Genomic DNA, 139,095 nt, shown 5'->3' with positions numbered 1-139,095 from the left:
TGCTGATTGGAGCACACAACAAAGGAGCGGGACAGATGGCATTAAAAGGGCCTGTGTGGGCTGTGACGTCGAGTGGGCAGGGTTTGGATGGAGCTTGGGGAGATCCCGTTCCTCTTCCTTTCCGGCTGTCTGGAGGGCATTATGTGAGATGAGTTGGTGGGGTCTCAGCCCAGCAGCGTCTCTGTCACGAACGCCACCACCCATATGGGGACCACGTGGTCTTCCTGGCTGGCCATCTGGGCTGAGAGCCCAGGGAATGGATGGGCTGATGTGGGGGGGACATGGAGGGAGACTCCCAGCCCCCTGACTCCTGGCGCCCCGTCTCTTCCTGGCAGGACTGCTGCGGCACTTACACCTTCATCCCCTACGTGGTGACAGCCCAGAACAAAGTCCTGTGCTGTGATGCTAGCACCATGAAGTGCCTGACCGAGCTCTTCCAGCCCAGCTTCAATGTGGAGGCCTTCTTCACCCCCCTGGCGGGGCGTCTGGCCAAGCTGCTGGAGGGCACCCCCACCAACTCCTGGTACCGTACCGCCCGGCCGAGCGCATCCGCAGGAGGGGCGTTCAGCGAGGGCAGGGCACGGCCCCTGGAAACCAGCTCCAGCCGAAGCCCGGGGGGGTTGCGTGGCAATGCCCGCCGATTAGTGAGCTTGAGAGGACTGGCCCTTGCCTCCCACCACCACTGAGGGGAGTCTTTGCTGGGCCCAGCTGGGGCTTGCACGAGCCTCTGGCTGACTGGCATCTAGAGGCAGGGGCATAAATGCAGCGCTGGGGAGTTAGAACCGGAGGGCACCACCCAGCTCTGAGCATGGGGGGGGCCGAAGCAGCCGGAAGGCGATGGAAAGACTCCTGTTAACTTCAACGGCCTTTGGCTCAAACCCTCCCCTGCACTGCTCTTGGTGACCAGCCCCATTGATGCCAATGGCAGTAAAAGCTTGCTCCCCCGAGTAATGTCATGGCCGCTAGCCGTCGTGGTGTTTCAATGCTCGGGCGTTTCCTGGGGCTCCCTGCGCCCTGGGAAGTCGCTGATTGGAGCAAGCACCATACAAGTTCTGGATATGAGGAGCTAGGTATTCTGCAAACTGGGCTTTTCCCTGCACTCCGCAGCCCCCTGCCATATGGGAGTGGCACAAGCTAGGAGCAAGCCAATGGGCTGCAGCTTAAAGGTATTTTCTCTCTCCTTTTTCCTGTCCTCCATCCACACTGCAAAAAAGAGAGGGTGGGAAACCTCTAAAGACCGAGGCTCCCTGCCATTCCCCAAGCGGGTGGCAATCCCCTTTCCAGTTAAATCGCCTGAATTTCAGAGCTTTGCTCCTAGCAATCTCACTCCCGTTGCAGGGGGTCAACACTGAAAGGCCAGTAAATGTAGCTTGCAGGAACAGGAAGGGCTGGTTCTGACCGTGATCTGGTCTCTGGCGCAGCTCCGCTGATTGCCGCAGCTCTGAGCCTTGCACCGCACTGTCTTCTTGCCTCCTTTGGGGGGAGGAGAGGGAAGGCCTATATGTGGGGCTGGAGCTGCAGGGGCTGAACTGTGATGCAATGACTCAGGCATGGCGCAATTTCCTGCCTTTGAGATGGGTCAGCCTCTGCAGATCGCAGCAAGGGGCCCCGTCTGCCTCCTGCTGGGGGATTCTCAATCATGGGAATGCGGGCCGGGGGTGGGGTGATGGGTGTAGTAGGAAAGGCTCAGGGCTGAGAGATGTTGCAGGGGGAGTGGGTGCTTCCAGGCTGGTGCAATCTGCTTTCCGGAGCCTGCTGCATGCTCCCTGCGGGCCTGAGAGCATGGCTGAGGCCGGAGGTGTGGTGCACGCCCAGGGGAGCCAGCGTGGGGCTCCGGGGCGATGATGGCTACCGGGGGCGGGGGGAGCCCTGCAGTGGTGCTCTGGAGCCAGCTCGCTGTGAAGGCCTGGGGAGCCCCAGCACTGGGCTGTGGGGCCTGCAGCTGTCTGAGCGCTTGGGGGGCCCCCCCCTGCGGCGAGGGAGGGACTTGAAGGAAGTGAAACTGGGGGGAAAGGGGCTTTGTGTCACGCCCTCCCCCAGCTCCTCACCCCTCCCGGCTCGGCCCCGCCCTAGTCTGAGGTCCCCCGCCAGCTCATGGGTCCCCGCCACGGCAGGGTGGGGGCTGCACGTCCCCTGCATGGCGACACTCCCCGTGCAGTTCCCTTCCCCTTGTGCAGCCTGTCTGGCCCCTCAGCGCCCACGGGGACATCTCAGCCTGTGAAATTCGGGTCCAGGGCAAGACAAGCCAGAGCTGGGCAAAGGCCTCGCTGACCCCTTCTGGGCACGCCCAGGGCCGGGCCAGTTCCCTGCCTCCTGCTCTCCAGGGTCTGTCCTGCCCCAGAACTGTGCCAGGCAATGGGGCTTCCACCCCTTTCCATGGAGGGAGGCAACTCCACCTTCCAGGAGACTTCACTGCCAGGAGGAGACCTTCCTAGTCTATGTTCTCCATAGCCCAGCTCAGCTCCATCTGCTGCTCATTCCACCCCCTTTGGACCACCCCAGATGAGCCCTCCTTGGTGAGAGGTAGCGCCCTTCAGATACGTGGTCTCCCTTGTCCTCTATCTTGGTGGAGAGGCTGAGGGTTGACTGGGCCGTGGCAACTCGCCTCTCACGTGGGATAGGTGGGACCTTGTCCTGTGGATAACCAGAGCCCTCAGACCCCAGGGGTGTCAAGCCAGCCCCTTCCACTACCACTGAGTGCCCCCAGGGGAGAGTGGGCAATTGTGCAGGTCAAAGGCTCCCTCCCCATCAGGCCTCTGATCCAGGAGTGGGCTGCACTCAGCTCCGAGCATGGTTGTTTTCCAGCGGCTATTTCCGGGAGACGATCCGCCAGGACATCCGCAAGGCCCGGGAGATGTACAGCGGGGAGCAGCTGAGCCGGGAGCTGGCCAACATCCAGCAGCGCCTGGACAATGTGGAGCTCCTCAGCCTGGACATCGTCATGAACCTCCTCCTGTCCTATCGGGACGTGCAGGCGAGTCGCCCCCAGCCCGCGCCAGCAGGGTGGGTGGGGAGATGGGTGAGGGGGGCGGTGGCTGGGTGCTCGGAAGGAAGCGTGGCCTTGGGAGCACCGGCCCAAGGTCCCTGGAGATGGTGGCAGAGGTGGAGTCGCTGCCCGGGGTAGGCCCTGGCTTGTGGCTCTCAGAGGAGGTTGCTGGCCCTGGGTCACAGACACGACCATGTGCAGCACTGGCCTTTGGCTCCCCAAGGAGGAGCTGATGGGGGATCGCCAGGGTCCCCGGGCTGCAGAGCCCCCATCCCTGGCCAGCAGAATCGCAGCGCCTGGTGGGTGTGTTGCTGCCACCGGCTGCCCAGCAGGCCTGGCTGTCACTATGTCGGGGGGTGGCCGTGCTGGAGGAAGGGTCTCCCACAGGACACCGGGGTTCTGCAGGCCCCACCGCCTGTCCTCGACTGCACTCCGGACGCCATCCCGAGTGGCGTGGTTTGCCCGTCCCACTGCCGAGCCCCCTGTGCTGCGTCAGGCCTGGCCTGTTCCGCCCCCACCTGGGACCTCCTGCGGGATGCGGATGGCAGTCTGCTCCGCCTGAGCCCTGGCTTCCTCGGCAGGACTACGACGCCATCATCAGGCTGGTGGAGACGCTCCAGGCCCTGCCCACCTGCGACGTGGCCGAACAGCACAACATCCGCTTCCACTACACCTTCGCCCTCGAAAGGTGAGACGCTTCCTCGGGCACCCCAGGCCCCGCTCCCAGCCCCCCGGGGGGCCAAGCGCCCTCTGCTGCCAGTGGGCACCCAGCGTGCTGGGCCACCTGGCAGGGGGTGGTGCTGGGCTGAGAGGATCGAAGCCTGAAATCCTCTCTCCACCGGGCAGCATCCGAGCAAGCTTCCGCCAGGCTGCCCCTGCCCAATCCAGGGATAAGAGGGGAGATCAGTCTCGGGGGTCCATTCAGCCCTCGGGGTCTGCAGCGACGGAGCACGAAGGGGGGATTCTATCCTGCTGGGGCCAGGGGCCTGGGGAGCGGCACTTGGCCCCCCAGTTCTCTCTTTGGGGCGTTGGCTCGTTGCGCCTGGCAGCGCCCGGGACAGCGTGCATCGCGGGTGAGCACGCACCATATCTGGGTAGGCGGAACCAGCCTGGGGACCGGGAGAAGGCGCTTTCCGTGCTCCTGCCGGTGGTGGAGAGGCGAGAAGGGGCGGCGCCCGACCTGTACTGCATGTGTGGCCGCATTTACAAGGACCTGTTCATCGGCTCCGGCTTCACGGACACGGAGAAAAGGGACCAGGCCTATTACTGGTGAGGGGGGTTCTCTCTGGCGGAGATGCGGGGTGGGGAGGCCCGTGCCAGGGAGACTGGGGTGGGCTCCTTGGGCCAGTGGGGTTCTGAGCATAGACACACTTGCACTTGTCCGGGTGTGCGAAGGGCTGAGTGTGCAGCCATTCCTGAGCGTGCGCGTGGGCCCGTGGGCTTCACTGGGTTCTGGACACCTGGGGTCCCAGGTTCAGTTCCCAGAAGGGACAACGTAGAGGCAGATAAGCTGAGTTTATGGAGTCTTCCAGATGAGACCTTACAACCCGTCTACAGCAAGTGGGGATTAGAGACCCTCCCGCCCTTGGCACCTTGAGAGTCCTGGCTCCCCTGGCATTGGGATTAATGCCCCATCCCTGCACTGCCATGTATCGGTTGTTTGCTGCCAACCACCCCAGAAGTGGCTGCCTTTCAGTGGGGCTGCCTGGGATCCGGCCGGGTGACGGTTTCGTCACTGGCATTTCCGCATGTTTGAATTCCCCAGGTACAGCAAAGCCTTTGACACGGAGCCGAGCCTCCACTCTGGGATTAACTCTGCTGTCCTGCTCATAGCAGCCGGGCACCAGTTTGAAACCTCCGTGGAGCTCCGGCAAATAGGTGAGTGGCTCTTCCTCTGCCCCCGGCGTGTGTGTGTAAAGCACCGATTATAACAGGCTCTGCCCTAGTCCTGGCACGGCCTGGACAATGGCCCAAGGAAGAGCTGTGAGGTGGGTGGGGTTTATGGGTTTGTGTCTCTTGCACTCTGTGGCCAGGAGAGAGTCACTGAGGGGGTCCCTTGGAATTCGGGGGGGGGCGGACCCTGTCTGTCCTGGCTTCCCTTGCCAGTGGAATTGCACAGGACATGGGAGAGGAGGGGAAACGTCCTCTGCTAGAGACGGGGGACAGTTCTTTGGTTTGGGGTGGGGGTGGAGCGAGAGCAGGGGGTAAGGGTGGGGGCACTGACCCATAGGGGTGGGGGGGAGAGCATGGAGTGGGGCTATGACTGGGCGGGGCTGGGCCGGAGCAGGGGAAGCGTGGGGGTGAGCTGAGGGGATGGGGGAAGGCGGCGTGGGGCAGGGCGGTGGCTGGATGGGCCTGCCCTGCCCTCAGCAGTGAAGAGGAACCTTCCCGCCCCCCAGGCGTGAAGCTGAGCTGCCTTCTGGGCAATAAGGGCAGCGTGGAGAAGATGCAGTATTACTGGGATGTGGGCTTCTACCTGGGCTCCTGGATCCTGGCCAACGACCTCAGCAAAGTCATCCGGGCCTCGGAGAAGCTCTATAAGCTCAATGCCCCTGTCTGGTAGGTGGCAGAAATGCCAGCTCCCCCCACCCACCCCGAGCCCATCGGGGACCCCCAAATGGCAGCACCCTGCCAGTGCCTCCAGGAGGGGAGCTCTGCGAGGGGCGGCCAGATCGGCATTTGACTGACTCTCGGGCTGGGTTCAGCTTGGCCAGCTTCCGGGGCAAGGGTCTCCCCGAGCGGCCCCCCGCATGGGAGGCTTCACGCGGGCTTTTGGGCATGAGCCGCCCCGTGGGGCTTTTGCAGTGAACCGCGGGAGAGCTTGACGGTCCTGGGCACACGGGGGACAGCACGGGAGGCCTGTCAGTGCCCAGAAGCTGTTTCCTCAGTGGGGTGTCCCTCCCTTCCATCTTGCGCTCTGCCTTGGCTGTCACTGCAGGTACCTGACCTCCGTCATGGAGACCTTCCTCTTGTACAAACACTTCAAGACCTGCCCGGAGATCAAGACGCCCAAGCAGGAGCAGGCTGACTTCTGGATGGGCTTCCTGCTGGCCTCCTGCCAGCCCTTCGTCTCCACGGAGTGCTGCCCGGTGAGAAGCCCGCGGGCGCTTGGCGCAGCTGGCTCGGTGCGGCGGGTCGGCTCGGTGCGTTGAGTCCCGTCCCACCACTAGAGCTGCCTCTGGCCTGGCACATGCCAACAATAAGGCATGGTGAGGGCAGAGTTACCCCGAGTGATCGGCTCCCAGGTCCGAGCCTGGGATAGGAGGGCTGGGGTGGGGTGGGGTGGGGAGGGGGCTAAGGGCCACACCCGAGGAAGAGCCCGGCCAGCTGTGTGGTGAAGACAGACCCGGAGGCTACTGCTGCCCCATTACCCTGGTAACAAACCAGACAGGTGTGCAGGAGTGATGGTGTCAGCTGGCTTCAGTCACCAGTGCTGCTACGTAGGGGTCCGGAGCAAGCTCCTGGCAGCAGGGGGAGAGCAGAACCTGAAGTCGGCCCTTTGCAGGTTAAAATATGCCCTGGGGGTTCAGGGGGGTGTATCAGGGAGGGACACTGGGGGCTCCAGAGGAGGAAGCAGGATCCTTAGGTGAAAGGAGAAGAATATCGGCATTGATTGGGGCCCTCACCCCCAGCCCTGCCTTGAGGTCCCCCGCCTCCAGCCCACTGGGGATGCAATGGAAGGGGGCAAAGACCACCCCCGCCCCACACCAGCCTCTTTCTCCGCCTCCCTTCCAGGTGCTGATTCTGGAGCTGACCAAAGTCCTGCAGCCAGCCCAGCTGACGGTTCGCAATAGCGAGGCTGAAAAGTCGGTGACGCTATGCCACATCTGCCCCCCAGAGGAGGTAAGGTGGCTTGGAGCCCAGGGAGCAAGCCCACCCCTTTGCTTCCCTACAATGGCGACGACTTTCTGGGCTCTGGTTGTTCATGCTGCATGTTTCTTTCGGGTTTATTTTCCCCCTAGAGAGGGATCTCCAGCTGGACCTTTCCGGCTTCCTCCATCCGTGGAATCAGGTGAGGAGTTTAACTCTTTGTTGCCCCTTGGGATAGCCTCTCCGTCAGCCTTGGCACTCCCTGGTTAGCCTGCGTCCACCCGGAAATCTTCTCTGTGTCCCCAGCAGAACCCTCCTCCCCGAGCACCCTCCTTGCACTGGGCAAGTGTCCATCTTGGTTCCCATGCCCAGGGCTAGCTGGGAGCGCAGGGGGTAAGCCTGGCAGAGAGTAGACCTGGCTCCCCCAGCTGAGTGCCCGGCCCTTATTGGGTCTCATAGTAGGTGTTGGCCTCCCCAGCTGTGTATGGCACAAGAAGCCAGAGAGGTACCTGCCCGTAGGCAGGAGGTGGGCAGCTGGGGAGGTCCTGTGCTGCCTGGCAGAGCAGACTCCAAGAGCCATGGCATAACAGGCTCGTTCAGTGACCAGCCCCCCAGCTTTCTCTGAGAGGCTCCCCGGCCCTGCAGGGGTGGAGTGGGGGGTAAGAAGCACGGCTCGCCCAGAACACTCTGAGCGTCTCCCCAAGGGGGCTGGCATGGCAGGGAGAAGGCTTCCCCAGGGGGGAGGAGCCCTGTTAGCTGGAGTGCCAGCCCCAGAGCTCTGGATGTGCCCGAACCCCTCCTCTACAGCCCCATGGCTCCTGCTGGCAGTGCTGCCGGCCTGGTGAGGGGCCCAGTGCCGAGCCGCAGGGGCAGAGCAGCCCATGAGCACGCTGGAGCAGGAGGGGTTTCCTGGGGTGAGGCTCGGATGGGAGCCTCCTCCCGCCGCCTGCCCCCAATGCTCACTGTGGGGTGTGGGGCTGGCCTCTCTCTCTCCAGCATCTCCAAGTGTGATGAGCGCTGCTGCTTCCTATACGTGCTGCACACGGCCGAGGATTTCCAGCTGTACTTCCCCACCCAGCACCACTGCCAATGGTGAGCTGGGGCACGGGGTGGGGGAGGGGCAAGGACCCCCAATGCCGCTGGGGTGGGGAAGGGGCAGGGACCACCCAATGCCACTGCCACTGGTGGGTCAGAGGTGCTGGTGATGGGGCAGGATGGGGAGGCAGAGGGACCCCCTGGCACCATGGCTTTGGAGAGCTGGGGGGACAGGGGATAAAGGATCTGTCCCCCGTCCCAGAGCCCCTGCTGGGGAGGGGGAGCAGCTGCTCTGGGCTGGGTCTGAGGGGTGGAGGACCAGGCCAAGGAGGGAGCTGGAAGAGACTTCCTCCCCACCCGGGCAGATGGTGCCCTGTCTGTGGGGCTGCCCTAGCCCCCACCCCACACATGGCATTGCTGCATCTGCCCAGGGATCCTGTGGTTCTGCCAGCCAGCAGGGGTGGAGCTCTGCCGGGGCGGGTCACTGAGCCCATGGGTGGTGGCTCAGTGGTGGGGAGGTTCTCCGGGGCTCATCGCCCAGCCTGAGAGCCCCCCCGGAGGGGCTGGGCAGTGGGGCCACGCCCAGACACGCTCTCCCTGCTCTGCCGGCAGGTTCTGCAAGCTGATTCACTCCTTCGTGGCCGAGCTGGCAGTGGGGGGCGAGGAGGCGGGCGACGGCCCAGACGAGGACCTGGAGGTGAGCGCTGGGGGTGGGGGCGGTCTTGCACTCGGAGCAGGCGTCTCTGGGGGATGCTGGGGGGCAGTCCCAGGGCATGATGCAGGGGGCAGCGCAGCTCGCCGAGCGGGCGGGGGGGCATGAGGAGCTAGGCAGGGCTCGCTAGCCCCAGGCGCTCTGACCTTGCTCTGGCCCGCACAGTACGACTACGAATATACAGAGACGGGCGACAGGGTGATCCTGGGCAAGGGGACCTATGGGGTTGTCTACGCCGGGCGGGACCTCAGCAACCAGGTGCGCATCGCCATCAAGGAGATCCCGGAGCGGGACAGCAGGTAGGAGCCGCTGGGGGACGGGGCAGTGCTTCCTGTGGACGTTTTGGGGTTCAGAGCAGTCCGAGGCCGTGTCGCCCTGAGTGCCCGTCGTTCCCAGCCAGCTGGTGAGCAAGCCCTGCGTGTCGGTGCGTAAAGTCAAACCAGGGTATTGAATCCAGCATGAGATCCCTGGGGGTCTTTTCTAGGCCAAGGTCTTTGGCAATGTCGTCTCCTCCGAGACCAGTGCCCCCGCTGTGCGGAAAGGGGCCAGGGAATCTGATGGAGATGGCTCCAGGCTGGTTTCTCCCCCACCGGTGCTTTCCGCGATACACCCTGATCTGCCCTGCAGCCCGCTCTGTGCCAGCGAGTGGCCAACGGCCTGTGATTGCAGCTGGATGGAGAATTCGGGCAGCAGCCGGCTCCCCCGCCGTGTCCGGTTCGAACACGTTTCAGTTCCGTGTTTCCTTCCTTTGGGGTGTTACCCAGATCAGGGTGTTATCGGTTTTCCGATGGCCCCTCACATGACCCCCATTAGGTACGGATCCGACATTAGCGAGTTGGGGTATGCCTGATACCAGTGGCCCTCAGGCAGTGGGTCCCGCCCATGGTGATCTGGGGGTGGGGGCATGGGAGGTAGGTGAGTGTGAACAGATGTGCACTCTTGGTGTGCAAGAGTCCCGGTGTGAGCGCACTAGTATCGGGGGGGATGTGCACCTGCCTGGTCCTTGGCGTGGCTCTCACCTGCGCTTCCCGCCCCACTAGGAGGGGATGGCCTTGCTGAGTGCGGGGCACTGCAGCCCCATTGCCCAGCCCCTGGGGAGGGAGCAGGCAGGCTCGGCCCTTTACCCTTGCTCCCCCGGTTCCCGCCGGGCAGGTACTCTCAGCCCCTGCACGAGGAGATCGCCCTGCACAAGCGTCTGCAACACCGGAACATCGTCCAGTACCTGGGCTCCATCAGCCAGGACGGCTTCATCAAGATCTTCATGGAGGAGGTGCCGGGAGGTAGGCCGAGCAAGCGCCCACCCCAGGCTGGGGATGCCGAGGAGAGAGGCGGCCTGCACGGAGCAGGGTGCCCCAGTCTGGGGACGTGCTGCCCTCCAGCTGGCCTGTCTGGGCTATCGCAGACCCCACGTCCCAGACCAGCTGCCTCCCACCCTTGGCGACCCATGGCTCTAGCCCCAGAATGTGGCCTGGGGCCTTCTAGGGGGTTCCTAATGGCCTTGCATTGCTTCCCCATAGCCCAGTACGGCTCCTGCCCTGCCCACAATGCCCTGTTCTGTGCCAGCTCTGGGACTGGGGTGTGACGCTGGGGCTCGGCAGGGCGGGGTGGGGCCTCGGGGCGGGCACACGGGCTCAGTGGGGTTTCCATCTCCTGCCCCGTCCCCAGGGAGCCTCTCGTCCCTCCTGCGCTCCAAGTGGGGCCCCCTGAAGGACAGCGAGCCCACCATCGTGTTCTACACCAAGCAGATCCTGGAGGGCCTGCGCTACCTGCATGACAACCAGATCGTCCACCGGGACATCAAGGTGAGGGCGTTCCCCGGGGTGGGAGAAACGGCAGCTGACTAGGGACCACCCAGTTTATGGGGTCCGGGGCCTTCCCCGGACTGGAGGGGGATGACGGGCTAATCCAGCGACTCCACCACGCACGAGGCTGCTAGCCAGGGGCTGGGCTCTCTGCGCTGAGTCCCAAGCAGGGGCCCCGGCCTGCCCCCCCCCGCACTCTGGGAGTTCTAGGGCATCTGGTTGCAGCTGGTCTCATTGGCCCCTCCACCTCTCCTGGCCCCACAGGTAGGGTGGATCCACCCTCGACCCCCAGAGTAGGACAGAGCGGGAGCGAGGGGCATTAGCGGATCTGGAGGGTGGGGGGGGGAGCACCCCTTGTCTCTGAGCACTTGCCCCAGGAGGATCTCCACAGCTGTGAGCTGTTCTGATTGGGGGGGGGCGGCGTTTGGCAGGGAGACAACGTCCTTATCAACACCTACAGCGGGGTGCTGAAGATCTCTGACTTCGGGACCTCCAAGAGGCTGGCTGGGATGAGCCCCAGCGCCGAGACCTTCACAGGTGAGGGGCTCTGGTGCAAACCCCCCGCCCGCTCCATTGGGTTGCGGCATGCTGGGCTGTGGGAAGGGGCCATTTGCCATCTCCCCACCATGCACAGGGGCATCCTCAGGACCTGGCAGGAGGGGAGGGAAGGGGTCCCCAGCCCATCTGGGTTTGGGAGAGGCTCGCTGACTTGCAGGGGGCACTGGCTGATCTGGGGCAGGCAGGCGGGGCTGGGGGCTGGCTTCCCTCAGTTGCTCTGGTCTCTTTCCAGGCACCCTGCAGTACATGGCCCCAGAGGTCATCGACCAGGGCCCCCGAGGCTACGGGAAGCCGGCCGATATCTGGTCCCTGGGCTGCACCGTCATCGAGATGGCCACGGGCCACCCCCCGTTCTATGAGCTGGGCAGCCCGCAGGCCGCCATGTTCAAGGCGAGGACGGGGCTCACTGGTACCTCTGGGGGAGGGTGGGGTGGGGGCTGACTGCTTGGGCTCCTCTCTGAACGTGGGGGCTGGCGGGGGAGGGTTATGGCTTCCCCCGCTACAAAATGGGGGGTGAGTCTCGCTGCAGCTCCCAGTGGACCGGTGGCCTTGCCCCAGTCCGGCTGCCATGGGCACTGACTGGCCCCTCATTGGCAGCCTCAGCAGAGAGACCAAGGCCTGACTGGGCTTTGGGCTGAGGCCCATTGGGTGACGTGGGGGAAACTGGTGCTGCTCACACCGTGGGGTACCTTGTGGGGGGGTGAGCCAAGGGACAGTGCCTCTCTGGGCAGTGCCTGGCTGTACGGGTACTGGGCCCGCTCCCTGCTAGGGTTCTGTGATGGCCCCTCCCTCATCTCCCTCGCCAGGTGGGCATGTTCAAGATGCATCCCGAGGTGCCTGACTCCATGTCGGGGGCAGCCAAGGCCTTCATCCTCCAGTGCTTTGAGGTGGATCCGGATAAGCGGGCGCCCGCCGCAGCCCTGCTCCAGGAGCCCTTCCTGACAGCACCCAGCAGGAAGAAAGCCAGGAACCAGGCTGTGCCAGCTGCAGAGGGAGGTGCACCGGGGGCGGGTGAGCTAGGAGGCAGGAGAAGGATATTAGGGACAGGGGGGAGCCCAGGGGAGCTGGGGGGGGGCAGGACATGGTATCTCGCAGGTGGGCTGCATTCCCTGGAGGAGCTTCAGTAACCAACCCTGTCTCTTTGCAGCCAGCTCCCCTGCCTCTGAGTGGGCCCCTGCAGCAGAGGGGGCCAGCGAGGCCAGGAGCCCCCCCCTCCCCCTAAAGGCCCCCAGGACAGCTGCCAAGGCAGACAGCAGCTCGCCAGCCCACAGCTCCAGCAAGGTGGCCCAGAGATGCAGCTACCTGGGGTATGGCTTCCCTTCTGGGGGAAGGAGGGGCAGGCTCGGGAGGAGTCTGAGGATCTCGGGCTGGGGGGGAGGAAGGGGTCCATAGGGCTACACACTGCACCCAGTGACACAGCTGGACACTGCGCCTCCAGCCTGATGGGTACATTCCCCACTAGTGCCCCCAAGTGAGCGGCAGCCCCATGCCCAACCATTTATCCCTGGCTGGGTTTCCTGGAGGGTGCCCGGTCTCGGGGCGGTAGCTGTTGCACGCTGAAGTCGAAGGGGAGCCCCCTGCCTTAGGGGATCAAGCAGCCGGATGTGCCCAGGCTGCACCCCAAGGCCTCCCCCAGCCCCTCCTGCGTGTAGGGCCAGACCTGACCGCAGGCAGCAGGGTGGGTTTGTAGGGCAGGGATTGGGCGACACCTGGTGGTCAGCAGCTGTCCCTGCAGCTGAGTTTTGTGCGATTTCACCTCCCGCTCCAGGCCCACGGAGCGGATGGGGCAGGCGAGTGGGGAACACAGACTCCGCTCTCCTGAGCGCCCGGCTCCCCGCAGCCCCGTGACGCAGGGTATCTGCCGAGCGGCCGCTCCCTCGGAGCAGGAGGGCTTGTTCCTGGTGTTCCCAGAGCCCGGTTCACCGGCTGGCAGCCGGAAGCTGCTGCTGTAGCCGATGGCAGGGGCCTGGGGAAGGGGGTTGTTCGGGGGGTTTTTTTGTCCTGGGGATTCTTGGTCCAGGGAGATTCGGATCGAATGACAAACCCCCCAGCTGTCCCCGCGATTCAGTGTCCCCCACGCTGGCCCGGGTGTCCCTCGCTCCCCAGGAGAAGGGCTGCTGTGTACAGGGGTTCATGACCCTGAGTCTCCCTGTCCCCCCAGCCCGAAGGGCCTGCAGCGCTGTGGGGCGGCTCCCCCTGGAGCATGTAAGGGAGGCGTCCTTCCCATCCCAGGCTCCGCAGTGGGTCAGCTACCGTCCTGAATCCTCTCTCTAGCACAGGACTGCCCCCCACCCCACAAGTGCCCAGACTTCACTGCATGTCCCTGCTGGCCGCCCTCCACTCCTGTCTCCCCAGGGCTGCCGAGGAGCCAGCTGGCTTGGATTGCAGTAGCTCCCCCACCCCCGAGGAGAACGGCGGCATGTTCCTGCTGAAGAAGGACAGCGAGCGCAGGGCCACCCTGCACCAGATCCTGACGGAGGAGCAGCCCAGCATCGTGGCTGCCTTGGTGGAGGCCCAGAGCCAGGTCAGTGCTAGCCCCTCGAAGGCTCGGTAGCCAGGCCGCTCCAGCTGCAGCGTGAGTGGGCCCAACCCCTCTCCTGCATGGGGCAGACAGCATGCGGTTCGGACCCCTCCACGGCAGGTCAGGGTCTAAACTCCCTGCCCCGGGCTGGGGGCCGCTCATCAGCCACAGAGCACAGGACTAGCCTGGCCCCGGAGAGGGGGGTCTCCAGTAGCTTTACGGCCTTTGTCCTTTTCCTGGGGCCTGTCACGTATGACCTCCATCCACTCACTAGCTCTGGCCCAGGGAGAGTCTGAGATCCCTCCCTCTGCCAGCCCAGCCTTCCCGGGTGCCCTTTGGAGGCCGCCCTAGCATTGCGAGCTCCGGGCCTGGGAGCCAGTCGGTCCCCCCCGGGCTGAGCCTTTCCCTTCCCCGTTCAGAGCTGGGAAGGAGGGAGGCTCTCCTCGGAGCACATCGCCCAGCTGGTGTCCTGCCTCAAGAGCTACATCCGCTCCCCCAGCCGCCGGCAGCTCAGCCAGGACCTGCTGGGGCTCCAGGCCCTGCTGTGGGCGGAGGACCTGAGCCTTCGCCACGTGCAGGTGCCGCTCTTCAGCTTCCAGGACACGGTGAGTACTCAGCCCTTCCCAGGAGGGGGCCGGGCTGGGCCAGGCCACTTCCCCCTCCCCACCTGGCCGGTGACCTTTAAAACTCAATTGCACAAGTACTGAGCACCCACTGCCTCACCTGGGCAGTCACAGGAGGATAGTGGGTGTGGCCAATGAACAAAGGGGGCGGAGCTTCTGTAACCCAGGCCTGGTGGGGACCCTAGAGAGAGCCAGGGGGGGTCGCCCCTCTGGGCCTGCGGTGGGGTCGGTGTGGCCCATGCTCTCTCCTCCCTGCAGGTGAAGGAGCTCCTACGGCAGCACCAGATCAAGCCGCACTGGATGTTCGCCCTGGACAACCTCATGGGCCAGGCCGTGCAGGCGGCTTTCACCATCCTTGTGACGGGTGCGTTGGTGGGGGGATGGGGGGGGGGACATGGGGCTGTTTGGTGGCCCTGGCTCCTGTTCCGCTTGGATCCAGCCCCGTGGGGAATTGGGGCCTGGCTGGGCGGCAGCTGGGTCCCTAGCCGAACGGCAGTGGATTTGCGGCTGGGGTGGGGGTCCCATCGGAGTGCTTTGGGGGGCTGCTAAGGTGACACTCCGTATTGGGACTGTATATAGAGACGGAAGCAGGAGGCTGCCAGCCAGGGCCTTGAGACCCAGCTCTTTCCACCCCCTCAGCTGGCAGAACCCCTGTGCCCCTGCCCGTGGAGTTCTGTGCCCGAGGCCGCTGGGCATTGCCCTCCCTGACTCCAGCGGGGAGGCTTCCCATCAGGAAGCACGGGGCGCCTGCCCGGGCATAGCGCCTTGGGAGAACAGAGGCAGCAGGACGCTACTGCTAGTCGTGGACCTGTGGGGCTGCACTGACCCCTCAGGTCCCAGTGCCCAGAGGCATCCCTAGGGCTCACAGCCCTCTGCCCACCGTCCCTACCCCAGGCCAGCCACCTCCCCCGCTCACCGTCTTCCTCCCGGCGCTCCCAGAACTCCGGGTGAAGCCGCAGCCTCCCCTGGGCAAAGCCCATGAAGGTGGCAGCGACGACGAGGCGGAGGAAGATCCGGAGGCGCAGGGGGCAGCTCCTCCCCCGAGCCAGCCCAGCGTGGGGACCCCGAGCTCTGGTATTAGCAGCGGCACCAGCACCGAGCTGGGCTTCCGTCCCCCCCCGGCGGACTCCCTGCCACTCCTGCAGCAGCTCAGCCGCCTCCGCGTGGAGACGGGCAGGTAGGAGCCCGGCTGATCTCCCGCGTGGAGGGGAGACGGGGCGAGGAGCCTGGCCCTCAGCCAGTGCTGGGCCCAAGGGGTCGGGAGGCGCACCCCACAGCCCCCCTCCTGGCCTGGATCCACCCACCAGGGCGGTGCCACTCCCCCAGTCCAAGGGCATTAGGATCCACACTTGGGCTGGGCTCCCAGCTGTGGTTCTGCAGTAGGACTGACGTGCTCAGTAGCAATCGCCCCCACCCCTCCACCCCCCCCCCAGCGTGGCCCTCAATTCCCAGGCTCTCCGCCTTGCCTCCCCGGCGCGCGTGGCAGGCTGCAGGAGGCGTTGCTGGAGAAGGAGCGAGAGTTGCAGAGGCAGCTGCAGAGGGTGCTCCGGGCCGCGGAGCAGGATGCCAAGGCTCTGCAGGGATCCAAGCCCCGAGGTGAGCGATGGCAGGACTCGCCGGAGAGGGGCTGGGGGAGCTCTCTGGGGCTGCTAGGGGCAGTGGGGAAGGGGCAGGGGGAGGTGGGCATGGCAGGGTGGAACACGCCTTGGTCTCTCCCCCAGCTGCCCACACCTGGGCAGGGGCTGGGTCTCCCTCCGAGCCCCACGGCTCTGGGGCACACGGCCGGAGCCTAGAGACACGGGGGAGGCTGAGCCCGCAGAGTCCTGGGGGAGGCTGACCCGGGTCTGAACCCTTCTGTCCGCACAGCCTTGGCCGCGCACCCCCGGGGGCCCCAGCAGGGGGCGGTGGACGCCCTCCTCATTGCCTGGTTACAGAGCCACGGAGCGGATGAGGCTGCGACCGAGACGGTACGTCCCCTGCACCACATGAGCCACGGCCCCGGCCTTAGCAATGCTGGGAGCGGGAGAGGCTGGCTCCAGCCCCTCTCCTTGCGGGGGTAGGCGGAGCTCCGCTCCAAGCCCACTCGCGGTGCCCGCGGCTGGCACCGAGGAGAAGCGCGGCCCCGGGGAAACTTCTCTGCAGGGGCCCTGCTCTCCAGTGTCAAACCTGCCCCCTTTCCCCTAGGCTTTGGTGGGGTGGGGGCCAGGTGCCGGGGCAAGAGGCAGCTGGGGCTGGGGTGTCCTTCCCACATGCCCAGCCCTCCAGCTCTCCCTTCCCCATGGAGCCAGTGGGGTGGCCCCATCCCAGCTCTGCCTCCTTTCTCCCCCAGTTCCTGCAGCACGGCTTCACCCTGCCCGACCTGCTGACCTGCGCCACCCGTGATGACCTGCTTTACACCGGCATCAGGTAGGGCGGCGGGGGGGGGGACCAGTGCCGCTGCCCCAGCCCTCATCCCCAGAGGGGCACTGCTGGCTGGGCCACGAGGCCACGCCTAGGGCTTGTCCCTCCCAGCCCAGCCACAATGGGAGCGAGTGGCTTTGGCGAACCATGAATCCGTCCTGGGAGCCTGAGCAGACTCTGCCCTGGGTGCGTTTCACGGCAGCTCTGCCCGGGAAAGTCCCTGTGCTGAGTGGGGCGTGGGGCTCACAGAGGCCATCCCCTCGGTGTGGCCCCTGTCCTGTCCCCTGGGTGCCAGACGGAGGGCGAGGCATTACTGAGGCTGTTTGCAGCCGGTGCGAAGGGGCGCAGGGTCTGGGGTGTGTCTCACTCGGTCTCCATCTATCCCTGCCAGAGGGGGGCTGGTGTGCAAGCTATGGGGAGCCATCCAGGAGCACCGGAAATCCCTGGCCAAGCAGGCGCAGCGGGAAGCCGCGTGAGAGACGGGACAGCCGTAACCTCCCCTGTGGCATCAACTCCCCTCAACCAGAGCTGACCAGCAGGTTGCTGCCGTAACACCCTGCCAACCGGTCACGCCGCCTCTGCCCTCGAGCTGGCACGTGGCTCCTGCCATCGCTCTGCTGGGCACCATGGCCCAGAGCAGCCTCCCACCCACTGCTCTGCTTGACCCTAGGCAGCAAGCGGGAGAGCGGGAGCATTTGCTGAGGGACGGCTGCCGCCCTGCCCATCGCACCTGTGTGACTCCCCCGCCCCCGGCTGGCGAAGGAGGTGCCCACCCTGCTGCCTTTGCAGGAGACAGAGGAGGCTGCTGCAGCAGGACCATGGGGCTTTGCTGGTGAAAGTAACGGGACCACAGGGGCCTCAGCCTCCTCCCCAGTGACCGTGAGCTCCAGCAAGCAGGGAAGTGCCCAGCACTGTAATAAACAGCCTCCAAGCTGTGTCCCCGGCTGCATCCTCATTGCGGGAGGGGGCAGCCCCTGTCTGCAAAGGGAAAATGAAAGCAGGTTCTTCCCACGCTGGGTGGGGGTCTTGGGGCAGGCTGTGGGCCCAGCTGCTTGGAGCCCTGTCCCACCTCAGCCCAGGCTGGCATCCCCAAGGAGGCAGTGCTCCCCTCGGCCTGTCTGAATCCAGCTCATCCAGCAGCCCCTGCGCGGGGTGGGGGCAGAAGGAAGCGGTGAGCCCCTCCCGGCCCGCCCACGCCAGCAGCATCAGCCGAAAGCACCAGCCAGGTGGGCACAGATCTTCCCCCAGCCCCGCGGCTCGCCCCGTGGGGTTTATTTTCTGTACAGTCACACAGGGAGAGGCCGGGCCTGTGCCCCGGCAGCTCGGTTCCTCTCTAGCCAATACGTCTGGGCCCGGCAATTCCCAGCCGGGGGGCAGCTGCCTGCTGGTTCGATGGGCTCACCATCCCCCTGAAGCAGGGGCCGGGTGAGGCGTTCAGAGCCAGCACCGGGGCAAGGGGCTAAGTCCGAGGGGTGAGGTTCGTCCGCAGGGGCAGCAGGGCTTCTATCCACTGGCGGGGCTCTGCCAGCAGGCTCTCCCAGACTTGCCGCTCCTCCTCCGTGGAGTCCATCCACGCCACCGGGAGCCCGTAGCTGCTTCCTGCATAACGACAAAGCGGCACCCTCAGCGGCTGGGCGCAGGAGGGTCTGAGCCCACCATAGCCCCTGTTGGGGGGCAGGGTCTCTCCCACCCTCCAGCAGGCCCTGCCCTAGGGCGCCGGCGGCCAGCCCCCCCTCCATCCTCTCTGTATCCGCCCATGGTCCCCTTCCACAGGGCAGGTCTAGGCCAAGCTGTGACTGCCTGGGCCGAGAGTCCTAACCCCTGCCCTGGATGCAGAAACAGCCTGGCATTGTGTGCCCCCAGCAGAGGAATCGAGGCGAACGGACCGAGGGCACGGCCTAGGCCTAGGGCTGCTGTTCGGGAAATCCCAGAGATGATGGAAGTGCGAGGAGGGGGGTTAGGGAAGCGGTAGGGGCTGGCGCTCTGGGGCAGCCTCAGGGGCAGGGGTGCCACTCGCCACCCCTGGAACACACACACAGTAGGGCAGAGGTGCCCATGCCAGTGTGGCCTAACCCGGCCCCCTGCAGGCGCCACCCTTCCCTGGCACGCAGGACCCGCCCGCCTGCCCCACTCCATGGCCAGGAATACCCCTTGCGTGGCATCACCCGCCGGGCGCCTGCTCACCTGTGCCCAGGCTGAGCCGGATGCCGCCCAGCTGCTGCTTGGAGAAGGTCTCGTACTCCCAGACGGTGAACTCGGCGCAGGCCTCGCTCAGGTCCTTGGCCTGGAACCCGTCGTACACCATGGTGTGGTTGAACACGGGGCTCAGGCTCCGCTTCACCACCCGCGTCTTCTGGCAGCTCGTCCTGCTGTCGTCGGGCAGGACGTAGCTGGAGGGGGAAGCGCAGCCTGAGGGGGGAGCCCAGGGCACGGGGCCGTGACCGGGCACGAGGGGGCTGCCGGGTGGTTCCCCTGCACAAGAGCCCGGGGCATGGGGGTGCAGGAAGAAAGCGGGTCCCCTGCTGCTCTGGCCTGTGAACTGCTGAGGCCAGGGGAGAAGGGGGGGCTCAGAGGTGGGGGGGGGCTGGTGTTAGTGGAGGGGTAGAGGCCCCATGCCCCTGTCCCACAATCTCTGCAGCAGCGAGCCTGGCACCACCCTGAGCCCAACTCCAGCGTGGCATGGCTACCGGGCACCCCACACCTCCAGCCTGTCTCCCCCGCTCCAGCCCTGCCTGCCCGCCCCCATGGCCACAGCCCCCAACCCTTACCACTGAATGAAGGAGTCCAGGGTGCCGCTCCGGCTGGGAATGAGGCTCTGAGCTGCCTTCACCCAGATGTGCAGCTCCCCCGTGGGAGGGAGCCCAGCCCCTAGAAGAGAGGTGAAAGCACAGTGATGGGGGGGCAAGGACCCGTGTAAAGGGGGCGGGGGCCACAGCACTTCTCTGGGGTCAGGGCAAGGAGAGCAAGGTCCTCTGGGGGGAGGGGTGAGAACCAGCTATCCTGGCCGTGGGGGGAGAGCCAGCTACACTAGTCTGGGGCCAGGGTGGGGGAGATGACCGCTACTCTGGCCCTGGGCCTGTGGGGGGAGATCCAGCTCCTCCAGCTGGTGTGGGGGAAGGCAGCTCCCTGGCAGGGCGAGGGGGAGGTCAGCTCCTCCGGTTGTGGGGTGGCACAGAAAGTGCCCCTCCAAAAGTGGCCACATTTTTATTCCTGTGCATGCCCCTGGGGAGGTGAGGGGGGCACCTGGGCGCGGCATCTGCCCTGCCCCAGGGACAGTCCCATTCCAGCCGGGGCCACTAGCTGCCTACCACTGCAGGGCTGAGTAATCTCCAGCTCAGGGTGGGAGCCGGGCTCCCGCTCAGGGCTGGGCCCAGTAAATAGAGAGGGACCCGGTAGTCACTGGGTTCACAGATCCTACAGCTCGGGGGCGGCAGGGGGGGCACTAGCCTGAGGTCCGTGCAGGCGAGGGACATGCCCAGTCTCACCTTCAGTACCAGCGGGGATGAACTTTAGTGCGAAGAGCAGCTTGCCCCTGCTGCCGAGAAGGTCAGGCAAGACCCGCATCTGATGGGGAAGGAGCAGAAGCAGAGTTGGCAGGAGAGGCCTATGGCTGAGAGCCGCAAGATCAGCTGGGGAGGGGGACACGTGCAACCGGGAAAGACATGGGGCAGCGCCTGTTCTCTGGCCCCGGGGACGGGGTGCGTGTCTTAATTAAAGCACATCTGGCTTGGGCCCCAGCAAGGCTCCGGGGGCTGGCAGCTGCGGGGCTTGCTCGGCAGGTCACACGCTAATCCCTGGGCCTGAGCGAGGGCAGTGGGGATAACGGGGCAGTGGGGAATCCGGGGCCTGCTGGCCATCCCTCACCCTGGGCTGGAGGCTGAACCACACTGGGCCTGTGTTGCTCCAGTCCCAGGAGCTGAGCTCGAGCTCGACCTCCCCCATGAAGAGGTTACGCCCCAAGGAGTCGTGGTGCCAGACGGACAGGTTCAGGATCCGGCCCTGGAGCTCCAGTTGCTCGATCTTGTACTGCAGAGCGACGGCAAGAGAGAAGATGCTGGGAACAGTGGTGCCTAGTGGGCAGTGCTCAGGGGCAACCCGGCCCTACACTGCAGCACCCCCCACCCCACCTCCCCAGGGCTGAGTAGATGCCCTTTGGGGCAGGGGGGGAATGTACCCCTCCCCCCTGCTTCCCAGGCCAACGCTCAGCCCCATGCAGTCCATGGAAGCTTCACTGCCCAAAGGACCCAGCCTCCAGCAGCTACTGGGGGGCCAGACCCCCAACCCCTTCCTAAGAACAACCCCCCCCTTCCCCAGCCTCCACGGAGCCGCACCTGCCCCCTGCACTGTCCTCCCCTCAGTGCCTCTTAGCCAGAGAGCAGCTCCTGGCCAAGCCCCTCTGGTTTCCGCAGGGGGCAGGGCCCATGCCCTGCCCCAGTCCCAGCCTCCGCCCCCACCCTGCTTACCTTGAGGGTCTCGTTGAAGATGGGGTCCAGGCTCCGCTTTTTGACAGTCGTTTTGCGCTTGCTGTTGGATTTGTCTGGCAGGAGGTAGCTCTTGACATACCTGGAAGCCGGGGAGAGGGGGGGCGCACGCTGACCCAGGGCTCCTGGGGGGGTGCGGGGGCATACACTGACCCAGGGCTCCCGGGGAGATGGGGGCAGACGCTGACCCAGGCTCCCGGATAGGCATGTACCAGTTCCGTCCCAGTGTAGCTCTGTCAGTTAGGGGCAGTTATCCTGGAGCAGCCCCTAATGTAGACGCAGGTATGCGGCTAACGGACAGCGTACAGCTCGTCCAGCTGGACTGCTTTGTGGGATCATTACACCGGTAGAACTGTGTCCAGACTATGGGTGTGGCTGTTTTCTCTGGCCCAGCATAGTTAATGGGGGAGGGCGGGGAGAGGGCCTTGGCATTTGTGGCTGGCCACTAGCAATCTGGGCTGGTGGCTTTCTACAGATCTCATTTCACCCACCACTGACATGCAGCCACCTCTCTGCGGCAGCCAGGCAGCTGTTGAACAGCGCCCAGCACAAGCTGCTAGGCCAGGACATGGAGGGGAATCCCTTTGAACACCTGAAACTGCAGGCAGGGGCGGGGGGGGGGGGAAGAGAGGGAGGCAGGACAGTGCCTGGCCAGGCTGTTACCTCTCACTCCCCAGGCCCGCTGTCCCCTCCCTGAGTCACTGGTCTGTGCAGCCCCAGAGACGCACTCCCTGCTGAATAGCCGGGTCCTGTAGCCTCAGTGCCCCTGAGCTGTGTGGGCTGCTCAGGCCTGAAGCAGGCTGGGGATGCCCCAGAGCTAGGAGGGGTTTAAGCCCCCCTCCAGCCAGGTCCAGGGGCAGGGCAGGCAGCCAGCCCTGATCGGTGTCTGGGGGTAGGGGTTGCAGGCAACAAAGGGAGGCTGGGGCAGAGCAAAGAATCAAGGAGTCCTGATCCTGCGGGGAGCTCTCAGCCTAAGGCCACCTGGTTTCTCAGCTTGGGGGCAGGGAGGGGTTCCCCCAGGGGCAGGACTGCCTGGACAGGGCACTCTGACCAACAGGGGCTGTTTGGCTGCCCAGCGCCATGGTGCAGTGGGGTTGGGGGGAAGGGCGGAAAGCCCCTATGACCGTGCCCTTGGTCTGGGCATTGGCAGGGCCATCTGAGCCTAAGCACGTCAGGACGGGAGGTCCAAGCCCAGCGGGCCCTGCCCCACTGCGGCACTCACGGGTCCGATCGCTGCTTCTTGGCCTCGGCCAGGTCCCGGCACTGGATGACCTGGATCTGCAGCTCCTTCTTCCTGGCCTCGTACTGCAGGGCAAACTGGATGCAGCCACGCACCTCCACATTCCCCACATCGCTGTCGCTGTACAAACTCATCATGCTGCCACTCAGCTGCAGGCGCGGGACGGGGGTCAGAGCAGGAGGGTCAGAATGGGGGAGGGACCCCCCCACAGGCAGAGCAGGTAGAATGCAATTGGAGACAGGAGGAGAGACGCAGAGGGGAGCCCAAGCTGGGACCACGTTAATGGCCCCTTGAAACACGGTAAAATCCTGCATCATGTGATGGGGACATGGCCTTAAAATCCCCCTGCCACAGAGCCCGAAGGGCTAAGTGCTGAGCCCACTCCTGACCTACCAGCTGCAGCGACCCTTGCATGGCCAAGGGACTATCAAATGGACAAGCAGAGGCCCTGGCATACACCTCAGTAGGCTTCAGAGTACTCAGAGGGCCAGTACTCATCCGTCCTGCTCCAACTGCCAACCAATGACTGGTCGGCAACAGCTCTCCACCCAACCCTCTGCCCCAGTTGCCAACAGCCTTCCACTCCAGCCCACCCCTGGTTTTTGTCCCCAGCCCCGGCCCATACCGTGGACGAGCTGAGGCTGGATACAGAGGAGCTCATCAGTTTGTTCACGGGGTCCACGCTGTTGCTCTTTGGGGGTGACCCGGCACTGGCTTCCTGGCCGTTTTGAAAGGCCCCGTTACTCTGGGGAACACAAAGCAAACCGGCCCCAAGGGAGCCGTGAGCCGGACATACGCCGCCCCACACAGCCCCAACCCAGGGACCAGGGCCAAGACAGAGCGATAGCCCAGCCTCCTGACTCCCACACTGCTCCGTGCTGGCCGTTTCAGCAGCCCATGTGCGTGCCGAGCAGGGGCCACCTGGGCATTCCTGACCCCCGGGGAGAGGGGCCTTCTTGACCCAGCCCATGCCTGTAGCAGTAGGGCCAAGAGCTGGGTCACCGCAGGGCCGGTTCTTGTTTGGAGCGACACTGAGCTCTTTGCCTGAATGGGCTGCAGAGCTCATGCCAGTACAGAGCCAGGCAGGTGTTTCACCCCTGTACCAACCAGCGTCTCCCTGTTTCACCGACGGGGTCGTGGGGCGGGGCAGCCGAAAGCGAAGAACAGCTGGCCGGCCTGGTTAGCGCGCGGTGTTTGTAGGGGAACCGGGCTGAGAGGTATGGGACATGGGGGAGATCAGGTGTCCCAGTGGCCAAAGTGAAACTTGTCACCTGAGACGAGGTGGGGGGGGTCTCCAGGGTAATTCACCCAACACCAAAAACAATGGACACCCCTGAAGCTGGCCGGTGTTGGACTGTCTGGCGTTAGAGCGACAAAAGAACCCCAAGGAAAGTCTCTGACTAGGGGACCCCGAGGGTAAGAGACAAGGGGCTGGAACTGATATGAGACAAAGAAAGAGCAAAAGTTGGGCTCCGTTATATATCCGTTATTCGATATACTCCTGTAAGGTGGCTCCCGGCGTTCAGGCCTGGCCGAGCGCTGCACGGTGAGAAACACCTTCTCCGCCAGGACAGGACCTTGCTATGAAATCCAGACTCTAGCTTGCGTGTTCGTTTTCCTTTGACCTGTAACCTTGTGCTTCTCAACCCCGAAACCTGTGTTTCTTTGACGCTGACGCTCCACTACAGAAGCACCAGTCTGGGTTTGTGCTAGACCCAGCCAAGTGCCTTGTGCAAAGGAGAGCATTGAACTCTGTGAACTGGGGTGCACGGCGTCCCTGGAGGCCGCAGATCGGGGTCCACTGTGGCTGTGCAGAAGACAAGGGAGCAGGAGGGATATATTGCCAGCCTGCACAGGGAGAGCCCAGAGCGGAGCACCGGTGGGCACAGACAGGGCTCCCTCTGGCTATAAGCAGGTGGTGATTCACCCCCGACATCTCAGATATCCCCGAAAAGTGTCACGCACCCCTGCACAGGAACAGATGCAGCATCCCACCGCCCGCCCCCCCCAGTATGGCACAGGAACATCTGCAACTCATCCCCCCCAGCAGCCAGCCCCACAGGTTGTTGTCTGAGCTAAAGAATCTCCTTCCTTAGATATTTTTAAGGCCAGGCTTGACAAAGCCCTGGCTGGGATGATTTAGTCGGGGATCGGTCCTGCTTTGAGCAGGGGGTTGGAGTAGATGACCTCCTGAGGTCCCTTCCAACCCTGATAGTCTATGATTCTGTGATGAGCTGCATTTAAAATAACTGGTTTGAAGCCATTTTAAGCTGATTTAATGCTCTCTTGTGTGGGTGAGTGCCAGCCCGCTCTGCACCAATCAGCAAGTTGTTGTAGGACACCTGGCCCAGGTGTCCTACACCTGCCCCAGCTATGAGATGGGGAGAATATGTGGCAGGGACCCCAGCCATGACTGGCCCTGTCAGTAAGTGACGCAGGTGGTGATGGAGAGCCCGGATTGGGGGGTGAGGATTTCCGTACTGGGGTTTGTCTAGAACATAAAAAGCCCAGGGGCAGACCCAAGCACCTTCCTACCTGTCCTGTGACGAGGCTGTCCGGGGACGGATCAGTATCCACCTCTTCTTCCTCTGCATTCAATGGGTAGAACGGGTTGGTGCTCTCTGCGTTAACAAAGAGGAGGCGTTTGGGTTGGTCTGTGGGACACGAGGTCAGAATACCCCGGGGCCCGCAGCCCGCATGCGGGGCACCGGGCCGAGAGACCTACAAGACGGGGACCCTACAACATCCCATTTCCCCATGCAATTGCAACAGGCTGTAGGGACATTTACCTGGCTTGCCCTCAGCCTCCTGCTTGCTAGACTGACTTGTGTCCTCCTACAGAGACAAGAAAACTGGTTAAAGAAACAGGCCAACTCCACTTATATGGGCTCTTTGGGGAAATACATTCTTATCGGGCTGATCTGCATATGCAAATCACATTAATTACTATCCAAGATCTTCAGACTGTGATGTCGCAGAACTAGGAAGTTCACCAAGTAACAATGACAGCAGCAAAAAAGCAACACACACCCCACTTCCAATATTATTTGTATATTCGAAACAGCTGCTTTGTAAATTTAAATCTGCAGACTGAGGAAGGTTTGCTCTGGAAGTGCAGTTTATACTCTTCAAAGCAGTGGTCCCCAAACTGTTCACGGTCGTGCCCCCCCCTCCCCCCGCCATCCTTGTCCACATACACACACACCCAACAGCCAGGGCCAGGCGTGGGGGCCGTAGCTTGGTGGGGAAGTGGGGCGGACAGGGTAAGGGGGCTGAGGCTGGGGTTGGCTCTGGGACCAGGAGCAGAGCCGTGGCCGGGCCAGGCTGGGGGCAGGGCTAGGCCTGGGGCTCCATCCCTGTGCCCCAGACTCTGGGAACCCTCCGATCCAGATCGGCATCTGAGCCCAGCTCTACTATTAACCCTTTGGGATCACCCACTGATGGGAAGAATTGTGCTCTCTGGGACTGGCTTCTATTTGATAAACTCCAAAGCCCGCTGGAACGCCTCCATGTATCAGATCACTGTCTTTCCCCACCCACTGCCTTTGGGAGCGGTGGGGAAGGAACCAAGGACATTCAGGGCAAAACCCCTTTTCCTGCAAATATAATGGAGACTGGCTAAGGAATGAGAGTCTGAAAAGGGCAAGTCAAGGCACATCCCGCCAGTAACAGTAACTCCAGCGGGTTGGACGTCTGTAGACATTTCTGAGCCTGCTTTTCCGGTTAAATGTGCAGCTTCATATGTTACTTCCACGCAGCCAGGCAGCCCGACTTTTGCTTTTCCCAGCCTCTTGCGATTGTAACCCGGCAGCCCCCACGTCACTGCTTCAGCATTTAACGCAAAACAAAGGCCCAGATGCCGACACATGGCCCCGGGCTGCCACCCTGCTGGTGAGCGCCTCACTAGACAAGGCCGGGTCTGCACCAGGGTGGGGGGCAGTAATTCCTGTGAGGACACCTCTAAATTGCCCACGTCACAAGACGCAACTGACCTGAGCCTCTATGGGATGGGGCAGCTGGTGAGCAGCCTCTTGGGGAAGCCTGCGAGAGGAGAAAATGATTAGTCTTTCTGGACAAGTCTCCAGGCTACCAAGATGTCTGGCTTCCTCCTCCAGGAAGTGGGTGCACCGCTCTGCTCTTCATAGACCCTTCTTCCAAAAGTGGGGCAGCCTCCGGCTGGGGCTGTCCATCCGTCTCTCCCTGCCCCCATTCGCTGGCTTCCCACTTATTTATCTCCCCCTCTGTTTCTGCTTCTTTCCCGCATCCGCCCAGGTGTCTGTTTCAACCTCCCCCCGTCCGCCCCATCCATTTCTCCCTGTCCCCCTAATGGAAGGAAACAGCCAGCTTTACAGTCAGGGAGGATGCAAGCAGCAGCAGGCCCCTTGCTAACCCTCCTCCCAGCCAGCCAGTGGAGATTCTCCTTCACCCACAAAACCCTCCCTACACCCCACGAGTGAGCCCCTTCCACACTCCTCTCCCCGGGGCCCGAGTCACCGCTGCTACCAGCAGCCGCTCCCGCTCGCTACCAGCCTACCAAGGCTGCTCCCATCACGCACACAGCTAAAGGGTGCGTGGCATCAGGAAACTGACACCCACAAATGCACACTCCTTCCCCTCACACAACTGGAAAGAGGCACACACCCACCCGCACACACACACAATTCCTCCTCTCTCCACTTTGGGCCTCTAAGCCAAAAAGCTTCTCACCTGTCCTCAGCATCCGGCACATCAAACGTACCCTCCTCCTCGAATGCTGGCTCACTGATCACCTCCAGGTCCCCCAGGCTGGCACTGTGCTTCGGCCCCCGCTCACCTGCTCACAGGGATCATGGAAATCTAAAGGGACTGAAGCAACATCTCCCCCTCCCTGCCCTGTCCCAGTGTCGGATTCCCGGCTCACTGAAATCGGGGCCTCTAGGGCACGACGTCCCCACGGGACAAAGCCGGGTCCCTCGCCAGCCTCTCAGCAAGCTGCAGCCACTAGATGGGGACAGCCCCACACCAGGGCAGGCTGGCACACAACTGGATGCAGCTGTGAGAGTCAGGACACCTCTGCCATGCTAGCCTGGCAGAGGCTCATGGACATCCAGGCAGCTGACCCTGGGATTTCGGGCTGGGCAGCTCACCATTGGTCAGATGCAGAAGACTTTCTCTGATCCTGGGCGGGCAGGGCCTCCCCCCGTTTTCAGAATTGCAGCAAGGGCGTGCAACACATGATGGGATTGCCATGAGGCTCCCTGAGGATTTGACCAGCATGCACCAGCTTAGGCAGCGTTCAGTGCTGGGTCCCTCTCCTCCATCAGGCACCCAGCAGAAGCTCCCCTGAGATCCCAGAGGCCAGACCCTCTCCCAGCTCTTACCTTTGGGTTTCTTCTTCCTGCGGATGGAGGCCCGAACGAGATCAGAACCAAAGTGATTGTGCCGGTGGCACTTGGAGCGGACATCGCAGAACCAGTCCCCGGTCAGGATCTTCAGCTGGGTGGGATCAGAAACGGACTCACGCAGTTTGCTGGCGGCGAGGAGAGGGGGAATGTTTGAGCCACTTCCCGGAAACATACTCGTCCCATCACAGCACCCGGGAGGGACTAGCAACCACAGCCCACTGCTGGTGTCCGCCTGCTTCAGATCAGCAGCTGGGCTTCCATTTCCCCCCCACCGTCTGTTCTACCCATCCGCTGTTGGCCAGGAGACATGATCAGTACTCAACGAGGGCTGAACCCCCCCACAAACACATCAGCTGCCCACGGCCAGCCCCAGCCTCTCCCCCAAGGTCCCACCTGGCCAGCCAACACGCCCCATAGGCGAACGGTGCAAACTTCCAGTGGGGGATCAGGCCACAGAGTCTGAGCAGCTTAAAGAAACTCGGTAAAGGCAAATCCTTCTGCTTTGCTAAAGCCTTTCCATGCTAAGAATGACACGCCCAGCACCGGCACCCGCTTCTATCCCCTGCACCCCAAACCTCAACGCTTATCCCCCTGTACCCCAATGCTGATCCCCCTGCACCCCGACGCTGATCCCCTCTCTGCCCTAAACCCTGACACTGACAACCCTGCAGCCCAAAGGTGATCCCCTATACTCCAATGCTTTATCACCCTGCTTCCTAATGCTGGTATCCCCATACCCCAAAGCTGATCTCCCTCAACCCCAACACTGGCAACCCCCTGTACCCCAAACCCCAATGCAGATCCCCTGCACCCCAACCCTGATGCCTCCTGTACCCCAAACCCCAATGCTGATCCCCTGCACTCCAATGTTGGCACCCTCTGTACCCCAAACCCCAATGCTGATCTCCCTGCACCCCAATGCTGGCACCACCCGTACCCTAAACCCCAATGTTGATCCCCCTGCACCCCAATGTTGATCCCCTCTCTGCCCTGCACCCCAACGCTAGTACTCCCTGTACCCCAAACCCCAATGCTGATCCCCTTGCACCCCAACGCAGATCCCCTCTCTGCCCCAGACCCTGACACTGACACCCCTGCAGCCCAAAGATGATCCCCCTATACTCCAATGCTTATCACCCTGCATCCTAATGCTGGTACCCCCATACCCCAAACCCCAATGCTGATCTCCCTGTACCCCAACACTGGCAACGCCCTGTACCCAAAACCCCAATGCAGATCCCCTGCACCCCAACCCTGATGCCTCCTGTGTCCCAAACCCCAATGCTCACCCTCCTGTGCCCCAAACCATGATGCTGACTCTGCTGTACCCCAAACCATGACACTGATCACCCTGCACCCCAAACCGACACCCCGTGCACCCCAAACCCCTACTACCAAACAACAAAACCCAGAAAATTAATCTTAAAAAGCCAAACTAACAATCCTTCCTCAAGCAGAGTTTTTAACCTGTAGAGAGAGGAGAGTCAGAGTCTCCAGGAAATCCACTAGGGACTTCTATGCCATGGATTTTATGTGCTCAGACACCAAGGTGACGGGCAGCAGGATAAAATCTTAAGATCACAAACCCCTGTCTACACTCGGGCTCCGTCCATCGATGGGAACCAGGTGTCTTTTGAAAGACGTGTTCCCTGATCCCAGCGTGGACCGGGCAGTTGCAGGCTTAATGTGTGTTGGCTGGTCAAAGCGAATCCTAAAAATGAACCTTTGAACCTCATGAGGACGCAGCCAAGGTGCCCAGCGGGGCCGAGAATATGCACACGCGGTGATACGTGGCTCCTTCTCCCAGCGAGGGCAGAGCAAAGATACCGGCACAACCGTGCCTCCCCGCTGCAGAGAGAGGTGGGTCCTTACAGCCAGAGCGCCAGCTTGGTGCAAAATCCGAGCGGCACCAAGGGGCTGTAGATTTTACCTCCGTGGAGCTAGCTGAGGTTAATCCCAGGTGGGGGGGTCTAGTGTTGCCGTTGACTTGGAAGGCAATGTGGCCTAATGGATAGAGCACCAGACTGGATTTAGCAGACCTGGGTGCTATTCCTGGCTCTGCTGCCAGGTGGCTGTGGGCAAATCACGGCACCGCTCCGTCCCTCGGTTTCCCCATCTCTACAAAGGGGGATATTGATGCTGATGTGCTTTGTAAATGGCTTTCAGCTCTGCTGATGAGAGCCAGGTATTACTATTTGACACACCAACTCAGTGGTTTGAGCATTGGCCTGCTAATCTCAGGGTTGTGAGTTCAATCCTCGAGGGGGCCATTTAGGGATCTGGGGCAACTATGGGGGATTGGTCCTGCTTTGAGCAGGGGGTTGGACTAGATGACCTCCTGAGGTCCCTTCCAACCCTGATATTCTATGATCTATGATCTATGACCAAGGTAAAGACCCCCTGTGCGTTGGGGCCCCAGGGACACAAGCAGGCTTATGTACAATCCCATCTTTCAGCCATGAGGACCTAGCGCTAACCCACCCGGCTCAACAGCTGTGTGGCCGCTCGGCTTCCCGCTGGCTTGGCTCGAGCTTAAGTCAACCGGGGACCCATTTAAGCCAAAAAGAAATAAGCCGCTCAAACTGGAATGAAAGCCTCCCCGTGGGGGCCTGCCCCAGCTGAACTAACCCACCGCAGATGCATGTGCAGACCAGGCGTGCACCCGACAGCATCTCCTGGGCTCACCTGATGCGTCCTTCCTCCAGCACCCTGAGCCGCAAGTCCCTGCTCAGCACCTCCACAATAGCCTCGTGCTCTTCTTCCGTCAAGAAGCTCAGATCCAGCAGCGCATCTGTGTCTATGTCCTGGGCCATGGTGAGGCTGGCTGTGCCCGGGGAACAGGACTGGTACTGCCCGGGGCAGAGCCACGCCTCTCCCGCGGGGCTCTCCTCCCAACGCACAGCAAGCCCAGGAACAAGCCGCGAGGTCAGCCCTGGCCCCTCAGTCCCAGGTGCCTTCACCCCGTCACTGCCCGCCGCAGAACCAGGGGGATGACGGGCAGCTGTCCGCTAGAGCCATTCTGCCACTTTGCCAGGGCCCAAAGGTAGCAAGGCGCGCCCAACGCGGGGGCGGGGAAGCACGTGGCAGCCCTCAGCTCCGGTCCGCACCGCTCCGTGGGCCCATCAGCAGGGCACGCTCCATCTCGACCGCCTGCGGAGACAGAGCCAAAAGAGGTGAGGACCACCCCAGATCCCCTCTTAATGCAGGAGCCTGCGGGGAAGGAAGGGGCCTGGGGACCGGCCACCACCTCCCGAACGGGTCTCGGCTTCTGAGGGACCCTGGCAGCAGAACCGGGCAAACCCAGAAGTCGGACACGCTCAGTCCGGGTCTCCCATGCGCCCGTAGCTGGGGTGTGCGTGTGCTAACCCCCACGGCCAGCTAACGCCATTCTCCTTTCGCTCGGCTGCCAGCAGCCTGGGAGGGGAAGCCGGAGCTGCAGGGTGTGTCTAGGGCCTCTGGCTCAGGTACAGAGCCTGGCGTCCCTGCCCCCAGCCATTGCTCATCTGCAGCGTCACCCTTGCCCACGACCCCGCACACAGCCCCCATCTCCCCTCCACTAAACGAGTCTCCAGGAGCCCCCGCTGGCGGCAGGTCCATAACAACGTGTTGGTCTCGCTGCCAATCAGTAACCCCCCCTCTCCCACCCCGCAGAACGCCTTGCTAGCCAGGAAAGCGAGGCGCGAGTTGCCCACAGGAGGTCCCGGGCCCCCGGCCTGGGCTCAGAATGCCCGAGCATCTGTGGCCCAGCCCTCAGACACCAGGGACGCCCCTAGCAAGGGCTCGCCGGGCACGTTGTGGCCACTCGAAGCCAGGTACACCCTGACCTTTGCCAGGCTCACCCTGAACGAGCCCGGCCCTGGGGGGCAGAAGGGCACGTCCGGCCTGGCCTTCTGAACCCCTGCAGGCAGATGGCCCCCTCCTGGGGATGGAAGAGCCTCTGTTAGCGACGTAACCGGCACCTGCAGGGCAGATCTGCCAGCAGCAGAGGCCTTCCTCCCCCGCCTCCACCCCACCCACACAAACCAGCAACTTCAACTGCCTGCAGCAAACGCTCCAGCCAGACATCCGGGTGTCGTAACCGCCCAGCTCTGCTGCCACCCCGCAGGAGGCAACGGGGCAGGCGAATCGGCCGCAAGGGGGAAAGCGCAGCCAGCCCAGCCCCAGCCTCGTCCAGCAGGAGGCGCTGTGGGGAACGGGATCGAGGCGCTGGCTCCCAGATAGTTCGGGAGTCTGGCAAAGCAAGAGCTCAGCAGCCCTGGTCTCCGAGCGGGGATGGACTGTCCAGCCATCTGCGGCTACAACGGGGGCAGCCACCGAGCCAGATCTGAAGGAAGGACTAACAATAAAATGTCTGGAATTTCTCCATCCCCTTCCAGGCTAAGATCTCGCTGCACCTCAGCCATTGGTTAGCAGAGCCTCGCCAGAGGTGGGTCTTATTGCAGAGGGGGAAACTGAGGCCCAGAACGGGGCAACAGTTTGCCCCAGAGCAGCAGTGGCGGAGCCAAGAACAGAATCTCGATCTCCTGGGTCACTCTGTCACCTTAGCCGCACGGCAGCAGGGTCCCCGCAGCGCTGTCCCCACTCAGCTTTCTCCAGACATTCGCAATACAGGGGATGCGACATGGTGCTGGGCTGGACTCAGGCCTGGAGGAAGGGGGTGCAATTCCCACCCTTGTCAGTAGGAGTCACCCCAGCTTGCACCAGGGTTTTATGTGGCCCAAATGGTAAAACCAAGAATCAGCCCAAGAGTAGCACCCTGGAGCCCTGGCCAGCCACATGGGTGAGAGATCCCAGAACCAGGCGACCCAGTCAGCCCACTCCTGGGTCCCCACTAAATCCACAAGCCAGATGCAGCACAGGAGCCCCTGTCCCTGCCTCTGGGCCAGCCCACTCAACAGTCAGGGGCCAGTCCCCCTCGCAGCCAGCTGTGTCTGTGTTTGCCCAGGGTGTTTGCTCAGAGCGAGCTCTGCCCGTGTTAGAATCATAGAAACATAGAATCATAGAATAACAGAGTTGGAAGGGACCTCAGGAGGTCATCTAGTCCAACCCTCTGCCCAGATCAACCCTCAGGACCAATCTCAACTAAATCATCCCAGCCAGGGCGTTGTCAAGCCTGACCTTAAAAACTTCTAAGGAAGGGGATTCCAGGGCTGCGCCCTGGGGGGTGATGGCCCGGAGAGTGCCAGTCATCCCCGGGGTTTTCCAGGGGGCAACAGGAAGGGCAACCTTTCCTGGCGCATTAAAGCACCTTGTTGTATCTTTAAGGGCTGGTGCATTCCCCGGTCGCATTGCAGCACAGCGGCACGACACCAGGGAGAGGGACTTTTCCAGGGCGCACGGTAGGGCTGGGGCTTCCCCCTTTGGGGGCCAGAGGGGCATTCAGTCCCCAAGACCACCCACGTAGGAGCTAGTTGGTGCCAGGTGCAATGGTGGTTTCTGGGATGGGGACAATGGGCCAGCAGGAACTGGACTGAGCCCCCCCAAACTCCTCTTACACAGAGCGCCAAGAGCCAAGCCCTGACTTTGGCCTATCTCCTGGGCTGCAGATGCGCTTGGCTGTTGCCACACAGCAAGCGACCTGCGCAGACCTGTCCCTGCAATTTGCGTTGAGAAAGAGCCTGCCATGAGAGGATAGAGGGCGGTTGCAACAGAAGCAGCTTGTGGGGGCTAAGGGGCATCGCCCAGTCTGCTGAGTGCCAGGAAGCGGCGTGAAGAGGAAACGAGATTGCATGTCACACTGGGGCAGGAAAGGGGCAGCAACAGAGCCAGGCTCTGAATTTGCCCTTGCCTGCGGCCTGGCCTTTGCTCACCCCGCATGGCCTAGTGGACTGAGCATGAGACTAGGAGCCAGAAACCGTCCGAGTTCTTTCCCCCACTTGCCGCGTGACCCTTCCCCTCACTGGGCCCATCTAATCGAGGGCCACGGAGAATGGCCTCTGGCCGCCGGTGGGGCAGAGCTAAGCAGGGCTTCGGGGAGCCAGCCCGGGGGCCAGTCAGAGGGCTTGCTTGCTCCGAGGACTCCAGCTGGCTGACGGGATGCTGCCCTGAGCTGCCAATCAGCGCCCCTGGTGTCTAGGGTTGTAATGCAATGTAAGCCTGGAACCCGGAGTGGAGGTGGAGGCCAGTTGTGGGCAGGCGGCGTGAGGCCCATGGCAGGCCCACACGGGCATAGCGCAGACCAGGCAGGCGCCAGGTGTCCAGCTGCTGGTGGAAGGGTACCAGCTGCGCCGGGGCGGGGGTTGCAGCCGTCAGTCTGGGCTCTGTGCCATCCCCAGTCCTGAGCAGCTGGGATTTAACGGGACAGCCAGCGGGGGAGGGAGATTGGGACCAATGCAGCGCCCCTCCCAGAAGGAAAACATTTGCAGAGTCAAAGGAGCAACCCTTGTCACGCAGCGCGCGCCGGGCCCGTGGCACCACCAGGGCACGGAAATGCTCCAGTTCCAGCACCAAGGCGAGCCCCCCCCCGACAACTTACTCTGGGCAAGGACAGTTCCCCCTCCTCCGGCCGCTGGGGGCTGGGCACTGAGCCAGTACCTAGGGAGGAGCAGGGCTGGGATCCAGCCAAACCAGGAATCCAGTGTGGGATTTGCCTTCCACTGGGCCCTGTGCCAGGCAGGGAGGTGCAGCCTGGGTTGTTCACCTGGCAGGGGCAGGACCAGGGAGCTGGCATTTCCCCCAGGAGCTGTGTGTGGCCCACCTGGGGGTGGGGAGCAGGGACCACTGGGCAGCCCCAGCATCGCCAGCGGGTCCCTGCGGCCCACTGCCAGCTGCCAGCGCTCTCCCTGCCCCCATGCCCCACCCTGCTTGCATGGGGGCGGGGCGGGGGGTGGACGAGGAAAGCAGGAAGCCAGTAGCAGGTCCCAGCCTGCCGCCCCAACCCCGTGCAAGCCTGGGCTGGATGGCACCGGGAAGCGGGCATGCCAGCTCCATCCTCCCTCCAGTGGTGGGGCCGGAGCGGGGCAGGGGAGAGGCCCAACTCCCCCTCCAGCCCCGCTGCCAGGCCGGGGGTCCCCATGGCCAGACCTGAGGCCTCCCTCTCAGAGGGTCATGTCCCCCCAGCTCCAGGGCAGAGACCTGGCTTTGATTCCCCTGCCATGACCACTGTCCTCTGGGGCTAGCCAGGAGCTGCCCCTCGGGAGTCCCTGCCAGCCCCCCGGGAGTGGGGGCATCTTTGCCTTGCTCTCACCGGAGCCCGTCACTGCCCCACCTCTGAGCACACCATAGGGACCTGGTGCCCGCGCTGCCCCCGGGACGAGCCCCAGGGTGGGCTGGGGGCCCTGGGCTCCATGGGCCTCTCCCAGCGGGGAGGCTCCCTTCAGCTCTACACAGGTCCCTCCTGGGCCTCGGGGCGGCCCTGCTCCCACGGGGAATGGTCCATGGAGGCCCCCACAGAACGGGGGCCCATCTCCACATCCCCTCAACACACAGCACGCAGCCCCTGCCCTCCCCTTGCACCCCCCCGACCCCAGACTCACAAGCACCCCCTCTCCATGCCCTACCCCTCGCCCCTTGCCCTGTCCCTCCTCCCCATCGGTGGAAGCCCTGGACCTGAAGGATTCCCAGTTATATGGAGCCCCCAGGATCGAGCGACCCGGGAGCTGCAGTCCCATCGGTGCCGAGACAGAAGTCAGGGGAGAGGGTGGGTCCCCCCTGCACAGAGATCCTGGGACAGGTGAAAGCAAAGCCGACTGCAGAGGAGAAGAGTGGCTGACTCCTGGCCCAGCCCACGGCTCCACCTTTCGCCCTTCCAAGACAGAGAAGCTGGGGTCTCTGGGAAGAGACCGAACAAACCAAGGCCTTGCCTGCGCTCTCCGGCCGTCCGGGATTTCATGGCACATAGAAAGAGGATGGGGAGGCATGGGCCAGCGGGCTTGGCTGAGCCCTGCTCCCCCACCCCAGAGGTGGCTGCATTTCAGCAGCGAATGAAGCAGCTGGGGCCGGAGCCGGGGAGGCAGCACCTTCTGGAGGAGGTTCCCGCTGTCTTGTTAATTCCACGCAGCTCTCTGCCTCCATGGGCTGCAGGCTGATCTCCACCACGGGCAGCATCCTGTTTACTGCCTGCTGCAAATGAAGCCCACGCGCCTCTCCTCCAGAGCGGCCGCCCGCTGCACCAGGAATCAAAACAGAGGCTGAGGTCTGACCATCCCACTAGAGACGCGCTCGCTGCGGCTCTGCGGCCGTGCCTGGCTGGGACGCGGGTGGGTGGCGTACACACACAGCGGGTCTGGGGGTGGGGGAAGCCAGCCCCGTTTGTTTATGAAAGCCGCTCAGTATAGCGCCCCAAATAAAATCGGCTGAACCAGGGAGCGCGGCTCTCCAGCAACACCCATGGACACCCGCGCCCTCAGCCCCGTCGCCAGGCGCAGACACCCGAAGCAAACCTGGCGCACGCCCCCCACCCCACCCCGCCCCGCTCCCGTCCCTCCAGAGCACTGCACTGCGAGCTGAGACACAACCCGCACCCAGAGCACTTCCCAAGCTTGAACGACGCTCGGCCAGGCACCAGGCTCTCTGTGCTTCAGCACTGCAATGCGGCCACCTCTGGGGTGAAACGCGGCAGCTGTTTCACAGCACACCCCACCACTAGGTGCACAGAGATATGTACATCCCTGCTTTCCAGCCAGTTCTCTGGGTCTTTGTTTTCCACCCTGACCACTCGCCATCGCAGGAGTAGGACCGTGGTCTCCGATCCCAGCCAGAGGACAGCACCCACAGCATGGCAGCTACGCCACTCCTGCACAAATCCAGTCCCCACCGAAGTGGAGCCTTTGGGCCCAGTACGCCGAGCGCTCCCAACCCCCAGTGACTATGGATCCGCACCCCCCAACTAGACCCCAGCCCCTTTGCCCGGGAGAGCGGCACACCTCCTGCTGACGAGACCAGGGGCTGGGGCTCCAGGTAACCTGGTCCCCTGGCAGTACCACGGCCCGTGCTCCAGGCAGGAAGGAGGAAGATGGGGTGGGTACCCCTGCCATGCTGCAGAGAAGCGGGGCAATCCCTGGAGCTAGCTCCCCACCCCGCACACCACAGACTTCCCAAGAGACCAGCCAGGCATTCGTGTCTGAACAGGACCCAGGAGAGGAAATACCTGCCAGCTGGCACTGTGAGGTCAGCTCGAAGCACTGCCTCCCCATACCCACCAGCCACCCCACCGGGACCAGGGGCTCCTCCTCTGCAGGGAAGGGGTGAGGTCCAAGGCCTGCAGGGCATGCAGGAGGGGGTGGCTGCATCGTACTCCTGGAGGTTCAGACTCCCCAAACCCCGCCAATCTTGGCAACAGGTGGAGAGCGCAGGAGGTGCGTTACCTGTCCAGGTGGGCGCCTAGGCTGGAGGGAGGAGAAGGCGGCCAGGTGAGCTGGGGCCTCGCAGGGACCTCTCCAGGGGCCCTGAGCCTCCTCCGGAGGAGCAGAAGTTTGCTCTCTTCCGTCACCCCCACCCCTGCTGTGTTTGCAAAGCTGCACAGCAGCCGACCTAAGGCTGAGTCAACCGCAGAGGGGAGGAAACACCTACCCACAGAGCCGAGAGGAAACTCGGGCCTGGAGCAAGAGCCGCCCGCCGGACCGGACTGGGCGGTGTCAGACACGAGGGGGTGGCATAGCCGAAGAGCCCAGCCGCGCACACTGCGGAGTCTCCGCAACCCAGAGAGACCCGGCTGGACCAGGAGCTCATCAGGGCAGGGTCATGGTCCGCCAGCCAGCACGAGGGGGCCTGATCCTGACGGGGGAGCCCTGGGTGCCAGCACCATACAGAGACCCCCCCCTATCCCTTCCCTTCTGAATCGCTGCCCACCCTCCCTGCCGGGCCAGGCCCCAGGGGGTGCTCCCAGTAGCTGCCAGGGATAAATCGAGCTGAGCCTACATCCTGGCTGCCCCCAGATGGGGCACAGCTGACCACCCCACCAGGGAGCCGTTGCCGTCCCAGCATGTGGGTGTGGGTGGGGGGTATCTATGAGCCAGCCTCGGCTCAGTTCCACAGGCCGCGCCCGCCGGGGCGTCACTCGCGTGAGTCGCCTCGACACGCAGCTGGCCACGGTGCCCCTGGCCCACTGCTCTCTCCCCCTCCGGCTACAGGGGGATGCAGCCCCACTGGTGTCTGCAGCCAGGTCCTTCGCCCCCTCGGCACACCCCAGGGCTGTCCGTGGTTGAGGGGTTCAGGAGGAGAGTTCTGCCCACCCTCAGCAGGTGGCTTTGGGGCCCTATCGGGAGCCACAGAACTGAAGACTGTGGCTCCTGACTCACTGTTTAGAAGGCAAGTACCCCGAGTACCCGGTCCCATGGCAGGGGTCAGGATCCAGAATCCCCTAACCCCAGCGGTCAGCACCTCTCTTCAGGGCCAGATTAACTCTCCTGTGAGTCCAGGGCTATTCGATTTTATGGGGCCCCTATCTGAGTGGGTGTGGGTTCTGGGTGGGAGTTTGGGTGTGGGAGGGGATGTGGGCTCTGGGTGGGAGTTTGGGTGTGGGAGGGGATGTGGGCTTTGGGTGGGAGTTTGGGTGCGGGAGAGGGTGCAGGCTCTAGGCTGCGGCAGGGGGCGGGGATGCAGGAGGGGGTCAAGGGGTCGGCCCTTACGTCAGGCGGCTCCCAAAACCAACCAGCACACCCCTCTGGCTCCTAGGAGGGGGAGTCAGGGGGGTCTCTGCAGCATGCCACTGCCCCCACAGCTGCTATTGGCAGCAGTTCCCAGCCAATGGGAGCTGTGGAGTCGGCACTCAGGCGGGAGCAGCACATGGAGACCCACACACACCCCGCCCCCGTGGGCTGCAGGGACGTGCTGGACGCTTCCAGGAGCGGCGCGGAGCGAGGGCAGGCAGGGAGCCTGCTTAGCCCCCCTGCACTGCCAGCAGTGGCCAGGGCCTCTGGGCTCTTTTAAGTCGAACAGGCAATTGTCCCCTTTGCCCCCCATGTCAGCAGGCCTGTTGTGGGGCCCCCCTTAGCCTGAGATCCTCGGCTGCAGCCCCTAAAGGCCCTGCGTTAATCTGGCCCTGCCTCTCTCTCTCTAACGGATCCATTAACCGTCTCCAGCAATAGGTCTCCTGCTGGCTTCCACCAGACGTGAGGGGCTGGGAACAGTCTCACGGACAGCTCCTTGCTCCACACAGGGCTGCAGGACTCAGACTAGGGCCTGCTCAGATCCGGCCTCCTCCCCCTGGGTACCTGCCTCTCCCCGGCCCCGGCTCGCTGTCTGCCACTCGGCCAGGCTGCAGGGGCACCAAGCAGTTGGCACAAACCCACCCAACCCCGCCTAGGAAGGCCTCGCCCCTCGGGCATCGGGCTCCAGTCCTCTGTGGCCACAAGGGGGCACGCTTGAGCTCTTGTGAAGGCTCCAGCTGAGGCACGAGCGCCCACCGGCCCGTCTGCACCTGAGAGTCTCCAGTCCCGCTGCCTCCCGCGGGGTCTCCTGCTCCATCAGCCGCCCTCCTGCTCTGGCGACTAGGGGAGATGCCAGACAGGGCCAGTGCATCCGGGGGCCCCTACCCAGGGGGCACCTCCACTTCTCAGCAGCCTCTGACAGGAAGGGGGGAATTTCGCTGCTGTGGGGCGGGGGGGGGGGGGGTGAGAGGCCCCTTTTTGAAGGTTGCCGGGGGGCGCTGTGTGACCCCCTGGCCAGTCCAGCCTGCAGAACCCATCGTCTGTTCTGCAGTGCCCTCACAATGACAGATTTCACACACACACACAGTGTGAGCTTCCTCCCAGCAGTGCCCTGACAATATCACTCAGGACTCCAGCTGTGTGAGCTTCTCCCCCCCCTCCCCCCACACTGCCCCCAAAATGCTACCGGGATGTTTTCCTGCTCGAGGTCACAGGAAATACCTCTCGGAACAAAAGCACCTCCCTCCCCAGTCCCGGCCTTTAAAAGAAAGACCAAGGGGATCTGGCTGCGTCAGAGCCCTCTGGGAGCTGTGCAGAATTCTCCTGGCAGTGCCAGCATGCAGGTGGTTCCCCCCAAAGCAGACGCTCCCCCAACCGGGCAAGTCGTTCTCTCGATTTACGTGGAGATCACTGGGGAAGAAGGAAGCAGCTGACGGTCCCTCTCAGCAGCCAGGTAGTCTGCTCCTAGTGACTAATGGCATCCAGACGCCCAGCACAGCTGGAAAACACCCCCGGGCTTGGGGTGAGGGAGTCTCTGCAAAGAGACTGGTGCCAGGGGCTCACTGCTGGCCTGTGGCAAGGCAGAGAGCTTGGCCGGGGAGGCCCAGGTGCTCCCCACCCCCTGGAAGACATCCAGAGCTTAGTTCTCAAGACTCACCGCTCACTCTTTGTCACCAGGAAAGGGCTGCTGCTTCCCTCCAGAGCGCTCTGCTCCCCCACCGACACCTTGGGACGCTCCTGGGGCACTGTCCCGTAAGGCCCCTCATTCTCCCCCCACTCCACACACCCACTTTTTATACCAGCAGTGTCTCAGTCAGGCCTCGAAAACGGGAGTTTTGAAATTGTAGCAATATTTTCCGCCCCCCCCCCCCCCCCGGTCTCCCAGCGCCTGACAGCACCTAACATCCTGCCCCTCCGACTGCTAATCCCAGTCCAGCCCAGCCCAGGCAATTTACAGACGAAAGCCTGCCCTGTCTTGGCTAAGAAACAAGGTGTGCTCGGCCGCGGTAACATCCTAGTGTAGGCCGGATAGAGGTCATTTACACACCGGTTGTTGTTATGTCAAGGGGGAAGCCAACAGGTGTGGAAACTACCAGGCCTTGTCCGCACTAGGACGTCACCCTGTGTTAGCTCCCCGGGGGTGAAACCACACTTCTTCCCCCTAGGGCAGACACACCCCGAGAACCAGAGGGCTGAAAGAAATGCCACAAACACACACAGGGGTGTATCCACCCTCCACGGCAGCCGCTGTGAATGAGATCACAGGAGGGAGCCCAGGAGATGGGATTCTGGATTTCCGAGGGCACCAGAAGATGCATCATTTGGCCATGGGCTGGAGGGAGGCTATGAAACCAGCAGTAGGACAGAGCGCGTTGGGGATAGTTGGGGCTTCTGCCTCCACCGCCCTCGGGAGCAGGCAGTGCTGGAGAGCCTGAGACACTTGGCCAGCGGCTGAGGAAAAGGATGGATCGATTCTGTCCAGAGGACGTGGCTACGCTCTGGCCACCCGCTCCTTAACATCCAGCAGCTGCCAACTCGACAGGGCGGTTTTTTGGAACATGGGAATGCAACGCAGGACTCCTGGGTTCCCTTCTGCAGCTGAGAGCCCTTGTAACAAGTCTTAGAGCGGCACTTTCTAGAGGGGTCTGGCCCTGGGGTGTCTCCATCCTGGGACACCTGAGGCCTGGCGTTCAGGGGGGCTGGTTTCCTGCAGCAACTAGCTGTCTCAAGATGGCCACCAGGAGCTGAGGCACCTTACCCTTCTATCACAATGGGCCTTAACCTCTCTGGCTCCAGTTCACCATCCCCCTGCTGCAGACACAGGATGGCAGCCTTTCATGTCCCCTTTGCCCTGCAGGGCAGTGGTGAATCGGGCTGTCTGTGCCTCAGTTTCCCTAGGCATCCAACAAGATGTAATACTGCACTACAGTGCGTTCCCCCTCAAAGAATCAGCCCCTGCAAAAAGCTAACGGGTCGTGGTCTTGGTATGTCACTGTATGGCATAACCCATGCCACCCTCACACCCTGTGGCTGCTGGAGAGGCTGTCCCAAAAGGAAGATCACAGTCTCTTATTGCAGGAGTTCAGCCAGTCCAGCTGCCAAGGACCATGGCCAGAGCCCCTGACTGGCTTTTAGAGGCTCCTGCCAAGAGGCCACAAGGAGGGTCAGCCCCAGCCCAGAACCAGGTGCACAGTCTAGCCATACAGCGCCTGCTCTGGACTTTGCCCAGAGTCCACGCTAAGGGACCTCTGCTCCCCAGCTGCAGCCCAGCTCCCCCAGGGCTCGGAGACACCTTTTATTTCACACCAACATCAAGACACAGTTTGAGAAATCATTTATTGGTCAGAATCGGGCAACAAAACCAATAAGAGCACGTTCCCCCCACCTCGGGGGGAAGGCAGCCGCCATCCCGTTTGGAGTACAACCGTCAGCCCCTACGGCACGTGCGGTGACCCCCGAACTGACACCCCAGAGGAAGGTTTGCATGGAAGATCCCAGCCCGGTGACGCTATCACGTTGCTGCACTCAGAGCCCAACACCAGGCTGCCTGGGGAGCCTAACCCCTTGAGCCTAACTGCCTAAATCTCTTTGGAAAGTGCGATTGGGCTCCTAAGTCAGTTGGGCATCGTGACACTGCGTGGAGCACCGCTGCCGTAGCGTTAACAATCTGGGCCTTAGGTCGTAACAGGAATTTGCCAGCAGCTGGGACACTTATTCTGTGTGCTCAGTGCATTGAGAAAAACAAAATCCTCCCTCCCCCACATCTATTCCCCTGGTTTACAATATGTACAGTACTAAAACCCCTAAAAGAACCCTACCCTCCCCCCCCCCCGTGTAAAACTTCCCCTCCCTCCCGGCCCAGCTCCTGTGGGGCACCTGCGCGAGGAGGGATTTGTTGGTGTCCCCAGGATTCAGCCAGCATCTCAGAAAGCAGGAGGAGAGTCCCCCACACTAGCCCTTTCATCCCAGGATACTTGTGAAATCCCAGCTGTCCTGTCACTGCCGGCCTGGGGCCCCCTAGCAGGCGTTGGAGACACAGCCCTGGGTTTTCACAGCTCATTCCCTCCACTGGCCGCAGTGGCTTCAGAGCTAAACTAACCATTCCAAGGGTTCTCGATCCACATGCTCCAGGGCGTAGGCTGATCTTCAGCTGGGGTTAGGAAGGAATCTCCCACGTACCCCCAAGGTTTATTATTGCATTATATCAAAGGTTTGCATTGATGCTGTAGAAGAGCGGGGATGCCGAGCTAACAGCCAGTGGGTTGGTCCCGCGGGGCAGTTCTTGTGTTCCCACTGCAGCAACTCCCTGCATTGGATAGAGCCTCCCATCCCAAAAAAAACAGAATGGAAGCTTGAAGCCAAAGGGAGGCAGAAATCCCCTTCCTGTGTCCCCTTTATAATGCCCACAAAGAGATCTGCCCAAGGCTGAGTCCCACTGCCAGAGGGGTTCCCCTAGGGCCAGTAATGCAGTGCAAGAGACAGACCATGCAGGGGAAGATTGCGCCTTCCCCCCAGCAAGGTCCCTCAGACAGGAGAAGAAAAAAGTTCTAACTCCGTCACAAGGAGTGTCGCAGCTCATCACCAAGCAGATGAATTGGTTCTGGAGATGGGCAGCACCAGGCCACCCCTGGAAGCTCACAAAGCCATCCAAAGAGCCCCACGCGGGCTCCCGAGAGGAACGTGCTCATATGTCCAAGGTGGCGACCTGGGTGACGCGGGGGTCGGAGTCAATCTCGTAATGATAGCGATACTCCTCCATGAAGTCGCGGCAGGCATCCCGCGTGCTGTTCACCCACGTCTTGATGCCCCTGCGGTTCAGGTAGAGCACGAAGAGGAAGACCATACCGATGATGCCCAGAACGATGCCCAGGAAGACGTAGGAGGTCTGCAGAGTGTTCTTGCTGTGCTGGCTGGAGTGGCAGCCCAGCTCTGCCCCGGCCAGGTCCAACAGGGATGTGTTCTGGAGGTGCCGGGGGAAGACACAGACCAGTTTCTCCATGTCGGCCACCTGCTGGCTCTGATTCAGCCAGCTCACCAGGTCCTCGATGTCGCAGTTGCACACAAAAGGATTGTCCCGCAGGAAGAGGCGAAGGCGCAGCTGCCTCCCCAGCTCAGCCAGCGCCTCGATCCGCAGGGTCTTGAGGGCGTTCAAGGTCAAGTCGAGGTGCTCGAGGTGGAGGCCAGCAAAGGTGGAGTTCTTGATGTCCACCAGGGAGTTGTTCCTCAAGTCCAGGTGCCGGAGGCTGCGGAGGCTGGAGAACATGCCCAGCGGCAGGTAGACTATCTCATTGTTGGTCAGCTCCAGCTTGGAGAGGCTCCGGAAGCCGCCCTGGACTATGGCAGCTGCCACGGGCCGGATGGCGGAGGAGTTGTAGAACGAGCGGCTCAGGTTCAGCTCCCGGATGGAGTTGTTCCTGGAGCTGAAAGCGTCAGGATGGATGGTAGCCAAGCGGTTATTGCTCAAGTCCAGGTAACGCAGGCTGGGGAGGGCAGAGAAGGCCTGGGACTCCACAGCGCTGATCCTGGGGTGGGAGAGAGAAATGGTCATGCTCATGTCAAATATCCCAGGAGACCCAACAGAAAGTATGACTCCGATTCCATCCCTTGGCAACGGCCCAGCAGCTCGGAACTGGGGCCTTTCACTTCTAGGTCGCCCTTCCCACCCAGACCTAAAGCTGTTACCGCCCAATGACTAGTCAATGCCTATATGCAATGAGTTTGCTGGGTCTAAGTCCACTTCCCAGGGGGCAGGTATGAATGGGCCCTAGAGAAAGAACTCCTTTTGCACCTCTAAGGGTGTTCCCCTCTGCATCAAGCCGGAGATACACTGGCGAGGTCCACGTAGTAACTGCGCCGTGGGCAAATGGAAGATTTCAGCCTGTAGGGATGGCAAGCAGCACTGCCTACCTGCACTAACTTTCCCTTCACATTTAACAAGAGTGTGGGGCCCAGTGGGATCTGATTTTGGATGCTTTTCCAACCATTGGTTAGAAAGCCTAGACAATATCATTAACCACCTGGGGTCTCTCCTCTGAGAGAAGCCTTCATGCTCTCAGTACCAACACTGGGACTCCTGCTTGCGAGGGACGCACAAGAACCTTTGTATCTTTTCCTTCTTCCATGAACACCTGAATCTTGAAGGGAATGACTCCAGTTGCAACTACATAGATCCCAAGAAACCTGCATGTTCAAGGACATATTTGTTCTCCCTCTGAAGATATTTCATGCAACAGGTCGTGTGTGCCCGGCCCTTGGATTCTTCAGTAAAAAGTTTCCTACTCTCGCCTTTGCCACTGACTCACTGTCTGGCCTTGGACAAGTCACATCACTTCCTCTGGGCCTCAGTTTCCCCATTTGCACCTTTGTAAAGTGATTTGAGAGGTGAGGGATGACCACCACCACAGAAGGACTTAGTGTTATTCTGGAACTTGCCACTGTCCCTTTAAGGGAAGCAGAGTTTTAAATCACACCCACAGAACCAAATTCCACTGTCAGATGTGCACATGCTGGTCTCCAAAATGCAAATGTTTGTGGGTGGAAACACATCTCTGAGGATCTGCAGGAGTCAGCCACCCTCCGAGAAGGTGATTAACTCCAGATGCTCCTCATCATTCATGCCGCCCACATGTGAGCGACAAAGGGACCCGGGGTGGCCAAAAGGCCTGTGCATGAACTGTTTATTCCTCTCCTCCTTTCCCAGGGGGGTGGGGGCAGGGTGACGCCACTTAGTGTCAGTCAATTTCAAGAGCATGAATTATTCCTGCTCTTAGCTGCCCGATCCTGCAAACCGCTGAATACTGCGGTTCCTGCTGACTTCAATAGGAGGTGAGGGCGCTCAGTTCTCCATTAGCACAGGGCCTCGTTCCCCCCACAAAGGAGTTGGCTGGAGGCCTGTAACATTCCTGTGACATCTGGGAACATACTGATCCCAGAGGAGTCTTTAGTGTGGATTTGGGATGTTCCTTGGACCATTCTGGTTCCATACAATAAAAACATAGGGGCTGATCCTACTCCCACTCAGCTGGGTGTAAATCAGGAGAAACTCCACTGCAGTTAGCCAGGTCACTGGAGAGTCAGGCCCGTTTTCTGGCTGCTTGAGGCACCGGTAAGAGACCCAGTTCCTCGTGGCTCATGGGATTATTAGAGGGAAATGGGAGGGTTTTGTCTCAGTCCCACCGTCCCGAGTAATAAGCCAGAGGAGCAGCTCAGGACAGCTTCCGCGCTGACGCTTCCTTTCCTTTGCAACGCCTGAAGTTTCAGGCATCTGCCATGCCTGAGCTTCAGGCAACATTCTACTAAATATCAGCCAAAGGCAGAGGCTGGAAATGGCTTCTCAGAAACTGAGGCTTGTGTGTGCAGTGCTTTGCCGCACGCTGGCCCTTTAAATCTGGGTTTGAACACGCCTGACACCTGCAGTCGGAGCCGCTTCTCGAGGAAGTGACTTGACCCAACGCTGATTTTACCTCGTCTAGCTCCACGCACTTCCTCCTGGCGGATGCCAGCGTAGGCTCGGAATCCAACCCATTCTGTTTGGCTAGAGGCGAACGGGTTGGGGTGTTTCCAGGCGGCAGCTGGATTTCAGAGGTGCTTGACGTGACCCCTATCAGTGCGGCGGGAGGGCTAACTGACTGCCGTTTGTCGGGCACCCCTGGCTCCGAAGGTGGCGTTTTTATTATGAAGAGGAGCGATTCTTACAGAACCCAGACGCAACCAAGGGGGAACGTGAGCCCTGAGCTAAGCACCCCTCCTACTTAAACGGACGCAAGCAGCAAGTTCTAGTCTCTCTGCCCTACAGCCAAGACATCCTGGTAGCTCAGGCACTGGCTTAGACAGAACGAGCCTAGAATTTTGAGGATGGGGCCCGATCCTGCTCTCACGGAAACCAATGGCAAGATGCACAGGGTATGTCTACACTGCAGTTAGACACCTGCGGCTGGCCCGTGCCAGCTGACTTGGGCTAAGGGTCTATTTAACGGCAGTACAGACGTTCGGGCTCAGGCTGAAGCCTGGGTTCTAGGACCCTGCAAGGTAGAGGGTCTCAGAGCTCAAACATTTACATTGCAATTGAACTGCTGCTTAGCCTGAGTCAGCTGGCACGGGCCAGCCGCGGGTGTCTACTTGCCCTGTAGACATACCCCCATTGACTTCATCCAGGCCAGGGTTTGACCACCCTTTGAATACTAAACTATGTTAAGATGGCAGCCACTTCTCCCCACTCTGTGCCCAGGCTCACTGCCACCGTGGCTAAACACAGCTCCAAAGCCACTGTGGGAGCATACGGAGGCCCACCCAGGAAGGAGAAGCTATAGCAAGGTTTCTGCCTAGACGTTAACCCACCCAGCTGCCTAGTCCAGTTGCTAAAGAAATACTCCAGGAGAAAGCTGCAGCCTCATGACACCCACAGAGACGATGACTGGGGCTGTCCTCTGCACAGGTCTCCCTTCCCTCCAGTCCTTTTGCAATGAGCTCCTGCACCCTGACTGCACACAGCAGAGTAGCAAAGACACTAAGCAGGGCTGGCAGTTGGTGTTAATTTCTTTGGTAGATAAATGGGACACAGGGAACTGGGAAGCAGGTTCCACTTCCTTACTCTGCTGTGTATTTGGAGATCATGGAACTTGCTTTATTTATACTGCAGTGGTGCCCAAAGGCTCTAAATCAGAATCAGAGGCCCAGGATGCTAGGCGCTGTACAGACACATGGGAAGACAGTATTTGCCATGAAGGGCTCACTGATCCAAACCCCACTGAATCAACAGAAGTCTTGTCACTGACCTCATTGGGCTGCAGATCTCATTCCAGGAGCAGGACACAGATGCTGCTTCCCAGTTGTCTTTTCGCAAGGCTGTGTGTGACGTGAGAGCCATTTGACAGTTTTAAACATTGCACACGCCCATCAACATGATCACGGGAACACGCTCCCTCGCCCCCACCAGCCCCAGCCCAGCCTGGTTCTCCTGCCGAGAGTCCCATGGCTGGAACAATGCTGGTCAGTCAACTACATCTCTGCCACCAGCCGCCACAGGGCTTGCATCCCAAGAGGATACTACTAAGGAGGCTTCTAGCATCTTTCGAGGAGTTCTGCAAACGCTGATGCATTACCCCTCACCACCCTCCTTCAGCAGAAAGTACCATCGGCCCCTCACCACCATCCTCCGAGAAGGAAGCTGAGACACAGAGAGTAAAGCCAAAATGAGAGGCTACTTCTGAAAAAATGTAGGCCTCGGTGACTTGATTGGACAATGGCTTACCCAGGGCAGCCACCTGGCTTGGATGGTTTAGACACAACGAATCCTGCACCTTGGCAGGAGATTAGACTGGATGACCCTTGCGGGCCCTTCTAACCCCCTGGTTCTATGACTCTAGCTATAGAACCCAGGAACTTGGCTCAAAGTTCCTTGCTCCAAGCAGACTAACTAGAGTGCCTCAAACGCCCTCACACCACACAGAGTGAATAGAGATACAAAAGAACGTAATAAATTCCAAGTCCTTTGTATTGTTCCCCTGCCGGGAGGGCGGGAACAGGGTCTGGCTGGGCAGCAGCAGACCTGGTTTTATTCTAGGGGGCTATCTAGCCTTCTCCAAAGATCACATTGGTGGGGTGGAGCAGGGTGGTGGAAACCCACCCCCAAACTGCCTCTGTGCAAGCAAGTGCGCTGCAGTTTTGCCCCCGAAAGAGGCCAGTGGCCGCTGCGAATTGCTCCAGGCTGAGCTGCAGCTGGCCATCTGCCGCGGAGACATGGTGGGCTCATTGCTCCACATCGGGCACCTGCTCCTCTCCTTCTCAGGCCAGCGCTGGATCCCGAAGCTTCTCAGGACCATGTGCTGGTGAAAGGTGCTGGAGGCTGAAGTCTTCCACCCAGGGGAACAGCTACAGCATGGGCAGCAGTGCCAGCCCCCCTGCTCCCCACAGCCCTGCCAGCGTGCCTTGGCTCTGAGCCAGAGCGGGCTCTAGTGGGAGGAGAGCAAAGCCCATAGTCCAGCCAGCCTTGGGCCCCTTGGTTGAACTGGCCAACAACGGGGCCTGTTAGTGCTAATGGGCAGGTGGTTTTGGTGATGTGGACACTTGCCCACTAAGGACAGGAATCATGCAGACTCCATCTGCATCAGCCACTGACTGGCCGTCTGACAGTACAGCCTGCGCTCACCAATGCCGGCTGGCTGTGGGTTAGAGATCCAGGCTCACTAGCCCATTGCCTCTTCCCCAAGCCAGTCAGTTCCAATCCAAACCCAGGCGCTGATTACCAGGCAGGGGTACCGACCTCCTCCCTGGCAGGTCTCAATCGAGAAAGAGAGAGGTTCCCACAGCATCGGCCCTGCCAGAGTCTGTTTCCAAGCTGCGTCTCCTGTAAGGATGTTGCCATGGCAATGTCAGCATTTCTTTTTCCCTGGCGGCGGGGTGAGAAGCGCCGATCCCGTGGAACTGGCCAGGTGGGAGTGACACAGAACATGGGGATCAGGCACCAGTCACATGCGGCCAACCGGAGCCTTGCCTGCCCTGGCCTGGCCGAGACAGGTCCCCAAGTCACGATGAAACCTTCCTCCCCCTGCTGAATGTACCTGATCTGGCAGTGGGTACCAAGGGGATCTTTTAAAGAGGCCCATGCAAAAGGGGCTGACTTATTCAATGGTCTAGCCCACAGGTTCTTCTCCTCCGAAGGCCTGCTTTGAAATGTTACTGAGGACACAAGTGACACGAGTTGGATGGACTCAGCTCAGTTCCCAGTGTATTTTGGTCAGATCACAAAAATCACCACCCCAGACTGAAACAGGTCAGGACTGAAGTGCACCAGCGGAGCTGCATGTGGAGAGCCCAGGACCAAGACTGAGGGGAGAAAGGCCAGGAACAAGGGCCACACGACGCCAGCTCCAGCACAACTGAGGGTACCAGAACATGTCACTGATCAGTGGGACCCTAATACATTCTCAGGGCAGGACAGCTATGCCAGGCCAAGCAGGATGTCTTGGGTAACAATGAATGCCATGCACTTAGCTCCTGCAGGAGGACAAAGCCACTTCCCAGACCTTCTCCCACGTTCAGCTGAACCAACTGGGCTGCTGGGGTGAAGTGTTTGTAAGAGATGGCGGATATTCCCTGCTTGCCTCCCAGCTCCGGCTGCTCCTGCCTCTTTTTCCTAGCCAGTGAGAACAGGGAAACTCCGCTGAGGGGCTGGGTGAACAGGGAGGGGCAGAGGAAAGGAGCATTGAGAGAAGATGGCCAGCATTCCCAGGGAACATCTGCAGCCATCCCTGCTAGATGGAGCCCAAGACATTCTTTAGATCAGGAGCACAATGATGGGTTTTCCCTTCCGCTCTCCTACACCAGCTACAGCTGTTGGTACAAAATGTTTCCTCCCCACTGCACCGCGCTGGCTCTTCCCCATGCGGGAGGGAGAGTCTTTGCCCTCTGGCCCCTTTCCTCCCCATGTACTGGTCTCCAACTGCCATCCTCTGGCAGCTCCTGATCATGGTCCTGTAACTCCACAGCTAGGCCTGGCCTGAGGATGTGAGCCCCTCACCCCCAACCCCAGAGACAGGCGCATCCCACAGAGGATTATGAGAACCAAGGAAAGCTGCAGCCATGGGCTCCTCTAAGCCTTGCCAGCCTTGCCCAACACCGTTCTAAGCACTAGTTCTGGGACAGGCAGGAAGTATCAGCCAAAAAGCCTGGGGCACTGGAGAGCTACACGCCAGACCTCTGAAGTGGAGCTGGTGCCATGCTCTCTCCAGCCCTCTGGAGAAAGGCTCTGTGGTCCCTTCGCCTCCATGCTGCGGGAGGACTTGACCCCAATTTACTGAACCAAAGCGAACAGCCCCAGGCTCTTCAGAAACCCACCGGTTGTGAAAAGGCCTGGCAGGCTCTCTTCATAGTTCTGGACCTTACAGCCCACTAGGGAATGGGAACACTGCACTGACAAGACACTGGTCCACCCAGGCAACATCTGGCAGGTGCCATTAGAGGTGAAGCATCCATGCAAGCCCCCAATTCCCCCCCCCCGCCCCCTGCATCATCAAGGCTAGCTCTGTGTCTTCCTGGGACTCCGTATGGAAGGGGAGTTGGAGCGCGGATGGTAGAGGAGGTCTGCATGTAGACGCAAGTGATGTCTGACCAGAGGGGAAACTGACCTCAGTACCTGTGCCTGCTGCAGAGTTGCTAGCACCTTCCCCTGGAGCACTGGCAGACAAGAGACTAGCTTAGGTAGACCCCAGTCTGATCCAGTCTGGCAGTCCCTTGGCAAAACAGCTCCTGGTTTCCCACCTGTTTTCAGCCTTCCATACCAAGGCTCAGGGACCCAGTAAGCAGCCTTCCTCCCCTAGGATGCTGGTTTGCATCCAGCCAAGCTTGGTACTGACATCTGACAGCATTCAGCTGCCGGCATGACACGAGTTTGTGGATCTCAGCCCAATTCCTTCACAAAACCACTGGTACAAACGGCGCCTTACTGGCTGTCATGATGGACAGTTCAAGGAGCAGGGACAATCTGCACACCCTTTACCATGCCTGAGACTGGCAGGGTAGCTGGCTTCCTGCTGCTGCCTGCTCGGTGGCTAAATCGAGTGCTCCAGTCTCCAGGGTTGTCAAGGCCGCACTAAGTTCACTTCCCTCGCACTGCGCAGGCCTGTCCCTGTAGAGAACACTCCAGGAAGTGAATGTATCTGATTTTCGCTCCTTTTTGTCCATCTGCTACAGACACCACCCACCTCTGGTTCACGTGCTCTCTCTGGTGCAGACGGCCAAGTCCCAGCACGCGCAGATACTGATGCTCGGAGCACAGCCATACAAGGCATCCCTGTTTGAAGTCCACGAGAGACCCCCTGGCAGCACTGCCGAGGTACCTCAATCAGCCTCTTCAGAAATGCCAGGTACAAATATTCACAACACGCAGTGAAACCGGTACAAAGGACCAGACCAGACAGGCAAACCCGAGTCTCAAGTGACCCCGCAAAGTACTCTTGCAGTGTCCCTCCTGGTACAAAGCATTGGAAAGGACAGACAGGATCAGACCCACGGTCCAGGCAGCCCAGTATCCTGTCTCTGACAGCAGCCAGCAACAGCTACCTTGGACAAAGGTGCAAGAAACTCTGCAGTGGGCAGTTCTAGACTAACCTGCCCACAGAGGAAATTTCTTCCTAACCCCTTAGATTAGAGGTTGGTTCTTTCCCTGAAGCATGGAAGGGAGAGGACTTAGTTATAACAGATAGAAAGAGGATTCTTTATTGAGTCACAGACGGGTCCTGTGGTTCCCTCTGGCTCCTGGACTAACAGTTTGTGCTGCTAGTCACTACACAGGGTCTCCCCAAGTCCTGACCTGGACCCAACAATTGCAGGAGGACGTGCTCAGCATCCTACAGTACCCAGCCCAAGCTCCCAGTAGAATTATTTTAAGGCCACTCCTTTGCGTTTGGATTTGAACAGTTCAAGTCACTTTCACAAGAAGTTCTTCTGGTGGAAGCCTGCAGAAAAGTCACATTAGAGCAGCTCCGCACCCTCCAGAAGCCAACTCATTCCCAGCAAGGCTGAGCTGATGCTCTGCCTTAAATCCATCACAGTGCACAGGGCAGGGGTCTCCAAAAAGCAGCATGCCCTGCCTGCCATCTGTGCACCAAGGGCTCTCAACACACTGAGCTGAGGACAAGTTCAGATTTAATTCTGCACGTGCCAGCTTTGCTGTGCTCATCAGGCCTTGCAGGCGGTGGGAAGTGGGACTCAGGGTTCCCATTTATACCACACTGATCTGGGCCACTATCTGGACTCCCCCAAATGCTTTGCCCACTACTCCTTGCCAGCCTGCTCCCCAGATACTTTATTGCATTGGCTTCCTGCACACACCAAGGTAAAATGAAAGATTCCTCAACACTGGTCCTCTACAGGTCCTAGGATCGCTAGACACAAACAGCCTCCTGAATGTGCCCTGCAGGTACAAAATCCAAATACCTGCCAGAATGCTGCACTGCTAATGGGCGCTCTGCAAGGCCAAAGAGAGCTTTGCTTTCCTACGGACTCACTCATCCAGGACTGGGCCCTGTAAGGTTTGGCACAATCCAGTGGGAACCCCGTTTCTCTGGCTCACGAGACAAAGGCTCCCCCATGGGATCCAGCAGCACTTTTAATATTTATAACAACGGGAAAATTAGACATTTTCATGGGACTGAAGATTAGAGCCGCTGAGTCCCATGGGAGAGAATTAAAGGTTCTGGGGCATGCTGAGTGTACGGTGCCAAGAAGCTACAGCCATGGCCATTTACAAATGGGTTACAGACACTGGAATAACCATGCCGGATCAGTGCTCCATCTAGCCTGCTGTGCCATCTCTGAGGTGCAAGCAACCACATAATGGGCAATGCCCTGCCCATAGGGGAAGTTTCTTCCTAACCCCCACCAGCGAGCAGCTGATTCATTCCCTGAAGCATAAGCGTTTAGATCCCTTCTGAAATAAACTGATCTTTCCTTATGCAAGAGGGTTACGTGGATGTTCATTATTGATTACAAGCATCGAATCCTTTTGGGAATCCTGCTAAGCTTCTGGCTGCAGGGGCATCCTGTGGCAGTGAGTTCCACAGTGCACAGTGTAAAAATAAAGAGTATTTCCTTAAGTGAAGGAGAGAGAATCTTACCCTGCCCCAAGCACCATCCCCCACCCCAGCCTCACAGGCAGTCTGGGGAATTACCTGTTGTTGGCCAGGGAGAGCGTGACCAGGTTGGGCAGCCCCTGGAAGTCCTGGCTGCTGATGAGAGCGATCTGGTTGCTGGTGATGAAGAGGTTGCGGGTGTACCTGGGGATCTCAGCTGGAACAGCTTTCAGCTCCTTCAGGACACACTTGACAGTCCGGGCTGGTTCCGAACACTCGCAGGGGGCTGGGCAAGCCTGGCAGGCAAGCGGGGCAAGGAGAAGGCTCAGGAGCAGGAGCGCCCAGGACCCCAGACTGGCAGGGGGGGGCTCCAGGAGGGACATTTCCAACACGCCTGCAGACAAAGGGGGCCACTAGAATCCAGCATGATGCTAAACAAACCAACCCACCCCAAAGCCTCCTCTGAGAGCTGTTAACATAGACATGCCACCGGCTCAGCCCAGGGTCTGTGCAGAGACTCTGCACCCCAGACCTGGGCACTGCACCCTGGTCAGCACTCCCTGCCCCCCACCCCACACTCCTGGTCCCTTAAGCAGTATCTCATCCCCCACTATCCTTCTTCCCCTCTTTCCTATACCTCCATGATCTCTATCCCCTCCCTACCTCTCCCTTAGGGTCCCCTTGCTCCCACCCACCTGTCTTCTGCAGGCCCCCTTGCACTCCCCAGTCCCCCCCCAGCCCCTTGCACCCCCCCACCGCAGGCTCCTTTGCACACACACCCCGACCTCTGCCGGTCCCTTGCACACACACACCTCGCAAGCGCCTTTGCACTCCCCAGTCCCCCCCCCAGCCCCTTGCACTCCCCACCGCAGGCTCCTTTGCACACACACCCCGACCTCTGCCGGTCCCTTGCACACACACTCCCCACAAGCACCTTTGCACCCCCAGCACCCCGCCCCTTCCCAGCCCCTTGCACCCCCAGCTGCCCCGCCCTTTGCACACCCCCGCCCCCTCTTCTCCCCAAAGTTTCCGGGCATTTTGTTCCCTCTCCTGGGATCTCCCCGCCGGTCCCGATCCGGTCCCCGCATCTCGCCCCCCGAGTGACCAGGGGGCGCAGAAGTTGCCCTGCGGCCGGGTGGGCGGGAGCCTCCCCCGGGGCCGGGGCCCCCCAGCCTGGGCTGGCCGGGTACTCACCGTGTCCCCGCCGCCGGCAGGAATCCGCTCCCCTTCCCACCGGGCTCCGCCGGGAGCGCGCAAGGGGCTGAACGGGATTCAAAGGCAGCGGGCGGGGCCGGCGGGGTGGGGACTCGCCTGCTGCCCGGCCCCCCGCCTCCTTCCAGCCGGCCCCCTTCGCCCCCCTGCGCGGCCCGCGGGACCTGCTGCTGCCCCGGGGGGCGGGCCCTTTGGAAACCGTCCCCCCCGCAGCCAAGGATCCTGCCGGCCCGCGGCGTCTGGGGGGCCCGGGGCTGCCATGTGCTGCCAGGGGGAGGCAAACGCCAGGTGTGGGCTGCCAGGCTACACGTCGCCCACCCACCCACGCACCCACGCAGGGCCGGACCGCCAGACACAGGCAACCACTGCCAGGCAGCCAGGCAGCCCCCCACCCAGACACACCCACACCGAGTGACAAATCAGTCACAGGCAGATCGCACACAGGTTGACACAAGTCACACACACAAACCAGGCCCACACACACCGCATACAGAGAGACTGGGAGAGGCTAAGCCAGGGTACAGCCACACACAACACACACAGAGTCTGGCGGAGCCGGGTAGGCCAAACCACCCTACATCCACACACACCACATACAGAGTCTGGCAGAGCCAGGCAGGCAAACCATGGGCACATCCACACACACAACATGACTTAGCCCAAGTCAGAAATACTTGATTAGCAGGACAAGCTCCCCAGGGGATCCCCAAGGGTAAAGGTACAGGGAGCCCAAGTCTGTCAGCAGCAGCTGCTGTACAAGTGTGTGCCTGCCCAAGACATGGCTTCATCCTGTGTGTGGAGTTTTATCCCCTGGGTCTGCTTCTGATTCAGTGACAGGTTACTACATGGCAAAATGCAGCTGCTGTGTGGATGATGGGCCGTCACCAGAGCAGGCATTTCTACCCCAGGGTCATTTAGTGAAAGCCCTAACCCAGGGGTAGTCAGTAAGTAGACTGCACCAAATCTGGGCCACCAGGTGCTTTTGAGCAGACCCCAAAATCTTTTTGTTTATTTATTGTTTATTCTCATTATTGTTGTTGTTTTATTATTATTTTCTCTGGAGTCCAGACCTTGACTATACCTTGGTCAAGGAATTTAGACTTGACAAAAAATAATTGACTACCCTCGCCCTAACCTAATGACTAGGGTACTAGCTTGCAACATAGGAAACCTGCATTCAATTCCCTGCTCTTTCACAGAAAGACTTCCTGTGTAACTGGGGGAATTGTTTAGCTTCTCTGTGTCTCTCATCAATACAATGGTGATCATAACACAGTCTTACATCACAGAGGTGTTATGAGAATACATTCAAAATAATGACATGTTGAGATACTATAGTTAAGGAGACTAGATAAGTCCCGTAGCTAGAAGTTACATTCCCCCATCCTCCTCCTCTTGCTTGGCTGAACACACAGAAACAACACATGTAAAAGTATAAAAAATCCCAATGATTTAAACCACCAGATGCACCTAGAGACATGTTCACCTCCTCTCCCTCCCCCTTCATTTTGCTACATTTAGTCCCTGGACCATTGTCATAATTTAGACCATGAACCAAATTTGGTTCTTCCAAGATCCAACATCATCTGAAGATTAGGTTAAAAGACAAAACCCGTAATGAGAAATTTCACACAACCAAAGAAAGAAAGACTGGTTGATAATGGGTGAAATTATTTGTATTTTTGTAACACAGACATGGACCAGAACCCCATTGTGTTATGTGCTGTCCAAATGAAGATAGAATCATTGCTAACTTTGGCATTAGATGGTGGATAGAATTCAATCTGTCTTCTGTCCAGACAAACAATCTACAAAATATTTGGTAATGAATGACTCTATATACTCTCTCTAGGAAGTTACACCACAGACAGAACGCTGAATTACAACATTGTTTTTAGAGAAAACAATTCCATTCAGAAATTCAGGTCTCCACTCGCACAGTTTATTGGTGTGTCCCAAAGTCCCCAGAGGTAGAAGAGTTCCTTGTAAGTCATTGCAGCAGCATCTAATAACTATTTTTGTTTCATAGCATCTTTCATCTTGAAGGATCAAAAAGCACTTTACAGACTCTCGCGGGCCAGAAGGTTCTAAGGCTTCACCCAGAGAGTCTTCCTCGCACAGGGAATTGCATGGAAATACTTACCAGCCCTGGAGACTGAAGGCCTCTCTTTCTCCATGCATCATGCAAGCACAGCAAAGGAGAAGGCAGGGCAAGCTTCCTCCAGCGTGCCTAATGCCTGCCCTGGAGGGAGCAAGAGGGGAGCTCAGTTTCCATTTGTCATTTAGACCTTGGCTTTTCTGCAACAAGTGCCAAGCAGGAGACCAGTTACTGTCGATTCTAACTGTGTTTTTTGTGACGGAGATGTGCTGAACTGAGTCAGGCTCACCAAACTCATTTGGCCACCAAACAGCCATGTGATGGGAATGACTTTCAATTACTCCCAGCTCAGGATGGACTCAGGCTGGTCTCCGAGAGAGGATCACTAATCCCCCGAGCTGTTCAGACCCCTCCGTTACATAGATTTATGACAAAGCACTAAAGGGTGTTTCAGCCCAATGAATTAGCGGGTGGGCTGGATATCATTTGATTTCTCGTACTGAACAAAGGCCCCATGCACAGGGGGCCGGTAGGAGTCACAGACTGTTCCTTGCTGACTCACTGTCCCAGGAAGATGGAAAAGATGAATGACATTTTCAATTTTACAAGTATTTTGTTTCCTGCCAGGTTTATAAATCAGGGTAAGGTTCACCTCTGCTCAGATCAGAAAGTGATGCCAAGTTGGTAGCGGAGACACCGAGAGACTTGGCTTCCTAGCCCGAGAGCCTGATCTGAATTCCCTCACTCAATGAAACAGATCCGACATGCCAGTAATATAGGGTGACCAGAAGGCAAGTGTGAAAAGTCAGGATCAGGGTGCAGGGTGGGGATAATAGGCGCCTATATAAGACAAAGCCCCAAATATCAGATCTGTCCCTATAAAATGGGGACATCTGGTCACCTTACTGTAATACACTATAACCTCATTCTGTATAGCGCCTTTCACAGCTAAGAAAGAATTAGAAAGAGAGAGAGAAATGAAGGTGCAGAAGCAAGGGACGCAAGCTGTGTGCTCAGCCGAGATGTGAAAACAGATGGAGAGTGGATCAGGTGGAGAGAGACATGACACGAAAGCTGTTCCAGGTGGCAAGAACTGCAGAGGAGAATGCTCTTCCACCACCCTGGGAGGGACAGAAAGGAGGCCAGTGCTAGATGAGTGAAGAAAAGAAAGCAGAGTGAAATAAGAGTCCCAATCCTGCAGCCCTTTCTCACGTGAATGGTCCCATTAGCCTCAGTGTAAGTTTGTGGAAGGTTTTAAAAAACAGGGTCTTGAAATGAACGGGGAGTGAATGTAATGAATGCACAATCCAAGGATGCAGGAGTTTAACATGAGAAAAGATGGAGCAAGTCCTATTTCCTGCCTCAAGCCCAAATAGGTGGGATTGGTGCAGGGATCCCACAAAGTTGGGAGGGGTGGAATCCTGAGCAGCCCACAGAGCAGCAATGGAATCAGTAACCTTTGCCATACCAGTGGCCACCCCCAACACCTGCCACAGGCAGCAAGGACCAGTGGATCAGTGCTTCCGCCTTCACTCCTTCTCCCCCACTGCTGCCCCCAGGCCTACCTATGCACCAAGATGCAGGGCTCCCCATGGAGCTGGACACTATGGCATGCAGGGGGGTGGATGGTGAACCCATACTCACCTCCTTCCCCTGTACTTGGGGGTTATTGTCTTCCTCGAGTTAAAAGGTTTGAAAAAGGTAATTTGATCTGCAATTCCCGGAATGCGCCTGGAACTGAGAAAGCAAGCGAGAAAGCAGCCAATGCACCATGCTGGTACCAAGTGGGCAGAGCAGTGTTAGAATGATAGTTTCAGACTTTCTCAAAGTCCTGTTTACTACCAGTGATTGCTCCTCTCCCCTAGTATAAAAGTGAACGTATCCGATTTTCCATCACTAAAACCAAGATTCATGCCTGCCCCCTGAGTGGAGTCAGGGCTGTAGGTCACCAGGCAGCAGCTCTGCTGACTCTGCATACCAGGCTAACGAAGCAGAGCTTGACACATGGCCAACCTGGTCTTGAGTTATAACCTTGGTCTTCAACCCAAGGACCTTGCACTAGTTATCTGTGACCAACAGAAAAACAACCACCCAGGACTTCAGAGTCTTCTAAGAGCAACTTCTACCCTAACCCAGGGTGCCTAGACCCCCAGGATCAAAGAAGGCATCTCCACCCTCTGCAAAGAAGGGGACAGGTGTCAGCGATTCACTCTTGTGTCACAGATGAAGGGGTTATAACCCAGCAGGATTCGTCGCCAAACCTATTTGCACCCATGTGCTAAATTGCCAGTTGGGAGGGTGAGACCAGTTGGCAGAGTATTGCTTGGACTGGTACAAATCAGTATGATCTAATTAATATGAAGCCCCCTTTCTTAGATGCTCTAATGGTTGACAGCTTTTTTGCCCTCCCATCTTGTGCTGACGTGATCCCGCTAAATCTCACAAGCTGACCAGGCTGGGTACAGAGTTGGAAGGGCAACCACCAAGGAGTACGCAGTCGCTGCAGGTGATGTGACAGTCTTCCTGCTGAGTCAACATGGAGCTAGAGTCCCACATGGTGCCCAGGGATGAGCTGTAAAGTCAAAAGCCTAACTACTGGCAGCCATCAAACAAACATTCCTTAAGAGTAGGGCCATTAAGCCTGGTGCCAGGCTCACTTTAACATTCGGCCCCCTTTCCGTTTCACCTGGATACAGGCTTTCCCCTCACTGCCTGCCCTAGTTGATCAAGCACTAAACTTGAATGCAGGAGATCTGGGTTCCAATTCCCGCTCTACCACTGGCCTGCTGGGTGACCGTGGGCAAGTTTCCTCATCTGTAAAACAGTGATAATTATACTGACCTCCTTTGTAAAGTGCTTTGAAATCTAGGGCTGGAACGCACTAAGAGGTAGGGAGTGTTATTATTATACAGTGTTGATGTGGACTGTTAAACAGTTGCTGTCTTCCTCCCCCCCTCCCCAGAAGTGGCTGCACTTCAATGCTGGATGAAGTGACTCCTTACCCACCTCACTGGAGTGCGGTGATATGTCTTTAATGCGAGCCCTAGGGCCCAGTGGAAGGCAATGGGGCTGTGCTAAGCACTGTCATCACTTCAGTTCAAGTGGCAGATTGAGAATAAGCCTCCATAAGGCCATCTGGGCCAAACTCCCCCTCATCTCCTCCCACCAGAGCTATTCCCAGTGCTCTCTGCCCTGTTCTCTCCTTTCATGTGCCGATCACAGAGTTCTCCCTCTGCGCTGGATTTGGAGCACGGAGCTCCCATGTGCTGGGAACTGAAGGGTTTTAGCTACATGGCCAAGCGGGATCTCTCAGCTTTTCTGCCATGTTTTTGATCAGGAATGAAGTCTGAAACCTTCCTGGTGAGATCCAGACAGCTGGCAGCCCTAAACCCCAGCCTACCTCGGCCTTCCCTGCCCCAGGGCTTCCATCCCCCTCCCTCCCCTGAAAACAAAACGGATTATTTAGTTGCCCTGCATGACAAGGGGGGATGCAGCCCATGAGGCACCAGGGCCGTAGGCAGCCCAGACACTGCTGCTGTCATTTCAAAAGCTCTTAATGTGCTAAAGCTTAAGTGCAATTTGATACCATTCACCAGGGAGCCCTTTGATGCAGGGGCTGCTAACTGGATGAGAAAGACATCCCCCTCCATCCAGCTGTGGCAAAATGACCCCACATCAAAGCCAGCCTTCCAGCTAACCCCACAGCTATGCTCATGACCACTGGTGCACACAGCGCACTCCCTCCCTTTCACAGCGTCTCCCGCTGGGTGTGTTTTGTCCTGCCCCCACCGGAAAGAAATTCTCTTTTGCCCAGGAATGTTAATTCACATGGGGAATGTCAGGGGTTCTCCCGCAAGGAATCAGACCTACAGTCCCAAGGATACAGCAGGGCGTTGAATGTTTAGAGGGGTGCACGGGAGACCTGTTGGCCATGGAAACTTTCAGCTACAGAACTGAGCGGATTTCGTTTCGCTGCCACGTGTGGCAAGTTAGCAGTTCAAGTTAGCATGGCCACAGCTCAGGTTGGAGTCAACTATTACAGGCAGTAGCTGGCTAGCTGGTATGCAGAGACCGACCTCAGCTCCATCAAAGCCAAGGGAGTTCTAGTTAAAGGTACCTAAGCTGGTGCAAGTGATGGAGGTCTGTGTAGTTTCAGTGATGGTTTCCTTTCTGGAAATCAGAGGGGTTAGTTTAGAATTCATTTTTCTGAGCTCCAGCAGGGATATATAAAGATCTAATCTCAAACTGCCCCTCTATCCCCCCTCTTCTCCAGCAAAATCTGGTTCTGCAATGTAGATTCTCAGTCTGGGCAACATGATGCCCAGGAGGACACAAACAGGGCCGGGTGGGTTGCGACCAACCTCCATTTCCTGGCTAGATGCAAGGGAGGGTGCTGAAACATGCATGAGTTGTAACGTGGGGTCACAGTCTAAACGCCCCCTTTCACAAAAGCACTCAAAAAACAAGGCCTCTGTCTGCCTCATTTCGCCAGATGAGGACAGCAGCAAGAGTCACAGCTCAGGCTATCAGGGCAGACACAACCCAGGAGACAGACAGAGTATGTAATGCCTTTGGCTCATGCCCATAACACCAATTAAAAGTGATCTGCAAAGGACAAAGAAATCAGGCTTGGGCCTTTTTCATTTTGCTGTGATAAAAAAAGCTTTAAAGTTTTGGTTTAAAAAATGTTACGGGGGAAGGGAGAATTTGGCTCAGTTTTATTTTTTAAATACTATAATTCAGGGTTTGGGTGTGTGTGTGTGTTTTTTTACCATGTTTTCCCAGAAGACTCTATGGATGACTAGGGAACTAGTATACTGGTGACTTCACAAGTGCATGGCTGGAGGTCTCCTTGAGGGACTAGAGAACTGGTGTGAAAGCTCTTGATGTCTTCCTGAAGGGGCTGGGCTGCTAAATCTTTTATCTTGTCCCTGTTTGTCAGAAAGTTGAGTTCAACAAAACACAACGAAAAACCCCAACGTGCATGTAGCAAATCTCTCTCTGCTTCCAATCGCTTCCTTGGAACTTGTGATTTCACAATTCTATTAGCTTTCCAGTCATCCATAGAGTCTTCCAGAAAAAGAAACAAGGTTTAAACTAACAAACAAACAAAAAACAGATAAATAGAACATTCCCCAATTTAAACATTAATGATAATAATAATAATGATAAACCTTCCAGGTTTTCTATGTGCATCGTAAACTTACCTTTGAAAGTTACTTTTACCAATAACAGCTAAGCATTTATTATTATTATTGGGGGGTCCTGTACTCCTCAAAGAGGTGAGCATACATGTTACTCTCCAAGGCCCAGATCCTCAAAGGAACTCTCACTGAAATCAATGGGAGCTAGGCACCTAAATAAATTAGGTATTTTAGGCAACTCAATAAATTTGAGGATCTGGGCATAAATGCTTCACTTACAGACATGTATTCTAAACGACTTAGGAGGTCATCTCATTTTCACTAAGGTCCCTTTACACCACTGTGGCAGCATAAAGGAGCCTCAGGATAAATGAGAATCTGGCCCTTATAATTTCCTAAAATAACCCAATGCTTTCTACATGCTCATTTTGTAAACTGCACTCTAATTGATTAGTGCCACTGTCTGGTGTTGGAAAATCCCTCAGCAACTGATGGTTGTCAAGGTTAATTTCTCAGGCTGCCATCAAGTACAAGCCCGCCAGGGTGGTAGAACCCACCTGCTGATTTGACAAAGAGCGTTTGGTAGGTCGGCACCCGATCCCGTGTGATGTTGGTTGGCACTTTCAACTCACATTGAGCTCCAGTGGACGTGAGCGCACTTCGGGCCAGATCCACAAAGATATTTAGGCTCCTAACTTCCATTGAAATCAATGGGAGTTAGGAGCCTAAATACCTTAGTCTCTCTCCACATCAGGAGCACAATGGGCAAGAGAGAAATCAGAACAATCATGTGTGTCCTCTGTCCTCCCCCAGGCTCACCACTATGGTAACTTGCCACCACTAATCTCCAGCTACACCATCCTAGCATCAGAAAGTCACATTCCCATGTCCTGACACTGCAGTAATGGAGTGTGGCTATTTTAGCACATCCAGTTCCATACATTCCCTGGGAGATATAGTCCAAATGGCCTGATTCACACTGACTTTAAATCCCTTTGTTAGTATCCTGACGGTAACTACACTAATAGCTACCATTGAGTCTGATGCGCACTGCAGTACATGCCTGAGTGCTTGGGAAATGCATGGAGGCTCAGATCCATATATTAAAGTTGTAAAAATAATGAATTCCCTAGTGGGGTCTCCGGTGATGACATAAGTCACTCAAACGCTGCTCTGGGGACTTATCATGCCATCTCAATGTCTCCATGGTCTTATTTTCTTGAATTTCACTGCAGTCCATTCATTCCTTTCACTCTCATTTGGAAACCGTGTATGTAGCCTTCCAGTTGTAAATTGCCGGTTCAAATCTAGCTCAGGGCTGTAATGATTGAAATTAATGATCAGTTATTTGAAGGTAATTGTGAAGAGAGATTTTATTTACAGGATATTTTAAAATAGATTTCTTCTGTGTCGTGTCTGTGACTCACACACATTGCAGTATTCAGCCTCACAACACTAGGATGTAGGGAAGCATTATGATCACTCAGTACAGATGGGAAACTGAGGTATAGAGAAGTTAAGTGACTTGCCCAGGGTCCCACAGGAAGCCTGTAGCAGAGCTAGGAATAGAACTCAGACCTCATGAGATCCAGTCCAGAGCCTGAGCCTGAGCCGCAAGGCCATACTTCCTCCACCTAGCTCTCAGTCTAGTTCAGGCCAGGGAGACAGTGTGTCCTAAAGGACAGAGCACTGGACTGGGACACGGGAAAGCTAGATTCTATTCCCAGCTCAGCCACTAACGCCCTGGGCAACCCAGGGCAAGTCACTTCTCCCTGTGCCTCAGTGTCCCACCTGTAAAATAGAGATAACTATACCGACCTCCTTTGTAAAGCACTTTGAGGTCTACTGAGAACAAGTGCTAGATAGGAGGCTGTTTTTTTTATTATTTGCTCCCGGTGATCATCACACAAATGGGACTCTCAGCGGAGACACCTCGGAGAGGACAGGCACTGAGGGAACATCTACCCTGCCACTAGAGGGATAATTTCAGGTACATGCACGACCTGTGATCGAGCTAGCGCACTAAACACAACAGGGTAGCCATGGCAGCGTATGCTAGCTGCCCGAGTACAAGCCTGTCCGTGATTTTAGGTATGTACATTTCAGGGGGACGGTCTGTATCTCAGAAGTCCTGTGATGAAATGACTCCAAATTTGTTCCATGACCTCTCCTCCTTCTCCGACACGGCCCAGCAGTGTCTAAAGCCCTGGCATGTGCATGTGAGAACACACTGAAATAGCACCTATTAAAAAATAAAGCCGGTCTCCGCTTTAACCAGGCTGGAGCTAGTGCTCCTCCAGAATTCAAGCGTATCCACCTATAGGTGTTGTATTGGTTTAGAAATCAATTTCGATCGACCAGTACAATCCCCTAGCATGGACTCAGTTATTCTGGTATAAAGGTGCTTTGAGCGGTACAGCTCATTCCTAATACTGACAGGTTTCAGAGTAACAGCCTGTTAGTCTGTATTCGCAAAAAGAAAAGGAGGACTTGTGGCACCTTGGTTAGTCTCTAAGGTGCCACAAGTACTCCTTTTCTTTATTCCCAATACTGTTACACCACTCTCTATTACAGCAGCCCAGAAGCACACAGGGGACAGTAGAGGGGAGATTTCTCAAAGCAAAGACTTAAAATACCCGCATCCCTTCCTCTTACGATCTGAGCTGTGAGCCAAATTGGTTAGCCGTCCCACAAGCCCAGTACCAGCCCACTAACTCTGGTAGCAAACGCTGCACCACTCCCTGCAGTTTGAAATGCCGGACGTGTCTGATTGAGACAATTCAATCCGAGAGAGAGAGATGACCCCAGAAATGCAAGAAGTGTCTTTCTAGCAGCACAAACAGCAGCTGGGGATGGGAGCAGCAACTGGGATGGCTTCACCGCAGGTCAGCAAGCCGGCAGCGCACTCAGTCATTGGGGGAAATCACAACTAGCATTGCTTCAGGAGCAGAGGTAGAGATGGTGCCAGCCAAAACAAACAACGCTTAGAAGAATTTAATAAAGGAAGATCAAGGCAGGCGCCTCTCCCGTGACCCTGCAGCACTGAGCTGCTTTTCATTAGGGTAACTTTGCCCACTCAAGCACGTCTAAGCCCTGGTGCCACGGTGAGTTTCCTCCACCTTGTTGTGGGCTCTGCCACATAAAGCAGACAACACCCTGTGCCAAACAACTCTCCAGACCCAGGATCAGCTGCTCCTGCTGAGAGAGGAACTAGCCACAAAAATTATTCAGCCTTAAAGATGCAAGCTAATGAGAGTAGCACTGGGGAATGGTGCTAGACTGGCAGCCCTGGGGGCTGAAGGCCTTTTGCCATTCACAGAACAGGGTTTATGTCAGGGCACTAGCAGGGCAAGCTTCCCAGCTGATGTGCCTCAGAACAGATCTCAGAATGCAGGAGAGGGCAGCGTCCATGGCCCATTCAGTCCTTGCCCTCTGCTGAGACTGTAAACCAGAAGACCACGAGTGGACTGAAATGGTCTCATTACACCAAGGCCCATGGTAATGTCTGGTGAGTCTTTCCCTGCCGCTTTAAATGCTCTGAGTTTTGCTGCTTCGTAAAGGGCAGCAATAGGTTACCAGAACGCAGAACAGAGCACCAAAAGCTGCCTGCTAAGTGACATCACTGGGACATAGAACCTTCGCACCAGTGAAGTTCCTTGAGCGAGGGGAATCAAAGGTTAACGTGCAGCTGGTAATCATTTGAGCTCTGGAGGAAAGAGATTTTCCATGTGTGCTTCCCATCTCTCCAAGGGCCTTATTCAATACTGGCACAATCATACCCTCCCTCTTTCACCAGGATCTCAAACTAGCTTAGGACTTCAGGACTGGTCCTAGTTTCGATGGGGCCTTTTGCAAAGCAGGACTTATGAAGCCCCATGCAGATCCCTTTGCACATATGACCAGCCCTGTGATCTCCATGGTACATGGGAAAAAAGTTACAGAGAAGCCAGCTAGCAGCACAGCCAGCAATGCGGGGAGCAGAGCAGGGCTTTCTCTTACTAGGGGAAGGGAGTGAAGCTGAGCAGGGCCTAGAAGGCAGTATGAGTCATTAGGCAACACTCTTGTTGGAGCACGTACAGTCAGATGTTTGGCAGTGGACTATGGGCTCCCTGGCTACGTGCAGCCCTACGTGACCACAGGTGGAGGCTTCAGACCCCACGGCCCATGACAGTGAAGGAGACTGGGGCAGAAAAGACTTCACTCTGTGCAGCGGTGCTATTTTATAATTAGGGAGAATTTTTAAAGGCCCAGGAAGAGTAGTCATGACTGACTTTTAAGGTTTCCCCCTTTCTTCTACCATCCAGCTTTGGCCACTGGATAGCAGATTAAATGGGCAACTGGTTGCCTGTTATGTAGCAATCCTTCTAGTCCAAGGCCTGTTTTAAACCCTGCAACCCCACAGGCTTAGGTGGGGGGATGCACCCGGCAATATTAGGCCTGTTTGCATACTACTATTCCATTCAGCCCCTCCACAGGGTGGTTAGACCGCAGCTCACATTGCGCAACTGCGAGAACCTCCTTCCCAAGTGCTGCCCTTTCGGTGAAATGAAAGAGCCAGGACCTTTGTCTTTCTAGAGGGCAGTGGAGGATGGCTCTGCAGCAGGATAAGGAACTGGAGAGTCTCACGCAGCTTCTAGGAAAACAGGGATGCAGAAGAATTAAACAATGAAAAAGGGAATCTATTCACAGCTAAGTGGGCTAAACCTCCCGAAGCAAGAGGGGGCTTATCTAAGAGAGCATTCTTCTCCCAGGAGGTTGGTTCAGCACCTGCTCTATCACTTTGTCAGTGATCTCCAAGGATTAGCAATTCAAGCCTATTGAGCGGTAACAGCAGGCAGAGGGAACAGGGTAGGTGGGACTGCAACTGCACTGAAGCCTGGGACAATCAAGTTTTGAGCTCCAGTCCAGAACAGGGAAAAGGGCCCATTTACACTCCCCATTTTAACCTGGCCATAGCTAACTCCTCAGATTCAGTTGTAACTGTGATGAGGACAGACTGTGAGATGCTGAGCTGGTGGGGAGGAGAGGACACATGCCTGAAGAGCCCCAGGGCCCCAGCCTGAAGCACAAGCCATGTCAGAGACCATACCTGTGCTGACTGAGCACCAGATGGGCCAGCTGCAGGACCACAGAAGACAGCATCGCCCTGCTTATGTAGCACCAGAAGTTGGAGCCCTGCACACGGTAAGCTCAACCCTCTGCCCAAAGCTGGGTTCTGAAGAGGAAGCCAGAGCCTCCCCGTTTGAGGCAGGATAACGCTTGGGCCATTATTCAGTTCTGCCAAGAACCCCATTTTCTCCCATCACAGATGGCAAACTGGAGCACTGAGAGATGGCATTTGAATGACCGTGGGTCAGGATACCTGAGGTGGGACGAAATCACAGACTTGCAGCTGAAACACAGTTTGGAGACTGCAGCCCTGAGACCTGCAGAGTAGGGAGAGGGCAGAGTGAGCTGGGCCCAGGGAATACATCCCTCTCTCCTCACTGACAGCTAGAGGAAGAAAAGGAGACAGAACAACGAAAGAACCGGCACTTGGAGACATACACAGAAAGGAGTTTATTTTCCCCACCACTGGAATTATGAAATCACAGCAGCAGCGTTCAATATTGACAAAGTAGCCCAACACCCCTCTGAGATAATGAGAACAAACCCAAAGGACAGCGGCCCCGATAAAGAACAGAGGCAAATCCAAGAAGCTCTGCAGCAGACCTGCTTGAGACAAGCAGTGGAGAGAGTGGTGGGGAAGGGCTAGACCCTAGAGGGAGAGTGTTTTCAAGAGGGGTACATAGACCAATGGCAACACCTTACCATTGGGTGTTCAACTTTAACACAGCCATTCTAAAAGGGGCAACATGCACTTTGTAGGCAACGTAAAGAAAGCTGCACGCAGCGGGCACTCACTGCCCACCAGCCCAGGGCACCCAGTTCAGCCTTGTCAACACCAAGGGAAAATGTCAGATGTGTAGCTCCCTCCAGGGGCAGCTCCTGGTTAGGCAAGATGGTCATAAAAATCCACCTGCTCCCCCATCCACGCTATAACTTCCATTGGCACTTCTGCTTCCGGGGCTTGGTGGGTCTGAATTTTACCAGTAGAGACACAGGCCCCTGGTTTTCTGCTTATGTCTCTTCGCACAGCTCTGCTGCTCCCAGTTTCCTTTGGCCAGCCCTCCTGAGTGGGGCAACTTGGCACATTCAAGGGCAGGATATTTCCGCTGGCTGCAGTGTACCTAAACTTTAGGATTCCTCCTAGATTGTAGCCACCTTAGGCTGCCCTGCACAGCTGGGCACTCCTTCAGTATCTGTGAAACCAGGGTCAAGGCCTGAGCGGGAGCTGGTCGCTCAGCTGGGACTCATACAAAGCATTGACCCCAGCTCTGTTACTGCCGCATCAGTCAAAGTGCTCACCCATTCATTCCCAGCCTGAATCAGTTCAAGGACTTGACTGGTGCACTGGACAATCCCCACGTCAGATCCTACAATACTCTAGTCTGGAGCTATTAGTGTTTCTAATGCTCCTGACAGGGAGGAGATTCGGGGGTGGGGGAGGAGTGCATACGCATGGTCAGGGTAGCATACATGCTTTCAGAATACACAGGGGCCAGTAGACTTGCTCCTGCTTCAGCCACTGACAGTGTTAAAGCTTCAACTTTGGCAACGCTTGTATACTTAAGACATCAGGGAAGCACTCCTACAAGTCGACCCAATGTGTATCAGGACTATTACTACTGCTCAAAGCAGGTTGGCTTCTAGCTCTGGGCACAGAGGTTTCTAGGTCTTCCTTGATGTCATTCTTGGCAGGTCACTTCAAGCAGTAACACAGGAAAGCAGTGTAGGAATCTTTCCTATTCAATTGGCTAGGCCTGTTACTTCAGTAGTAACTTCGCCAGGTAATAACTGAAGTAGCACAAGGTAACTTGATAAGACACCACACGCTCATTCTAAGGTTCACTTTGATGTGAGACCTTGAATATCTAATCAGCCTAGAGTTCACTTAGCAGCAGCCTGCTCTCTGCTCATGCTTGAAATAACTGAATGCCGGAGAGACACTGAGAAGAGGATTTCAGTTCCAGGTGTAAGGGAAAGACAAGGCAGTGTCTACACAGTCTCCTTCCTAGGCTAGGAGGGAAAGTGTTTGGTGATAAAGAGAATTAGATGCCAGCGAGGAGAGATGGAGCTACACAGGAGAAGCCCCTTTCCTCCCCCTGAACTGGAGGAGAGTGCGTGGAGAGTTCTGAAAGCAACAAATGTGGTTTGGAATCGTCTTTCAAGAGGCATAGGAACCAGTGAAAATGGCATGCTGCTAAGCAAGGGATGTAGAGAGCTACTGACGACACAGTTACTTGAGGCTGGAATTCATTGGCTGCGGTAAAGAATTGTCCTTTTAAAGCATCAGAGTTGAAAAATGAATCCCTGCTCTGTGATTGAGGCGGTGTGCTTGCCCCAGTTCACAGCAAACAAATGGGCACCTTTTCGAAGCCAGCCACCACATTGGGTACCCTGGGTGGCACCCTTAGCAGAGAGGCCAAGGAATGAACAAACGGATTTTCCCAGCAAGTGCCTCCAGCTCAGGACTGAGGCACATTTATTGGCCAATGTCTATGAGAAGCTTGCGTAGCCCACATCTGTGCTGTCTCTACTGTGGTGCGTGAGCAGATTCTAGGGCTATCAAGTTGGCGTCTTCACCAATAATCTTTTTTTTAGCTTTCATAAGGGGTCCCATGAGGCACAGTCTAGTGCTGCCATGGTAGTGTAACGCAGCACTCCCATCTTTTCAAAGTGTAATAATGAATCCGCTTTGGAAGCGAATAGATCTTCATGTTCATTAACCTGAGACCAGCTGTAGGAAAACTGCCACCACTCGGCACTATGGGATAGATGCTACCTTTCATAGGCCCAGGCCTAAAGGAAGCGGTTAACTGCACTTGAGGAACTCTGTGTCTTCAAACACTTCTTTTAATAAATATTTTGTACTCACCAGCTGGCTTGGAATTCAAGTATTTCACTCCACAGCAGAGCAAAGATGTTTTAGAGACCCACAGCTAAACATACTGTCCCATGAGTATGCTGGTGCTGCTGTCACATCACCAAGTCTATTGCAAGGGTGTGGCTAAGCTGCGGTACATAAGTGTTAGGGACTCCAGAAAAGTAAACTGCTGCAGGAAAAGAGTAGCAATTTTAGGAAGACGTGGCAAAGGCAGGAGCAAGGGGGCTACATTGTCCATGTCCTGGACCAGATGTGCACATTCTGATCTCTGCAGTAATATGCTACTGGAAGTGCACGGACTGCTACGAGCCATTCCACAGCGTGACATCTATGCACGCTTTAGTGCAATGCCCCTCATTCTGAGGCTGCTAATTTATAGCAGCGCTGCCCTGCCACAGGAGAATGCTCATGAATGTTATCAGAGGAATGCTTTGCCACCAGCACTTTTGTTTCGCTACCAGGTACAAGGGAGAGTGTACACGCGCAGAGTGGCATTATATACCGCAGTAGGTGAACATGGCCACTAACAGACTTGAATCTCCACTTGAAAATGTGTGCTATAGGAGATTTGTGCAATAAGGGGATCCCTCCTCTCCTCCTCAGAAATTCAGAACTCACACCATATCTGGGCAGCGTAATAGTTAAGAAGCATATGATGAAGTTTACTGAGAGGAAATAAGTAGTAATGTAAAGGCAGCCTGGGATCACAGAAAACCTTACAATGAGTATTTGCTTGTGCTAAGGAGGCAGCCCAGGTACCAAGAGGCAGGTTTAGCCCTTGCAACATTACCCTGTGTTGAGATCATTGCTTACAGGGTACATTCCCAAAACCAACCAGCGGGGGGGTGAGCAGCAGAATTCAGAGGCCCCAAGCCCCCAAATACTGGGAGACCCCAGTGACGGAACAAAACAGAAAGACAGACATCAGTCCCAGGAAGCATAAGTGAGAGTCGTTACTATTGAGTGAAGATGCCATCTTCTCTTGTAGTGACTCCCAGGGTCCTGTGTCCCCAACCTGTTGGATCCAGCAACCACAGTTTCATCCCTTGTGCACCAATGGAAGGGAAGCACGGTATCCATCACCGCAAGTGAAGGGTCAGAATGACAGTCAGGATCACCCCCAAGAAAAGGACAAAGGGAAGCCAGGTCTTCATGAACCCCCCTATGCTGCAAGAGAGAGAAAGAGGATTAAAAAGAGACACGGCTGATAAGGGATAATGAGGGTGTGTATGGGGGGTAGGGAGGGAGAGAAATGTTTGGGGATAATTGAAGAGTTGCAGGTTAGAAAGGGAGGAACCATCACCCTAACTGTTGACTCATATTTAACTTGTCATCCACTATGACCCCCAGATCCCTTTGCGCAGTATTCTTTCCGAGGCAGTCCTTTCCCAGTTTGTATGTGTGCAACTGATTGTTCTTTCCTAAGTGGAGTACTCTGCATGTGTCCTTATTGAATTTCGTCCTGTTTACTTCAGACCATTTCTCCAGTTTGTCCAGCTCATTTTGAATGTTAATCCGATCCTCCAAAGCATTTGCAACCCCTCCCAGCTTGGTATCACCCACAAACTGCATAAGAGTACACTCTATGCCCTGATCTAAATCACTGATGAAGATATTGAACAGAACCGGACCCAGACTGATCTCTGCTGTCAGTTCAAATCCAGCCCAGCAGTTAGCACTGGCTGGCTATTTGATGTCTATATGAAAGGGGATGGTCACATCAGATCAGTCCTAGGTCATAAATTCCCATGTTACAAAAATGCAATGAAATGTTATTACAGCTGGCAACTTGAGTAGCGGGGCCGAGGACTGACTAAGGCACAGGGACTGAACTCCCCTAAAAGCCCCTAGAGGCTCCTCCAGAACAGGGGTAAAAAACATTTGCAGGACAGTATTGGGGAAGCTTGTACTCTACTGCCCTGCTCTATCTGTTCTGCGTCTACAGAGGATCACATTCCCTAGGACTGAGAAACTGGCACTAAAGTTATTCTTTTTAAACAAAGCCCAGGTGAACGCTATTATGGTGCTGAAAGCAATTTTGGTGGTAAAGGTCTGGGAGAAAAATCCAAAGAGCAGTGGATGGACATCCTAATAAAAAAATGGGACTCATTTTATTACAACACAAAAGAGAGAGAAGAAAATTTGTGGCTGACATAGGCCACTGCCAAGTATGGTCACAGTTATGAACATTACAAGCGGTGGCCAGACCCAGGGTCAGGCAGCCAAAGACTTCATGGGGAGCTATAGACTAGGATTTGCTTTAGATTACACTTTTCATAGGTCAAACCCCCAAAAGCACTTCACAAAGCAAAATGTTAAACACTAGTATCTCAGGAGATCACAAGCTCAGCAAAACCTCACACACCACACCTTGGCCTTTAATGGAGATATAGGGTTGCTCAGGACACTGGTGATCTCTCTTTCCTCTTGAGCTTTCACCAGTCATGGGAAGCCTGCTCTTAACATCTTGGTAAAAAGGACAGCAACCCTGCCAACTTAGCTGTGCGCTAGTGTCAGGATTCCTCATAAGCACTGAGCCCACAATCATCCAGCCAAGAGCAGGTATGCTATCAGCTGAGCCCTACGGTCCTCAATACACAATTGGAAGACATATGGGTGAAAGCTTAACCACTTCTCTCTGGGGTGGCGAAAAACACTGAAGGATCAGAAACTTTGAGAAGCTAGCCCTTCAATAAACAGATCCCCTCGCCTGCAGGATCTAGACTGGTCTGCAGCTCACCTTACATACTTCCCATACAGGAGGGAGAGGAAGCAAAGTTTGATCATGTTCCAGGAGCTGCTGTTATCGTATCTCATTAGGTTTAAGGCCAGAGCCACATGGGAGTGGCAGTTGTCACAGCAAAGATTGTGCTATAATAGAAAGGGACATGAAGTTAGAATTTTTCGGTCTCCATTAGGTTCCTCCAGGTCCGTCCCTCTTCGTTCTGGGGCAGGATTGTCCCCTAAAATTAGCCAGATAATAAGTTCTAATAGAACTCAACAGGACCCCAATCCCACTGGTGCTTTTGGATGCTAGTTCAGAACAAACTGCTGAGAGGGTATATTCCCCAGGGCTTACTCCCAGTTTAGCAGTAAGTAAGCAGAAGGATTCTGATTCCATATTACCTTAGAGATGGAAGACCAGTGCAAGAACATAAGCCTTTCACGAGGCAAGTGTGAAGATGCAGAGACATGAGGATAGAGCATGACACAGAAAACAGTCAAGAACTGGCTTTGATCACATAGCTCTTATCAACTGCTTCATAAAAAGGGATCAGCCCATCAAGAAATTTCATTTCACAGATGGGAGAAGAGCAAGAAACATTAGAAGATTTGTCCAAGCTCTTTAAGAGTAGCATTTTATTAAGAAAAAAAATACAGGATTTTCCTTGTTTCACTGCACCTGGTTAAATCAAGACTAGCCTATATGCAGGCGGGGCAGCAAGTCTTACCATTCGGTGCTTGTACTCCTCAGAGGCATCATGCACAGCTGTATCCCAAGCATTGGGACTGCTGGAGTACACTTTGTTTGGATCCAGTTTCCAGTACCTGACAAGGAAGACACAAGAACCCCTAGTTTAATCACTACACCTTCTGTTCTTTCAGTTTCCTTTCCTTCCCCATTAGGGGGCTATTTAAAGCAGGAGTCAGCAGACAAACCCTCAGTCATTCATTAATGAGGCTCAGTGAACTCAAGGAACTGCATTGTTCTAGAGAGGTGCATGTGATAAGAAGGCATCAGGAGAACCCCACCCCCCACCTCCAACCTAAAGCAGTTACACCTCAGCTAGCAAGGGATTATTGTACATGTGGAACAAATTAGGTTCTGAACTCCAGTTTTCATGTGGAATTTAAAACCCTAATTCCATCCACATACTTGTTTATTTGAATAAAGTCCAAAAATCAGGAGCTGATTTGCATCATGGCAAATAAAAACATCAAAACCAAGATGGGAATATTAACTGTTTATCACTCAGTTTTTGATATCATTTACTTTCAGCAACTGATTGCCACAAATTCTACTTTAATATAAACTCTTAACCGCTGTAATAGTCATGTAAATATTGACTCTCTCATTATTTTAATACCATAACTTTGCAGTCATGCTTCTAATCAGATTTAATTTAATGTTCTCTCTTGGAATGCACAGATACACTAGCTGCCCCTTTGAATTAGGGCCTTTGATCTCTGAGACTGTTACCTATATTACTACATATTTATGTTGGTTTCAGTTAATTAAGGACATTTCCATGTGAATTTGTTAAAAGTTTAATAAAAAGAAACAGCAGCACTTACTTCACCGGCTTCCCAAACGCCATGTTGTCTTCCTACAGAAAGGAGAAAGGAGAATACAGACCACACAAAATTCAATAAATGCATCTTCTCCTAGCCCCCTCAATCTCTAAGTTACACTAATATTGGACCCCTGATTTTGACCCAAAAATGGCAATATTCACCTGTATTGTGGGATACATCAGACTAACCCTTGTCACTGGAATCTAATGCTTCTCTGGAGGTACAAGAGGTCAAAAGACACCCTTCCCTTATTGCTCAATAAAACAAATTAGCCCATCCTTGATCGCAGTAACCAGCTTATCTGCACTGGCCAGCCCTCAACACAAAGGTGACTAACATGGCTGTATCTGCCCTGAATCCAATACAGGGTTAGCCAGTGGAAAAAAATTAAACACACAGCAGTTCTCTGCTCTTCAGGGATTTATGCAGCAATTATTTCAAGCTTTCATTTCACTTTGGAAATGTGAAACACCGAGAGAACCGTTCACAAGCATTTGAGGAGGGTGGGCACCAGGCCAACTTCAAATTCCTCATTTATCAACCAGAACCATCACCTACTTACGGAGACGTAGTAAGGGCCCGCAAAGTCCCGAATGACTCCAGCTGACGTACAGATACCCATGTGGCCGATGATAGGGAAGAGCCATCTACCAAGATAACAAATGAAATGTCGGCGTCAAATGTCTCACCCTGATCACACACTCCGTCAGAAGATTGCTAGAATGGCTACATCAGGGGTTCTCAAACTGGGGGTCGGGACCCCTCAGGGGGTCGCAAGTTTATTACATGAGGGGTTGCGAGCTGTCAGGCTCCACCCCAAACCCTGCTTTGCCTCCAGCATTTATAATGGTGTTAAATATATTTAAAAGTGTCTTTAATTTATAAGGGGGGGAGGGTAGCACTCAGAGGCTTGCTGTGTGAGAGGGGTCACCAGTACAAAAGTTTGAAAATCACTGGGTTACACAATGAACTGTGTGGGACAAAGACAGACAGAGCAAGCAAGTTAGAGGTAGGTGCTGGGGGTGAGGGGGGAAGAGACGTGACAGCTAATAAAGCAGATCTGAGCACAAATTGGCAGAGGCTAGGTCACACAGGTACACACATACAGGTAGGAGAATATAAAAGCAGATAATGCCCAAACCCACACCACCCGGACAAGCAATTCCACAAATTTAGGTTTCTTTGCATTGACACCAAGACTTTAAGCTTTTAATATGATTAATTGTAGTTATTACAAAGACAGGAGTCTCAGGGCCTGATGCTGCTCTCAAAATACACCACTGTGCAAGCCATCTGAAACCAGGAAGGAATGAGCACTTCAATCTTTATCTGAAGCAACCCCATTTTAGTTTTTCTGGGTAAATGCACTGGCTCTAGAAGGAAGCTCTCTTGAAGACAAATTGAATCTCGTAAGTTATCAATGAAAAAAATTATTAGGTCATCTAACCCATCTTTATACCAATACTTACAATCATACAAATACTTCAATACCACCACCACCTGAGAGCCCTAGTCACGGACCAGGTCTCCACAATGCTAGGCACTGTACAATCACAGAACAAAAAGACGGCCCCTGCCCCAAGGGGTTTACTATCTAAGTTTGGGACAAAAGACACCAGGTCTGTTTTTCACTGAAAACTTATTGTGTCTCCCCCAGACAATGGGCTCCCACCACTAGGAAGAATATTTCCTAGCCTAAATGGTCCTGTTTTTCCAAAGGTTTCTTGACATCAGTTTATATTTTTATCTAATTATCTTGTGCTATCCTAAAATCTTCTCCTCCTCCTCGGTATTTACAGCCTTTGGGAGCTAGCAGAGTTACGTCCCCACACCCTAAGGCTATGTCTACACTACAAGTGCTACAGCGGCATGGCAGCAGCACTGTAGCTATGCCACTGCAGTGTAGACGCTTCCTACTTCAACGGAAAGGGTTTTTTCGTTGTAATTAATCCACCACTTCACAAGGTGGTAGTAGATCTAGCTGCGTCTATGCCAGAGGTTAGGTTGACCTAACCACAGCATTCAGGGTGCAATTACTTTCATAGTCCTGAGCGACTGTTGCTAGGTTGATCTGATTTTCAAGTGTTGACCAGGCCTTAGTTGTTGTTTAGCGCTAAATATTTATAGGCTGGGCTAAGCCAATCTCCCCAACCCCCTAATGACTTTTATTTACTTTTCACCATTTACACTATTTATTCTTTGCATTTCACTATCTTGGACAACGAAAACAAACCAGACAGTTTCACTTTTACATAGGGGGAGTTTTACAGTCAATTTCATTTTTTGATTGCCAGGATGCTGTTGGGTCTGAAGTTCTAAACATTACAGAAGACATGCCTACATTAAAAAGATTACCTAGTTTTTAAACTCTAAATTCAGATATGGGGACTGAATGGCCCATGTGACTGGGAAGAGAGGAGGAAAATTTGATAATTGTGCCAAACAACAAGAAATTTCACAGCATCACAACCATCTCATGAGATTTCTGATGATTCTGCAAAAAGTTGTCAATACTGACATGGGAGGGGAAATCCAGGAGAAAGAAAAGATATCCAGTGGTCTGTTAAAAGGATACATGTCTTACTCCTTAATCAGCTAATTAAAAAGCTGAAAAGATTTTTTCTTCACTTTTCTTTTTTAAACAGTACTTTAGGATGAGATGAAGCCTGGAATGTTTAAGCAGGTGAAAACAGGAGTTACAATGAAAGTTGGTCTGCAACCTTAGAGCATTCATTAACATGAACGCTGTAATATGGTTTTTCTTCTCCACCTGAGGTTGAAGGGTTATCATTCAGATATCTGGTACACTGCATAAAATATCTTTTCTCCCCATCTCAGCTCTGCTACAACTATTCCCTAGCCACTAAAAGAAGCAGCAAACAAATCAAAATAATTTCATTATGGCTTTGGATATTTTAGTCAGATTGCAACAAAAGGTTATATTGCTTTCAAATGCCTCTTTCTAGTGTGCTGATTTTGCATGTACTTGTTTGGTCATCACTAGGGATGGCTGTGTTTGGGTTGTTTCCCCCAACTGCATGAAAGAAAATTGGAAAAGACATGCCAAAAATAACCCAGCCATCATTATAAAGGAATTATAAATATTTTTTTCTCAAATTGCTTCAAACTATTTAATAAATCCACATGCTGCTACAGTGGGCATATCTAAAGCCAACTGTAAAAATTCATGCAGCTGCTCAGAAGCAGCCTTGACAAGAGACCATGCCTTCTTATAGAAAAACCTGAAGTCATGAGGTTTGCACTCGACAAACGTACACGTTATATGGTCTTAGCGAGGAGAAAAGCCACAGAGAAAGTAGCGATTGTGAGTCGGCTCCTGGCTGCCCTTGTGATCATCCATGCTCATTGTAGTGGGAAACCTATTAGATCTGAAGCACAGGAGAGGCAAGGGTGGGGGAAAAAAACCTTCATGGTTCCTAATTGTACCCCCAGGATCCACCATTTCTACTCCCTGAACCAGAGCCATGCTTCACAGCTACGATATGTATTTAGGATAACTGGCCAGGACTTTCTATAGACCTCATCAAGCTACTCCCTGTCAAGCAGGCTCTCCTGTGACCATCCACACCCTGACCCTGGGGCTGTACGCACTGCCTCTGCAGCACTGACCGTTCTGGCAGGGCTAGGGAGCTAGACACTGAACATTCAAACCCAGGTCTCCACCCAATGGAGCACCATGGCTTTTAGCCGACGGCGCTGGTACCTCAGCTAACATTTTTACTACAGGTTTCAGAGGGGCAGCCGTGTTAGTCTGGAGCAGCGAAAACAACCCGGAGTCCTTGTGGCACCTTAAGAGACGAACAAATTTATTTGGGCATAAACTTTCGTGGGCTAAAACCCACAGCCGATGAAGAGGGCTTTAGCCCACGAAAGCTTATGCCCCCAATAAATTTGTTCTTCTCTAAGGCGCCACAAGGACGCCTCGTTTCTACGACACGTTTTGTTCAGCAGAATTTGAAGCGTTTCCCTAGGCCACGGTGTTTTATTTTTGGTTGGTTGGTACCACCCAAGGTAGGGATTTAAAGAGCGATGCTTAGGCCACGATCCCCCACCACAAAGATCCCCGTCCGGCGGGAAGAGGGCCTCTTGTCAGCCGAGCTTACGTCGCTTGGAATGGAGCTAAGCCCCCCCCGGCCCGGGACAGGAAGCCCAGGCTCTCCGGGGCTCAGGAAGGGGGGCTCCGGAGGCTCAACGGGGAGCCGCATCTGGCAGCCCGCGGAGAGAGGCGCCCGGGGCCGGCTCCGAGGGCACTGCCCAGGCTAAGCCGCCCCGGAAGCGTGACGGGGGGCGCCCCTTGGCCCAGTTACCGCGAAGGGGCTGGCGGCCGCCCAACGAGTAACGCGGGGCCGGCGCCCAAAGCAGCCCGGGGACAGGGCAGAGCCGGACACACGCAGCCAGGCCCCGCGGGCGGCAGCCGAGACCCCGAGCGGGGCCCTGGCCACCCGGAGCCGCCCCGCGGCGCACTCACGTCAGCACGGGGATGGGCGTCCACACCACGCAGTAGGGGAAGCGGCCCCGCTCGGGCTCTAGCCCGGCCCCCGGGCCGCCATTAAACTGCTTCATCTCCCCCCCCGCGGCCTCCGCTTCCGCCATCGCCGGGGAGCGCGTCACTTCCTGGAGACCGCGGGCGCTTCCGGGGCCGTCTGGTAACTAGGGAGAGCGGGGCCTGCGCGCCACCTTCTGCCTCGGCCTTCCCTGGGCCCTCTGGTCTCATAACCCGCCCCCCCCAGCCACCCTGCCCCCTATATCCCGCCCCCCCCAGCCCCCCATACACGGCCCCCCACCCCCAGCCCCCCCATAGAGCCCTGCCCCAGAACTGGAGCTGGGCCCCAAGGTGCACATAGGGCCACAGATCCCACCCCTCCTTGGGGTGGGGGAAGCACTGTGTCATCTACATACCTTTGGAGGTATGGGCCTGCTTCCTGCCTAAACCCCTTTGAGGATGGGGGTCAGGCCCGTGCGTTTCCTCCAGCCCCTCCTGCAGCAGGAAATTGGAGGTTGCAACCTCCAGAGCGAGACTCGTCCACACAGGTGTCGGAGGTGCTGATTCAAGCCCCTCGCTCCTGGCAGGCCACCTCTTCTAGGTTATGTCAGCCCGAAAGCTGGTGCCTGCCAGTGGCGTCTCATCCGCATCAAATCTTGCATCTTTTCAGGGTCACGTTTCCACTGCTGGGTATGACGAGATATTTATATGAACCAGCCACGCAATGAGCCTGAACCAAAACTCCAGATCCAAATGTTCCCAAGACTCTCTAGCAGCTCAGATTTAAATCTGAGTTTTGGGACTAAGCCCTGCTCTAGCTGGACTGAACCATACCTGCCTTTCAACGGACAGGGACTTTGCTATTTTCCATACCGCTCTTCACCACAGCTCTGTGGAGAGTCTAGAATAAATAATGAAAAAACAGCCATAAGGACTGTGTGTCATTAAAGGGGTAGTCCTCTAAAGGGTGGCCTAGTCCTCAAAAAACACAGCCTTATGTTCTTAAAAGCAAATCTTTCCCCTACACCTACAAGGTGGTGCAATATTTCTTTGACGGATTTAAGTGCTGATTCCTTCTGGAAAGGAAATGCTATAAATTCATATGAATTGGGAGCTACATCAAAGGCCCTGGCTGGATGCCCAAAAAGGGGAATTTCTTCATTTCCTAACAAAGTACTACCTACAACAGCTTGTGTCTAATGATGCCAAACTGAAGCAGCAGGAATAGCTATGTATTGTTCATTAGAGCTACCCCTGAGGGATCATCTCTTTCTTTCTCCTCATAGAAAGTCTGCATCACTGATGCTTCATTTGCATTGTGACAGGCCCACGGATGGCTGGAGCACTCCCCATTTGGAGCTGGTACAAGCTGTCCCCTCTGCAGGAATGACAGATTTCTCTGCTTTGCCTTCTCTTTGCAAGTCTCGTCCAAGGTTTCAGAATCCTTCGTTTCTGGTTCATGCTGAGAATTTATTCATCCATTGTTGCAGGAGATTTGGTGGTACTTTTTTTTTTTTAATGCCACTATCACAGTAGTGCTTTTTGTTCCCCCAGAATAGGGTGTTGTGTTCTCAGTTGCTGGGAGACCCATAAATCAAGGCAATGAGACTTGACAGTGATGGATGACCATAACCTTTACTGATCATGTCTGTATCACATGGGTATCCACTCAGCAGCACTAGCTAAACTCCAGCAAACCTAACCCTCTTTTGCATGTACTAGGCTCAGTGTAGACTCTAGGAATGGTTAGCTGGATCTTTTCTTTACTGTTCCAAAGTCCTGGATGGGAATCTGTAAGGAAAACTTGAGGACATTTATATTAGGTACAAAAGTTAAAAGAAATTAGGACAGATGGGAGAACGTGTAGGGACAACAGCAGCACACCTGAGGGAGGACGGAAATAGGTAACTATCAATCAAGAAGAGAACAGAAAATCAGGTAAAATACAAGAATAACTCTGGGAAGAAACAACACATCCCTGGCCCTTCCATTGTGAATCTGAGCCAAGGATCCCCAAGCATTTTATAAATATTAACTAATCAAGCTTCAGACAGACACATTTCTCTGAGGTACGGCAGGGATTGGTACTGTGTTTAGAGTAATAGTTACAAATCCAGAATCAAATTAGAAAAATAACTCCTTTATTAGGAAATTGAATTCAACTACATGAGGAAGCTGAAAAAGAAATTTATTTATTCCAAGTTCCAACCCCACAACATTCTCAGCAGGATACTGAGGGGTAAGTTGCTGTACTAGTTAGAAAATGGGTTAATTACCTTGTCCAAACCACTCTCATTGGCTCACTGTATCCTGAGAGCAGGACATTTTATCCTAGCTCCTACCAAAAGCTGATGCGTTACCTGGATGAGCGTCACATACAGCACATTCCTCTATGTACCCCTATTATACTTCTAGAAGTCCTTGGTTCCTCCTTACACCAAGATCTGTGACTATTTCCCTTCAAGGTTAGAAGATTGCTGTGGCAGGGTGCTGCTATTGCAGCTCACAGGAGCAATGAGTAATGTTTAAAGTGTTGCAGAGTTAGAAGCCAGCTGGTGGAGCTCTGCTAGTAAAAGTCTTGGACTAGTTCCTATGCCTGTATGTCTGGCTTCATTCTGCACAAGGTCTCTTTAAAACACCAAGGGGTTGCAGTGCAATCCAAAGCACTGCATTAATACAAGGGTTGTTTTGGGGATGCAGTTTATTATTAAGAAAGGTTGAGTGTTATTCCCAATAGCTAGCAGAGTATAAATTCATAGACCATGGGGCTCATTCTCAAGTAGGAGATCATGTCCTTCATAGTTGATTTTCCCATTTCAGCTCCATGCCTCTGTTTCTGCTGTGGCCTACACATCTCACTGTTAAACTGAGTTAGTGGGGCCCTTCCTGCCTTAAAGTTAACTGCATTATCTAGAGATTTTTTTTTTGGGAGAGAAGTAGCTGGAAAATATAATGTAGGGGAGGAAGGGGTGTTTATATGTTTTAAATGTATTTCAGGCTGGTGAAAAGTTCCAGTTTGAAAACCTTGGCAACTGAGATCCTCTAGCCACAGAGCACATGCAGTATAAAGACCAGCACTGCAAGCTTCCCCCGTGCTCCATCAGGTTTGATTAAGGGTTGGCCTTGACTAGAATTTAAAGATGTCAGCTAACACATTCTGAGAGTCTAGTATAAACAAGGCACTGTACATTTTGTGCTAATCAGTCCGCAGGGACTGAGGGTTCGACTCAACAAGCTTAGCATGTCAGTCTACATTGCCTTACCTACACTAAAAACTGTTAGAAGATGGTAGTTAGCACATTAGCGAACATCCTACCTTGAATGCTGGACTAAACAATGCCTTAGAACTACTACCCTTAGGTAAGAGAGCTACATTCAGTCTATCCAGCTCATTCACTCCTGGATATCTCTACTAATGTTTCCCATAAGGAAGCCAACCGTCACAAGGGCATTTTTGATGTGGAGACTGATCTAATATGAACTGGGTCAACACCCATCAATCCATTTCCCAGACAACAGAGAAGCCTTCGGATTGTAACACCCTTCTTCCATGCCAGGCTTCAATCTGGTAACCTGGAGGTAAATGTTGAGATATTCCATTACCAAACCTCATGAAGAAAAATCAAAGGGAGAGTGTTCCTGCCCTAATAATTCTCCCCTACCAACAAGCAAGGCCAAGCTTGTTTCATGCAGTTTATATGGTCACATCTAGGACAGACAATAAAACACAAAACCCTTGAGTGTTTGATTAAAAGACTAACTTTTCTGGGTGGTCTAGAACAAAGCAAAGGATGAATAGTCATTGGCTGCAGCACTTAGCAAGAGCGTGAGGGGATGCTGTTAAGATTCGCACATTGTCCTCTGCTCTGGCGCCACTGCCCGCGTGAGCTAGTATGCCCATTTCATATTAGTCAATAGGGTGGTTGTTAGTGTTGATAGAGGCTGCCAGCTGCACAGTACTGAGGCCTAGGCCCTCTCTTCAGGCACAGAATAGGAGCGGCCACAGTGGCATCAACAGGCTAAGCTTCCCTTGCAGTGTCATAGAATCACAGAAATATAGGGCTGAAAGGACCTCAAGAAGTCATCAAATCCAGGCCCCTGTGCTGAGGCCAGGACCAAGACCACCCCTAGCAGGAATTTGTCCAAGCTGCTGAAACCTCCAGTGATGGGGATTCCACAACTCCACTTGGAAGCCTATGCCAGACTTAACTATCTTTAGAGTTAGGAAAAACAATTTCTAATAGCTAACCTAACTCTCCCTTGCCGCACCTTAAGCTCATTACTTCTTGTCCTGCCTTCGGTGGGAATGGGGAACAATGACAGGGCCACTTCTAGCGATAAAGAGTTTCGTCCTCAGACAATCTGGACTTTTTGGCTCCCTGCTGAGCATGCCAACAACCAGGCCTCTCTTGCAGTGGTGTGGATCAAGCTGTCAGAGAAAGTAGGAACCCAATTGTCCTGGGGCAGGATTTGAACTGATAATTCAGAGATACGTTTCATCTCCAGAGTCTCCTTAATTCCGCACCCCCCACCACCACACACACACACACACACACACACACACACACAGGAAATAACCCACACTAGCAGATCACATTTCTTTTTTAGACTCTACAGGAGGGTTCCCCCAGGTAGAAATCCATCCATTTGAAGTGGAGGGAGGGGACAGCTGCAGCGATATCAAGCCTTGTCTAGTGACAATTGGTAGATAGGTCAAGCTTTCATTGTTGCCATTCCTCTCCCACGAATCTGCATAGGATAGGAACAGTCAGCAGGCGGAAGTGGATGCAGTTGGAAAAAGAAGCCGCAAGGAATTCTTCCTTGAATAAAATTAGGATGGGGGAAATAGTTTGAGACACAAAATAGCTGCCAGCATGCTCCATGCATCACCATATGGATGGAACATCAGTCATACACAAGCAGCACTGTGAGAGCAGTACCATATCCAATTACATTTTCCCCCTCCCACCTTTGTTCTTCTGCTGGTGGGTTTATTCCCAGTGACCCTGGTCTCATGTTATTAGGAAATGTTCTGCTGTCTCCTAGGCTAGAATTTACTAGCAGAAGTGATCTTGCCACACTTGATTGCAGGCTCATCGCTCACCAGGGGCTCCAAGACCTTTCAGAGAAGAACACATCAGGCCCATCCATTTTGGGAAGGAAGAGCCCCAGGAGTGCATCAGATTGGATTCATCCAAGCAGGTGGCATTTCTTCATAGATAGGACCCAGGCTGCAAGGAATTCAATTGCATCTCTTGCTTGCTTCCTTTCAAGCAGTGGCTAAGATGTTCATAGTAGAGGCTTGAAAGAAGCAGGCATGCAGCCAGCTCTTGTTCATTAAGCAGCCTTCTCTTGAGCCTTGCCTGTTGTGACAGCTGAAGCATTATAGGAGCTGCCAGAAACAAACCACTCAGCAAAAAAAAGGCAGCGACGTTGACAAATGAAGCAGCAGCCACACAGGGGCAGCTGATGCCGTGGGCCAGAGGCTGGGGAAACGGTTTGGAATGTCAATTAGGCAAAATTGACAGAGGACACTTGAATATACTTCCCTTCCCTGTGAAAAGCTATGGTGGGTGGATTTTTTTTTTTTTTTTTTGGTGGCCTGTGCCTTCTGCAATCTGACAGCCTCTAAACAGGAGCAGAAATGTCAGATTCTTCTTTCTGGCTGTGGTGATATCAAGCAGGGACACACACCAAAAACCAAGGCTGCTCCCTCATCCCATCCTTTAACAATGAGGCTTCTCTGGATCAATGCCATTTCAGAGCCGCACTTTCCCCTCCCTGCCTCTCACTTAAGTTGGTGCTCACCAATCCATGTGGCAGCTTCTAGGTGTAGCAAGTCTGAAAAGAGTTACGTTTCCAGTGGAGCCATGATAGAGGAACAATCCCAGAAAGCCAGATGTGGGATCATTCAACTCTCTCATCCACAGCTACCACTGATTTCAGTAAACACAAACACACTGAAGAGCCCACACAGGGCTCTTCATCCCCGTTCTTGGCTGGCACCGGTGTGGTCCAGAGGCAGCCTCGTTTCATGTGACAGTGAGGACTGTAAGCCAGGCCTGTCCTACTCCTAAGGGGACTAGGGTAGGGACACTACTTTCAGAAGAGAGATTTCCCTCATCAGAAAGCAGCTTGCTTTGTGGTGTGCTTCCAATACTTCTTCCCACCTCCCGTTAGAGATGAGACACAGCTTAGTCCCACTGACCGGGTGTCACTGCAGTACTAAACCACTAGATTGTAATGTAAATCAAGCAATGAGGCACCACCATTTCGCGTGGGGGGGGGAAGGCAGCAGTTTTACCTGCATTCATGGCTGAATTCAGCCCAAGAGCTATTCATCACTATTCCCTTCCAGGGGGCTCCAGGGAGCCTACATTTACCTCTTCAGCATTTAGAGATACACAACCTAACCTCTCCCTGTTCTTAATTGCTTCCAACTAGCTCCTTCCATCTTTACCACCACCTCTCTGCCCACAAATTCAGCTCAAGAGCTGATGCAATTATTAAAACACACTAATAAGGGCATAGTAGATAGAGTGCATCTGCTGGTGTGATCAAGTGCATGAACTGGAACAACTGCAGGCCAGAAGCCTCCTGCCAGAGTTACTTTCACCTCTGAAGACACTCTGCCAGAGGAGGCTTAACAGCAGAGACGAAAGTAAAGCCCGCATACACCTTTGTGATTGATTCAGAAATACACAGGGCATTTCCTGTGCAGTCAGTCAGTGAACACTTGGTTCTCTCCTTATTGCAAACTACCCTTTTATACAGCTGGGGAGAAAGCAGCACTGAACGAGCAGTGCGAGGCTGAAGATAAATGGAACAGATTTTTTTTTGTCTAGTAGCAGGTTGCCAGAGCTCAAGGTTCAAGTTATTTTAATAATCTCACATTGAGTAGAGACTGGTGGTTGACTAACAGCACGGTTCTGGTAGGTTCAACTCTCTGGTCAGCCAGCTGGGAAACCAGACCCTCTCAGAACTTTCTTATGAAGATTAGTATTAAAGAGCTGTCTCTTAACAACCGGTACAAGGTGTGAACAGAAAAAAATGGAAGTCAGGGTGTTGGATAGCTATCTTACAGCAGGACTGAGGTGCCTGTATACCCCAAGCACCGGATGCCGCGAAGGACTGAACACCCACAACGCTGGTAGAAAAGTCCTGGATACCACACCTCACCCAGGAACTGGCCCCAGAAAGCTGTAGATTTGCTCACAAAGTTTAACTTAAGCACTCAGATATTTTCCTGTGGGAGCGTAGTAAGAAAAAGCCTTGTGACAGATTCTTCTTGTCCACAGCAACATCAAAATGGTTTGAATCATTAAACCACACAGGAACATTTATAGCCTGTAAACCAAGACGTACAGAGGAAGCAGCCCTCACATTAGGTGGTGATTCAGAAGTCTGCTGGTGAAGGAAGGCACTCTCCAACCCTTGAGACTATCTACATGCTGCATTCCTAGGACTTTTCCCCCAGGAAAGTAAGCAGGACAGGATCGCTACCGTAGTAGTAAGGAGGAGGAGAAGTGGCTTTCCTGTATAATCCAGTTGCTGGGTAAGCGGTGGAAGGCAGCAGGGAAGTTTTCATCCATAACAAACAGGATTGCTGCTGCCACTTGGAATGCAACGGAGCTGTCACGGCTTTGTCAAAGCAGAGGTGGATATTACAAGGACGATGACATTTCAGATGGCTCACAACATAAGCACGGGGATTCAGCATGAAACTAGTGGGCCCTTAAGGTGTCAAGAGATTGCTGGCAAGGCCTCTGCTTAGGGCAGTTGACAATGCTCAGCTGGCATTGTCATTCCCAGCCACACTGCACAGAGGGGGTGGCTGCAAAGCAGTGCTGAGAGCAGCAGGTTTAACTTGGTGAGCTCCCCTGAGTTTTAATGGACTCCACTGGGTCCGCTGGAACATGCTGTTTCTCCCTTTTGGTAACAGCCAACTCCATTATTTAGGGCCCGTGCTTCCACAGCACAGCCGAGGGGGTAGGAGAATAGGTTGCACACAGTCCGAGGGAAACATTGCAATGTTCTCTGGAGAGGGCACAGCTCTGGCTCTGTACCCAGGATTAATGCACTAGGTACAAATATTTCTCAAGGTGGCCAGTGTGCTTTTACAGGGTGTTTCCCTCGCCAGAAAGCAAAGCCAGCTCAGTTGCAGTGGAAGGAGTCAGGCAGGCGACCCTTAACACCTGGATCAGTTGTGCTGTGCAGTGCTTATTCCTTCAGACACAGGTGACCATTTAAGAAGAGTTCCATGCCTAAGAGGGGCTATTTTACCAATAGGAAGAGTTCCATTTCCTCCCCAGCTGGAAGTAACAGCTCAGTTCCTCCACAATCTTCTTTCCATGGCCCCACAGGAGGGCCTTCCCCCACATCCTTGAATTAGGCACAGGCCCCAGTGGCCATGGAGCATGTGAGCTCCCCTTTACATGTCTCTTTAGAAGAGATCTGTAGGGAAACTAAACTAAACTAATCCCACATCCTTACACAAGGCAATCACACCGGCGGGCTAGTTTGTCTCCTCCACTAAATGCCCTGGGCAGCCAATCTAGTCCAAACCCCAGCCAGGATATTTTTGACGGAACTTCTGGAGATAAGTGTAGGCAGGATGCTTCTGTTCCCAAGGTCAGACGCATCCCCCACATTGCATGAGAACAGCTGCTGCTCCCCCTGCCACTGGGTCAGTCAAAGTCAGTACTCCATCCGTGGAGGACTACTGAAAATAGTCACTACCAGCAGGTCATCCTATAAAAAGCTTCTTTTATAGACACCCCCCCCCACACACACACTGCACTGAGTTGCAGAAGCCTGTGCACCCTATTAAGTGTATTTAATAGTCATCCCTCCAGTCATCTGATTCTTTCCCCCTCCCAGCCAAGCACGGTCAATGGTGGGGGGGAGGGGGGGGAAAAATAGGGGCAGCACAATCCCCTGAACAAATGACACAAAAGAGAACTAGAACAAAGAACTGTTTAATTGCTTAACCCTTTCTCTTCCAGGGACCAGAGAAACAAATATTCTGCTCCTGCTAATGAGGACAGTAAGGCTTGTGTGTTATCTCTACAACTGCAGGGGTAGAGGCTGGGAGACTGTCCTCTAAATATTTAAAAAGCTATGAGCAGTTGTCTTTGCAACATCCAAAGGAATCTTAGAGGCTCTAAGGAGATTCCCACTGCTAAAATACAAAAATAAAGGAGTAATCTCTGTCTATCCTCGGTTAGAAAGAGTTAACCAAAAAAGGGAGGGGCTTCTTTTCAAGGAGAAGGGTAGAAGAAAACAGCAGAGGTAAATAAAGCAACATCTCTTCCCCAGTAGGTTTTTCCTTCACCAATAAATATGGAATTTCCCATTAACAAGCAGTAAAGCAGACAGAATCTGTCCAAAATGAGGGGCTGGGGCCAGAGGGACTCCTCCCTCCAGCTCCACTATTATTTCCTTCTTTTTAATCCAAAAAGCAGCCATAAAAAAAAAAGCAGCTATCCACTGCAGAGACAGGAAATCTTGTAGCTTTCACACTGCAGCTGGCAGGTAGGAGAGCTACACTGGCACTCAGAAAAACAGCTGCCATGGCATAAGCTCAGTGGAAAGAGAAACCCCAGGAGAGCTTGTGGTTCTGTTCTTTTCAGAATCTCTAGTCTCAGTAGATTTGAGAATTAAAAAGGTATTCCAGCAAAAGCTTGCAAAGGAGAGGGAGGAGAAAGAAAGGCGTGTCTATTGGAAAATCTTAGCCAAAAAAACCCAAGCCAGTTTTAAAAAAAAAAACAAACAACAAAAAAAAACCCCACAACCCCAAACAAGTGAGTCATTTTCTGCTGCCACTGGACTTTAAACACTGAGCACCTGGAAATTTTGGCACACTGGTGCGGGGAGTAGCCTGTACACAACTAAATGGGCACAACTGTGTGAAGAGTCGCATGTACCATATTGGTGGTATGTTAAAAGGTTAACCAGGCAAGAATGGGAACGGCATAAGCACCCTCCCCCACCAAGAGATGGCCTGTCCCAGGAAAGTCTTGTCTGGATGGAAGAAGATCTGAGGTTACGTTTGCTTGGACTATGAAAACCCATCTGTCCTAGTCTCCTGAGGCTCTGAAGAGCACAGGAGCACTCAGTCTTCCCAGGGTGCATCTCTAAGTGACCCAGAGCACATCAGGGCTGAGCCTCACCTGTGTAAGCTGGAGCAAACATTGGCTGCCTTTGTGTCTTAAAGGCAGAGGTGCAGCAGGCAGAGACCACATGGTCCCAGCTAGCTCCCCCTGGACTACAGCAGGTGGAAGGTTGAGCATTGATTTCTAGGGGTCTGCTGAATACTGCAGTGTAGATACTGTACTACAAAGGGATTAGGCCCTGGGACACACCACAGACCTCTTTAGATCATACTTGGCTCACCCTTGCTGTACAGAAAAGCAGGTCGAGTGCGCTGCGGTGGTGGGAGGGAAGACAGTCACATTGATCAGCCAACTCCCAGCCAATCCTCCCTTCAATGCATGGCAGCACACAGCTGCTAGAGAAGGAAGGATGGGCCACTCACCCTTCCACAACAGGTACAGGAAGACCAGGGACTCTGCCATGTGGGGAAACAGCTCTAAGGCAGCATGCCCAGACACACAACCCCCACACTCCTGGGACCAATGTTAGCATATTTATATCCTCAGCAGCAAAAGGTAAAGAGTGCAAGAAAGTAGTAAGATCTCCGGGGGCTCTTTGGTTTTAGTTGATAGTCATAAAAAACACAGTTCTGCTTAGGCTGTAGCACAGTTGTGTAAGATCAATTGTACATTTACTGTTTGGCAAGTGCAAGAAGGGACACAGGGCTGCAAATTACCTGGGAAACAAAAGAGTGGAAATACAGTGCTATGTTCTAAAGATATGAAGCACCAGTCCTGGCTTTGTGGGCAGTTAGCAAGGGAAAAGTAGGGAAAGCAAGGACTGCTCCTGAGAGGATCACTAACCCACAGTACCTCCTCTACTTGTTGCACAGGTAGGAGGTCACCATGGTGAGGAGGCAGGGAGACATCGTCTCAGCTGAGGCCAGGAGTAGAGATTGAGTAGTTGACTGCACTAAAATTTCACCTTCTAGAAGCTCAAACTCCAGATGCAATAGTGCATGGCAGTAGTATTCCCAACACCAGGGCATGAGTGCTAGGAAAGGAGAAGGTAAATGGATCTAAAAAGTATTTTGGGTGAAGGAGATGGAAGCTTTGGAAGAGTGCTATTAGCCACTTTCCTTGGTAGCTCTGCCCACATTAGTTACCCAAGCCTCATACCCCAGGCCAAGTCTCCTCCCATTACTGCATCTTTACTCTACAGGTTCACAAGCCACACAGAGGAAAATAATGGATATTAAAGCTGGGAAGGCAGTTTGCCCCCTCCAATTGCATGTACTCAATGTCTCCATTTACTCATCAACTAAGGCAGATGCCCAGAGACAAGGATTGGCCATCACCCATTTTTAAACACAAACACAGGCCCCTTCAAGGACCATACGGTGAGAGATGGAGACCAGATGAATGCTAGCGAGCTGTTCAGTGGGCCAAAGAGATTTTCCATTATGACCAGTAGCCCCAGACCAGGGACCCAGGGCCGGCAGCAGAGCAGCTAAGTCAAGCTTCAGAGACCAAGATCACTGCAGTAAAGTTATTCCATAATCCCTGCCCTAGATTTACATTTTATTTGGGACGTTAAGAATCCTCTGCAAATGCATGAATGTAGCCAATGCCCCTTCTTCCAGCTGGAGAAGGTCACCAATTTATACTGCTCACAGACAACTCAAAATCCCTGCAGGGACTAAATTCCACTAAAGGCAAATCCCAGACTGCATTGCCATGCTGCTCAGTAGTGTGACGAGGAGGAGGGGGAGAGATGGTGGCGGTGGTCTAATGAGAAGGCCGCTCCTGCCCCTGCCAGCTTGTCCTACTCTGTGCATAGTGTGAAACAGTGCAGTCGGAGAAAGTTTAGAACCAAGGAAACCAGGTTCCCCTTCAACAAAACAATTACAGGAAGGACAAGCAGTTCTGCTTTAGCTGGGCCGGCACTGGACTTGCCCCTCTGAGCTGTCTTCATCATCCGAGCCTCCAGCCCCCCCACTGGTCAGTCCTGTGATACGGTAGCCCATGTTCAGCAACATCACCTCCAGGGGGTCTGCGTTCATTCGTCTCTGGTTAGCTTGGGAAGCACCTTCCATGTCTTCCACCACACGCCCATTGAGAGTTTCACTCTGCAAACAAGAAAAGAGACCACTTTGGGAGGGCACTCACATGAGGGGACACCAGAACTGTGTAATTTTTTGCACACCGGAGAGGGATGTATCATCTCTCCCGCTCCCTTCTGGAGCCTTAAGCTCACGTCTTCTGGACTGAAAATTGGGTGAAAGTCAGGTCATAGGACACCAGACTAGTGGGCTGGTCCACTCCCTAATGGCTGTATGTTCATGTTACAAGCCCAACAGCATGATGCTACTAGGCATCCTCTAATCCAGTGGTCTCTAAACTTTTTGGCTCGCACACCCCCAGGATGAAGGGCGAAAGATCTGCCGCAGACGCGCTGCCGACAGAAGACCAGCCGCAGGCGGGGAACACCAGCCGTGGACGTGCAGAGCTGCCGCCGAAGGAAAAAAAATGGCAGAGTGCTGTCCAGCAGCACCCCTGCTGCCATGCACCATCCAATTTGGAGACCACTGCTCTAATCTGTAGGCCTGTGCTGGGGAAAGATTGTATTAAACTAGGATTTAAGCAGGGGTTGGATACAGTGGCTTAATGACCAAGCTGCTGGCCATCCTTAAAAGAATTCTTTGCCCAGCTGCCTGCACTTAGTCCCGCTGCACTGCCTGCTGGCTCTCCAACTGGGCTGCTAGCTGGGGCATCTGAGACTGGGGGAGGGATAGCTCAGTGGTTTGAGCATTGGCCTGCTAAACCCAAGGTTGTGAGTTCAATCCTTGAGGGGGCCATTTAGGGATCTGGGGCAAAAATCGGGGATTGGTCCTGCTGTGAGCAGCAGCTGGACTAGCTGACCTCCTGAAGTCCCTGCCAACCCTGAGGTTCTAGGACTCTCTGTTCAGGCAAGATGCACTGGATGGCACACAGAGTCGCAGTGGGTTTTTTATTTGGGAAGGGGCGGGAAAGAGGAGAAAAGCAAAGGCTGAGGTGCCCATTGTGACAAGTTCCCTAAGTTCCCTCTAAGCTGCGCGGCCACGCAGTCGCCTATTAAGCACTGTGCAGCCACTAAGGCTGCAGCCGGGGCGAGGTGCCCCTCCCCCAGCCCCAACCCAGTCGGGCCCTACCGCAGCCAGGGGAGTGGCGCCCCTTCCCCAATCCCAACCCAGCTCCAGCCCTGCCGCAGCCAGGGGAGAGATTCTCCTCCCACATGCCAAACCCCTCGATCACACCCCTGCCACATGAATTTTATGTGCACCAATATGGAGGTGATGTGTCACATCACCTCCATATTGATGCACATAACATTCATTCCGCACGTGGGTTGGAAAAAGTAGAGGGAACACTGCAAGTGTCCCCTCCCCTCCTGGGCAATCCCCTGACATCATCCTTCCTTTGGAAGCATTAAGAAAGGAGGCTTGGTTTTTAAAAAAGCCATCTCACGAGTGCTGAAAAAGCAAGGCTTATTCCAGGTCAGGAGAGGTGCACTGGTGAAAAGGAGGCAGGAAACATTGGCGAGCAGAGCCTGTATTATGCTATGCTTGGTTCTAGTTAGACCTTAGCCCCACTTATGATCAAAGGCATCTTCCCTTTTCCAAGCCTCCCTCCAATACCAGGCCTTCCCCAGCCTCTTGCATAATCAGCCATCCCTGGCCTGGCTCAGAAGAGGTTGTCCACAGCCTAACCTGGAGCTCACAGGATGACATTTGAAAACAAGTGTTTTGGCAAGAAGTTGAAAGTGTGTTCTACCTGGGCATCTTTTTACTACTCTGCTACACACAGATTTACTCTCAGAGTAATACTGACAGCTGCCAGGGTCATCCATCCTTCTGCAAATTGCAACAGTGAGGCAAAAACAGAGTGAGCCAATGGCAAAGCCAGGAACAAAACTCAGAAGTCTCACTCTGAATCCATCCAACTATCCCAGTACCCCGTAATCAGTCTTCATCTTCTGCTTGCATCAGGACAATGGCTTCTGGCCTGGAGTCCTAAAGTCCATCATCCAGGACCCACCTCTTTATAGATGCTCTGCTACTTCTCTTACCTCTGGCCTGGGATTCCAGAGCCGTACAACTGGGTCAATGCCGCTGGTGGCCAGGAAGCAGTAACTCGGGTGGGGCTGGAGACAGTTCACAATAGACTCATCCCCCTGTAGCACCCGCACCAGGTTGGTAGTTTCTTTCTCCCAGATGAAGAAAGACCCGTCGTCTGAGCCGCTGACTATGTACTGTGCATTGCTAGGAAGGGAAGAACAAAGGGCTCTGCTGAGATCACAGGGTTGTTAGAGAAGCCAGCAGTCATGCTTTGAAGGAGAGGGTGGAGGAGGGCTCTGTTCTCTATTACACTGCACACTCAGAGGAGATGGCTATTCTCATAGGTTTGAGGGATGAAGGTGGGAGCAAGTAAGTCCATTAGGCTGAGAGGTAGGGAAGCCACTGCCTGGTTAGCCTTATTCTCATCAACACACAAAACTAGCTCAGAGAATCAGCTAGTGACAAAACTCAGATCCAGCACTAGGTTTCACCATGCACTTAAAGGCTCATCAGCATCTTTCCCAGCACTGTACCGAGCAGGGAAATCTCACAAAACCAGACGGACCTCCAGATTCAGACAGCGCTGTCCCAGCGCCCCAAGGAAAGGGACATTTCTAGATAGTGACAAAAGGTAGTCTTGTGTGTCATTTCCCTCCATTCTCAGAGCCCACATGGTTAGGCACTAAGTGCTGGAGTACTGAAAGTTGTGATGAACAGTCATCTCTATGCTGACCTACCATTTAACCAGTGATCCATGGAAGAGTGCCACTTCTGCTGTTCCTGCAGTGGTCAAAAAACCCCGCAGACTAGAAGCAACAAGATCTTCTCATTGCCACCCATGCTAGGGCTGCACATCATGACATATCCACTGGACAGCAGCACTCTGCTGTTCCGTGCAACTGAAATGCTGCACCTTTACCATGCAAGGTCAATGTACCTGCCAAAGAAGTTGGCCTCCTTGATGTCTGTGGTGGTGTTACAGTGGCCACAGTACCGGAATTTGTAGTCATAGCTGCGTTCCCTCAGCACCATCTCATCATCTGAGATGGAGTCTTTGCGCCCAGTTGCTCGCAGCCGAATTGGCCCGCCCCCTTTCTTGTCTTCAGCTGGAAGGATAAAGAGTACAGAGATATTTTCCTCCTCACACATCACATGCTGGAGCAGAGAATTCTCCAGCAAGTTTAGTTGAGAGGTACTCAGCTGCCAGGTCTAGTTGAGAGCGAAGGCCAGTTTATCCAGAGGACAGGTACTTAGAGTACACACTTCCTTCTCACTGTCCCACCTCTGTACCTCAACCCTCTTCTTGCAATACCAATCCTAGAACCCATGTGCAGCTTAAGACCAAAAGTGATTATGACTCTTCAGCGCAAGTTCAGTCCAATTGGAGGGCAGATGTCCATCTCATAACTACCCCCCTTGGTAGTGGTAACCTCCAAAAACCAAGGATCAAATAAACCATTGGGGGAGGTTTTCCCTTGAGGTGCCTTCTGGCCAAGAGGTGAAGGATACTGGCAGGAAGCTTGCATTGAAACTGCCCATACTGTACCTGTTCTGTGGCACAAGGACCTTCCTCCAGAGCTGTGAATCCAACACTTTATATAAGCATCAATTCATTGTTTGGGACCCTCCCCCTGCAACCTGTAGTCTCAGGAGCACAAGCTTCAGGAACCTCCCTTTTAAAAGGAAAGGGATAATTTTCAGCAAGAAGGGACAGACCATAAAATACTACGAAACTCAGAACTCTCCGTAAATAACCAACAGATGCAAATCACAAGATAGCTGGTGCAGTTATGGAGACAGCTTTCAGCCAGGAGATCAAATAAATCTATGGACCAATTGCATCTCAATGAGCCTCACTTTATAGAAGGGTTGTAATTTAGGGAAAGACTTCCATCCTAGGTTATACTGGAATCCAACCCAAAGGGCTGAGTGTTGGCACCCACCATTATCACTTTTAGAGAAGAGGGCTGCATTGATGTCTCGGTCCAGTGCATCACAAGCGCTGCTATGCGCCTGTTCTGGGAACTTCCCTTTGAAATCATCCAGACACTCCAGCGCTTCTGCCACATATTTCAGTTCAAAGAGACAGCGGGCCAGGCGGAAGTGGGCTTTCAGGTGGCCTGGGTTCAGGGAGATGGCCTTCAAGCAGTCTCTTAAAGCATCATAGTGATCCCCATCCCTGCAGAGAGAAGAACAGACCCTGAAGGGACCTAAATATCCACTACCCTCTTCCAGGGTTTGTACAACACGAGAACTTGTCATCTACTTCTCAGCTCTCCCTGTACCCGTGGGCTTCCCATTTGCTCAAGTATCTCCAATAGCACTTCCTTTCTCACAAGAGCTCTCACTTCGCCTCCCAGCTGCTCCTTGTGAGCTCAGCTGACAGAAATGTGTCTCCACACAGAAGAGAGACCACCTCCTGTTTGAGGACCAGGTCTCTGCCTCCCACCCTAATGTGCAGCACAACAGTTTCCTGTGCTACTATTTTAAGTCCTACAGATCAAGTCTCATTGCTGAAAGCTAGTCAGTGGTGGGCATCCCCCATCCCCAAAGGGGTAAGTCCCCAGGCCAAGCCTGCAGAAGAGAGCTCTAGGGCACAGATACCTTTCCACGAGCAGAGCAGCTCAAGTGTTCCCTCTTGTGGGGAAACAGCGTAGCAGCACATTTCCCTTTCCAATGGCCAAGTTAGATGCTCAGCAGGGGGATATAAAACCATCAGGATTTTACATTCCTGATGGACATGTGTCTCCAAAGTGGCATTCTCCTCCCGCAATTCATGTTCATCCTGAGGTGTTTTGTTCTGTTTTTTTAAAAAGGTCTTCTGTAACCCCGATTGGTACCTATTGATCCAAATCATAACATCCAACTGGTTACGTTTAAAAATATTTAGGCTAAAGAATGCTGAATTGCCCTGTACCCCAAGGCTATCGGAGAAAGTGGAGGACAATGCCAACCTGTCTCAGCATGCATCCCAGAAGCAGACACCTGACAAACCTTTCACTCTGGTATTTAGTTATATTAGATGTGGGCTGAAGGAGGGGATGGAAGCCAGGGTTTTGATCGGGCTGGCAGGCAGCAGCATTAGCTACTCTCCCAAGCTGCCCTCCTGTGCCAGTCTCAGAATTTTTAAAGATAAAGTCTAAGGCTTTTCTTCACGTACCACGCTACAGCGGTACAGCTGCAGCACTTTACTGGAGATGCTCTTAAGCCAACGGGAGAGCTTCTCCTGTTGGCCGTTCATCCACCTCCCCGAGAGGCCGTAGATATGCCAGTGGGAGAGGCTCTCCTGTGGGCAGACAGACAGTTTATCTACGCAGCGGTAGACGTAATTATGTAGCTCAGGGATATGGATTTTTCACACCCCTGAGGAATATAGTTACACAGATCTAGGTCTGTATTGTAGACCTGGCCTTAGGCTTTGTCTACACTGGCACTTACATCACTCAGGGGTTCGACCCCCTCCCCCGCCTCACACACTCACACTGTTTGGGTTGCAACAGATAATCTCAAATCTGAGCAGAGCAAACTGATCTGCCAGAGCCTGGAACAATCTCTCAGAAGCGTGAACTGCCCCATATATCTCAGTGACGTGGTAACTCAGGTGCCCCATTTGATATTTGAGAACATGAACGTTGCTAGCTCTTTCACTGCTCATGAAAGTACATAAGAAAAGGGGAACTCCGAAGCCAGCTCTACACTACAGACCTATAATTGGTATAACTGCATCACTCAGGGCTGTGAAAAATCCAACCAACCCCTCCATGTAGACAGCACCATGATATGGCCACCACCTCTCTAGGAGGTGGATAAACAATGCCGAAGGGAGCAGCTACACTTAAGCACTACAGCAGCACAGATGCACCAATGCAGTGTTTTAAGTATAAAACTGCCCTGAGCAATTCCTCATTTTGGAGCCATGGGGGAAGATCACCATTTGTTTTTCCCTCCACTATCAGTGAGTCAAGCAGGCCATCTGGGCCCCAATGAATGGAGCCACGCCCAATGAGCCCAGCGAGCACATGCAGGGTTTTGAACATCTGCACAGTCTACAAGCAATGCCTTGTTTTAGAGGACTCATGTGGGTGGAACTTGGAAGAGCATGGTTATCTCCCCCTCCCGCATCAACTTGACCCCTGAAGGAAGATACGTGTGTGATGAGGCCACCAGGCTTTAAGAGACGATCCCAACCCTAGAAATGTCTTGTGGGCAGTGCTATGCTGTTACAGCAGGGATGGCAAAAGAGTCCTAGTCAGCCCGGAAGTCCAAATCTAGTGAGTCACAAGAAGATTGTGTGAGGTAAAGCAGACTTCTCCACAGAATGGAATTTGAAAGCAGGTCATCAGCCCAGAGGCTTTTTATTTATGGAAATATATTTGCAGACCAACAGTTCAGACAGCTGTATCATCACCTGCACCTTCTAGTGCAAAGAAAAATCAAAGCACTTTGCAAACAATGGGTTCATTTCAGACTTAGTGTAAACAATGAAGTTGCACCTGCCTGAATTTAGCGCAGTAAGTGTCAACTCGTGAGGTAGGTGAATACTGGCCCTACATTACAGCTGGAAGAGTGTGACAGTGAGAGGTTAAATGGTTTCTCTGTGAAATTAGTGGCAGAACCAGCATGAACACACACAGTACTTAACACTTTTATACACCTTCAGAAGCACCATACCATCAATCCAGCAGTGTGGATGCAGGCTCCCCTGCTCAAATCATGGCTTTAAAAAACAAGTTTTCTATTATGCAGCTGATATCCAAGAAGAGACTTGACCACAGGCAAAGCTTTAAGTGAAACGGAGACAGAATGTGGCTCTCTCGGTATTTTAAAAAGAGTTAGTTTGGCGGTTTGCTACTTTGACACACCCAAAAAGACTTCAGTCTCCACTGTCAAACTGGAAACAGCCAGACAGATTGGATATCAAGAATTTGCTATTCTAAAGCAGCAGCTTCCTTCTCCCAGAGTTACAAGATTTGACATCATGTGAGCTCAAAAGCTTTAGATATAAAGTGGTTTAACTGCAGCCAGTGAAGATTGCTTAGGAAACTTCGCCTGTAAGTGCAAACTTGGGCATTTGCAGATTTTAAGTGACAGAACATTTATGTTTGAAAACCAGCTACAGACCACGAGCAGTAGCTTTAGGGACGAGTGGGGGATAGGCTAAGACTTCCCAATCCAGAGTCTTCCTCTTTCTATACCTGCCCATTATTCATTGAGAGGGAGGCCAAAGGGAGGCCCATAGAGTTCTATAGCTTGGCCTGCAGCTGTCCCCATCTTGAGTATGGAGGACATAGCCCAGGAGGATAATGTGTCCCAACATGGGCTGAGGAGCCAGGATACAATGCACTGTCTCATGTGAGACCCCAGCCTCTATTTGAGGGATGCTGGTAGCTGCCTTTGGCAGGAGAAAAGGAGCCAGTCACCACATCCTTTATGCTCCTGGCAAGTTACTAATATATCCCTCAGTTAAATCCCAAAGATTACTCTGGCACTCTGTACCGCAATGTAGCGCCTGGGAACCCCCATATTCACAGTCATAGGATTAGGATAGGTTTTGTACAATGCATGCCTTGTGAGGTATTTTAAAAGTCTTGATCTGCTGAACCTTAATATCCTGTTGGACCGTGTGTACTATCAGCGTATGTGAAGTTATCAAGTATTGCTGTACATGCTACTGAAACGTGTGAGATTGGGAGATGCCCACAGCCGGCTTTTCTGTTGCAAGAAACGAGGGCCAGACAGGCATTGATGGCCCATCAAAGAATCCACTCTCCCAGAAGCTTCTCAGAAAGTTCACGTAGGCAATGGAGACTGTCTGGCTCTCACATCACAGCAAGGATCTTTCTAGCAGCTAGAAGAAGGTATAAAAAGAGGCAGTGACATCATCACTTGGCTTCTCACCCCACCCCCAATCTGAACACCTAGGAAATCATCTGGAAGATAAAGACTTTGAACTAGGGAGATTAGACCCCCTTCCAGCCTGGGACCAATCTGTGTATTGAGGAACTGTAAGCGGCCTGTACCATCTGTTAGGGTAAGAGACTGTTTGATTCAAATCTTACTTAGTCTGTTCCAGTTAAAAATAAATTTGCAGTCTAAAATTCTATTTCTTAAGTAACCAAATTTGATCTCTAGGACTGCTCCTTATAATCACTTAAAATCTATCTTTCTGGAGTTAATAAATCTGTTTTATATTTTATCTAAAACTGTGTTTTTAGCTGAAGTGCTTGGGGAATCTCAACTCAGATTACAAAGGCTGGTGCATGTCCACTTTCCTATGAAGAAATGGCAAACTTATTGATGAGTTTGCGTGGTCAAAGGGAACCTTGAGCAGTGCAAGACGGTATATTTCTGGGATTCAAGGCTAGGGAATGCAGGGGGGGGAATTGGCTGCGGCCCCTCTATTGATGGGTCATGAGTGGCTGCGTGATCATTCATGTAACTCAGCTGGGTGTGTCCCTGCCTGTAGATAGCTGTACAATTGCAGTGCCTATCAGCAGCTTGTAGCTTGATATTAGCACCACAGTGCGAGAGACAGTCCAGGCTGGTGGGTTCAGTGGTCCCAGTCCAGGTTGGGGACCTCGTCACAATTACATAGGAAAGAAACCTGCTGGAGCTTTAACTGCTCATCTTCTCATCAGAAGAAATACCCTGCTGTTCACCTTCTAGTGCTTAGCACAGTATAGTTTCAGATGTACCAGCCAACCCCACTTCTTTAGTAAAGGGAATCATTTTTCCTAACACCTCATGAATGAAGTTTGCCCTGATGCTCTACCTATGTTTCCCCTTTCACAATTCCATCCCATTGCCTCACCCTAGAGTCTTCTCCCTCCTTGACTTTTACACCCTTCCGAGGCTGCTCCCAAGCCTTTGTACCTGGCTTTGCAATACCAGCCACTGGCCAGCTACCAATATTCAGATCGGATTTCTGGTAGTTCTGCATCTCGGCAACAGGATAGGAGAACTCCTACCAGGAGGGAGTTTCTCACAAACAGCAGTACAAGAGATCTGATATGCTGATAGTAAGTCATTATCCAATGGTCCTACTCTACAGGGGAGGGAGAGAAGAAAGAGAGAGAGAGAGAGAGAGAGGAGGTGACCAGCCCTCTGTGGAGAAAGAAGTGGTTCGGGACCATTTAAAAAAGCTGGATGTGCACAAGTCCATGGGGCCGGATGCGTTGCATCCGAGTGCTAAAGGAGTTGGCGGATGTGATTGCAGAGCCATTGGCCATTATCTTTGAAAACTCATGGCAATCGGGGGAAGTCCCGGACAACTGGAAAAAGGCTAATGTAGTGCCCATCTTTAAAAAAGGGAAGGAGGATGATCCTGGGAACTACAGGCCAGTCAGCCTCACCTCAGTCCCTGGAAAAATCATGGAGCAGGTCCTCAAGGAATCAATTCTGAAGCACTTAGAGGAGAGGAAAGTGATCAGGAACAGTCAGCATGGATTCACCAAGGGCAAGTCATGCCTGACTAATCTAATTGCCTTCTATGACGAGATAACTGGCTCTGTGGATGAGGGGAAAGCAGTGGACGTGTTGTTCCTGGACTTTAGCAAAGCTTTTGACATGGTCTCCCACAGTATTCTTGCCAGTAAGTTAAAGAAATATGGGCTGGATGAATGGACTATAAAGGTGGATAGAAAGCTGGCTAGATTGTTGGGCTCAACGGGTAGTGATCAATGGCTCCATGTCTAGTTGGCAGCCGGTATCCAGTGGAGTGCCCCAAGGGTCGGTCCTGGGGCTGGTTTTGTTCAATATCTTCATAAATAATCTGGAGGATGGTGTGGATTGCACCCTCAGCAAGTTTGCAGAGGACACTAAACTGGGAGGAGAGGTAAATACGCTGGAGGGTAGGGATAGGATACAGAGGGACCTAGACAAATTGGAGGATTGGGCCAAACAATGAGGTTCAACAAGGACAAGTGCAGAGTCCTGCACTTAGGACGGAAGAATGCAATGCACCGCTACAGACTAGGGACCAAATGGCTTGGCAGCAGTTCGGCAGAAAAGGACCTAGGGGTTACAGTGGACGAGAAGCTGGATATGAGTCAACAGTGTGCCCTTGTTGCCAAGAAGGCCAATGGCATTTTGGGATGTATAAATAGGGGCACTGCCAACAGATCAAGGGACGTGATCGTTCCCCTCTGTTCGACACTCGTGAGGCCTCATCTGGAGTACTGTGTCCAGTTTTGGGCCTCACACTGCAAGAAGGATGTGGAAAAATTGGAAAGAGTCCAGCAGAGGGCAACAAAAATGATTGGGGGACTGGAACACATGAGTTATAAGGAGAGGCTGAGGGAACTGGGGATGTTTAGTCTACGGAAGAGAAGAATGAGGGGGGATTTGATAGCTGCTTTCAACTACCTGAAAGGGGGTTCCAAAAAGAGGATGGTTCTAGATTGTTCTCAGTGGTAGCTGACGACAGAACGAGGAGTAATGGTCTCAAGTTGCAGTGGGGGAGATTTAGGTTGGATATTAGGAAAAACTTTTTCACTAGGAGGGTGGTGAAACACTGGAATGCATTACCTAGGGAGGTAGAGGAATCTCCTTCCTTAGAAGTTTTTAAGGTCAGGCTTGACAAAGCCCTGGCTGGGATGATTTAATTGGGGATTGGTCCTGCTTTGAGCAGGGGTTGGACTCGATGACCTCCCGAGGTCCCTTCCAACCCTGAGATTCTATGAGAGAGAGTGAGCACGCGCATGCACACATGCGCCTAAAACAGCTTTGCCATATTTTGTGTGAGCAGCTCTGGCTGTTGTCAGAAGGGACATTAACTGTTGCAGATGCTAGCAGTATGCATTCAGCAGTGTGCCAGACGCAGCCTTCGACAGCGCCCAAAAATTAACCATAATCCTGCAGTGTTACTGAAAGGATCCCAGGTAGTTTCTAGTATGGCAGGACATGGCTAGTCCAGGTAGTATGAGAATTAATACACCTCACACTAGAGGTGCTCTGCCAGTGGTGGTGATTTGGATTAAGCTAGCAGTAGGAGCAGTTACAACCGACCTGCAGGGAGTCTTAGGCTTTCAGGAACGTAACAAGGATTGAACCAGATGAGCAGTAGAACCTCTACCTCATCAGGGGATGAATGTCTATAAGCCCTTTCACTGGAACATTCCCTATACCAGATCACAGAGCTACAGATGCTGCTTGAGAGACATTGGTTTTTTACAGACTTTTTCTAACGTTATAAAGAAACGGAAAGCTACAGAGAGTGTATCAGCGAGCAATGAAGTGAGTTATTAACAGCATCTCATGACCAGACACCATCTGTAACCAGTCTCTAACATACACAGTTCTGCCATTCTACATTTCACAATATCCTTCAGTAGGTTTTATCCTATTAGATGAGCCCCACTCTGCACAAATGTGGCTAGGAGCCCAAGCAATGGGGCCCAAGAGAAAGGAACTTGTGGGGTCACACCCAAGTCTGGAGCCCATAACTTTGTATACTTAGCAGTACTGATGCCCAAACCCTGTGGTACGCTACGTTTGACAGCGCACACTCATTTTGTTAGCCTTCCACAAAAGGAGTCCAGCTTACTTACCACTTGCGCTTCATGTAGGCAGCGGCTCTGTTTCCATACAGCATGGCGTTGTTAGGTGCTTTCTGAACTGCTCTGCTGTACAGCTGGATGGCTTGAGTCCACTGCTGGCATGCAAATGCCTCATTGGCTTGCTGTTTAATTTTTTCCAGATATGGAGGCAGCTCAATCTGGGGACTGCAGGGATAGACAGGTGTGGGGTTACAATCACTATGGTAACACTGAAGAGATTTAACTAGACCAAATTGTTGAAAGTCTAATAGAAGAATTCCATTACACTGAAAAACAAAGGAATAGAGCCCACCCCAGTCATACTAAGGGTCCATCTTGTCCAATATCCGACAGTGGCCAATACCAGATGCTTCACAAAAGGTACAAGAAGCCACATAATGGAATAACCTGATCTTAGGGAAGTTTCCTTAGAAGCCCTGTTAGCTAGGAGTTGGCTTATGCCCTGGTGCATGAAAACTCCCATCTTTTTTAACACTAAGTAATGTAACAATAGGTGCTTTTATTATCTGTGTGAAGCGCTTAACTCTTCACTGAATTCTACTCGTATCTCTTTGCTTCAGAGATACCTTGCAGCGGCAAGTTCCACAGGTTGTGTGGTGTAAACCATATTTCTCTTAAATTGGTTTTAAATCTGCATTCAGTTACACAATTTTTTAAAGAGTCAAATAAGCTAGCTCACATGGCTGCACTAAGTCTCTTGACATTTCAAAGATTTCTGATGAATTAGCACCTTAAGCTAGCGGAACCCCCAAAAAACCAGACGTGTTCAACTTCACGTCTGCCTCTGCTTCCCCAACTACACTTAGTCCTTTTAAAAAGGGAGAAGTAGAGTAGATGCTGGTAATGGCAAAGAGCCATTCAACCCAGTCACCAGTTCAAATCCAGGCCAAGATGATCACGACTGAGTCATGACCATCCAAGGGCTGTCCTGGGATCTGTGAACGGAGGCTGTCAAATCATCTCACAGCCAACAGGTGCCCAGATCACAATGGATCCCTTTGCCAGCAAAGGGGAGAAGGGCACCATGGGGCATGGAGACAGTCATCTTTTTCTCCACCCCCCCAAAGGCACTCCCTTCAGCTTAGAAGGAGAGACTGTGCTATGGATAAGTAAAGGAGGTCAGTTTCCACGCATGACAGGCAGTTGTGGATTTAATCAGCAATAATTCAACACAACCATAAAAGAAGAAAGATCCTGATAGCCAGGATTTCCCCATCATGCTCTTGGCCTAACCTAGCTCCAGTTTGCAGTCCATTTACTACCAGCAGCTAAGGGAATCCCAGAACAAAGCTTCATGGGTAATCTTTGCGTTAGTAAGTGAAGAAGAATTCCACTTCACACCTCAGTCAGCAGCTTCAGGTCTCACTGGGAGCACAGGGCACAGAGGGGCACCTCATCCAAACGAATTTGTCACCTCACCTGATATGTGTTCTTCCCTCAGACAATCTGAATCCGTTGCTGTGGAGATGGATGCCATTTGACACTCCATTGGTTGATGTCTTTCCATTCTGAACTTCTGGGGGGTTGTAAAAAACTCAGTAAATTGAAGAGTAAAATCCTGCAACGGATTACACAGACTCTCCTCTGTGGGGTTGGGCTTTCTATTCCACCAACACAAAGTCAGGCTAGCAGGAGCCCAATTCATACCAGAGGTAAGTAGCTACAACTCCACGGACTTCAGTGAGTCTGGTTCCTACTTCAAAGTATGTGGAGATATACACATTTGGCAGGGTTGGCTGACCCCCTCGGACATCAGCTACAAATACTCTGCAGGATCCATCACAACAGATCTCCCAAGCAAGAAAGCTGAATACACCTACAGCTTCTCCAATCTTCTCCCGCCTCCCCATTCCCACAGAAAATGGAAGACCATGCGAAGGGCATTCAGTATTACCTTCAACAGACTGGGCCTGGGCACAAGCCATGACCCACTGTATTTTCCTCAGGTTAGTAGAGGTTTTAAGTTTATAGAATGGCTACGTCAGCTGCACTGAACTACACCCCCCACCCCCAGACATCCTTACCTTTTTAATAAGTGACTAGGACACACTGAAATTAAGTTAAAGCAAAACATTGTAGAGCTAAGGAAGGTGGATGTTGAGTGAGAAGCAACAGAAGAAAGCAAGGGGATTGGAATCCAGTCTGGGCTCCTGTCTAGGGATGTTTGCTTTCAGATCCTTTTAAGGCATGAGATAAAGTCTCATCACCATTAACCCTTTGGAAGCAAAAAGCAAAACAGCCACCACCACCACACCTGATGCTTTTAACTCTTCACCTTCCCATTTTAGAAGCTATCACAAATACAGAAAGAAGAACACTTGCCTCACATTAGGGGTAGGGAAAATGAGCTAGGGAGGGACATCACTAAAGTTGCAGAGGGGACTTTATGTCTGAACTTGGATTAGACCTCATGATTGCCTAGCTCCCAGTCCTGCACTCACTTCTAGCGGTCCTCTCCGCAGATGTTTTCTGCTTGGCTAGCAGTCCTAAGGGTTACCTTAGTACTAAATGATCCTCTTTTAGTTTCTGCTCCCTGGCCAACTTGCCTGAGTAGTTTAGTTGCATACAGGAGCAGCAACCAACTGATGTCACAGGAGAGAGTGTGAGACCGACCAACACCCCTACTAGTATGGAGGTTAAACAAGGCTGGGAAGGCTCCATGCCACAGTATAGACTGCCCCAGGACTGCCAAAAGGTAGGGGGGGGAGGGGAAAACACACACACAGGCATTCCACCACATGTATAGGTGCCCTCTCCTGGCAGTCTGCCATAGCATAGCCTTTGCCTCAATTTTCTGTTCCCTGACAGGGTGGAGTTGGTTTGTTACAAGTGCAGCAGAGGGCAGGCGGTAGTGCTAAGGAATGAGACGATTCAGTCTCTCCACTCTCCAGGCACCACAGCTCAGTTGTTTGAGGTACCTTTGGGTAGGGAAGAAAAGGAAGACCAGCAGTCTCATATTGATATTGTTTGAAGCCGTTAAATCCTCCCTTACTCCTTATGCACAGTTTTAAGAACCCCTTTCCCCCCCCCCCACCTTTTTGGTATTTCAGTTCCTTCTACCCTGAGACACCTGTTTTATGGCTCGGTTGAAGGGTTTTGGAAGTCAGAGCATTAACAGCACTGCAGAAATAGCCTTGCTACTGTGCTGCCCTCACTCACTTTTCTAGTTCCCACTCAGCTCAGATTTCACGCTGGAAAGCGGAATCGCACTGGGCTTTGCTCTCACTTCCCATACAGCAGCACACTTACCCCCTGAAGAGTGGCACTTCTTTGGCAGGAGAAAAGTGTACGGCCGCTGTTTGTAAGTCAGGTCAAACAAGTAGACCTACAAGGCAATGGGAGAGAGAGACATCAAGGACTGAACGCACAGCCAGTGACACCATGGCGATGAGCAGGATAGAACACCCACCCAGCCAACTGCTTTGCTTTCCATCTACGGTATTTCTGAGTTTGGTAGAATGTTATTCACACACACACACACACAGCAAGGAGACAACGGGCAGCAGTACCAGCACTGGGACAAGGTAAGAGGTTCAGAAAGAACGGTGCTGAGAAATGAGACATCTGTACTACTGAACTAAGGGCGATAAAGCCCCCTTGATACCAAACATACTACGTAAGCAAGAATTGACCGGTGACTGAATCGTTAGTAAAGGCAAAAGTTCCAGTTACAATGTTAATAGGGTTAAAAAAAACGAACAAAAACAACCCACTGCACACACAACCTACAAATTTTACTTCAGCCTGTACAAACAGGTTACTGAACCATTTTTGTCCTTGGGTTCATGACCTGATTGTAAACAATTAGCAGTGGAGAATGGGAAGCAAGTGGGTCACACTAGACTGAGGGAAAACCATCTATAAGCAAAAGGAAGACTCCCTTCTTCTAGAGAAGCCCAGAATTCTGTCCCACAAAGCCCTTGAGCAAGAGTGCCTTGGCATAAGAACTGCCAGCCCAGATCAGACTCAAGGTCCATCTAGCCCAATACACTCTCTCAAAGTGACATCAGATGCTTCAGAGGAAGGTGCTGAGAATGGCTATGGAATAACCTGCCCACAAGGAAAGTTCCCTCTAACCCTTAGAAGTAGCTCTGCCAACAGGATTTACATATCTCACTGCAAACTAAACCAGCCCTCGATTTGCAGTTGATTTCTACCAGGAAGAGATTCACAATAGGCTTTACAAAGACCTAATGCTTAGACTGAAACCTGTCAAACATCCCAGGTGCAAGCCATTGTCTCTACAGGAAAAGAGTAACAGCCGTGTTAGTTTGTATTCCCAAAAAGAAAAAGGAGGACTTGTGGCACCTTAGAGACTAACCAATTTATTTGAGCATAAGCTTTCGTGAGCTACAGCTCACAAGTACTCCTTTTCTTTTAGGAAAAGACAGCTCTTCCTCCACTAGATTCTACTATAGAACTAGCCAGAGGTGTCAGTATAGGAATTCGTGCAGGTTTCCTAAAGCAACTCATTCCCAGGTCAGTCATGAAACAATTTCTGCAGCTCTTCCCGATAAGCAAATGTCAACTGCAAAACCAGAGTGAAAATGCTACTCAAATTTAACATTACGCTGACCTCTGATGTAAGAGTGTAACAATTACATCCCTGACACAACAGCCACTTGAATCAAAGTGTATTACAGACACACACGAATTGCTCAAGGCATGATAAACTCTGTAGAATAATATATGGGTGAGTCAAGACATCATGACCCAGCTAATACAGTCTTATGTAAAGCTCTTATTCCTGAACTTCAGTTAGCATCCTACCTGTTCCCCTCCCATATTGACCAACAGCTCCGTGCCATCTGGACTGAAGGTGACGTACGTGGCGACTAGAACTCTCAGCCGGTTGTTGTAGTCCGGTAGCTTCACTGGGAGGTGCCCTGCAGAGGAGAAAGACAGTTTACTTGCTTAACTGGTAGCCCTCAATATCTTCTGCTCCACACTGGCCATCATGTGTTGAGGGAGACTGCTGAAATAGAGCACATGAATGAAATGCAGTCACATTCCAAGCTATTTCCCAGTTTTCTATTGCTGTATATAATAAGTCTTTACATCAGTCTCTGAGGGGCTCTTACTCAAGGCAGGAAGACTTGCCCTCAAAACTTAAAGAAGCCCTTTTGCATGACTATGCCCAGGTATAAAGGAATCAGCCCCTGAAGACTGGTGTTTGCAATCCAGCTAGGATCCAAAAGGCAGCCAAACACTGCTTCAGTGAGAATATCCTGAAGCTCCAGTGATCTATGAATTCCAGTGGCTGACTCCAGTGGAAGACTCCATTTGAACGTCATTATTTTTCAGTTCTCTAATAATGTTTCCGTGACTTGGCTCATTGGCACAGCAGAATACAGGCTTCTTGAACACATTGTGCATTAATTGCTCAGCCCACTCATGGGTTCTCTTGCTTCAGATAGACCAGACAAGGACTGAATGGCCAACACAGGAGGATTAAGAACATTAAAGGGACCCTATGGTGGGGCCTTATTATAAATAAGGCTTTCCAGGGTACAATTCTGATCCTTTTTAATGGACTGGTTTTCCAGTCAGACTTGTAGCATTCACCTCTGTTTCAGTGCGGTGGTTCAGACCAATCTATATTAGGGTCTTTGGGGGAAAAAAAGAGTGATTAGTGCTAGTGAAGGGCACAGAAAAACAGGTGCCCACAAGACAGGTACTGAATGAGGCCAAGTTTCCCCTCACATTGGAACACAAATGCTTCCCCCTCGAGGAGAGTTTATAGTCTCTGTGGTTTATTCAGTTCTTGACTCCGCAATGAAGCAGACAAGGGGACAGCTGTGATGTAGGCCAGCCAACATACATCGGTAGACCAAGTTCTTTAGCAATCTATGTCAGGTGTGAACTCAACCCAGAAATGAGAGGGGGATCTACATTTATCCAGTCGTCCCCCCCCCCCGGGTTAATTAATGTATCAGTATTTTATAGCCTTGCAGGAAAGCAGAGCAGGACAATCCTGGTTTTCATAATATAATAACCGGTGAGGCCTGGAGGCACATGCAACAGACTGTAAGCTCTCTTGGGCAGGGACTGGGTTTTTTCTGGTGCTGCATTTGATCAGTGACCCTGGTTCAAGGGTGGGCAAACTTTTTGGCCTGAGGGATACATCTGGGTATGGAAATTGTATGGCAGGCCATGAATGCTCACAAAATTGGGGTTGGGGTACAGGAGGTGGTGAGGGCTCTGGGGTAGGGCCAGAAATGAGGAGTTCAAGTTGCGGGAGGGGGCTCTAGGCTGGGGCAGGTGGTTGGGGCATGGGAGGGGCTCAGAGTGCAGGCTCTGGGTGGCGCTTACCTCAAGCAGCTCCCGGAAGCAGTAGCATGTCTCCCCCCCGGCTCCTGTGTGGAGGTGCCGCCAGGCGGCTCTGCACACTGCCGCATTCGCAGGTGCCACCTCTGCAGCTTCCACTGGCCATAGTTCCTGGCCAATGGGAGCTGTGGGGGTGACACTTGGGGCTGGGGCACTGCACAGAGCCCCTTGGCTGTCCCTAAACGTAGGAGCCAGAGGGGGGACATGCCACTACTTCTGGGAGCCGTGCGGAGCTATGGCACGTGCAGCGAACCCTGATCAGATCCTGCTCCCCAGCAGGACCTTGAGGGCCGGATTAAATCAGCCGGTGGGCTGGATGTGGCCTGCAGGCCATAGTTTGCCCACTGCTGCCCTAGCTCCTAGACACTGCCAGATAGAAATAATGGTCATATCAGGACAGTAGTTGTACCTGCCACATAGTACTGTGCTGCACCATCCGGAAGGGGTTTCTGCCGGTCACAGAACGTGTGGACTCCCGCCGAGGGATTCTGCTTCATGCTTTTTCTAGCCAGAAAGGAAAGTGGTTTTATGATTAAAAACAATTAACTGCCTGAGTTCAACCTGCCCTGAGATATACTTTCTTACTTGCAAAGAAAGAAGGTGGGACAGTTGAGCAATTGCAAACCTGCCCCAAGTCACCACAAGAGTGCTAGGCAGTTCCACTTACCTGTATGTAAAGGATGCTGGGGGAAGAAAACTTAGTACCATTGCACAGCTGAGAAGGATGATCGCCAGCTCCTCTGGATGCCCCATTCCCACCATGCAAGGCCTCTTTCAGGTCTCGTGTTACTCACTTCCCTGTCGAGAAGGTCCTACGAGTGATGGTGGCCATTACCTGTGGTTGTGGATCATGCGTATGTCATAGAGCCGTACGAAGGGCCCACTGGCTCCCACCGCTAGGTAATTGTTATCCTGGGGGTTGACAGTGAGGCACTTGGCCTCCACCAGCTGCCCACAGTATTCAGTCAGGTCTATCAGGACTTCTGAGCGTTTATTGTTCTCTCGCAGATCATACTGTCTACAAGGCAGAAGGGAGAGAGAGTTAGTTAACCAGTGCCCAGGAAGAACCAACATAGCAACAGAAGGGAGTTTAGCTTGATCACCATGGAAAGCAGAGGAAGAATTCAGATACTGCCATGTTATTCCTGCTAAATAGTGACCTAGATTTTACAGAGGACTGGATGGTGTCTGAGGAGGAAAGAGGACACCCTTCCCCTCCAGTCACACTAATGCTTCTAGTGTCCCAGGTCTACTGGGAGCTCCTTGATTTTATGAGCTAAGCCTTGACACCAGAATAACCAACATTTTCCACTGACAAGTCTGTATTACATGGGAATTTATTTAGCACCAACAAGAACTCCGAGTCTTGATCTACCACACACCCAGGGTCCAGTATTAAGCCTGGAATAAATAAATTCTTTGAGGGTAGTATCTTTAGTTGTTCTAGAGTCTTAATGAGGGTTCTGGAGAGGAATCTCACAGGGAATTGCATCTGCCTTCCTCTGCTCCTTCTGATGGAGATAGGACTGTTCTTTTCTCATCTCTCATTTTCTGTAACAGGAAATGCCCTCCTCATTTCCTCTATTTATGAAAAGATGCCCTTTATTTCAAGCTGAACCATTCAGGTTTTTGTTGTTTTTTTTGGGGGGGGGAAGGGGGGAGAGAGAGAGAGACTAGACCAAGCTCTTTGGGGCAGGAATTTTCTCACTATATATGTGTACAGCTCCTAACACAACAGGGCCTTAACCTGTTGGCCTCTCGGCACTACAGTAATATAAAATATTAAAAATCTAAGATATGGCCTCTCATATCCACACAGCTAAAACTCGATTCCGAGTGCTCATCCTTCTTGCTGCCCTTGACAAATGCAACCTTGCCCCACTCATGTCCATTCAGAATGCCGCTGCAAAGATAAATTTTCTTAGCCAGTCATATCACCCCTCTCTGCATCCCTCCACTGCCTCCCCTTTCTTTAACTCAAAACATAAGCCAAGGGCTTTAACGTGGCTTGTGTAGTCACGGCACAGCACTGGGAGAGAGCGCTCCCAGTGCTCTTAAAAAAAAAAAAAGCCACCTCCATGAGGGGCGTAGCTCCCAGCACTGGTGCACTGTCTATATTGACACATTACAGCGCTGAAACTTGCATCACTCAAGAGGGTGTTTTTTCCACACCTGTGGGAGAAAGTTGCAGCACTATAAAGTGCCAGTGTAAACAAGCCCCGAGTATCTTCACTTTCAAGGTTCTTCTCAATCAATCCCCACCCCACTTCTCTCTCATTCACCATTGAGCTGTCAACACTCACCACCAATTGGCCCACAATACCAGCCTCCATTACCCAGTTGTTAACTTTTCAAATAACTTTTGCAGTTTCCCATCCTGCGTTGCCCCTCATGTTTGGGAGGAGTTCCCCAGAAACATCCAAGAAGCTACCTCATTAGCCACTCTTCAAATCCCTCCTCAAAACTCTCCTTTGCCACGAGGCCTACCAAAAACTTGATAACCATTAGCGGCTGATGTGCTGAGACCACTGTCCTATCACCAATATTGCCTCACGGCTTCCTTGTACCCCCTCCATCCCTGTCCGTATCCATCTGTCTTATACTTAGATTGTAATCTCTGTGGGGCAGGACCAACTTTTTGTTCTGAGTACAGCGCCTACCACAATGGGGTCCTGGTCAGTGACTAGGGCTCCTAGGCGCTATGGCAATACAAATAATAAATAAAGTCACAAGAAGCAGACAGACAAGGTCTGTAATAGTCAAGCCAGTGAACCAAAGTTCCCCTTCATTTATTAACTGAACCGTGCCAACCCAACAGGAAGGGGCAGGGAACTGAGTGAACTAAGGGTGTCAGTGACCACTCAAGCAAGACTAGTCTGATAAAAGGTCTCTCACAGCACCAAGAGCTACTCCCCTGAACAAGCACCAAAGCTTTTTACCTGATTAGCCCATCCTCTGCTGCGCTCCAGAAAGTGTTGGGCCACATAGGAGCCGTGGCAATACGCTTGACCCTGTTCGTGTGGTCACCAAACATGTGGATGGTTTCCTTGACAGTCAAGTCATGAACATGCACCTTGGAGTCGGCAGCTCCTGTGAGGAGGATCCGATCCCCTGAATGTGGCAAGAACTGTGGAATCATAGAATATCAGGGTTGGAAGGGACCTCAGCAGGTCATCTAGTCCAACCCTCTGCTCAAAGCAGGACCAATCCCCAATTTTTGCCCCGATCCCTAAATGGCCCCCTCAAGGATTGAACTCACAACCCCGGGTTTAGCAGGCCATTGCTCAAACCACTGAGCTATCCCTCCCCAAGGAAGGAAGAACAGAGATTCAAACCTCGACGAGCTTCAGACATTTCAACTGCCATTTACAGTCATCCACCCTTAGTTATAGCCTAGCTGCTGCTGCATCTCCCTTTGCAACAAGCTGCTGTAGCTAGTTACATCCTGAAAGAGCTTGGATCACTACAGGCAATAATGCAATAAACAGGAGCTCCCGGCTGGGAAATCAAAGCTTGTCTGATAGCAGGTCATTCTTATTTGCAACAGGCAAAGCAACTCTTGCCTTCTTGCAGCATTTACGGAGAAGGCAAGACTGAGTCTAGATTGTAGGGCTCTGCATGCAGTCCCAACTCTGGCTACACTGCTTGTGCTCAGCATGACACAAGTGACCAGTCTCCAGTTTTCCTTCAGTAAGGAGGGACTGTTTGAAAACAAATTCTTCCTCCATTTAAAGACTTCTCTTACATTTCACAGGAAGATGTAAGCCACTCCCAACAGCAGCAGAGTAGCAATCAAAGCCACGTGGCCAGAGAGCTATGTAAGGTTCTTATATGGTGCTCACTAATGTAATAATGGAGCACCTCTCGATCTTTATTCCTCACAGCACCCGCACTGAGGTAAGGAAATGCTATTATCCCCATCTGTAAAATGGAGAAACTGAGGCACTCTCGAGAGACTAAATCATTTGCCCAAGGCCCCACAGAATGTCTGTGCTGGAGCAGGGAACTGAACATAGGTCTCCTGAGTCCCAGACTAGCACCCTAACCACTGGATCATCCTTTCTCTATGCATGTGGGAGTAACCTTCTGTAATTACGTACGTTCCTTGCATCTGCTTGCTGTACAAGTCTCTAACAATTTGACATACAATGCAATTCTCTCTACGGCATTTTTTCCCCACCTGGATTGATATAACCACCACTGCCAGTATTCATATGGATATGTGGCCAAAATCAGAGAATTGCATAGACAGACGCAGACTACTACATCTAATATAACTTTTCCTAATACTGAAAGTCTTTACATTTAGTACTCTTTGGAGAACTTGCTTATGGAAAAATATTCCCCAGCAACATTTAAACAAGTTATTTTCATGCAAGTCAAACATGGAGCCCCATCCAACCGTGCCCTCTTTATACCTCTCGTTTTCAAACGCACACACCTGGGGCCTCACTCACCTTGACAGAGAAGATATTTGCAGTATGCCCAGTGTGCATAGAAAGAAGCTTCTTGTGATGCAGGGGATCCCAGACAATGGTGTGCTGGTCATCGGAGCCAGATGCCAGCAAGCTGAAAAAAACCAAGAGGGGAGAGCGCTACAAGCATTGCTCCATTCCCAGCTATGATTAGCTGCTCAGCCACTCATCCTGTAAGCCCACATCCTGTCATTCACAACTGGTCCTCAAATGTGCCCCACACCAGAATCCATGCAGTGATTCATAAGTGTGTGCATAGGCGCTGACTCCGTGGGTGTTCCAGGGCTGGAGCACCCACAGGGAAAAATTGGTGGGTGCTCTGCACCTACCAGCAGCTCCCCACCCTGCCCCAGCTTACCTCATCTCATCTCGCCTCCACCTCCTCTCCTGAGAGCACCTTCCCCGCTTCTCCTCCCATTGCTTGCCGGGAGGAACTGTGGGAGGGAGGGAGGGAGGAGGGGGAACGCGGCCCGTCCAGGGGAGGAGGCAGGGCGGGGATGGGGAAGGGGTTGGAATGGGGTGGGCTGAGGGGCACGAGCACCCACCAGCGCCAGGAGAAGTTGGTGCCTATGAGTGCACACGCGTGTGTGCCAGGAGAAGCAGTCACAAGTGGCAGAACTGGTCTACTTCAGTGGAAGAGGCATGAAACAGGTGATCAGATGGTGGTGCCAACAGATGCCATGACCTTCAGCCTGAGAACTACTGCTTTGGAGCCAAATTCCTCCCTCAAGTACATGAAACTCCCATTGACTTATGGATTTGGGCAAGGACCAGAGGACAGAATGTAGGCAATTGGTTGGTAATTGGCTCAAACACAGCAGAGACTCTCCCTTACATTTCCCAGGTGGATATGGTTTACTTCACTTGTGCTAGTTATTAAACACAAATGCTTTAGCGTATGATAGTGCAGAGCAGAAAGTTATCAAATGGAGACAGGGACTCTTCTACCCTCTACTTCCCCACCAGAGAAGCACTCAGACTACAGCATAGGGAAAGAAAAAAAAAATCCCCCGCCCCAGCCCCATATAAGGCTACAAATCCCAAAGATCCACTGTGCCACAACCCGAGTTAAGTGGATGGTACTCTAGTCCTCTATGGAAGAGGATCCTTCACTTGCCATCCAGCCTGTTTCTTTTAGAATCATAGAATATCAGGGTTGGAAGGGACCCCAGAAGGTCATCTAGTCCAACCCCCTGCTCAAAGCAGGACCAATTCCCAGTTAAATCATCCCAGCCAGGGCTTTGTCAAGCCTGACCTTAAAAACCTCTAAGGAAGGAGATTCTACCACCTCCCTAGGTAACCCATTCCAGTGTTTCACCACCCTCTTAGTGAAAAAGTTTTTCCTAATATCCAATCTAAACCTCCCCCACTGCTCACACACTCAAAACTCTTGTGAGTTTTACCAACTCACAAGAGGAGCATTTCCAGATGCAGCCAACAAAATAAGCTTCATTTCCAAAATCTGGATTTATAGTTCAAAACCTTTAGCCTGAGCCCTCATTTACTTCACTGGGAAGAGGAAGTGGCCCCTTATGATAAGATGATCCTCAGCCCACTCATGGGAGAGCTTGGGCTATCAGTCTGTTCATCCCTGAATCGAGACACATACTTACTCTCCTTTCTCATTCCATTCTAGACAGTTGACACATCCAGAGTGACCCTGTGCAAAGAAGGGAAGAGAATGTTACACAAACTGCAGACTTATCAAGGACTATTATGAGAGAAGGACATAGCAAGCACCCCACACAACTTGTTCTGATGCAAGCAGCTTTCCATTTCAGACACCCCTACCCACACCTCAGACAGGCACCTCCAGGAAAGAAAGGCATGCTCTAGCTTGTTGGGAAAAATAATAATTTACAACTGGATACAATAGCAGCTCAGCCTTAGAGGCTAACGCAGAGATACTGCTGCACACAAGGAAAGGTGACTTTGTTTCAAAAGCTCTTGGCTAGGCTGAGAATCATGTGCACAGATCCTTGGGGGAAGCAGGGAAGATACGCTTTCATTGCCTACCTCCCTTTGAGAAGCATCTTGCATTTGGGTGAATGTGCAAAATACTTTCAGCCTATTTAACAAAGGATTACAAAAGGAACAGCTGGAGTGCCTACTTAGGGAGGTTGTGGGTGGGAGATTTAGTGGGGAGAGGAAGACAGAGTTGAAGAGTGGTGTATGGGGGCGAGGGGGGACGACTGAATTTGTACCAATGGGAAGACAAACTCTCAAAGATTTGTAATCTGTTTTGGGAGCGCCAGACTGCAGTGTGACAATTCGCTTACTAGTTTCTAAGGAACTTACTGCAGCCACAAATGTCATAGGAAGAAGTCAGGCCATCAGACTTAACTAGAAGAGGTTTGCCTATGTCAAAAACAACTATGACTAGGATTAGTGCCTGTCCTGGGTACAAGACAGCTGATGTTGTAGGGTGTAGTAAGTTAGAGCCTAGTGCTAGAAGTGCTTCGTGTTGAGGAGACAAACCAGGACTCTTAAGAGAGTTTATAAGTCTATGGAGCTCAGACAGGTGCGTGTTATGTAGTTTTTAACGGGGAACAGGTAGGTAGTTTTGTTCTTCTTGCACTCTTCACTCACCTGCAACTCTGCTTCTAGGCCCAGGCGTCGGATGAATGGGTCAGTAACATGATAGTGCCGCTCAAAGCCCAGGGCGCCCTTCTCCTATGTGAAGGAAAACCACCACACTTACTACAGCAAGCACAGAACACTCCCTTATCCCGAGGAGCAGAGTCAATCATCGAAAACACACACAAACTCCCTCCCAAAATGGGCCAGGGCACCAGCCAGATGCCTTTCCTCTGTGTTTTCTTATCAGCTTGAAGAACACTCACGCACAGGGTTTGTTGTATTCTCCAGTTCAGAAAGAGAGAGAAGCCATCATTTCACCACTATTAGTGATAAAACCCCAATTGCCAGGCACAGACAGGTCCGGCACCTGAGATAAGAATCAGGGTGACCCAAGGAAAAAAAAGAAGGGTTGCCTGTTTTATATTTTTTGCCAAAAAGATACACCCAAGAGTTTGAAGGATGCCTGATCTTTTGGCAAGAACAGGCTGAACGCCAGAAGCTTCAAGTCACAGCTGAAGGATAATGCAAGCACTAGACTAGAGCTATTCAGAAAAATCTACCATGACACATACAACCCTGTCCTGAGAACCAAGTGTCATTTTACTACAAAATCCACACTTGCATTTTCACTGTTCCAAGGCTATTCTCAGTCTTCCTGAGACATTTAACCGCTAGACAGGAGATAGTTGGGATATTGTACTGGACAGCCTTCTTTGACACACAGACAGAGGGACAGAACAGAGGCATACAACTGCAGTACTATTAGCATAGGCTGTTCCACAGAGAAGAGATCAGTTACCACAGTGCTGTGCCAATACAAATTCAGGACGGTTGTTCCCCTGTGTTCCTTAATGAGATCATCGATAGGTTAGTAGTTGGCTCAGATGAAGGGAGGCTAAATGGAGAGGCAGTATGTTCTAGTTACACCATATATCACCCTAACTCTTTATTCATGAAATGCAGAGAGGCTCTATACCATTAAGCTTCTTATATAGACCTTGTCACCATAATATCTGAGCCCCTTCTGGAAATATGTTCTCCCCCACAAGGATAAAGGTGTTTTTAAATAATTTAATAGAATACATGTATACTGTTTATATTTGCAAAAGTAAGATAAAAAAAAGTGCACCTTGCACTTGGAGCAGAAAATTGCAAGGTCTGATGGTTAATTCCTGTGAAAGTTCATTCCACGCTTTTGGATCGGCCCTTAAGAAAGCTCCACCCCATGTCCGAATGGGATCTATCCTTGTTATGCATAGTTCCATTGTGCTTGAAGAGCAGAACTGTGCAGACAGGTTGCCAAAACTAATTAAAAAATACCAGAGAAACCCAGAGGTCCAGGGGCTGCTTAGGCACGATTGAGGGGTGGCTGGGCCAAAGTTGAGTGGCATTGTGACCCTGTGCACCAGATCAAGTTGCCAACAAATAGCACTACCCTGGTTGAAATATGGGATAAAAGGTGTCTGTCCCCTATTAAATCAGCTCAAGACGGTATTTTATTTAAATAAGGGACATCCCTTACAATACAGGACTATTGGTAACCCTACTTGCAGTCCTTGCCCTGGAGCTTTAGACAATCTTTTAGGTATCCTGAGCCCAAACCACTGAGCACCTAACACTTTAGTCTAGAGAGTGGCAGAGCAGCATGTGTATACTTTGTTGGTGCCATATTATAGGCCACTAATCAAGTTCCACTGCATTCCCCACTGTGGGCACAGGGCCACAGTGCAGGAAATTAAGTCAGAGCATTGGATGTTCTGCCCTCCTGCCCAATACCTGGAAAGGAGGCAGTGCTGGCATTATTATAATCTTGCATGTTTCATCTCATTCGTTCCCAAGCATTTACAAATTTAAGATACAAACAATTAATACACCATACTACAACTCGAAGACACAATGGTAATGAGTGCCTTAGAAATACAAATACTAGCATGACAACAGTTTAGGAAAGAAAAAAGTTTAAAGAAAAGGAGGACTTGTGGCACCTTAGAGACTAACCAATTTATTTGAGCACAAGCTTTCGTGAGCTACAGCTCACTTCATCGGAATGCATCCGATGCATGAAGCTTATGCTCAGATAAATTAGTTAGTCTCTAAGGTGCCACATGTCCTCCTTTTCTTTTTGCAAATACAGACTAACACGGCTGCTACTCTGAAACCTGTCTCTATATACACAGAGAACATGAAACAATGGGTGTTACCATAAAGACTGTAACAAGAGTGACCAGGAAAGGTGAGCTATTACCAGAAAAGGGGGGGGGGGGAAGAGGGGACCTTTTGTAGTGATAATCAAGGTAGGCCATTTCCAGCAGTTGACAAGAACAGTAGGAGGGGAAACAAAGAGAAATAAGTTTTACTTTGTGTAATGACCCATCCACTCCCAGTCTCTATTCAAGCCTACGTAAATTGTATCCAATTTGCAAATTAATTCCAATTCAGCAATCTCTCATTGGAGTCTGTTTTTGAAGGTTTTTTTGTTGAAGAATGGCCACTTTTAGGTCTGTAATCGAGTGACCTAAGAGATTGAAGTGTTCTCCGATTGGTTTTTGAGTGTCACAATTCTTGACATCTGATTTGTGTCTATTTATTCTTTTACGTAGACTGTCCAGTTTTGCCATGTACATTGGCCGAGGGGCATTGCTGGCACACAATGGCATATATCACATTGGTAGATGTGCAGGTGAAAGAGCCTCTGATAGTGTGGCTGATGTGATTAGGCCCTATGGTGGTGTCCCCTGAATAGATATGTGGGCACAGTTGGAAACGGGTTTTGTTGCAAGGATAGGTTCCTGGGTTAGTCTTTGTTGTGGGGTGTGTGGTTGCTGGTGAGTATTTGCTTCAGGTTGGGGGGCCAAAGGAAACTGCTCAGGAAGTTAAAGTATAGACTTGTCAGAGCTGAAACTTGGCCAGGGCTCAGAGGTTAACACCTCTAATCTACTAAAGGGATTTTAATTGATCACAAGTCACCACAACCTCTTAAGTTTCATCCAGATGGTAACTCCACCAATACAGTATCCCCAACACTATGCTTGGGCAGTAGTTCAATATCTACTCTGAAGGAAAGTGCCCCCCTACCTAATCCACAGCACAACTTCCTGCAGCAAAGTTTCCCAGCCAAGTGTCAATCCTTCTGAAAACTAACAAGATCTCAGCAAGATGGGGTATGGCAGATATTAGTTCTGTGAAGACTATCCCCACAGAACTGCTCCAGCATGAACATTACACTCTCCTTACCCATCCACCAACCACAAATAAGTGTCTGGGATGACACATACCTTGATCTGCCTGTGGATGAGGTCTCGAGTAATGTTTACTTTTGCCATCTTCTCACAATGAGGCAGACAAAAGAAAGCTATAGGGGGAGGTGCAGTGCATCCAAGCATTCCAACAATGCGGAGATCCACAGTAAAGACATTTAATTACCTACAAACAGAGAAAGAAAAACTTAACAGGTCATTTATACACATGGCTAATTAAGTGTTGTCTCCAACTAATGGCAGTGCTGAGCTCCCTTCGCAAAAAGAACTGGTGAGGCTCATGCAAGGCTCCTTCATGAAACTCAGGAGTGAGAAGCAGGGACTCAGAAGGGCAGAAGGGAGACGGCTGACAGTAAAATGACAGAACAATTGTTTCTAGGGAAGCCCTGTAAGAAGCAGAGACCTTGAAAGTACTGAGACTGTCAACGATGCAAGTCTTGGGTCCCTCCTACCCCCAACCCAATCAATGTAATAAGAGTACTGGGCTAGTCTACACCAGAAGGGCTACTGCATCGCAGCCGCACCGATGCAGTGCATCTGGTGAAGATGCTCCATGTCGACGGGAGATAGCTCTCCCATCGGCATAATAAAACCACCTCTCTGAGAGGCAGTAGCTATGTTGGTGGGAAAAGCTCTCACTGGTGGTTAGGTCAGTGTAACTTACATCACTCAGGGAGTGGCTTATTCACACCCCTGTGCGTCAGACATTATATAGACGTAAGTGATAGTGTGTACAAGCTCTTCCATATGTATGCTTTCTAGCCTTTTGCTTCTAGTCAGGAGGCTCCATTTTAAAAGGAAAACAAATCGCAACTGAACACAACTGATCACTACTACATTTGATTATGAACTACAGTAAATTACTAGAAGAGCACAAGTGTTCCTTCGATATGATAAAGACGAATTCGTGATCAGACATCGCTGCCATCTTGACAGTTCAGATCAGCAAATGGTGACTTTTTGAATGCAAGGAGGGATCGGTTTTGAACAAACTAACCGAGATAATAAAGGTGGTTAATTTTCAGGGAGTATATTAACATAACTTGCCTAAAGGCTTTGAAATTTGAGTCTCAGCATACGAATGTGAAATACATTCTTGTGTCTCAATCCTGTTCTCAACAGGAGGTCCAGCTGATGGGAGTATAAATAAAACATCAGCTCTCAGTGAGGTTAATCTCATTCAATTATTAAGGATGCTGTACCTGTCACTGTTTCAATATTTTTAAACCCAGCTTTGAAAGTTCAAGTTTTAATATACATTCTATGTTATAGGGTACCAGAATTAAACGTGACATTCTCTTTAACGAGAGTTCATGAGAACTAATCTAGCTTGCTCTCAGTATACAACTCCAAATGAGGGTAACATTCAGGATCTTATTTAAACTTGTAAGAATCAGGAAATGCTAAGCAGAGATTGAAATTCAGGTATAACAGGGAATGTTAGAACTCCTAAACGTGAACTTTTTAGCTGTGTGTAGCAGTCATTGATCAGATAAATAGGTCTTGGTGAATGGGGTTGTGGAGAAGAAGAAACAAGGTGGGATAGCCTGTCACCCCAGAAGCCTGGGAACAATTCCTAGAATAGATCAGGAGAGACCGTGAATGTTATTGTCTTATTCTTACCTCTTTGCACACATCTTAAAACAAGATTTTGTAAATTCTGCACATCAGAAGTTCAAGGTTTGAACAGAAGAAGGTGCTGCAGATCAGGATGAGAAGAGGGGAGTTTGGACAGCATGTCTGTAGCATTTCTAGGTATGGCCAGCACTACTGGGCCTTCGCTACTCAATCCAGATTTTGTTTACACATGAAGTGTTACCAGAAAGCTGGTGTGTATGCCCATTAAGAGGCCTTACATTTTCAAGTGATCTTAACATTACCCCTATTAATCCCACCTCCCAGACTCAGTGTTAAAAGGCAGCATTGTGAATGCATACAAGTCATCAATATTTCTAACCTTGAGGTAAGATGATTAAACTATCAGATTTTTTTTTTTAAACTAACCTCTGGTTATCCAGGCCAGTTTATCAACAATGTTGATAAATTCCATAAGGGAATAACACATCTTCTATGAAAGAAAAGGAGTACTTGTGGCACCTTAGAGACTAATAAATTTATTTGAGCATAAGCTTTCATGAGCTACAGCTCACTTCATCGGATGCATTCTATGGTTATCCCAGCAGCAAACCCAGTGGAAACAAATAAGATTGTCACACTCCCTTCCAGATATTTTTTGTGCGGAATGGGGATGGGGAGTTGGCTCCTACCTCCCCTTCTATGCCCAACACTGGGCAAAGGAGATCAGCCTGACTCCAACTCAGAGGTAGACACAGAACTGCAGGGCCCCCAGGAGCACAGGGCACCAAATCATTACTTGTCCCCAAGGCCAGTCCTGGGTAAAAAACATCAATGTGCAAAATAAACTACTTTGTCAGAGAAACCAGTAAAGACTGTTTCCAGTCAGTCACTTTTCTGCTAGGCTCAGAGTGAAGATAAGAGAATTTCTACTGACCTCTCTGGGAAGGGAACATCAAGTTTTAATAGACTGACTTTTCAGCAGTAAGCTTCACCTGTGATCTTTCCCACAGTACCTCCGCGTCAATCTTTCCAAGCAACAGGTCTCTACCTGCACTTCTTCCAGAGTGAATCTCCATTGTTTACTCAACTTTACACTGCCTTGCCAGGCTACAAAACCCCCTATTCCCAGTGTACGGTCAGTACTCTATACCCCTTTGCAGTCTCTCACGCGTGCACCCCCAATGACAGCCTTCACTAATTACCTTCCCTCCCTCTGATGAGAGCCCCACGGTTCTACAACTCTGCCCAGGGCATCAGATCCCATTTCCAACAGTGATAACATGATAGGCCCAACTGGATTTGGCATCTACAAGACACCGGTCTCCATGAACCTGTGATCAGAGGTAGATAAAAGTGCTTCAAAACCACTTTTTCTAAACAGACATATGGTCCATTCACCCCAAGGTACACAGCACACAGATAAAAGGGTTAGTATCCCAAGAGCTCTGCACATCTGGGTCTTGCCTAAATCTCATCACTTCTTCAAAAACCTAGGCAAGCCTGGCTGCCTCAGAAATGCCGCAGGGCCTCTATCTCAGACCAACTGCCCCTGTTGCATTCTCTGCCTCAGTCCCTCACCATGTAAGGGTTTCATAGAATCACAGAAGTGTTTGACTGGAAGGGACTTTGAGACGTCTTCTAGTCCAGTCCCCTTCACTCATGGCAGGACTAAGTATTATCTAGACCATCCCTGACAGGTGTTTGTCCAACGTGCTCTTAAAAATCCCCAGTGATGGAGATTCCACCACCTCCCTAGCCAATTTATTCCAGTGTTTAACCACTCTGACAAAATTTTTCTTAAATTGCAGCAAGGGCGATTCAAATTGGACCTTAAGCCCACTGCTTCTTGTCTTATCCTCAGAGGTTAAAGAGAACAATTTTTCTCCCTCCTACTTGTAACAACCTTTTTCGGAAACTGTTGTGCCCACTCAGTCTTTTTTTCTCCAGACAAAACATTTTGGTTGCTCTCCTCTGGACTTTCTCCAATTTGTCATAATCTTAACTGGACTATTGTGTCCAGTTTGGGACACCACATTTCAGGCGAGGCCTTATCAGCTCAGAGTAAAGTGGAAGAATTACTTCTCGTGTCCTGCTTACAACACTCCTGTTAATCCATCCCAGAATGATGTTCACTTTTTTTTTGCAAGTGTTACACCATTGACTAATTTAGCTTGCAATCTGCAGATCCCTTTCCGCAGTATTCCTTCCGAGGCAGTCATTTCCCATTTTATACGTGTGCAATTAATTGTTACTTCCTAAGTGGAGTATTTTGCATTTGTCTTTATTGAATTTCATCCTATTTACTTCAGACCATTTTGAATGTTAATCTTATCCTTAAAAGCACTTGTCACCCCTCCCAGCTTGGTATCACCTGCAAACTTTATAAGTGTACTCTCTATACCATTATCTAAATCATTAAGATATTGAAGAGAACTGGACCCAGAACCGATCCCCGTTTCCCCCTAAGCAGCTACTGATCACTCCCCGACTTCCCTCTTCCTCTCCAGACAGGGATTTTTAACGATTTCATGTCCTTCTGATCTTAAGACCCCAGACCTGTAAAAATAAGCCTACTACTTGGCTGGAGTCAGGCATGTAGGCACATCCAAATTAATAGCCCACCCATAGTTCTCTAAAGGATCATTGAAGCATTTCCCCTCCCCCCACCCCCCTCCCGGGGAGATAGTAGAGAGGTATAACACAACCCAATGTCTGGAGGGTGAAGTGATTCACACTGGAAAGAAGGCACACATTTTTAACAGTGAAGGTACTTAAGAATTGGAACAATTTACCAGCGGTCGTGGTGGACTCTCCACCACTGACCATTTTAAAATCAAGAATGGATGTTTTTCTAAAATATCTGTTCCAGGAATTATTTTGGGGAAGTTCAATGGCCTGTGTTACACAGGAGGTCAGATTACATCAACAGTTTTCAAACTGCAAGGCATACCCCCCGAGGGGGGGCGTGGAGGAACGTTTGGTGGGGCTCAGAGAGGGAGCGTCACCTCCACCCCCGACTCATTTCAGTGGGCCACCCAGCCTGTGCACAGGTCAGTATCAAAACCTCCATGCCCAGTGCTGGCTCCAGCCTTGGGAATCTATATCTTATCTCTAGCCATTGTATTGTTTCCTGCTTCTTCTAATAACCCCTTTTAATTCAACTCTATGTGGTCAGTCGGAATGCCAAGCAGGTAAGCGGATGTACATAAAAATCTTCATAAAAATGAAGATCTCCCTCCTTCTCCACATAGACCAACACAAACTGACATTTAGCCAAGAGTAGGGGACTTCCCAAATTCTTCAACTTGTTAACAGTGGCCCAAGAAAAGCATTTAGTATCTCAGAAAGTTCCATTTATGAATAAATCCCCTCCCCCCCGCTTGCAATTTTGAACATCGTGAACTACCAGTTCGCTGAAGGAGCACAGAGACAAGCCAGTCATTCGCTATTTTTGCAAGGGGGCCAGCTTTTGGGATTGAGTAATGAGATATGGAGTCTCGACTCATTTGACCATTCAGACTCAGCCCAGTTTTGCTGTAACCAGAAGGGTGTTATGCTCAGCTGGCTGGCAGTTTGGTAGCTCGTTTGGAATGAGTTTGGGATGTCATAGTTTCGCTCTCAGTGACAAGCGTCCACAGAACCACCAATGAAGTCTTTTGTTAGGATTCTCAGAGCAGTCAATAGGACTCAGCTACCCCTTTGCCCGTATTGGTGGTCATTCCACGGCATGATTTAGGAATATTAGTGGGACAGGGCACATAAACGCCCCAGTGCTTCCCATGCTGTACCTGTTCTGCAGCTATATGAAGAATTTCTGTCTTCAGGTCTGGCAATCCTGCGTATCAGTAGCACTAAATGTCAAAAAAAAAAAAAAGGGGGGGGGGGGGAAAGAGCAAGTTACTCTTACAACAAGACACTTGTCTTTGCTAAGGACTGTCCCAACTTAAAGTCATTACCACCACTGCACAAGTCTATAAGTGAACAATTTGCACTTCTATTAAATACCCCCCGCCCATGCCCCTTAACCCAGAAAGGACTTTTGCACATTTATTTTTAAGCATTTGGCTGATACAAGAGCAAGAGGGGAATGGCTTGGGACAAAATGGTCAAGCGGCTTACTCTCATGCTTTCCAGTTTACTTTTGCCTAGTAAGAATTTGGTCTTGATTCTGAATTTTGTAAGATTTTAAACACTAATCAGGAAGAATTATGTAAGTCTGTGTGTCTTGGAAGTGGTGGTGGTTCGGAGAGAAAGTTTGAAAAATTGCTTTTTTTCTTTCTTCATCTACACCTTCATTGCTCAACAGGTCTTCAGAACCAAACCTGCAAGATCCTAAATCCTTCTTCAAGAGAACTAATTTTAAACTTCAAATCTGTCCAGTTGGACTGCAGGTCCCAAATGATCACCTAGTGGTTTGAGAAGGGGACTGGGAACCGGGATCTCCCAACTTCTAATCCTAGATCAGGCATGGTCTGTAGTCCCGGGAAAGTCAAAGAAAGTTAGGACTGGAAGAGACCTTGAGTGGTCATCTAGTCCAGCCTACTGTACTGAGGCAGGACCAAGGACACCTAGATCATCTCTCAATGATGTTTGTCTAACTGGTTCTTAAAAACCCTGGGATTCCACAACCTCCCTTGGAAGCCTGCTCCAGAGCTTAACTACCATTAGAGTTTGAAAGTTTTTCCTAACATCTAACCTAAATTTCCCTTGCTACAGATTAAGCCAATTACTTCTTGTCCTACCTTCAGTGGACATGGAGAACAATTGACCATCCTCCTCTTTGTAACAGCCCTTAACATATTTGGAGACTTATCAGGTTCCCCCTCTCTCCACCCCATCTTTTCTCAAGACTAAACATGCCTACTTTTTTTAAACTTTTCTTCATAGGTCAGGTTCTCTAAACCTTTCATAATTTTTGTTGCCCTCTTCTGGACTCCCTCCAATTTGTTCACATCTTTCTTAAAGGATGGCAGCGCTCAGAACTGGACAAAATATTCCAGTTGAAACCTCACTGGTGCCAACAGAGCAGGACAGTTACCCACAGTGTCTTACATACAATACTCCTTTTAATACATCCCAGAATATTAGCCTTTTCAGCAACTGCATCATTGTTGAGCCATTCGATTTGTGATCCATTATAGCCCCCAAATCCTTTATAGCACTACTACTGCCTTGCTGGCTATTCCACATTTTGTAATTGTGTATTTGATTTTTTCCTTCCTAAGCATAGTACTTTGCACTTGTTTTTATTACATTTCATCTTGTTGATTTCAGACCAGTTCTCCAATTTGTCAAGGTAGTTTTGAATTTGGATCCTCTCCTCCAAAGAGAAAGCAACCCTCCACCCCGCAATTTGACATAATCTGCAAATCACAATCTCTGCCTCACTTTCGCCACATGTTTGATGCTTACCTAACTCACAAGAGTTACATGGGCTAGTTAGTGTTTAAAGTGCTTTACAGATGAGCACTATATAAGTGCTCACTATTAATAAACTGGATTGCCACTCTGTTAGTCATCCTATCTTACTCTTAAGATTTAAAGATAATTGTCCCTGATTATTTTGGGATCTGTTTCTAAATTAAAGTTTAGATTAAGGCTCTTAAACCTTATGGATCTCCTGGGAAGTACATCTAAGGGCTTCTAATTATTCTTGTCCAAATGATTACTGGATGTCCCACTTTTTCACTAGGAGGGTGGTGAAGCACTGGAATGCGTTACCTAGGAAGGTGGTGGAATCTCCATCCTTAGAGGTTTCTACTGTCAGCCTTGACAAAGCCCTGGCTGGGATGATTTAGTTGGGGATTGGTCCTGCTTTGATCAGGGGGTTGGATTAGATGACCTGCTGAGGCCCTTTCCAAACCTGATCTTCTAGGATTCTAAAAGGCCATGCACATTCGTTACCCCCAACAGAACGTATCAGTCAACGTATGTTTCTCTAGCAGCAGGTCTCTCTGCTCATGTGGCTCATTTTTAGATATTTCCTAGTTATTCAAAAAAGCATGTTTTGAGCCACCCCAGCTGGAATCTGTTTAAGAGCAAACTGGTTTAATTTTGTTTATTTTATACATAGTTTTATACCATATAGCTGGTAGTATTTTGTCAGGGAGTTTCTTGAATGTCCCTGGCATAATAATGCCCCACTGCAGTCTGTAGCTACAGCACCTCAAGCTATGAGCCAGATCAGGCTAAAAACTCAGATGGGACAGAGATGTTGCAGGAAAAACCAAGGTGCTCCAGGAAGTACAGTGGGACCTAATACCTTAGGGAAGAACCTCAGGCCATGCCTTGAAAGCCAGCTAATATGCAAAACTATAAGGGGCATCTGATCTACTTTTACAAGGCTTGGTTTAATACAACCACATTTTTCTTCACCCCACCTGTGACTCCAACTAGTTTCTACCATTTTCTTTCCTTTACTAGGAACCCCTTTACATTCCCATCTCTTCGTTCACTTGGTTTCTTTCCCGGCACTCCATATAGCACCCTCCACCGAGGGAGAAAGCACTAACTGAATTATTATTTTGTTACTTTAAAGTTCAGTTCAATATTCGCATCTTGGTGAGAGACAAGATCAGAAAGTCTGATATCCTCCGCTTTCCTGATCTCTCCCCTCTAAAATGAGGGATTTTTTTCTGCTACAAGGTAGGGGGACTGGGTACGTCAAGGGATTAGTAGTGAGATGGAGCCTTCTCACCTCCAGGACCTGGGCTGGATTCAAACCAGTGACAATAGAGAATTAGTCACCTTTGGCTTTTCTATGGTTTGTGCAAAACAAGTGGGTGTGTTTCAGATCTGTTCCTAGTAGATATATCCATGTCACAAAATCATCATCAGACTCTCCCCTCCCTGTTGATAGTCTCAGAGAGGCAAAGGGGCAAATGCATTTGGAAGCCCCCCTCCCCAAGCATGCACTGGCATCTCTTGGGAAGAAAGGATTGCTCCCTACCATTGTGCCACATTCTACAGTAAACTTACACGATTACTACCGATGCACTATCTGTGCTGTGAGTAACTTCACTCTGGGTACATGCAACATTGAACTCTTATACTACTAAAAAACGCTAAAGCAATATAAACAGGCCAGGGTATTAGGCCACATTGGAACATATTTCCCATACAAACCTCATGCAGTTGTCCTTATGATCAACTCAGTTAACCCAGAACAGATTTTTCCTTTAATTACCTGCTGCTCACCGTTCCACAAAGTCTGGAGATACTGCAGATGGGATTTCATCCTTACACTCTTCTCACACTCTTCCCCATCCCAACTTCCCCATCCTCTGTAGCACTTTTTCATAATTCATAACAGAACAATCCTGTGCAGGTGATGCTGGAGAACAGACAAGGTCTACAAAGGCAGCTGACACTTTGCAAAGTTTGATCTCTTAAAGTTTGCAGCCAAAACTTAATGATCTGCAGAATTCTACAGGCTTTGGCCTCACCAGCCTCCCAGTTAATGTTTGTGGAGTTAAAGTACTTTAGGAGCACAGACAGCAGCAGTTTCCTGGAAAGACACTCCCAAAGAACTCCACAAAAGAGTTACAAGATTTACCAGACTAGTTCACCCAGTAGTCCTGCTCATTGCTCAGGAACACTCTGTGCCTTCTTGGTCAACTCCAACTGACCCCTGCAGCAGGAAGTCACTACAGTCAAAATACAGATAGCTGTAGTCCTTGATCTGTTTTGTATCTCAGAGTCCTACTAGATTTTTGTACGAACAACAGATTTAGTTTAACCCACTAACTACCTTTCCTCCCCAAAAATCATCCCCCCCCACACACACCTCTTATACTTAAAAGAAAAGGAGTACTATTGGCACCTTAGAGACTAACCAATTTATTTGAGCTAGTACTCCTTTTCTTTTTGCGAATACAGACTAACACGGCTGCTACTCTGAAACCTGTCCTTATACATACAGTTACCTACACATGTATACAAGTTTCCTGTGAGCTTGACAGTTTTTGTACTTCAAAGTTCAAACCTGGTATCACTTACGCTTCAAAAAAGTTCTGCCAATGCCAAGTGAATAGGAGGGAGTCCTCTAGGAAACCACTACAGGTTGTCATTAAATGAGTGATCTAATCCCAAACCTCCTGGGCATAATTCAGGGTTCTCAGACTGTAAATCCAAGGCCACCCGAAAAAAGAGTCATATTTTGATTTCTACCTCCCCATGGTCCTTTCAGAAATATGATTTATCTCAAGGAAAAACTTCCATGACTCTCCCCCTCAACACACAAACTATTTTCACCCATCCAACACAAGCTAGTACTCACCAACACACTAGCTCCACCCACCTTTTCCCCCCATGCCTACCACAGTGTCATTGCTCCTTGATAAGATTCCCTTTTAACGAGGCTTAGAAAAGTAGGGGAAATAAGCTAGTGGGGGGCAGAAATCCAGCACAAGGTGCTGTCAGCAGCAGTCAACCCCTAGGAACAAGGGGAAAGAGAACGGGGACAGAGCTGTTATCTAACTCTTCAGACATCTGGGCCATCAGAGAAAGAAGCTGGTTAGAATGGGATGAGGCAGGTGGGAAAGGAACTACAGATTTGGCAGCACCAGCTCACAACTTGGAGGGGTTCTTAGCTTTCTGTCACAGGGGAGCTCGGATATGCCCAGAACGAAGCTAACCCACACAACAGACACAGCATGGGCTGCAATACTGCAAACTTACTTTAAACTGCATCCTTCCACAGCCACTCATCCCTGAATTGGCATAATCACCCTCTTGGGATTAGAGCGGAGACTAAGAAACACAACAGCCTGTAGGTGCAAGTGGCTCATTGGCCTGGCAGAGGAAGGGACCCAACAGGAGGAGCAACAAAGGCCTGGCAACCCCCAAGCACGGTTTATCAATTCCAAGGCCAGGAGGAACCATTGCGCCCATCGAGTCTGACCTCCTGCATAGCACAGGCCACAGAACTCCCTCAAAGTAATTCCTTTTGAACTAGAACACACATCTTTTAAGAAAACATCCAGTCTTGGTTTAAAAGTTGCCAGTGACTGAGAATCCACCACAACCAGTGGTAAATTGCTCCAATGGTCAATTACTCTCACTGTTAAAAATGTACACCTCATTTCCTATTTGAATTTGTCTAGCTTCACCTTCCAGCCCTTGGCTCTTGATATACCTTTGTCCGATAGACTGTAGAGCTTATTATCAATATTTGCCCCCCATGCAGGTCCTTAGAGACAGATCTAACCACCTCTTAGCTTAAAGTGAAAGTTAAATAGATGGAGCTCCCTGAGCCTGCCACTACAAGGCATGTTTTCCAATCCTTTAATCATGTTGGCGGCTCTTCTCTAATCGATCAACATCCTTCTTGAATTGTGGACATCAGAACTTAGACACAGGATTCCAGCAGTAGTCCCATCAGCGCCAAACACAGAAGTAAAATAACCTCTCTACTAGAAATCTGCTCGGGCCTCATTTTTAGGTCCAACCCAAGCTGGAGAGGGTCAAGTACTTTGACCCTACCTTGACTGTTCCTACCAAAGGTGAGCCAACGCCACAGCTGCCATCACCCCCTCTTACCCATGGGGTCAGCATGGCAGCTATCCGTGCAGGTGGCTGCATGCCCTATTCCTGCCATCCACCATGGCCTGCTGTGTGTGCACTGCAGAGTGAGAGGCATTGCCACTCCTTGGCACACTCCATCCGCAACACACAGAGTGCGGCTGGGGATGGCGGGCAGCAGAAAAGCTGCCACCGGTGCATGCAGCTGCCATCACACTGACCCTAGAGGGAGGAGGAAGAGAGCTAATCTAACCCAAAACTGATCTCGTTCTTTTCCCACCTGACCCCAACGTGTGCAGTTGGGTCCCATCGGGTTCAGGTCATGTTGCAGGGCTCCACTCCCTACTCCTAAAATCCAGCATACGACTTCTCAGAGGGATCAGCTTGGTTGGGGCAGAGTTTGTGGAGGGTCTTTGTTTTGTTTTTAAACAAACTCAGACTTATACTAGGTTTTCAAACCCAACTGTCCAGAGGCGGGTGTCACTACGGAATAACCCTAGATACCTGGGAGGAACAAGAACTTGGCTGGGAGTCAGGAGGAGGGATGGCAGCACATCACCTGTCAAGGGACAGGAAGCTGGGCAGAGATGTCAGGGCAAGGGAAATAGGGGGAGGGAGGAAAGTTACCAGATGGGGATGGAGAAGAAAGTGGGGAGAACAGGGAAGGCATGGGGGCAGCCAGGGAGGGAAGCAGTTAGTTAAGGGAGTGGACAAGCAAAGCAATTACCTGCCAGGGGGAACGCAAGAGCAGTAGGTATGCAAAGGGCAGGCAGACATGTGGGGGAGAGTGGAGGCAGAGGGACAGTTACCTGTTGGGGTGCAGGAGGAGAAAGGAGTGACAATGTAGGGATAGAAGCAGTTACTTGGGAGGGGTAGGGCAGGGGGTGTAGCAGGGAAGAGAATGGGTAGTTACTTGTCATGAGAATGCAGCAGTGAGGATATGAAGATGGGACTGTCACCTGTCAGGGCAGGGGGCAGTTACATGGCAGGACAGGGGCGTGTAGCAGGAGAAGGATGCGGCTGTTACCTGGCAGGGCTGGGGGCCAGTTACTTCACCAGGGTAGGAGGACCTGGGGGGCAGAGGGTGTAGTGGCAGAGAAAGGGAGCTGTTACCTCACCCAGGGAGGCAGTTACCTGCCAGGGCCAGGGCCGTAGTGGGGGAGGTGAGTAATTGCCTGGTGGGGGGACAGGGCCAGGGCATAGTGGGGCGGGGGGAGAAACAGTTTTCTGGCAGGGCCAGGGGTTTAATGGAGGAAGGGGCAGTAACCTAGCAGGAGGTAAGGTCAGGGTCGGGGGTGTAATGGGGAGGGGGCAGTTACCTAGCAGGGGGGCCCACTGGGACGTAGTGGGGGAGGGGCCAGTTACCTAGCCCGGGGGGCAGGGGGGCCAGGGGTATAGTGGTGGGGGAAGGGCAGTTACCTAGATGGGGGGTAGCGGCGTAGTGGTGGGGAGGAGAGAGCAGATACCTGGCCGGGGGGGGCGGGGCGGGAGCCAGGGGCAAATTGGCAGGGGGGGATAGTTCCCTGGCCGGAGGGGGAGGGGGGGATAGTTCCCTGGCCAGGGTGTAGTGGTGGGGAGGGGGGGATAGTTCCCTGGCCGGGGAGGGGGGCAGGGCTGGGGTGTAGTGGCAGGGGGGGATAGTTCCCTGGCCGGGGTGTAGTGGTGGTGCGGGGGAGCAGTTACCTGGCCAGGGGGCAGGGCTGGGGTGTAGTGGCAGGGGGGGCAGTTACCTGGCCAGGGTGTAGTGGCGGGGGGGAGCAGTTACCTGGCCAGGGAGGGGGGCAGGGCCGGGGTGTAGTGGCGGGGAGGGGGAGCAGTTATCTGGCCAGGGAGGGGGGCAGGGCCGGGGTGTAGTGGCGGGGACGGGGGGGCAGTTCCTTGGCCGGGGAGGGGGGCAGGGCTAGGGTGTAGTGGCCGTGGGGGGGGGCGCGGGGCAGTTACCTGGCCGGGGAGGGGGGGGCAGGGCCGGGGTGTAGTGGCGGGGGGAGCAGTTACCTGGCCGGAGGGGGGGCAGGGCCGGGGTGTAGTGGCGGGGGGAGCAGTTACCTGCCCAGGGTGTAGTGGCGGGGGGAGCAGTTACCTGGCCGGAGGGGGGGGGGCAGGGCCGGGGTGTAGTGGCCGTGGGGGGGGGCAGAGCAGTTACCTGGCTGGGGAGGGGGGGCAGGGCCGGGGTGTAGTGGCCGTGGGGGGGGGCAGAGCAGTTACCTGGCTGGGGAGGGGGGGCAGGGCCGGGGTGTAGTGGCCGTGGGGGGGGCAGAGCAGTTACCTGGCTGGGGAGGGGGGGCAGGGCCGGGGTGTAGTGGCGGGGGGGGGCAGAGCAGTTACCTGGCTGGGGAGGGGGGGCAGGGCCGGGGTGTAGTGGCGGGGGGAGCAGTTACCTGCCCAGGGTGTAGTGGCGGGGGGAGCAGTTACCTGGCCGGAGGGGGGGGCAGGGCCGGGGTGTAGTGGCGGGGGGAGCAGTTACCTGGCCGGAGGGGGGGGGGCAGAGCAGTTACCTGGCCGGAGGGGGGGGGGCAGAGCCGGGGTGTAGTGGCCGTGGGGGGGGGGCAGAGCAGTTACCTGGCTGGGGAGGGGGGGCAGGGCCGGGGTGTAGTGGCGGGGGGAGCAGTTACCTGCCCAGGGTGTAGTGGCGGGGGGAGCAGTTACCTGGCCGGAGGGGGGGGGGCAGGGCCGGGGTGTAGTGGCGGGGGGGGCAGAGCAGTTACCTGGCTGGGGAGGGGGGGCAGGGCCGGGGTGTAGTGGCGGGGGGAGCAGTTACCTGGCCGGAGGGGGGGGGGGGGGCCGGGGTGTAGTGGCCGTGGGGGGGGGCAGAGCAGTTACCTGGCTGGGGAGGGGGGGCAGGGCCGGGGTGTAGTGGCGGGGGGGGGGCAGAGCAGTTACCTGGCTGGGGAGGGGGGGCAGGGCCGGGGTGTAGTGGCCGTGGGGGGGGGCAGAGCAGTTACCTGGCTGGGGAGGGGGGGCAGGGCCGGGGTGTAGTGGCGGGGGGAGCAGTTACCTGCCCAGGGTGTAGTGGCGGGGGGAGCAGTTACCTGGCCGGAGGGGGGGGCAGGGCCGGGGTGTAGTGGCGGGGGGAGCAGTTACCTGGCCGGAGGGGGGGGCAGGGCCGGGGTGTAGTGGCGGGGGGAGCAGTTACCTGGCCGGAGGGGGGGGGCAGGGCCGGGGTGTAGTGGCGGGGGGAGCAGTTACCTGGCCGGAGGGGGGGGGCAGGGCCGGGGTGTAGTGGCGGGGGGGGGGCAGAGCAGTTACCTGGCCGGAGGGGGGGGCAGGGCCGGGGTGTAGTGGCGGGGGGGGGCAGAGCAGTTACCTGGCTGGGGAGGGGGGGCAGGGCCGGGGTGTAGTGGCGGGGGGAGCAGTTACCTGGCCGGAGGGGGGGGGCAGGGCCGGGGTGTAGTGGCGGGGGGGGGGCAGAGCAGTTACCTGGCCGGAGGGGGGGGCAGGGCCGGGGTGTAGTGGCGGGGGGAGCAGTTACCTGCCCAGGGTGTAGTGGCGGGGGGAGCAGTTACCTGGCCGGAGGGGGGGGGGTGTTACCTGTCAGGCCTCCTCAGCGCGCACGCTCCGCAGCGAGTGGAAGTTGAGAGGCTCCATCCATGCAGGGGACGGCCCGGCCCCTGGGCCAGGACAGGCGGATCCCTCGGCGGGTGGGGCTGCCCCCCCTAGCCCCTCGCCATGCTCCGCAGCCCCAGGCTGGCTGGGACTCGGTCCCTCCCCAGCCCCCTCCTCTGTTTATCTCCTCCAGCTGTCTGGGGCTCAGTAAACTCCCCCAGCACTGCGCCTGCGCCACGCCAACTGCGCCACCACTCCTTCCCCGCGGCAGCCCTTACGCCACGCCAACAGCACGGATTCGCTTCGAGAATGCCCCTTCCCTCGCCTATAACGTCTATCTGCCCGCGCTCGGAGTGACTGCAGCCCCGACCAAAGGGATTCCCAGCTCGGTGGGCGGTTTGAGCCAATCGGCCCGCAGATGCGTCAAGAGGGCGGGGGTTGGAGGGCCGCCGCGCCTGCTGGGAATTGTAGTTTCTTCAAGGAGGGCGGGCGGCCCACACTAGACTATAAAAGGAGTTGATAAGTAATAGCCCCCTTTGGGGGGCGCGGTGCAAACCGGCGCCTTCCCTCCGCTTCCTGTGCCCTCTCCTCCAGCCAGGCTCCTGGGCAGTCCCAGCCACGTCCACCCCAGCCTCGCCCTCTTAGCACGCTGGCCTGCCAGGTCCCTAGGCCATGCTGAGCTTACAGCCTCTCCACCCAGCCAGGTCTTCAGGCCAAGCTAAGCCCCCAGTCTCCCTTTCACCCACCTACCCATCAGCGCCCTTAGGACTTCCCTGAGTCATGGCCACCGCCGCCCGTCTGACCTGCTTCCTCAGGCCCTTCCCTGTCCTGCCGCATGCCACCACAGCCAGGTCGCTCCAATTCCCCATCTCCTGCTCTACTTCACCATGGCACCTGAAACCCAGCCTCACAGGTGTCATGCCTCCCAGGCTCCTCCCAGGCCAGTGTCCTGCTCTAACCCATTATGGTTTCCAACTGTCCCGAAAGCCCCATCTCACCTGTTACCATGTTACAGGGTCGCTCTCCTCTTGAGCCCCAGCCTCGCGTTCCAGCCCACCAGGGCTGTGTCCTGTCTCCCTTCGACCTACTCTAGAGCATAGGCTATTCTGAATCTCCGGCTTGCAGTATTCACTGTATCCACCTTCTGCTATAACCCCACGGAGCAACTTCAAATCACCTAGAGCCAGGCGAGGTAAGTGGACATCTCCAAGTCTGGTAAGGAAAACTCAAATGCCTAAGCTTGACTATCTGGTCTGCATACTAAACTGTCCTAGAAATCAAATGAGGAACCTGGTCTTATCTTAGGAAGCTCCAGGCTTGGACCTTTTTGCTGTGTTGAAGTATTTTTTCCAGGTGGTGGCACTGTTTGCAAAAATGCTCCCTCACTTCACCATTCAAGCACAGATCCCTGCAGTTCTGAGAGAACTAAACATTGCTCTTTGTTTTACCAACTAACAGATTTTTTTTGTGCCTCACTTTTCAGATCAAAGTCATGGGGTGGGAAGTACAATGCTGATTTGGGCTTGTCATGGTAAGTGAAGTTAAGCCACAGTCAACTGATTAGATAAATGCAAAAATTTATAGTTACTAAAATTCCAAGAATCCCTAGACTCCATTTAAAATCAAAATATCCTTTATTTTGCAATTCAATATTTTAAACCATTTAGTAACATTTAATTGTTTAAGGTGCATTTAAAACCACAGTCCCATGCCTCCAGGTTCAGCCCTGGCAACATTGCAGGAGAAAACTTCTGCCTTCTCTAACTTCTACAGAAGGAGCAGCAGCCTCTTAAAACACTTACTATATGTAAGCTCCATGAGATCTCTACCCTCCCCCCCACACACACACAGACACTGAACCCCAGCGAAGCCGTAGAACCAATGACCAACCGCTACCTCTACTTTTGCAATCTCTCATCTTTTTTTGGCTTCCTCCTGTGGTACTTCTCAATTAAAATGGTGATACTATCACATCTATCCGTTTTCTTGAGAAGGTACCGCAGTACACAACTGCTTTTGTCCAGAAACTCTGGAAGGTTAACAGCCTCCTTCAGAACGCTGTCCTTGCCACCATGGATGTCCCCTCCCTATACACCAACATCCCTCAGAATGGCAGCATCGCTGCCTGCCTCAATTATCTACAAGAAAATGGACAACGCTCAGATATCCACCCCAAAAACAATTGCCAAACTCATCCATTTCATCCTCCATCCATAATATTTTTACATTCAACAACAAACACTTTGCCCAAACCATTGGATGGGTACGAGGATGGCTCCCCAACATACCAAATTCTTCATGGGCTACCTTGAGGAGGAATTTCTGGAGAAATGCAACATTAAACTGATGATATACCTGAGATACATCAACGATATTTTCATCCTCTGGACAGATGACCTAAACTTCCTCATAGATTTCCACCACAATTTCAACAACCACCTCCCATCCATCAAACTCCCTGTAGAACAGTGTTTCTCAACCGACCGGTCTGTGAACAGGAGCAGGTCCCTGAGATCTGTCTGACACAGTTAAGAAGGAGCAAGCTAGTCCCTGGTATCAAAAAGGTTGAGAAACACAGCTCTAGAAGACTCCTACACCAGCATCAACTTCCTGGACACCACAATCAGTTTCAACAATGGAACCGTACAGACAACTATATAGAAGAAACCTATAGATCATCACAGATCCAGTAACTACCCCAAACACACCAAGAAATATGTTATCTACTGCCAGGCACTCAGATACCACAGAATATGCCCTGAGGAGAAAGTCTGGGCTACATCCCCTAATACACTTACAATCACCTTCACCAAACAAAGATACACCACAAGAGTAGATCATCTCATGGATCCCAAAGGCCACCAAGAGAACCTGCTTCAATACAGGGGAAAAAAACCCTGACAGCACATGCCTTGTTTCTACCTACCACCCCACACTTGAACCCATACAGGATATCATTAAACAATTACAAACCATACTTAATGAGGACCACATGCTGAAAGAAATCTGTCCCAAATGCCCTCTTCTGGCCTTCAAACAACCCCCCAACCTTGCAAGTTCATCATCAGAAGCAAGCTCCTGCAGACCAGGACACACCAACTCAAAGCAGCACCTGTTCCTGCCAGAACAACAGATGCAAAATCTATAGACATATCTCCACTGCTGCAATGATCAGTCCTTCCCACAACACACCTTGTGAGAGCCATGGGGCTTACACATGCCTGTCACAATATGTACCTCATCCAGTGCACTAAATGCCCCGATAACTACTATTTGGGTGGATCTAGACCAGGGGTGGGCAACCTTTCAGAAGTGGTGTGCCGAGTCTTCATTTATTCACTCTAATTTAAGGTTCCGCGTGCCAGTCATACATTTCAACATTTTTAGGCCTCTTTCTATAAGTCTATAATATATAACTAAATTACTGTTGTATGTAAAGTAAATAAGGTTTTTGAAATGTTTAAGAAGCTTCATTTAAAATTAAATTAAAATGCAGAACCCCACCCCCCAACTGGTGGCCAGGACCCAGGCAGTGTGAGTGCCACTGGAAATCAGCATGCTTGCCACAGTTGCTTACCCCTGAGCTAGACAATCACAACTGTCTCAAATGAACTCTCACAGAAAAATGATAAAAGTTAAAAGCATCATATCGCCCAAGGGTGAATGCTTTTCACAAAGTGAGCGTTTCCTAAGTGACCTCTCAGACTTCATCCTCAAAGAAAACCTGCACAACTTCTTCAAAAGGTGAGCTTGGGAACTTAAATTCATAACTTTTGCTAGACACTAAAACCATGGACTGAATAGAGACAATTGATTTATGGCTTAGTACAACAATATGTAACCCACTAAGCCCCTTTTTTTGTCCTGTGACTGAAGAGGTGTTAACTGGCAACTTCATCTTGAATAATGACAGGTTTCAGAGTAGCAGCCATGTTAGTCTGTATTCACAAAAAGAAAAGGAGTACTTGTGGCATCTTAGAGACTCAAAAATTTATTTGAGCATAAGCTTGCGTGAGCTACAGCTCACTTCATTGGATGCATTCCTGAGCATAAGCTTGCGTGAGCTACAGCTCACTTCATCAGATGAAGTGAGCTGTAGCTCACGCAAGCTTATGCTCAAATCATAGAACCATAGAATATCGGGGTTGGAAGGGACCTCAGGAGGTCATCTAGTCCAACTCCCTACTCAAAGCAGGACCAATCCCCAACTAAATCATCCCAGCCAGGGCTTTGTCAAGCCTGACCTTAAAAATATCTAAGGAAGGAGACTCCACCACCTCCCTAGGTAACGCATTCCAGTGTTTCACCACTCTCTTAGTGAAAAAGTTTTTCTTAATTTCCAACCTAAACCTCCCCCACTGCAACTTGAGACCATTACTCCTCGTTCTGTCATCAGCTACCACTGAACAGTCTAGATCCATCCTCTTTGGAACCCCCTTTCAGGGAGTTGAAAGCAGCTATCAAATCCCCCCTCATTCTTCTCTTCCGCAGACTAAACAATCCCAGTTCCCTCACCCTCTTCTCATAAGTCATGTCTTCCAGTCCCCTAATCATTTTTGTTGCCCTCTGCTGGACTCTTTCCAATTTTTCCACATCCTTCTTGTAGTGTGGGGCCCAAAACTGGACACAGTACTCCAGATGAGACCTCACCAATGTCGAATAGAGGGGAACGATCACGTCCCTCGATCTGCTGGCAATGCCCCTACGTATACATCCCAAAATGCCATTGGCCGCCTTGGCAACAAGGGCACACTGTTGACACTTCCCTGCCCTCTAAGTGCTTCAGAATTGATTCCTTGAGGACCTGCTCCATGATTTTTCCAGAGACTGAGGTGAGGCTGACTGGCCTGTAGTTCCCAGGATCCTCCTCCTTCCCTTTTTTAAAGATGGGCACTGCATTAGCCTTTTGCCAGTTGTCCGGGACTTCCCCCGATCGTCATGAGTTTTCAAAGATCATGGTCAATGGCTCTGCAATCACATCCGCCAACTCCTTTAGCACTCTTGGATGCAGTGTATCCAGCCCCATGGACTTGTGCTCAGCCAGCTTTTCTAAATAGTCCCGAACCACTTCTTTCTCTACAGAGGGCTGGTCACTTCCTCCCCACGCTGCGCTGCCCAGTGCAGTAGTCTGGGAGCTGACCTTGTTCATGAAGACAAGAGGCAAAAAAAGCATTGAGTACATTAGCTTTTTCCACATCCTCTGTCACTAGGTTGCCTCCCTCATTCAGTAAGGGGCCCACACTTTCCTTGACTTTCTTCTTGTTGCTAACATACCTGAAGAAACCCTTCTTGTTACTCTTAACATCTCTTAAATAAATGTCAGTCTCTAAGGTGCCACAAGTAAGAAACATTCAAGATGAAAAAAGAAAAGGAGTACAATATGTGTTAACGACTTATGCTAAACGATCTGTTCTACCTTGTATTTAACTTACCTTTCCCAGACAAGAAGAGCTCTGTGTAGCTCAAAAGCTTGTCTCTTTCACCAGCAGAAGTTGGTTAAATAAGATACTACGTCACCTACCTCCGTATCTCTCGTATCTTGGGACCAACATGGCTACAACAACAATGCAAACACCAGATTAAGTAATTTTTTAAAAAGTCAGAATCCATTACTCTCTTTCCAACCATCTAACCTTCTTTCCAATATTTTTCATGTCTTTAGTGCTTTCTGTCTGGGGATCTCGAAGCACTTTACCAAAACTAATTAAGCCACAGAGGCCCCTGGCAGAGAGGTGTCATTATTCTATTTAACAGATTGGGAAATGGAGGAATACAGCACCTGATTTCCAGAGATGGGGGGCATGCACACCTCCAGCTGAAAGTCAGGAGAGCTGCAGGTTTTCAGCAGCTCTGAGAGTCAGGCCCTGAGAGTTTGTGACTTTCTCAAGGTCACACAGAAAATTGGTGGCAAAGCTGGGAATGTAACCGAAGTAGTCTCATTCCCACTTGCCGACTCTACATGTTATATACATGGTCTTTTACACAACTCACTTAAAAGGAGATTTCTGAAGACAGAAAATCCAGCAACGTGCAGGAAGAATAGAATAAAACTGCCAGGAAAGGAGAGCTGATAATTCTTCCAACACTCACATTAAAATAGACATTTATCACAT

At 53.0% G+C, this 139,095-nt stretch overlaps 5 protein-coding genes across 16 annotated transcripts in view; 1 reads left to right on the top strand and 4 right to left on the bottom strand.

Annotated features, from left to right (window-relative positions):
• MAP3K6 (mitogen-activated protein kinase kinase kinase 6) overlaps positions 1-17,384 on the top strand; it is a 24,626-nt gene extending 7,242 nt beyond the window's left edge. The window contains exons 4-29 of one of the 8 annotated variants that reach the window (XR_014709039.1): positions 336-523; positions 2,806-2,974; positions 3,568-3,674; positions 4,085-4,255; positions 4,752-4,864; positions 5,386-5,545; positions 5,925-6,075; positions 6,722-6,829; positions 6,949-6,998; positions 7,793-7,888; positions 8,444-8,528; positions 8,709-8,842; positions 9,696-9,823; positions 10,209-10,345; positions 10,777-10,882; positions 11,136-11,293; positions 11,710-11,914; positions 12,051-12,210; positions 13,259-13,427; positions 13,844-14,029; positions 14,306-14,411; positions 14,942-15,224; positions 15,500-15,643; positions 15,914-16,014; positions 16,377-16,453; positions 16,839-16,902. Coding sequence is in view for 7 of the 8 variants with exons in the window: in XM_084609660.1 (XP_084465786.1) it covers positions 336-523; positions 2,806-2,974; positions 3,568-3,674; positions 4,085-4,255; positions 4,752-4,864; positions 5,386-5,545; positions 5,925-6,075; positions 6,722-6,829; positions 6,949-6,998; positions 7,793-7,888; positions 8,444-8,528; positions 8,709-8,842; positions 9,696-9,823; positions 10,209-10,345; positions 10,777-10,882; positions 11,136-11,293; positions 11,710-11,914; positions 12,051-12,210; positions 13,259-13,427; positions 13,844-14,029; positions 14,306-14,411; positions 14,942-15,224; positions 15,534-15,643; positions 15,914-16,014; positions 16,377-16,453; positions 16,839-16,923 (3,543 nt within the window). In the remaining variant the exon portion in view is untranslated. Of the gene's footprint in view, positions 1-335; positions 524-2,805; positions 3,004-3,567; positions 3,675-4,084; positions 4,256-4,751; positions 4,865-5,385; positions 5,546-5,924; positions 6,076-6,721; positions 6,830-6,948; positions 6,999-7,792; positions 7,889-8,443; positions 8,529-8,708; positions 8,843-9,695; positions 9,824-10,208; positions 10,346-10,776; positions 10,883-11,135; positions 11,294-11,709; positions 11,915-12,050; positions 12,211-13,258; positions 13,428-13,843; positions 14,030-14,305; positions 14,412-14,941; positions 15,225-15,499; positions 15,644-15,913; positions 16,015-16,376; positions 16,454-16,838 lie in introns of all 8 variants that reach the window. The other 7 variants (XM_084609662.1, XM_084609660.1, XM_084609661.1 and 4 more) reach the window with 7 other exon arrangements.
• Positions 17,385-17,686: 302 nt separating this feature from the next.
• On the bottom strand, positions 17,687-36,994 carry SYTL1 (synaptotagmin like 1). 3 transcript variants are annotated; one of them, XM_084652247.1, is made up of 15 exons: positions 36,858-36,994; positions 30,238-30,702; positions 27,529-27,677; positions 26,876-26,981; positions 26,161-26,209; positions 24,958-25,003; positions 24,704-24,789; positions 22,794-22,913; positions 22,151-22,317; positions 20,911-21,010; positions 20,312-20,473; positions 19,933-20,011; positions 19,216-19,315; positions 18,632-18,837; positions 17,687-18,046 (listed from the first exon to the last, which is right to left on the bottom strand). In XM_084652247.1, the coding sequence occupies exons 2-15, from the start codon at positions 30,363-30,365 to the stop codon at positions 17,907-17,909; spliced, it is 1,638 nt and encodes a 545-aa protein (XP_084508373.1). In that variant the 5' UTR covers positions 30,366-30,702; positions 36,858-36,994; the 3' UTR covers positions 17,687-17,906. The 3 variants fall into 3 exon arrangements, with proteins under 3 accessions (XP_084508373.1, XP_084508375.1, XP_084508374.1); XM_084652249.1 differs by lacking the exon at positions 36,858-36,994 and adding an exon at positions 35,511-35,590; XM_084652248.1 differs by lacking the exon at positions 36,858-36,994 and adding an exon at positions 31,392-31,462.
• Positions 36,995-41,992: 4,998 nt separating this feature from the next.
• LOC311533114 (trophoblast glycoprotein-like) lies at positions 41,993-54,255 on the bottom strand. Its single transcript, XM_084652250.1, has 3 exons — positions 53,906-54,255; positions 52,811-53,105; positions 41,993-43,663 (listed from the first exon to the last, which is right to left on the bottom strand). Exons 2-3 carry the CDS (start codon positions 53,092-53,094, stop codon positions 42,826-42,828), a joined length of 1,122 nt encoding a protein of 373 aa, XP_084508376.1. The 5' UTR covers positions 53,095-53,105; positions 53,906-54,255; the 3' UTR covers positions 41,993-42,825.
• A 12,454-nt stretch (positions 54,256-66,709) lies between these two features.
• On the bottom strand, positions 66,710-78,093 carry TMEM222 (transmembrane protein 222). The gene is made up of 6 exons (XM_084652200.1): positions 77,938-78,093; positions 74,011-74,095; positions 73,449-73,480; positions 72,605-72,701; positions 71,893-72,023; positions 66,710-70,319 (listed from the first exon to the last, which is right to left on the bottom strand). The coding sequence occupies exons 1-6, from the start codon at positions 78,060-78,062 to the stop codon at positions 70,232-70,234; spliced, it is 558 nt and encodes a 185-aa protein (XP_084508326.1). The 5' UTR covers positions 78,063-78,093; the 3' UTR covers positions 66,710-70,231.
• An 8,821-nt stretch (positions 78,094-86,914) lies between these two features.
• On the bottom strand, positions 86,915-134,000 carry WDTC1 (WD and tetratricopeptide repeats 1). Of its 3 annotated transcripts, none has more exons than XM_084652245.1 (17): positions 133,981-134,000; positions 123,706-123,768; positions 118,358-118,505; positions 115,092-115,175; positions 114,116-114,162; positions 112,485-112,596; positions 110,967-111,154; positions 108,863-109,045; positions 108,437-108,531; positions 106,471-106,586; positions 104,950-105,025; positions 103,120-103,216; positions 101,692-101,865; positions 94,087-94,322; positions 93,081-93,249; positions 92,155-92,347; positions 86,915-90,175 (listed from the first exon to the last, which is right to left on the bottom strand). In XM_084652245.1, the coding sequence occupies exons 3-17, from the start codon at positions 118,463-118,465 to the stop codon at positions 89,978-89,980; spliced, it is 2,076 nt and encodes a 691-aa protein (XP_084508371.1). In that variant the 5' UTR covers positions 118,466-118,505; positions 123,706-123,768; positions 133,981-134,000; the 3' UTR covers positions 86,915-89,977. The 3 variants fall into 3 exon arrangements, with proteins under 3 accessions (XP_084508371.1, XP_084508370.1, XP_084508372.1); XM_084652244.1 differs by lacking the exon at positions 133,981-134,000 and adding an exon at positions 132,968-133,232; XM_084652246.1 differs by lacking the exons at positions 123,706-123,768; positions 133,981-134,000 and adding an exon at positions 132,968-133,232.
• Between the last annotated feature and the right edge of the window lie 5,095 nt (positions 134,001-139,095).

This window comes from Lepidochelys olivacea, assembly GCF_965140295.1.
Source record: "Lepidochelys olivacea isolate rLepOli2 genome assembly, chromosome: 19".
Taxonomy (NCBI): Eukaryota; Metazoa; Chordata; order Testudines; family Cheloniidae; genus Lepidochelys; species Lepidochelys olivacea.
Note: the sequence above shows the minus strand (reverse complement) of the source record. Positions and strands in the feature narration are given on the sequence as shown.

Bases quoted from the DNA above. Each gene is read 5' to 3' on its own strand.
- SYTL1 (XM_084652247.1), bottom strand. From the start codon at position 30,365: ATGGCCCAGGACATAGACACAGATGCGCTGCTGGATCTGAGCTTCTTG. The intron at 27,678-30,237 runs GTGAGCCCAGGA...CCTCGCCGCCAG, and splicing joins CTGGAGGAAGGACGCATCAG to CAAACTGCGTGAGTCCGTTT. The intron at 25,004-26,160 runs GTCAGTTGCGTC...TTGTCTCTGTAG, and splicing joins CCCATCCCATAGAGGCTCAG to GAGGACACAAGTCAGTCTAG.
- LOC311533114 (XM_084652250.1), bottom strand. From the start codon at position 53,094: ATGTCCCTCCTGGAGCCCCCCCCTGCCAGTCTGGGGTCCTGGGCGCTC. The intron at 43,664-52,810 runs GTAATTCCCCAG...CTCCCACCCCAG, and splicing joins CTCTCCCTGGCCAACAACAG to GATCAGCGCTGTGGAGTCCC.
- TMEM222 (XM_084652200.1), bottom strand. From the start codon at position 78,062: ATGGCGGAAGCGGAGGCCGCGGGGGGGGAGATGAAGCAGTTTAATGGC. The intron at 74,096-77,937 runs GTGAGTGCGCCG...TTATCTTGGTAG, and splicing joins ACGCCCATCCCCGTGCTGAC to ATGGCTCTTCCCTATCATCG. The intron at 72,024-72,604 runs GTAAGACTTGCT...TTTCTATTATAG, and splicing joins AGGAGTACAAGCACCGAATG to CACAATCTTTGCTGTGACAA.
- WDTC1 (XM_084652245.1), bottom strand. From the start codon at position 118,465: ATGCTTGGATGCACTGCACCTCCCCCTATAGCTTTCTTTTGTCTGCCT. The intron at 105,026-106,470 runs GTAGGATGCTAA...ATTGCCTTGTAG, and splicing joins TCAATATGGGAGGGGAACAG to GTCTACTTGTTTGACCTGAC. The intron at 90,176-92,154 runs GTAAGAGAAGTA...TCTTGTTTGCAG, and splicing joins TCTGGAATCCCAGGCCAGAG to AGTGAAACTCTCAATGGGCG.